General features: G+C 32.8%; 6 protein-coding genes and 1 long non-coding RNA gene across 9 annotated transcripts; 5 read left to right on the forward strand and 2 right to left on the reverse strand.

The window, feature by feature from the left end:
- Positions 1-619: 619 nt before the first annotated feature.
- On the forward strand, positions 620-7,868 carry LOC134681445 (tripartite motif-containing protein 2-like). 2 transcript variants are annotated; one of them, XM_063541076.1, is made up of 3 exons: positions 620-662; positions 1,996-2,038; positions 6,678-7,868. In XM_063541076.1, exons 2-3 carry the CDS (start codon positions 2,016-2,018, stop codon positions 7,858-7,860), a joined length of 1,206 nt encoding a protein of 401 aa, XP_063397146.1. In that variant the 5' UTR covers positions 620-662; positions 1,996-2,015; the 3' UTR covers positions 7,861-7,868. The 2 variants fall into 2 exon arrangements, with proteins under 2 accessions (XP_063397146.1, XP_063397145.1); XM_063541075.1 differs by lacking the exon at positions 620-662 and having other exon boundaries at positions 1,883-2,038.
- A 5,357-nt stretch (positions 7,869-13,225) lies between these two features.
- LOC134728066 (histidine-rich glycoprotein-like) lies at positions 13,226-14,261 on the reverse strand. Its single transcript, XM_063592464.1, has 2 exons — positions 14,224-14,261; positions 13,226-13,826 (listed from the first exon to the last, which is right to left on the reverse strand). Exons 1-2 carry the CDS (start codon positions 14,259-14,261, stop codon positions 13,226-13,228), a joined length of 639 nt encoding a protein of 212 aa, XP_063448534.1.
- Positions 14,262-26,469: 12,208 nt separating this feature from the next.
- Positions 26,470-34,104, forward strand: LOC134728067 (potassium voltage-gated channel protein Shaw-like). The gene is made up of 2 exons (XM_063592465.1): positions 26,470-26,991; positions 32,680-34,104. Exons 1-2 carry the CDS (start codon positions 26,533-26,535, stop codon positions 33,619-33,621), a joined length of 1,401 nt encoding a protein of 466 aa, XP_063448535.1. The 5' UTR covers positions 26,470-26,532; the 3' UTR covers positions 33,622-34,104.
- Positions 34,105-46,046: 11,942 nt separating this feature from the next.
- Positions 46,047-97,697, forward strand: LOC134681447 (uncharacterized). Of its 2 annotated transcripts, none has more exons than XM_063541079.1 (12): positions 46,047-46,135; positions 47,998-48,132; positions 48,977-49,056; positions 49,645-49,716; positions 50,176-50,323; positions 54,740-54,880; positions 57,181-57,257; positions 92,887-92,961; positions 93,916-94,072; positions 94,613-94,725; positions 96,259-96,355; positions 97,414-97,697. In XM_063541079.1, the coding sequence occupies exons 1-12, from the start codon at positions 46,099-46,101 to the stop codon at positions 97,692-97,694; spliced, it is 1,413 nt and encodes a 470-aa protein (XP_063397149.1). In that variant the 5' UTR covers positions 46,047-46,098; the 3' UTR covers positions 97,695-97,697. The 2 variants fall into 2 exon arrangements, with proteins under 2 accessions (XP_063397149.1, XP_063397148.1); XM_063541078.1 differs by lacking the exons at positions 46,047-46,135; positions 47,998-48,132; positions 48,977-49,056; ... (2 more) ...; positions 54,740-54,880; positions 57,181-57,257 and adding exons at positions 85,961-86,070; positions 86,698-86,832; positions 88,323-88,402; ... (2 more) ...; positions 91,195-91,335; positions 92,126-92,202.
- Positions 68,150-71,060, forward strand: LOC134681446 (uncharacterized). Its single transcript, XM_063541077.1, has 2 exons — positions 68,150-68,204; positions 69,003-71,060. The coding sequence occupies exon 2, from the start codon at positions 69,065-69,067 to the stop codon at positions 70,739-70,741; it is 1,677 nt and encodes a 558-aa protein (XP_063397147.1). The 5' UTR covers positions 68,150-68,204; positions 69,003-69,064; the 3' UTR covers positions 70,742-71,060.
- A 5,580-nt stretch (positions 97,698-103,277) lies between the features above and the next one.
- On the forward strand, positions 103,278-106,080 carry LOC134728068 (potassium voltage-gated channel protein Shaw-like). Its single transcript, XM_063592466.1, has 2 exons — positions 103,278-103,808; positions 105,124-106,080. Exons 1-2 carry the CDS (start codon positions 103,350-103,352, stop codon positions 106,078-106,080), a joined length of 1,416 nt encoding a protein of 471 aa, XP_063448536.1. The 5' UTR covers positions 103,278-103,349.
- An 18,298-nt stretch (positions 106,081-124,378) lies between these two features.
- On the reverse strand, positions 124,379-132,352 carry LOC134682163 (uncharacterized). The gene is made up of 3 exons (XR_010100812.1): positions 132,241-132,352; positions 125,354-125,424; positions 124,379-124,482 (listed from the first exon to the last, which is right to left on the reverse strand). It is a non-coding gene; the product is annotated as an uncharacterized LOC134682163 (long non-coding RNA).
- Positions 132,353-144,179: the final 11,827 nt, after the last annotated feature.

The raw sequence follows: 144,179 nt of genomic DNA on the forward strand, positions 1-144,179 counted from the left end.
TCAACGGAACCAGCCATCTACTAGCCATATTTCTAAAGTGCAGCTACATGTATAAGAAAAGGGAAAAAAGATTGCAATATTATAATACTCCTTCTTATTAGCAATCAATTACACATAGCTATAGATATAGGAAGATGTGGTGTGAGTGCCAATGAGACAACTCTCCATCAAAATAACAATCTATAAAAGTTAGTCATTATAGGTCAATGCACGGCCTTCAACACGGAGCCTTTTCTCACACCGAACACCAAGCTATAAAGGACCAGAAGAATTACTAGTGTTAACCCATTCAAACGGTAAAACCAACGGTCTTATCTATATAAAAAATGAGAAACAAAAAACACGTGTAAATTACATAAACAAACGACAACTATTGTACAACAGATCCTTAATATTGCGAGTGATTCAACTTCTTGTTACTAGCAGGGTCAATGAACTTGATCTATTACTTATATAATAAACCTGCCAAATCTTCTTACATCTTATGTTCTTATTGTCGATCATTTACGTAAAGGAGAAGATGCGTGAGAATTCTTTCTTGAAATAGATAATTTTATTTACCTAAAACCAGTATATATACAACCGATATCCGTTTTATAAACACATAGAATATTTGTTTCCAAGTATTGTGAGCCGTGTTTTATTTTGAATATCATTTAGAGGTAATTATGTTTATTAAGCTTATGTTTATAAATTATCGTTTCAGAATCTAAAGCATCATGGGTAATTTTATTTTTCGTACTCTAAAATGAAAATAACATCACGTCATTGGTAAAATTTCCATTGTTTGTGAAATTTTTAACCAATCAGTACGTTTTGGTGTACACTTTTGAAAATATTACCCATAATGCATTAGATTCTGAAACGGCAAAGATTAATTTTTTATTTAATACTTAAGATAAACTCATAAATTTAAGTTCATGATAAGATATCAACTAACACATAAAAGTTCCTAATTAGTTAATTTCGAAATATAAAAACACTTAATGACTGTGTTGGTCATTATAATAAAACACCTAATGACTGGTTGTGCGGGAAATTATAGCAAGTTTGTTGTCCCTTCGCATACCAACTATTTCTCTCGGCTTAGCCTCGAGCAATAGTTGGTATTTTAGGTACAACAAACTTGCTATTACCCTCACGCCCAGTCAATAGGTGTTTAATGTTACCGTGATTCGTCAAAATGTCCATATCGTGATTCGTCAAAATGTCCTTATCGTGATTCGTCAAAATGTCCTTATCGTGATTCGTCAGAGGTCTAAAGAATTATCGTGACCGTCATTTTTGAAAATAAATTAATGTGATTCGGATGTTTTTATCGTTTAAAAGAAAGTGTACATTTTACTGTCATACACCTAAAATTACCGTGAACGTCATTTAGCAAGAGCTTTTACCGTTATTTGTCATGAAGGTTCCCCCATTAAATGATGTGCTGAAGTTAAATTTACTTTATACATGTACCTACAGAAATGAACTGTTCCGATGCGATTTTTTTTACGTAAGCATCCTGTGGATGCAATTATTATAAAGTTCTAAAAATATTTAGACGAAGAGTCAACAACAATGTTAATGGCTTACCAACATTTTTATAAATTCCACATATTGTTTTAATTTTTCAAATCTGATACGTAACATGCATATTCAGGACAATTGTATAATATAATTAAGGTTTGGAATATTGTCTGCAAATAATTCATAAATCAATTAATTAGCACGGTTACTCATTGATGAGTACCTATTGTGTATTACTTACAGATTCCATAGTGTTGTGTAGTATATATTCTGACATAAACTATTTGTAAGACAGTTATGACAAAGTCGGTGATTTGAGGACGAAGTATATTAGACGTGGGTAGCTATGTAACCCCTCCGTGATGATAATCGTTACCGAATCATACATAACGCCTAGTGACGACAACATTCTTTCGAAGTATATATTCAATCTTTGTGCTCGTTCTTGCAGTTCGTAAACATTATAATTTTGTTGTTGCTTAGAAAGCCATGGTTGAGTAGCAATGTCAAATATACTTCTTGAATGGTAAGGTCTAAAATTATTTTGCTTTGTGTCAAATGCTTTGGCTTGTTATGAACTTTTGCTACATGCAGCTTTTATGCTTAAAGTTCGAAACTGCGCACTTATTCTTGAAGATCGGAACTGCGCACTTATTCTTGAAGATCGGAACTGCGCACTGAAATTTGAATAATAACAATTGAATGGATAACTTAAATCTATCGAATTTGAAACAAGGATAAAATGTCTTATTATAAAAATGCATAGTTTGCATTAATAATACTTATACATTGGTGTTATTTTCAATAAATGATTGACAAAATGGATGATACCTTTTCCGTCTAAGGAGGGGACCGATAAACAACTCATTTCGCCGATTAGTGTGAACCACATATAATTCGAACGCTGGTGACAAATACGCTTAATCAAAATGGTTGGATTTGTAAAATTGCACTCCAATATTGGAAAGATGACCCGATCCGCAAAATATCGATTTAGGAACATACTACATGTATTAAGCTTCCATCGACATTGTTGTGACTTTTAATCTTGTGTTGATGCTGAATTTGCTCAAGTTTGCAACAATAATCTGCTATAGGATGTTTTTTATTAATTCGACGTGATGCTTATTGTAATTGTTCTTTTTCGGAAAGATTTTTTTAAGCTGACATAAATATGCAATATAAGGTCAATGTCAGGAAAATATAAACTGTTTTGTATTGGCTGTGAAGCTGGGGAAGGGCGAGGTTCTACCGGTATATGTTTTTTTTTTCTGGACAAATTTTTTTTTTCGCAATTGTTTTCTTTCAATTTTAGCATTACATATAGTGGCAGCTGAGGGTGAAACAAACATTTTTTTCTTCTTCTCAGAATCAAAAACAAATTATTTTTTTCTCCAAAAACTGGAAACAAACTTTTTTTCCAAATAAAAACATACCCCTCCCCCCCCCCCCCCCCCCCAAAGGCAATTTGAATATATTTTTAGTTTTGTTTTTCTCCATTCTTTATTGCAATTTACCTGAGATTATTTAACATAAAGTTAAAAAAAAAAATCCTTCCAATATGAAGATGCGTGTACGACAATGTACATTGCTGCCATATTTGATTGCTTTGTATTGTTCACAGCAATGATTTGTTTACTCATCAGTTTATCTCATAGCTGTTACTCTCTAGAATGTAAGACATCAACAATTCGAACGAGGAAGTGAAAGTGCAATGATTAATTATAGTTCTTTGTATTTCTGGCAATATTATAGCTGACAGTTGCTAATTATAGAATGTGTGGGGACGTTTCTTTACGGATTGTGATGTTTATTTTTAAATTAAGATGACATCATACACAGTACAATATAGTATATAAGTAAATATACTAATGCTACCTTTGATTAAATAGACAATATACTAGTGTTTTGGCGAACGGTAAAGTTGAATAGTTTGATACAATAATATAAGAGGGAACTGTTAACGTGTAAGTTTGTCGTTATTTTTTATGTTTATTTCTGACTAACAACATGATATGATGGCTGTTGTCTTGAAAGAAACTATTAACTTGAAATAAAACTAATTAAACAAAGATTTCTACAAATGACAAAAAAAAATAAACAGTTATGATAAATAAAAGTTCCCGCAGTACTGCAATTGGAGATTGTAAAAATTGTAATTATGATTTTAATACAGAACTATCCATTTTAAAAAGTCTTTTAACTTTATTTTTCTAGGATGAACACGAAGTTCTTTCGGACCTTCTCTTTCAATCGAGAAATTTTGTAGGTTTATTTTTGAAATGACATGGACTCTGCCATACACACACTCAGTGCGATATTTATTTGTGTCTGTGTCTCCTGAACTTTTCATCAGTATTGTATCATTTTTGTTCAGCACCAGTTACTTTAACTGAGTAATTTTAGGGTTTTCTCCCTTTCTCAATGCTTTAATTTATCCGTGTTATCTTTTTTGTATCTGCAACTTCTTCATAACTTCTTCTTAGAGATTATTGAAACATGCTCTCAAAGTGTAAACCTTATTATAAAGGTATTTTACGCCTTTTATTGTGTTTTTCAATTTGGATTACTATTTTTGGACGTGCTAAACATGATGACATGACATGTTTATTTTAATTTATAGCTGCTAAATTGTTTATGTGTTATTACGGTTTAATATGTTAAGCCTGTATTGTCTAGTTTTGCGGTCTTGCTTAATTTATAACTGTAATATACTCGTTGTTCTTAAAGCCAAAAATATGGCTATTGAAATTGTGTAGAAAATAAAACAAGATTCATATTCAAACTTGGCGATATGACCATGAATTACTGTCACAGTTTAACAATGTTGACTGTGCAATACATTTTTTTTTATATAAATGAGGCCGTTAGTTTTCTCGTTTGAATTGTTTTACTTTGTCATATCGGGGCCTTTAATAGCTGACTATGGGGTATGAGCTTTGCTCATAGTTGAAGGCCGTACGATGACCTATAGTTGTGAATGTCTGTGTCATTTTGGTCTCTTGTGGACAGTTGTCTCAATGGCAATCATACCACATCTTCTTTTTTTATATATAAATAGTTTAGTTTGTTTATACCCCCCCCCCCCCCCCAATGTGTTGTGAAGTATATATAAAATCAACCCTTTAACAATTTCTAGATGTTAAAGGCCAAAGTGATATAAACCCGAAATGCTTGCAGGTAATTGCAAAAATAAAAAAAAATAAGAAAAAAAATAAGAAAAACGCGCATTACTACATTTAAAATTGAGAATGTAAATGGGGAATGTGTCAAAGAGACAACAACCCGACCAAAATAAAAAAAACACAACAGCAGAAGGTCACCAACAGGTCTTCAATGTAGCGAGAAATTCCCGCACCCGGAGGCGTCCGTCAGCTGGCCCATAAACAAATATATACTAGTACAGTGATAATGAACGCCATACTAATTTCCAAATTGTACACAAGAAACTAAAATTTAAATAATACAAGACTAACAAAGGCCAGAGGCTCCTGACTTGGGACAGGCGCAAAAATGCGGCGGGGTTAAACATGTTTGTGAGATCTCAACCCTCCCCCTATACCTCTAACCAGTGTAGAAAAGTAAAAGCATAACAATACGCACATTAAAGTTCAGTTCAAGAGAAGTCCGAGTCTGATGTCAGAAGATGTAACCAAAGAAAATAAACAAAATGACAATAATACATAAATAACAACAGACTACTAGCAGTTAACTGACATGCCAGCTCTAGACTTCAATTAAACTGACTGAAAGATTATGATTTCATCATATGAACATCAGGCACAATCCTTCCCGTAAGGGGTTTAGTATCATATCATCATAACATATATGAGAAGAACATAACCCGTGTCATTACTACATTTGTATCTACGATTCGACCAATACACAGTAAAGACTTGTATACGCAGTTTTACTCATCACTTTTTTTTTTTCAAAATGTTTTTTTTTTCAAAGCAGACTACTTATCATAAGTGAAGGTAATTTTCTGGATCAGCAATACACTTCATTCGTCCCAACTCGGCCTATTCCGTATAGAAGGGGAGTAGCGGATTGCATCACATAAAACACACGTACAAACACGATGAAACAGTATTGTACTGGTAATAGAGAAAAGGTGTACTTTCATCTTTTATATATAAACAGAAAATAAGTTGTTCTGTTTTCAACATCCACATTTCGCTTCCAGATAAAATCGCCCAGCAATAAAAAAAAAACCAACAAAAATTATGTTGAACTAATTCGTAATTTTTTTATTTTTACTTGTAGCAAACCAGTTCGGTGACATATTTTTTTATTTTCCTTAAAACATATTATTAAACCTATCTTTTATCAATTGATTCCAAAATTCTATCTCATAGATTTTTTTTAGCACAAGTATGTGATTTTTCATGATCATTATTCTAAGCAAATTTATACAGTTTTCAAGTTATAATGTATAAAAAGATAAAAAGGTATCAATTTCATGCCAAAATATGGTCATTAACACAGAGCCTTGACTCACACAGAACAGCAAGCTATATATGATCCCAAAATGACTAGCGTAAAACTATTTAAACAGGAAAACCAATACACATTTGTTTCTTTCCTTTTTGATTAAATCAGTTCTTCTTATATACAGTAGGATGGCGTAATCACATTCTTTGACAAACTGCCAATAACATTCATACATAAGCCAATCTTTTAAGAAAGCGCCATCCTTGACGAGATTGCTTACATTGTAAAGAAATAATCATTACAGAGATCCACATTTTTAACATGATTATCAATGTTTCACTATGTTGAAAGAAGAAAATTATACACAATCATTCGTTTTAAATAGACGCGAGGTTAAAGGACAAATCTATAAAAATCAATATGTACTGTTGTCAAACTCAGCTTACATTTTGCTTTAATTAATGCTGCTTCAAATACATGCTTTACCGAAGTAATGAAACTTCCATTACTATAAACGCCTTTCTAATACAATGGCTTATCTCCCTTATCCATTCATTTATACAATTTTGGCAAATCTCTGTACACTATGATAGAAAAATCTGAATATATATCAAAACATCCTCTTGAGAAAACCTAGGATTGAGTTATTTGGCCGAGATATGGGTCAGCTTCTTGTAGGGTGTATCATGGCTTGTTATAAAAACAGAAAAGTAATTATAGGTCTTTTTCAGGTATAAAAGAAGGTTAGAAAGCGAACGTTACCATACGACATCAATAGATTACAACACTACAATACTGAACAATATGGCGAATACCAGTACGTTATCAGCATCTCCATCATCTACAACCGGCGGAACCGGAAACAAACTAGCGCAAGAAATACAAGATGAATTCCTCGTCTGTAAAATATGTCTGGAGGTGTATAAACATCCAAAATGTTTGGACTGTCCTCATACATTTTGTGAGGCTTGTATTGATAATCACGTCATGTCCGAATGTTCGTACAAAAAGTATAGCGATTACAGGGATTTTACCTGCCCAATCTGTAGGAAAAGGACCCAACTACCGCTAGGTGGGGCGAAGAAGCTTCCAGCAAATTTCCTTGTTTCCGGTCTTTCAGAAGTGGTTGGACGACAAAAACCCTCCAAATACCCGTACTGCGATTTTTGCAAATTGGTCAATCATAAACACAGAGAAGCAACATCAAAATGTTTAGATTGTAATAAATTGTTATGCAAGTCATGCGTAGATTTACATAAGGAAACAAAAGTTACAAAGGGTCATAGCATTTTTGATGTAGAAATTGAAAAAGATATCGTATGCAAAGAGCATTCGGAAGAAGTAGTTCGATTTTATTGTGAGCCATGTGAAACATGCATTTGCGTTCTTTGCACGTTCAACGAGCACAAAGATCATGAAATAACCCAATTTTCGGAGGCAGTGATCAAATACAAGGAGACGCTTCAGCAGTTGTTAGACAATTGTAAATCAAAGATCACTGGATACGACGTCCAACTTGAAGCATTATCGAAATGTGATACTGTCATTAAAGCAGCCGAACAAAGTATACGTGACTCGGCCATTCAGTATATCAGCGACATCAGAGCAAAGGAAAAACAACTGGTTGACGATCTGCACGAGACTTACGGCAGTGACGTCATGGACTATGTTTCGAAGCGTACTGATATGCAGATGAACATCGATAGTTTAAAAAGTACTTGTAATTTGACCGAACTCGTTTTGAAAGGTAAAGACATTGAACTGCTTTTGTTGAAAAAACAAGTCCAGGAGAAACTCTCTTCTTTATCAGATATTGAGTTAAGGGATCTACCACCCACTGTAAATAAACAAATTGCATTTGTCCCAGGAGTAATTAACTTTGGAGAACTTTGCGAAAGCGATAAACCTATTTGAACCGTGCTTTTTTTTTTTATATATTTTGATATATTTGCATGTGTTTTGACTTTAAAATATTAAATAACATAGTTTTACATGTTTTTTTTTATAATGACCCAAACACGAAATTATTCAAACATTTTTAAAAAAAAAACATTCATGCGTTAATCCCGCCAGATCAGTATTGAGTTCTGTATTGGATCACTTTTAATATAAAATTAAAATATTATTTCATATTATTAAGTGCATCTAATATTCTTAGGCGTGAAATGACAGTGCAAATGTATTCTTCAGTTTCAAAAAATATAGTACAGCCAATGAATTTTCAATGACTCTTAATTTTTTATAATTTGAGGCTCTTCCATATGCCGATGCTAGTCCAAGTTTGCATAAACGAAAGCAGTCATAAGAGCTCGTTGAAATTAATTTGCCCAATGTCCATAATAGCATTCCAACATTCCAACTGTTATTTTTTTTATTTTCTGTACCTATAAAAATTTGTCGATGTGTTGTGATGGCCAATGAGATAACTTTCCACAAAAGTTTACATGAAGGAGGTGTATAAATCAACTACCTGTTGGTGACCTTCTGCTGTTGTTTTTTTATTTGGTCGGGTTGTTGTCTCTTTGACACATTCCCCATTTCCATTCTCAATTTTATATATTATAGTCCAACGTACGACATTTAACATTGAGCAAGACATAAAAAATATACCGGATAGTCGGCTATTAAATGTCCCAATATAAAAATGTATGTACCAAGTCAGGAATATGAAAGTTGTTATCCCTTGGTTTGATGTGTTTCAGTTTTAGATTTTGGCATTTGATTTGGAACTTTCCGTTTAGAATTGTCCACGAAGTCCCGTATTTTTGTTTTCTTATAAACGTATAAGTCAATGTTCATTTAAACTATCTTTTGATATAATAATTACAAAAGAGGAACCACAGCTACTGTTTCACAAAGATTATTTTCCGTATGTCTATGATGAACTCTGTCGGAGATATGGTGAGCGGCATCACATAGATTATTTTCCGTATGTCTATGATGAGCTCTGTCGAGGATATGGTGAGCGGCATCACATAGATTATTTTCCGTATGTCTATGATGAACTCTGTTGGGGATATGGTGAGCGGCATCATATAGATTATTTTCCATATGTCTATGATGAACTCTGTTGGGGATATGGTGAGCGGCATCATATAGATTATTTTCCATATGTCTATGATGAACTCTGTCGGGGATATGGTGAGCGGCATCACATATATTTTTTCCGTATGTCCATGATGAAACCTGTCGGGGATATGGTGAGCGGCATCACATAGATTATTTTCCGTATGTCTATGATGAACTCTGTCGGGGATATGGTGAGCGGCATCACATAGTTTATTTTCCGTATGTCTATAATGAACTCTGTTGGAGATATGGTGAGAGGCATCACATAGATTATTTCCCGTATGTCTATGATGAACTCTGTCGGTTCTATGATGAGAGGCATCACATAGGTTATTTTCCGTATATGTCTATGATGGACTCTGTCGGGGATATGGTGAGCGGCATCACATAGATTATTTTCCGTATGTTTATGATGAACTCTGTCGGAGATATGGAGAGAGGCATCACATAGATTATTTTTCGTATGTCTATGATGAACTCTGTCGGGGATATGGTGAGCGGCATCACATAGATTATTTTCCGTATGTCTATGATGAACTCTGTCGGGTCTATGATGAGAGGCATCACATGGGTTATTTGCCGTATGTCTATGATGGACTCTGTCGGGGATATGGTGAGAGGCATCACATATTTTATTTCCCGTATGTCTATGATGAACTCTGTCGGGGATATGGTGAGAGGCATCACATAGTTTATTTTCCGTATGTCTATGATGAACTCTGTCGGGGATATGGTGAGCGGCATCACATAGATTATTTTTCCGTATGTCTATGATGGACTCGGTCGGGGATATAGTGAGCGGCATCACATAGATTAATTTCCGTATGTCTATGATGAACTCTGTCGGGGATATGGTGAGCGGCATCACATATATTTTTTCCGTATGTCCATGATGAAACCTGTCGGGGATATGGTGAGCGGCATCACATAGATTATTTTCCGTATGTCTATGATGAACTCTGTCGGGGATATGGTGAGCGGCATCACATAGTTTATTTTCCGTATGTCTATAATGAACTCTGTTGGAGATATGGTGAGAGGCATCACATAGATTATTTCCCGTATGTCTATGATGAACTCTGTCGGTTCTATGATGAGAGGCATCACATAGGTTATTTTCCGTATATGTCTATGATGGACTCTGTCGGGGATATGGTGAGCGGCATCACATAGATTATTTTCCGTATGTTTATGATGAACTCTGTCGGAGATATGGAGAGAGGCATCACATAGATTATTTTTCGTATGTCTATGATGAACTCTGTCGGGGATATGGTGAGCGGCATCACATAGATTATTTTCCGTATGTCTATGATGAACTCTGTCGGGTCTATGATGAGAGGCATCACATGGGTTATTTGCCGTATGTCTATGATGGACTCTGTCGGGGATATGGTGAGAGGCATCACATATTTTATTTCCCGTATGTCTATGATGAACTCTGTCGGGGATATGGCGAGCGGCATCATAGATTATTTCCCGTATGTCTATGATGAACTATGTCGGGAATATGGTGAGCGGCATCACATAGATTATTTCCCGTATGTCTATGATGAACTCTGTCGGGGCTATGCTGAGAGGCATCACATAGGTTATTTGCCGTATGTCTATGATGGACTCTGTCAGGGATATAGTGAGCGGCATCACATAGATTATTTTCCGTATGTCTATGATGGACTCTGTCGGGGATATGGTGAGCGGCATCACATATTTTATTTCCCGTATGTCTATGATGAACTCTGTCGGGGATATGGTGAGAGGCATCACATAGTTTATTTTCCGTATGTCTATGATGAACTCTGTCGGGGATATGGTGAGCGGCATCACATAGATTATTTTTCCGTATGTCTATGATGGACTCTGTCGGGGATATAGTGAGCGCATCACATAGATTAATTTCCGTATGTCTATGATGAACTCTGTCGGGGATATGGTGAGCGGCATCACATATATTTTTTCCGTATGTCCATGATGAAACCTGTCGGGGATATGGTGAGCGGCATCACATAGATTATTTTCCGTATGTCTATGATGAACTCTGTCGGGGATATGGTGAGCGGCATCACATAGTTTATTTTCCGTATGTCTATAATGAACTCTGTTGGAGATATGGTGAGCGGCATCACATAGATTATTTCCCGTATGTCTATGATGAACTCTGTCGGTTCTATGATGAGAGGCATCTCATAGGTTATTTTCCGTAAATGTCTATGATGGACTCTGTCGGGGATATGGTGAGCGGCATCACATAGATTATTTTCCGTATGTTTATGATGAACTCTGTCGGAGATATGGAGAGAGGCATCACATAGATTATTTTTCGTATGTCTATGATGAACTCTGTCGGGGATATGGTGAGCGGCATCACATAGATTATTTTCCGTATGTCTATGATGAACTCTGTCGGGTCTATGATGAGAGGCATCACATGGGTTATTTGCCGTATGTCTATGATGGACTCTGTCGGGGATATGGTGAGAGGCATCACATATTTTATTTCCCGTATGTCTATGATGAACTCTGTCGGGGATATGGCGAGCGGCATCATAGATTATTTCCCGTATGTCTATGATGAACTCTGTCGAAGATATGGTGAGCGGCATCACATAGATTATTTCCCGTATGTCTATGATGAACTCTGTCGGGGCTATGCTGAGAGGCATCACATAGGTTATTTGCCGTATGTCTATGATGGACTCTGTCAGGGATATAGTGAGCGGCATCACATAGATTATTTTCCGTATGTCTATGATGGACTCTGTCGGGGATATGGTGAGCGGCATCACATCTTTTATTACCCGTATGTCTATGATGAACTCTGTCGGGGATATGGTGAGCGGCATCATAGATTATTTCCCGTATGTCTATGATGAACTCTGTCGGGGATATGGTGAGCGGCATCATAGATTATTTCCCGTATGTCTATGATGGACTCTGTCGGGGATATGGCGAGCGGCATCACATAGATTATTTTCCGTATGTCTATGATGGACTCTGTCGGGGATATGGCGAGCGGCATCACATAGATTATTTCCCGTATGTCTATGATGAACTCTGTCGGAGATATGGTGAGCGGCATCATAGATTATTTCCCGTATGTCTATGATGAACTCTGTCGGGGATATGGCGAGCGGCATCACATAGATTATTTCCCGTATGTCTATGATGAACTCTGTCGGAGATATGGTGAGCGGCATCACATAGATTATTTCCCGTATGTCTATGATGAACTCTGTCGGGGGTATGGTGAGTGGCATCACATATTTTATTTCCCGTATGTCTATGATGAACTCTGTCGGGGATATGGTGAGCGGCATCACATAGATTATTTTCTATATGTCTATGATGAACTCTGTCGGGGCTATGGTGAGCGGCATCACATAGATTATTTTCCGTATGTCTGTGATAAACTCTGTCGGGGATATGGTAAGCGGCTTCACATATATTATTTTCCGTATGTCTATGATAAACTCTGTCGGGGATATGGTGAGCGGCATCACATAGATTATTTTCCGTATGTCTATGATGAACTCTGTCGGGTCTATGATGAGAGGCATCACATGGGTTATTTGCCGTATGTCTATGATGGACTCTGTCGGGGATATGGTGAGAGGCATCACATATTTTATTTCCCGTATGTCTATGATGAACTCTGTCGGGGATATGGCGAGCGGCATCATAGATTATTTCCCGTATGTCTATGATGAACTCTGTCGAAGATATGGTGAGCGGCATCACATAGATTATTTCCCGTATGTCTATGATGAACTCTGTCGGGGCTATGCTGAGAGGCATCACATAGGTTATTTGCCGTATGTCTATGATGGACTCTGTCAGGGATATAGTGAGCGGCATCACATAGATTATTTTCCGTATGTCTATGATGGACTCTGTCGGGGATATGGTGAGCGGCATCACATCTTTTATTACCCGTATGTCTATGATGAACTCTGTCGGGGATATGGTGAGCGGCATCATAGATTATTTCCCGTATGTCTATGATGAACTCTGTCGGGGATATGGTGAGCGGCATCATAGATTATTTCCCGTATGTCTATGATGGACTCTGTCGGGGATATGGCGAGCGGCATCACATAGATTATTTTCCGTATGTCTATGATGGACTCTGTCGGGGATATGGCGAGCGGCATCACATAGATTATTTCCCGTATGTCTATGATGAACTCTGTCGGAGATATGGTGAGCGGCATCATAGATTATTTCCCGTATGTCTATGATGAACTCTGTCGGGGATATGGCGAGCGGCATCACATAGATTATTTCCCGTATGTCTATGATGAACTCTGTCGGAGATATGGTGAGCGGCATCACATAGATTATTTCCCGTATGTCTATGATGAACTCTGTCGGGGGTATGGTGAGTGGCATCACATATTTTATTTCCCGTATGTCTATGATGAACTCTGTCGGGGATATGGTGAGCGGCATCACATAGATTATTTTCTATATGTCTATGATGAACTCTGTCGGGGCTATGGTGAGCGGCATCACATAGATTATTTTCCGTATGTCTGTGATAAACTCTGTCGGGGATATGGTAAGCGGCTTCACATATATTATTTTCCGTATGTCTATGATAAACTCTGTCGGGGATATGGTGAGCGGCATCACATATTTTATTTCCCGTATGTCTATGATAAACTCTGTCGGGGATATGGTGAGCGGCATCACATAGATTATTTGACGTATGTCTATGATTGACTCTGTCGGGGATATGGTGAGCGGCATCACATAGATTATTTGACGTATGTCTACGATAAACTCTGTCGGTGATATGGTTAGAAGCATCACTTGTAAAATAAGTAAAAACTTCTACTTCAAGTTGCGAAATGTATCAGCTAGCCAAAACGTAATTTTGGTTTCACTTTTTTTTTTTTATAGTAAACTATATTATATATCTGGTTTTTTAAAAATTATTTTGAACCAGTCTATGACGAATACAATGAGATTTGGGGTAATAGGCCTAAGACATAGTATCCCAACTACAAAAAGTAAAATTACAAAAATACTGAACTTCGAGAAAACTCAATCGGAAAGTCCCTCATCACATGGCAAAAACAAATGACAAAACACATCAAACGAATGGACGACAACTGTCACACTCCCGACTTGGTACAGGCATTTTCAAATGTAGAAAAAGGTGGACCGAACCTGGCCCCATAGCGCCAAACCTTTCACAAAACTAACCAAACGATATCAAGGGTACAAAATAAGTCTTTAACCATCTACGAAACAAAATGATAACGCGTGACATGGACAACAATTAAAACGTATTTCTTTTATAAACTATAAGTAAAATTCAAATAAAAATAGAAGAAAAAAAACACACGAGTTTAGAATTTAATTATATGAAGAATCACAACTTCGAATTAGACTGAAGCCGATGTAATGTCTATCAATTATCATTATGTACGATTTTTGTTGGGATTATTTTGTAATACACAGCTACTTTTGCATACTTTTTTTAACTCTACTTTCCGCTATATAGATGTCGTTCTTTCACTAAACAAATGAAAATTTGGTGACTATGTGGAACGCATCTATCACATCGAATTGGAGATAAAGGATACTACAGATACAGTTAAGTCGGCTTCATATCTGGACTTACATCTAGAAATTGACAATGAGGGTCGGTTGAAAACAAAACTTTACGACAAAAGAGATGATTTCAGCTTTCCAATTGTGAACCTTCCATTTTTAAGTAGCAACATTCCAGCAGCACCTGCATACGGGATATATATCTTCCAATTGATACGATATCCCCGTGCTTGCATTTCCTATCATGATTTTCTTGATAGAGGGCTACTGCTCACAAGGAAGCTGGTTGGTTGACCGTTATGGAATAACCGTTTCACAAATGATATCGGATATGTTCCTTACGTCGTAACTACAATCCCCTTCCCTTTCATGAATGTGACCTACCGAATTAGACTATTTACCGGATTTGTAATCACATAAGCAACACGACGGGTGCCACATGTGGAGCAGGATCTGCTTACCTTCCGGAGAACCCGAGATCACCCCTAGTTTTTGGTGGCGTTCGTGTTGGTTATTCTTGAGTTTTCTATGTTGTGTCATGTGTACTGTTGTTTTTTCTGTTTGTCTTTTCATTTTTAGCCATGGCGTTGTCAGTTTGTTTTAGATTTTTGAGTTTGACTGTCCCTTTGGTGTCTTTCGTTCCTCCTTTTTTTGCATAGGTGCTATGTCTGTACTAAAAATCTGCAGTACTGGCAATCTACTTCTAATATTCAGTACTATTTTATTACTCCAAAATTATTGAACTATTATGGTACCTGTATTTTACAGTACTTGATTTGTACTTAAAAATAAGTACTACATATTTTTGGTTACAACGTTACATTTTCAGCATTTTGATAGTATGTCTTTTTCAAATCTCTTAAAAATATGATTTCAAACATGGAATATTGTGATCGCTTTTGGTATTATTTCGGTACCAAACTTTTAAGTACAAATCAAGTACTGTACAATACAGGTACGTAAATTGTACAATAATTTTAAAGTAAAGAAATAGTACTTAAATATCAAAAGTAAATTTTCAGTATTAACGATTTTAAGTACACAAAGAGTACCTATGCAAAATTGGCTGTGTATTGTATACGTGGGTTTTCTCATTTTATCTTGTTTTACATATTATATATGCAATTTTGTCGGAGCCTTTTATAGCTTGTTAAGAGGTATGAATCTGTTCATTTTTGAAAGTCGTACAGCGACATACAAATGTATGGTTGCTAACATCTACATCATTTTGGTCCCGGATAGATAGTTTTACTCATTGGCCATCAGACAGCATGTACATGTACATAATATATAGAACCATAATATACTAGTATAATCCAAATAAAAAGTTTTAAAAAATGAGTATTTTAATAGTAGTAGAATGTTTGTTTATTTTGGTTGTTTCTTTTCCTTTATTCACGATTTAGAATCATATAATCGAACCATTGTTTCATAGTTTTATTACCGACTTTACGGTTGGGTTTTGTCTCTTTGTTGAAGGCCGTACGGATGTCTACAATGATTAACAACCAATTTATTTAAACTTTGGTGGATAGTTATCACATTTACGATCATACCACATCTCCTTTTCAAATTTTTATATATTAATATAGAAAAAAGAAGATGTGGTATAATTGCCAATGAGACAACTATCCACACAAGACCAAAATGACACAGACATTATCAACTATAGGTCACCGTTCGACCTTCAACAATGAGCAAAGCCCATACCGCATAGTCAGCTATAAAAGGCCCCGATAAGACAATGTAAAACAAATCAAACGAGAAAACAAACGGCCTTATTTATGTAAAAACACATATTTCTTTAATTCGAGAAAGAAACACAATTACCCGATTTATACAAATTAGCAAAACAGCTTATGATGCCATTAGAACAAACAGAAATATTGATGGGAGTCAATAAGAAATTGAAATTCTAGATACATTTAATGGGAAATGTTTCCAATTGAATGCTAATTGAAGCATGATTTCAATTCGCTCGATCTCCTCTTTACTTACTTAATTGAAAACTAAATATATACGAAATCACTAGGTAAATAATGTGAAACATTAGATATACAATCAACAATGATTGCACAAAAATTTTACATACAAAAATATCCATGAAAGTAACTAATAGAATCCATGTTCTATAAAAGAAAATAAGAGCCCGTAACTTAAAGCTAGAACAGCAAAAAAAAAACACAAACATAAATTCGCCCAGGATTTGTTTTTGGGAAAGCATTTTATACAACTTGAAAGGTCAATCTATTTATTTAGATCAACTATAATAGTTCGTTTGGAACCGGCCAAAATTCAAATTAATTAACTTCTTGAAAAAACAGAATCATCGAAATCTTTAACACTTAACTTGAAGATGAGGTGTTAAACTTAATATGTATATAAAAAGACAATAATAGTGCATTGACTTGACATATGCCGAGCATTTTCCTCGTTTTGGACTAACTTTTTATTCGCCTGAAGTGAATAACAATCTATTTTTTTCGCGACAAGTCGAAACTTTTTTTTTCTTTCAATTTTAGCATTACATATAGTGGCAGCTGAGGTTAATCAAACAATTTTTTTTTTCTCGGAATCAAAAACAAATTATTTTTTTCTCAAAAAACTGGAAACAAACATTTTTTCCCAAAAAGCAAGAACAGGTTGAAAAGGTCGCATGAATTATTAATTACAATTTCGGCAATTTCTATTTAAATATTCATGAGGAAAAGTGATATCAGGTCAGTGACTGTGTATGACATATACATTCAACGCATAATAGAACGAGTGCAGTATAGAATTTAACTTTTGGATGTAACACGTCTTCTGATTGGCTGACGTCGTTTTGTTTATCAGCTCATAGACATAATTTTGACGTTTTTTTATGATTAAGTCCGGTTTTAAATGATATTAAGAATTGACTGTAATATTTGTTCTGCCTATTTGAAATAGCATAAAAAATGTGGTGCACACTTTAAAAATAATCAGCTACGCGGGTTATTCAGTTTGCACCACATTTTATAGGTTATTTTTTCATAGACAGAAAAATTATTACAGTCATTCCTTAAATAAAAAGAAGACATACAATATCAAAATTGAAATATCATAATAAGATTAACATACAATGCACGGTGGGTATGGTTGTCCTGCGAGAGAACGTACTGTGCTGGTGATTCGGTCCTGACGGGTGCTGGTGATCAATGAAAAAATGTAAACAAAGACGAAAATGATGATTTTTGAGGTTTTCACTCATAAAAAATGGAAGAAAACAGTTGAGATTTTTCAATTTTGTTTCTTATGGGTTCATATATAAACCATTGAAAAGTTGACGCTCTAAACTGTTTCAGTAAGCGTAACACAAAAATGCTCATTTTCAGAAAATCTCGAACTGAAAAAATAAAACAAAAATGCTCATAGAGTCCGCTTTCTATACCGCAATCCACACGACAAAAGTATTTAGTTAAAAAACATTGCAATTTATTAAAATTTAGCATTTTCTCAATTTACTCATGTCCTGATACTGTGCTGGTGGGTCCTGTCATTGTGCTGGTGGGTCCTGATACGGTGCTGGTGATTTTGGATAAGAGGTTGGTCATATTTGAAACAAATGTTACAAAATCAATAAAATTGGGCAGATAAGTGTTGTCAATAGGATCTATGACTCCTATTTTAGCTCTTGTGCATCCATTTGGCTGTTTAATATGTGTTTTCAAATGATCGTAACTTGTATAACATAATTACATAAAAGGGCAACATCTTTCGTCCAATATCAGAGAACAATATATAGTATCTAAAATAAGAATAGTTTTATCAAGATATTAAATGCCCCTTACATTGATGCTTCAACAATGATCAAATCCCATGCCGCATAGACATGTTTGTCAGCGCTCCGCATACCCCTCCCCACTTCTACCCAACCAACCCTCCTCATTTCCTCCTTCACTGCCGGTTACAGTGGTGTACCAACACAAAAATGTATCACATTAAATAATAACACAAAGACACACATTATTGAACGACGAATGCTCGCAGGTACTGAAAGCTAGTTCAAAGCCGCATTTTCAACTAATAGATAAACCATGTTCTCATATACAAAAATCTCAATCGTGTCGATTAAAAAAGTCTCAAAACTTAAGTTCACATTTTAATGTTTGATGAACCAGAATTTTAAAAGTGTGCAGTGAATCTTGTGCTCACAACAGTTATTGTCATAATTATGTTTACATAAGACTTATAAAGGAATTAAGAAGGTACCAAGAAATGTTTTACAGTTCAATTTAATGATCATGAATGGAAAGTGAATGGTCACTGTGAGGGTCAAAATCTTAAATTGCTTATAAATGTTGCTGGACCCAGTTTCGTTATCTGATCTGAATGTTCTGAAATGTGCATGGTAGATAGACATTTTGATTTTTTTTACTCGGAAAGTTTTGCCCTAATTGCTTGAACTTTTTGTATTAAAGCCGATTTCAAAGGGAATATATTTGGTTATATTGCTTGATAAACAGAAAAGTCTTTGTTAGGTATTGTAAACTACCCTACTTTATTTAAGAGTATACACTAGTCCGACAAATGACACATCTTTCTGTCTGTACGACCAGGCTACTTCGAAAGGAGGGTACGGTTTAGCTAACAAGCAAGCTAACCAAAGATATTATGTTTGCCTACATACTTAATGGAATCGGCTGTAACTAAAAACTCGAATACATTTTAACGAACAGTGGTCATGTTTGTTGATGAATATTGTTTTTCCTAGATTCACTCTTGAAAAATCATTTGGTAACATTTGGTCAAGTAATTTCAGAAAAGAACTTTTTGTAATTGCGGACGCCAAGACAATACATGAACCTCACACGACCCCTCGACAAAGGTGAGCTTATATATGATCTGATAACGTTTCAGGTTGATAACCATTTGAAATTAAGCTAGTTTGTGTGTGTGTGTAGCTTTGTATTGTTTTAAACTGTTATGACCTTTTAAAGTTAAATGTAGGTGTTAAATCTGAGAATTTCTTTTTTAAACTTATATACTTGTTTTAAACTCAATTGGTAGTATGAAGCTATTGATTGATTGATTGTTGGTTGCTTAACGTCCAGTGGCAAATATTTCATGCATATTCAGGACAAGAACAAGTTCACAATAAATACAATAGGTAGGTCTTGTCATACAAGAGGCCAATGGTCGTGGAATTTTGGACTTCCACTGGAAAATGAGGATGTTTTCAGTCAGTTTAATTGAAGTCTGGAGCTGGCATGTCATTTAACTGCTAGTAGTCTGTTGTTATTTATGTATTATTGTCATTTTGTTTATTTTCTTTGGTTACATCTTCTGACATCAGACTCGGACTTCTCTTGAACTGAATTTTAATGTTCGTATTGTTATGCGTTTACTTTTCTACATTGGTTAGAGGTATGGGGAGGGTTGAGATCTCACAAACATGTTTAAGTCAGGCGCCTCTGGCCTTTGTTAGTCTTGTATTATTTTAATTTTAGTTTCTCGTGTACAATTTGGAAATTAGTATGGCGTTCATTATCACTGGACTAGTATATATTTGTTTATTGGCCAGCTGAAGGACGCCTCCGGGTGCGGGAATTTCTCGCTACATTGAAGACCTGTTGGTGACCTTCTGCTGTTGTTTTTTATTTGGTCGGGTTGTTGTCTCTTTGACACATTCCCTATTTCCATTCTCAATTTTATGTATTGGATAGGAACACAAAGTTTGCCTTGCAGCAGGCCACCTACAGACCCCTCAAAGAGTTTTATTTTAGTTTAAACATATTTATTTATAGTGGATTGGGAAACAAGTTTTGCAACTTATATTAATCCCTTTCCACTTTGCGAGTGCGAGTACTGCCTTGTAGCGGCATTAGCCTACTCTTTTTTCGAAATCTACAAGGGTGTCTTTAACGTGCAAGTGATATGGTCCTCTCTCTTAACACAGGTCAGCCATTTATCGTCCACTTCCGACGGACTATCATCGTTTCTTTAAGACCATACTCGCAAATGGTGTCAAGGGAGAGCCGAAAATCGAGTTCCTGAAATTTTCATCCCGCACGGGAATCAAACCAGGAACCTTTGTGTTAGTAGTCCGATGCACTACCACTACACCACGGCTCTCTCAAAGAGTTGGTGCAAGGGTTCTTAACGTGCAAAGAGTGTGGCACTCTCTTTACACGAGACATCGGATTTAACGTCCCCATTCTGACCGGACGCGACTGCGAACTTGATAGATCCCGCACAGCCAAACGGACGCCCCACTTCGGCAAGAGTTTTACTGCCGGTCGGGAGAAGACTAAGTGACTATATTTCTATTTCCCAGTAACCCTTGGGGAATTTTGAAATGCACAATTAACAAAGCAAACGTTAGTTTCAAATACTTTTAAATAGACTTTTAAGGATAGTGTACCCTTGCGTTGATCCCATGCTGAACATAACAAAAATCTCTGTACAAAGGTCTGTGAATTTTCTACAAAAATAGTGATTTTATTTTCACCAAATTCTCTTTTTCTACTAGTTACACTAGTAATTTTTGGGGCCCTTTATAGCTTGTTGTTCGGTGTGAGCCAAGGCTCCGTGTTGAAGGCCGTACTTTAACCTATAATGGTTTACTTTTTAAATTGTTATTTGGATGGAGAGTTGTCTCATTGGCACTCACACCACATCTTCCTATATCTATATAAATAATAATACTTTGCAAGAAGTTTCCCCTTGACATATATACAAAATTATGTCTCTATTATTCATTGTCTGCAGCTGTTTTGATAGTTTTTCAGTTTGCACATTTCGTAATTGACATGCCACAGAAGGGGTCATAAACCATACCCGAAAAGATAAAATATTGATCTAAGTACTTTATTTGCATCTCTGAACCCCCACCCCGGTTTGTTTTTAGGAGGGTGTCTAAAAATGGTCGATTACAGACAGCCGAGTACGCATTTTACTTTCCAGGCGTGTTTACGTTGATTGTTACTGTCCTGAATACGGGGGTGCCCTTTCATAAAATAGTGATTTTTTTAGTGTTCTATCGAACTTTTGAAGAAAAAAAACTGATAACCATTCAGACAAAAAAGTTATGTTGAAAAAATCTTACAGATACAGCAAGTGATTCTTAACAGCTATAAGATACATTTTTCTTTTAAAATACAAACTTTTCCATCTTATGGGAAACTATTCCAAGCTTAAAACTTTCACTGTAACCTCGCTCTTACTTATTCCCATCCCCAAAATAAAACCCAAAAAACAAACCCGCAATACTATTTTCATTCTTATAGTCAGCACTCAATTGTTCACAAAAAATGTGTTTTAAGCTGCTAAAGACATATGATTCAAATGATCAGAAAGTCCTTTGTTCTATATTTTTGCTCTCCATTTTTATGCAAAAACTTTTACATTTTTATTTAATGGGTTATTGTTGAAGGTATTACGATGACGTATGGTTATTAACACATACTTCCTTTGGTGTCTTATGGAAATTTGTTCATTGACAACAAACATACCACATCATCTACTTTATATAAGTATTGTATAAATTACAACGTATTTTGGTGATCTTGCAAAATGATCGTAATCCCGAAAATCGTAAACACATTTTTTTTTATCTTAAAAGGGGGCAAGAAGGGTTCCATTAACAGGCCAATAAATAAGATAAGAGTTAATTTAAAAAAAAAAAAAAAGATAGGGGTATTTTTTCTTGCATAATAACAGTACACGGATTCACAACAATGTCAATTTCAAGAAACCAGGCAACAGTTAATTAGTAAATAACAGTACATCATCAATGATCTTGAATATATGCCACTTTTAACTAAAACATTAAGGCACAGAACCAGGACATAGGAGCACAGAACCAGGACCGTTTTTCTTATCACCAGCACCGCGTCAGGACAATTCCGTTTAACGAATTTGCACGACTTTTGCAATATAATATTGTTGTAATATACTTTGCATGGTACTTATGACGCATCAGAGAAAAATTAAGCAACAAAACAGTCGTTTTATTGCCGTTCTGATACAACGTAAACAAACCCACCAGCACAGAATCAGGACCCACCAGCACCCGTCAGGACCAAATCACCAGCACAGTACGTTCTCTCGCAGGACAACCATACCCACCGTGCAATGTATCATCTATGTTCATTGAGTTGTTAAAAAGATGAAAATCAGCTGTGATTATCTTTATTTCTTTTTAATTGTTATTCTTAATTCATAAATGTAAATGGAATCAATAAAATTAGTAGGGCATTCATAATAGCATAATACAAATTGACATAAAACAGATTAAAATCTTACTGGATCGGTTTAATCAGTTTTTGGTTGAACAAAAAAAGTTGTTAGAAGTTTGTCACGTGCAAACGGTATCTTTTCACTTTCTGTATATTTTTTTCATGAGTATAATCATGAAAGTGGACCTTAATTAATCGTTTTATTCCTGGTGACTGATGCCTCTAGTCGAGTAAGATCTGCTTCTCTTCCAGTAGATCTGAAATGACCCTATATTGATTAAGGGTCGTGTTAATTTTTTCATGTAGAGTTTAGTGGTCTTTGTCTTGTCTTTTTGTACTCTCACGTTATTTTTCTACATGATGTTATCAGTATCTCCGACTCATGAGGTTTAAACATAAAATAAGAAAATGTGATATGATTGCCAAAGAGACAACTCGCCACAAGAGTCCAAATGAAAATGATATTAACAACCATAGGTTACAGTACGGCCTTCAACTATGAGAAAAGCATATACCTAATAGTCGCTTTTAAAAGGTCCCGAAATGGCAAACTTAATGAAAAATTGAAACGAGAAAACTACCGACCGTAAAAAAATGATGTGTAACCCAGCAACAAACTACAACCACTGAATAACAGGCTCCTGGGACAGGCACATGCATAATGTGGCGGAATTAAATTTATTTTAAGGCGCCTAACCTCTTTTAACGTGTGAAAGTGGTATTACAGTACGTCATAAAAAAAACTATAAAAATCTTTTGAAAAAAGGCCTAAGTTATCAAAGGATACATACCAAATGGAAAACTTCTACTGTTATTTGTCTTTTTATTTAAGACCATGGCGTTGTCAGGTTTTTTTTCAATCTATGAATTTTGACTGTCCCTCTGGTATCTTTCGTCCATCTCCTTTCTTACAAAAACATAGAGTGAACGTGGAAGGGTACTTATACATCCCCGCCCCCCCCCCCCCCCCTCAAAAAAATAAATAAGATAAAATAAAATAAAATTACAGTACAAATCTGAGAGTACTTGCAATTAATGACAACTATTTCAGATGTCCTCTTTGTATCATCAACCTCTTTTTCAAAATTGATAAGTACTAGTAAAATAAAGGAAATCAATAGACCACTTTCGAGTTCATCCGTCACCGGAAAAAACTCGTCAATAGACCACTTTCGAGTTCATCCGTCACCGGAAAAAAACTCGTCAATTATACGCGCCTTTATCACCTTCATTTGTGCGTTTAGGGGCGTCGTCACTTCCTTCCAATGTTGAGCGAGTGGTTGGAAAACTATAATTCTATATTGTACGAATTATTCGGCAAATTGAATTCTAAAAATTGACATTCAACACTGCTGTCATTAGGGAATTGTCAGTAAGTACCTACAGAGCAACCATTATTTCTATTTTATCCTGCACAAAGACGCTTGATGAACGTAAATAGTGCAGGGATACAGGCGAGCCCCTCTATCTGGTAAATGACGTCATAAAGGCGTGCATAATTGACGAGTTTTTGTCGGTGACGGATGAACTCGAAAGTGGTCTATTATACGCGCCTCTATGACGTCATTTACCAGATAGAGGGGGTCGCCTGTATCCCTGCACTATTAAAGTTCATCAATCGTCTTAGTGATCGTCATTGTACAGGATAAACTAGAAATATTTTTTGTTCTGTAGGTACTTAATGACAATTACCTAATGACAGCAGTGCTGATTGTCAATTTTGAGAATTCAATTTGCCGAATAATTCGTACAATATAGAATTATAGTTTTCCAACAACTCGCTCAACATTGGAACAGAAGTGACGACGCCCCTAAACGCACAAATGACGTTCACTAACACCAGAGTTTTTGACGGAAATGCATCGAACTCGAAAGATGTCTATTGAGAGGTCCATGTTAATGAGGCAGCATCATAATGAAAAAAACCAGAAGGACATTTGAATATAAAAAGAATATGAGGTTTGATTGCCAAGATATATGTGTAACATATACTTACAAATGGTCACATTATTTTATTAAAATAAAAATGTTTAGCAACTGTGTTTCTAGTATTTGTTTCTATGTTTTAATGGTACGTTTGAATTCATGCATAAGATTTAATGAGACAAACACATATCAAATTATAAATGTTCTAGTAGTCTTTGGTTCACAGTTTATAATTTGCACTCTTTTTTACTTTGAAATTAAACCCAGAGAGGTTACATTTACTGCTTAATTTATTCACCACTTAGCTGAGTTTTACACTTCGTTGCGTAAACTAGAATGTTCGTTCAAGACAGACAGGTATTTTTTCTTCCCACACATGGCTTGCCAAACACATTAACAATTATTAAGCTTTTAATTTATATTAAAATGTCGTTTAGGCGCGGCGAAGCAAGCTACAAAGGGGAATGCAAACTGAAACAGTTCTACTTTGTTGGTGACCATCCTTAGTCAATGGTACATGTATCTGTCAGAGCCAAACAGATAAAGAACAAGGAACCAGTCTACCGTACTCGTATTCCAAGGGATTTTTATAATGAATGTTTAAATAAAATAATATATTGCAATTTTCTTGGTAAATTGAATGTCATGGATGTGTGTCGGTATAATTTTTTACATGTATTATATAACTATCTGCAGTGTCTTGTTATAACTTTGAAATATTTATATGAATTATACATGTTAAGAAATTATTGTCGTATAGACAAATTTGAATGCATGTACTTAGATAATATAAAGTTTAAAACAAGTACAGGGGACACATTTATTAAATCTACATTATAAAATCTTAGTAATGAAGAACTGCACTTATTTTTGAGTTTCATAGAAAACTTTTCACAAAAATAGGAACTAAAATACGTTTTTGGCATTTTTTGTAAGGAATATATTTCATATTTAGAATTTTTGACCTCTGACGAAAAGTAAACCTCTGATCTCATTCGCAGTTTGATTATTTAGATTTGTATATTGTATCCTTGAGACACCGACCATTCACCTTAATAAAGGTTAAGGTGATCATGTGCAAGTATGATATTTTCTAGAGAGGGGAAACAATTTATTTCTCTTGGAGATATAGATAAATATTGTCCATGCTTATAAATATTGTTTATTTTGGAGAGCACAACAAAATAATTTTGATTAAAAAAGATTTTCCGAGATAAGACCCATCTGTGCCCCCTAAAAAATGAAGAATGGATAAGTCTTGAACTTAATTGTGCTTTTATGATTACCTGTGTTAATATATTCTTTTCATGTATTAGTTGCACTCAAGTCTTTGTATATTTTCATTGTTAAAACAATCTTGTATAGGTAAAATGAATGTATCATGGTTTTCAATGTTATTATTTTCTTTTAAAATACTTGTATAATAATTTCAACAGACGTTTTTCTTTCGTTTGTTCATTGTCATAGTAACATTATAAGATTTTGAAAAGGCTCTAAGTGTCAAATGTAATAAGGTACTTGTTTTCTCCATCCCTTCTCTAAACATATATAGATTAATATACAAATGAATATGCAAACTAATCGAATTCCTATAATGTAGGTTTTACTGTTTAAATTTTCAATATCGTCATCTCGACTGAACTATTTCTGGGAATAATGGATTTATTTGAAGTACGTCGCAGTGCTTGGTTAAACCAGGTTATCAGAATTTATTGACACGTTACAGATTTGTTGTTTATAAGTTGCAGAGACCTTGTAAATTATTAGTTAAATGTAAAAATCTTGGTTATAAACAGACATACGTGGATGTGAAACAAATCTTTAAGGAGACATGTCAGAAGAGGTACAAATAAACGTAGGAGGGACTCTGTTTATAACAAAATGGTCAACATTACACAAACATCGAAACACGTTATTAGGTTCGCTCTCAACTACATCAGAATTCTACAGCAAGAAGAAACAGTATTTCTACTTCGATAGGAACCCAGATTATTTCAACATCATTTTAGACTTTTACAGGAATGGACATATTCATTTTCCAACTCATGTTTGTGGATGGATCTGGAAACAGGAACTGAAATTTTGGAGAATTCCGGAAACAGAAATATCCGAATGTTGTTACCCGACTTACGTCAAATACGACAAAAATAGAGCTGTGACTGAGTATATCAAAAATGCTTTTATCGTGTATACAGCCGAGTACCAGACGAAAGCAGTTTCCTGTTTAACAGGGATCACACAAAGAATATGGCTGTTTCTGGAGGAACCCACATCATCACTAGCAGCTCGGGTATGTATTACTAAGTATTATTTTTGATTTTTTTGAAAAAAAACTAAGACTTTTCTACCTCAGGCATAGATTAACTTTGCTGTATTGGGTAAAACTTTTATGAATTTTGGTCCTCAATGCATTTCAACTTCGTACTTTATTTGGCCTTTTTAACTTTTTTGGATTCGAGCGTCACTGATGAGTCTTTTGTAGACGAAACGCGCGTCTGGCGTATACATGTATAACATTTAGTCCTGGTATCTATGATGAGTTTATTTATATCATGACTTGTCTCAAATTTTAATAATATAGCTGATAGCAATGATACTAAATTAAATTTGATTTTCAGTTATTTTAGAGTTTTAACGTAAACGAAAAAAGTTTGAACGACATTTAGATAATAATATACATGAAAGCATAAAAAGCACCACACATTTTTTGTTTGTTTTTATATAATTCTTCCTATGTCATTTTCGTAAAGATAAATTGTACATAAATTGTAATACTTATGTCACAATCAGACAGAAATTATGGATGAATTTTGTATCAGGAAATTGTATGAAAGATAACATAAAATTAGATATGGCTTGAGCGATGGTCATGGAAAGGATATACATTTTCAATTTTGATGTTCAGAAAGAAACTGATAATTTTTGCCTATTCAAGATGAATTATACCAAAAAGATTTAATCTAGTTCAAAATTATATTGTTAATCATTTCCTTTTTTATAGAACATTTTAAACATTAAACTTTTTCAATAAAACTAAAAAATGAATTAAACATCACAATTCAATCTTATTACTTTTTTTTACGTTCACGGGCTTTTATTATAATATTCCAAAGGCGTCAGCCGTACATACAACAAATGAAAAGCACGCTCTACAGAATTTATGCTATTGAAGCATTGTTCTGATTTTTCCTTGATCACGATTATAAAAGGCCGAATATTTGAAAGCCAAAGATTTAAAATTCGAAACAGTTCAAGATTAATATGACCAAAAACAGACCTTAAAACAATGCCAGAATCCATCTAAGGACAATTTCGAAAGAGTTTATTTCTTTATAATTTATAATATGAACGTCAAAGTACCCATGATACTTCAAGTAAAAAATGAATTCATGATGTAATATTTTTTTGACTAGCTGTAGCATGCCTCCAGGGCGGGATTTTCTCGCTGTATTGAAGACCCGTTGGTGGTCAGGTTGTTGTCTCTTTGATACATTCCCCAGTTCCATGTTCAATTTTACATTGACCCTGTCATGATTGAAATAAGATATATAATGTTATAGGGTTATTGCATTAATATTGGGGAATATTGTCCCAAGTAGAATTTTATATTGCACGAGCTAGCGAGTGCAATATAATTTCTACGAGGGACAATATTCCCCAATATTCAAAGACAAAAAGTCTTTGGTTTGACCGCGGTTCGAACAAACGACCTCTCGAACGTGATGAAAACACGCTACAACGAGACTTTTTTTTTGTAGAAATGGTGATGTTAAATTTCTTTTTTCTCTCTGATCCTGATCATAATATTTTAGTATACTAGTACTTAATATATCGTCAATATTTGTTCTGACAATTCACCAAATTGGATTGAAGGATGACATTTCATGAGTCTTCTAGATGAATTGAATTTGCGATCCGTAACCACATCTTTCATGATCAAATCGGAATAGTTGTCCGTCGTTACTTATCCATCTCAAATATTGTTTTTATATTCACCAAGTAACAGCCCCTACAATCGAATATTCATATAAAACGCTAAGTCATTATACAACGTTTGTTTATAAACACTGAAGTTTTACCGTTATATTTAGATAATATCTGCTATAATTAAATTCTTCTCTTTGTTCTTACAGGATATAAATGAAATATAAATCGTATAAAAGCATTCGTTTTTGTTTTATCGAAAACTATTTTATCTGATCGATACATTAATAAAAATGTTCAAAACATAAACTTAGCCTATACAGTTTAGATCATATCTCCCTTTTGTAAACTTTGGGATATAAAGAACTCACTGAATTGGACAATTTAAATTCTAACGATTTTCATAATTTTAATGTAGAACTAGAATACTATAATTAGTCGATTCATTTAAAAAGAAACACCACCAAGATAAACAGAATAGATATAGCATTGACAATGTGAAATGTTAGTGTTTTACCCCCGGGACCGCATTTGATCCTGTTTGTCTGTGCGGTGCATCGTGTTACTGTTTGTTCTGTACTAAGGGTATTGTGAAGTGGTGTATATTACTAAGCATGAGGGACATTAACTTTTATATCAGCAGATTATGTAAAAAAGTATTATTATTAATGAGAAAACTAGCCAATAGCGTCCTCATATAGACTATTCAAACTTATATTCGTCACCGTATATAGCCTGCAACAATGAGCAAAATTGCATATAATGAAAACTTAAAACAAAAACAATTGACTAATAATAACCGATAGAAAATGCGTTCTTATATATATCATTTTATTCTGTTATCACCTAAGTTGGACAAAGGTATACAGAAAAACACATTAGTTTACATTTATTTACATTACATACAAGTACATTTGTTGAGGAAGCATTAAATAATATTATGAGTTTTTTTTTTACAACGGTATGGTCAGTGTAGTCGACAGGTTGACATCAGAGAGAATCCAGTTTGTCATATATAATTCTGATAAATTTGCACAATTTTTGGAGTTTAGATTTCTGTTTTTGGTTCATAATAGCATTTAATTTTATAACATTACAGTTCGTTATGTGTTTATTGTCAATTAGTAGTGTTCTATTTGTCAGGAGACTGCTGCATTCCATTACATAGTGGTATTCATCACCTATAGCAGCTCTGCATAACGGACACTTTCTCTGTTCACGGGGAATGTTTTGCAATCTGCCATTTTCAATCGGCAGTTTATGGTTCATTGTCCTAAACCGCGACATTGTTATCACATCTTTATCGTCAAGTACATTAAGGTAGTGTTCGAAATTGTGTAATGTCTTGTATAGGCGATAATTCAGGGCTTTCGGTGAATCGTTTACCTTTCCTGTCCATAACTGTGTAAACTGATCTTCTAGTCTTTGTTTAATTGTCGATTTAATGTTAGGTGGTGTATTTTGGAATGACCACAAGTAAGAAAATCCACAATTGTCTAGAATACTTTTCATCTTGTCTAATGATCGCGATCGAAATGTTGTTTCTTGTGATAACTTCAAAAGGTATCTAAACATGACAGCAGCGAGCTTACTTTCTTTACCGGTAATTAACTTTGTCCAATAAGATATAATTCTAATGCTTATATCTATTTCTAGGGGATACCGACCCAATTCTCCGTAAATGAATTCGTTTTGAGTAGATGGCTTAAGATGTAAAAGTAGCTTAAAAAATTTAGTTTGAACTCTTTCTAGTATATCTATGTTTTCGTAACCCCATATTTCGCATCCATATAGCAGAATAGGTTTTACCAGTATGTCAAATAAATCTACGTGGCATTTAATTGATAAATTGTGAATTCTTCCCTTCCTTAAAACTTCGTACATTGCACTTATTGCTTTGTCCTTTAAATTTTGTTTGCATTGTTTAAAGCTGCCTGTTTTGCTGAAAATAATTCCTAGGTAGTTAAAGTGTTTTACAGTTTCAATATGATGATTGTTGAATCGGAAAAGTGGAGGGTTTGTCGTTCTTCCTTTTGAAAAAATTAAGATTTTAGTTTTAGCAACATTTACTCTCATCTTCCAGGTTTCGCAATACTTTTTAAATTTGTTAAGTGCATGTTGTAGTTGTTCAGGTGATTCTGCCAGGATTACAGTGTCATCCGCGTAGAGAATTATGAATAATTTCATTAAAGTTCCAAGTTTTTCTTCCATATCTTTACTTATTGTCTGTATGGCCATTATGAATCAGAATGACTTTAAAAACACAGTGTTGGTGTTGGTTTACATTTAGATTCAATGAAACATTCTTTAGCATGTTTAGTCAAATATTTCATTGAGCTTTTGCTATTTAAATCTTTTAGTGAGCGTTTCCTAAATCTAAAAGTAAACTTTATACATTGATTTCAGAAAATAGATGAACAAATATTCAGATCGTTTGTAATTCTTATTTTATATTACATTCATGTATCGATTATTTTCAAAATAAAGTATACACAGCTACTTTTACATAGGTACTATTTCTGTACTAAAAATCTGTAGTACTGGAAATCTACTTTTGATATTCAGTACTACTTTGTTACTTTAAAATTATTGTAATATTTAGGTACCTGTATTTTACAGTACTCAATTTGTACTTGAAATTTAGGTACTACATATTTTTGGTTACTACCGTTACGTTTTCAGCATTTTGAACGTTTTTCTATTTCAAATCTCTTAAAATTATGATTTTCAAACATGGAATATTGTATTATTTCTGTACCAAAATATTAAGTACAAATCAAGTACTGTAAAATACAAGTACCTAAATATTACAATAATTTTAAAGTAAAGAAATAGTACTAAATATTAAAAGTAAATTTCCAGTACTACATATTTTTAGTACAGAAAAAGTAGCTGTGTAGGCTTGAGTTGATGGTATTTTTCTGTTTCTGAATTTTTATATGATAAACTGTAGAAAATCTTTTACACAGCAACGAGGTATTGGTTTAAACAAAATCGCTCCGTATTTATATTTTGCGATATCGAAAAGCAAATTACATATTGCCTCCGAAATACTCGTCTCCTGATTAAAAACACCGTGCTGATATTCTCCTCTTAACATCGTGTTTACCTCGCGACGTAATGCGCTCAAATTATACAGAGCTTCAACACAATAACCATTGTATATGTCGTGTTTGATGCTTAAGGATGTGCTAAGGTCAGGTTATGGGATTTTTGTAAAAAGTTAGGACTCCTTGTGTTGTTTGTTTCCTACGATACAGGATAAATATTTTGCCCCGTAACATCATTTTTGTTTCTGTATACAAGCACAAAGACCCACAATTATTCCATCTGTTTTGTTTAAATCGCAATTTAAGGTTAAAGACGACAAACAATCCAATATTTATCGTAGTTGTATGATTTAACAGTGTGAACTATCGAGGCAACAAGACAAATTTTCAAAAGCATTTGGAAGGGAGAAGATCAAAATATAAACTATTCCAAAAGGAATATCTATATTTCTAAATATATGAGGAATTACTATATAGACCCACACTTTTAGTATCATGAACTTAAAGTAATGTATTTCATCGATTCCAGAAAGCCCCATTGCATTTCTATACATTTTACTTGGGCTTGATACGGGTGATGTGTGACGTCACCAAAGTCACGTGATGACTGATATAGTTGGATATGACTTCAATAGCTCATGAAAGGTCATTTGCTAAAATGAAAGCAGATTCCGTAGATTTCTTTTCTTCGATTTTAGACCCAAATAATACCAAGCAAACATAGGGTTAATGTCAGAATAAGCCCTTTTCTCGTCATCTTTTAAATTTAAAATTAACGGAAAGGAGTTCCATAACCTATTATTTTTTGGTTTATTTTGTACCTAAAATAACGATGTTCTGATTTATCAATTAACAATTCTAGATATTTAAAATTTTACCTTAGTACATCCTTAATCCATGCTTTATATATTTCAAAAAACAACAACACGTCAATATTTAATATTTTATTAATGAAATGTCTTTCACCGTAACAATTGTAATCTTAAGAGTCTATTTTTTTCCAGATCTTTGGTGTCATCTATATTCTGGTAGTAGTCTTGTCAGCAATTACCCCGATGTTGGTAACTTATCCGGACATCAGAGAACAAATTGTGGACATCAACGTATTGGTTTATGTGATGACCATGAAAGGCTTAAATTTATGGATAAACACAGAAAATCCGAAGGAAGTCATGTTCGTTACAACAAAAATGCCTGACTGGCTTCAAAATTTGGATCTTTTCATAATGATCTTCTTTTCCTTTGAACAGCTTTTAAGGTTTATAAGTTGTCCAAGAAAGTTACATTTTTTCAAAGACTGGTTAAATGTTTTAGATATTCTATTGTTTATCGCTATGTGGGTACGTTATGGAATATCACACCACAGGGAAAAAATTCTCGAAAGTTTAGATCTGTTAATCATATATGCCGTCTGCTATAGCGTTGTTGTTTTTCGTCTGCTAAGATTCTTCCGAATCACCAGACAGTACAGTGCCCTTCGGATACTATTGATGTCTGTTCGGGCCAGCCTGAAGGAACTTAGTCTGCTCATTATAACTGTTATGGTGTTTATACTGCTATTTTCCAATCTCATATATTTTGCTGAGCTTCGCGAGCCATCGACATTTCCAAATATGCTGACCGGTCTTTGGTGGTCTGTTGTTACTATGACTACCGTCGGGTATGGTGACGTGGTACCGCATTCTGTTCTTGGGTGCTTGGTTGGATCAATCTGCGCAATGTCCGGTTTACTGATACTTGCCATGCCAATTGCTGTGATAGCTGGGAAATTTAATGACCTATATGAGAAAAATGCTGAAAGGGAAGATTTTATCAAACTACATCAGCAGAATGAAATAGCTGAAAACCAAATTCAACCTTGGGAGAAGATAAAATCAATGAAAAAAGATGGGATCGGTAATGCAGACGGTTTGAGAATCGTAGATTTATCAATGGGACAAGAATGATGGCGCACGACTTCGAACTTTCTTAGGACTTACTAACTAACTTCAGGAAAAATTACTTTATAGAAATAGACTGAACGCTTTAACTGAACGTTTTAATCATGTCCTACTGGTGAGGATCTAGTAAGCTTCTCAGTGATCAAAATTAGTTTTTGTCAAACTACGCTATTCAAGGAAAATTTTCCGATAAAGTGTATGCACCAAGTTTTTTGACAAATTATTAAAGAAATTCTTTTGACAAAATTTTATGAATACTAAACTAGCTAAATTAGTTTAAGTCAGACGAGGTGTTTGGTACCACCTTAAAAGCAAATAAAACAATTTATTACGTTTACGTCGTTTGGTCTGTGATGGATATTTGTTACTTTGTAAATACTACCATAGTATCTTTATTTTTTATATTTATATACGTGAAATTATGCTTCTCGTGTATGAACTTAATGAGTGAGAGAATTTAGATTTACAATGATTAAATTGTTGCTTGTAAAATCCGAGACTAGCGAGTATACACGACTTGCTGGTCACAGTTTGTTTTTATGTCCCACCTATGATGGTAGAGGGGCATTATGTTTCCTGGTCTGTGCGTCCGTTCGTCCGTCCGTTTGTTCGTTTGTCTGTCCAGTTTCAGGTTAAAGTTTTTGGTCAAGGTAGTTTTTGATGAAGTTGAAGTCCAATCAACCTAAAACCTTGTATATATGTTCCTTATGATATGATCTTATGATATGATCTTCTAATATTATTGTCAAATTAGAGTTCTGACCCCCAATTTCACGGTCCACTGAACATAGAAAATGATAGTGTGAGTGGGGCATCCGTGTACCGGGGACACATTATTGTTTCTCTATATATAGGATGACATAAAGTACTTGTCTGTAGAACTTAGAAATATTTTTAATTAGTATTTGCTATGCTATTGTCATGCTGAATATGATGACTATTAATTCGTTACAGTGGTAAAGTCACTTTACCCTGTATTTGTTTTACTCGTATCTCTAGTCATTTGCGGAAATAAATTTTATTGTGGCTTAATGAATCAAGAATCCTTATATAGAACAATAGATGAGACCATATGTTTTGCTAAATATCTATATAACCGTTATCTCATGTAGCCTTCGATATTGGTAGATGTGGTGTGAGTGCCAATGAGACAACTTTCCATTAAAATAACAATTTATAAAAGTAAACCATAATAGGTCAATGTACGGCCTTCAACACGGAGCCTTTGCCCACACCAAAAAACAAGCTATAAAGTGCCCCAAAATTATTAGTGTAAAACCATTTAATCGGAAAAACCAACGGTCTTATCATGTATATAGTAATAAGACATTTTTTTAAAAAGAAGAAGTTGCATGCAACCATGTTAAGGATGTACTAAGTTGAAATTAAAAACATTTAGAATAAAACATTGCTGCTATGATTCAGAAAAAAACATTACATGTAGTTAAAGAACAGAATAATCTAAGAATATTCGGATAGGTTATGCTGCTCCTTTTTCGAGATATTTAATTCCCCAAAATGGCGGGGAAAGCTGACTCGGACTTTGATCTTATATTTGCATACGTTTTATTTGGGTCTTTAATCGAAAGAAAAGAAATCTAGAATCTACTTTCATTTTGGTACATGTCCTTTTTATGAGCTCTTGGACTGCATATGAAAACTGACTGATTGCGTGTTATTGGGTTGAATATTTCCCCCTGTATCGTCGGGAAAAGATGGAGTCCGACATCTGAATGCGTGTTATTGGGTTGAATATTTCCCCCTGTATCGTCGGAAAAAGATGGAGTCCGACATCTGAATGCGTGTTATTGGGTTGAATATTTCCCCCTGTATCGTCGGAAAAAGATGGAGTCCGACATCTGAATGCGTGTTATTGGGTTGAATATTTCCCCCTGTATCGTCGGAAAAAGATGGAGTCCGAACATCTGACAAAACATTCTAAACCTAACAAAAGAACGTCCTTAAACTGAATAACAACAATTCTGAAAGACACTTGTTCATATTGAATTTGGATTTTATTTTTGCTATTCATATCTGGCAATATCTATAAACCTACATCATAAATAGACAAGTATATATGAATTTGATTATATGTCATTTTTTGTATAACATTGTGACGCCTGAATCTAAAATTCACACTTGAAGCTGAAATACGGAAAATTTCCAATTAGTAAAAATTCAATTGAAATGACAATTCTAGTGAAATGGATATATGTAAAATTTATATAATATTTAATATATTTTGTACAATAATGTATATTCATTGTTCATATTAAATACATTTGCGTTTTATTTTATTGTTATGTCTAGAAACTAAAGGATAGCATGTGTCAATTCATGACACATAATCACTAAACGCTTATCTAAAAAAAGCAAAGAAAATGCGTGTATGCTAATTACTATTTGTCCTTTCAAAGACAGATAGAGGATTTAAATATAGACCAAAACCCCCCGATAAGATTAAGACGATCCTTAACACCGATCTTCGCTGGATGTCAATCACTCAACATCTGTGATTGGTAGAACACAACCACGTGTTAATATCAACAAAATTTGATTATGAATTTGACAAAGATCTGTTCTGGATATTTTCGTTTTTTAATAGGACATTTGCGCTTTATACAATGTGTCTTTGCGTTGCAAATTAGATGAAATTTTCGCTTTTATATAATGGAATATTTTTGACGCTTTTAATTAGACTTTAGAGGTTAGCAATTTTTGTAACAGAATTAGACGCTTTTCGATTTGGTAGTCGTGCTTTTTTGTAGAGAAAATAAGCTCTTTTTGTTAAAGAAAAAACTCTTTACTATAGAAAGTTAACGTTTTTTTAAAAGAAATAAACGCTTTACGTGTATGAAATAAGCGCCTTAAAAATTATCAAAATGATCCATAATAGCAGATCTTGAATGACAGTGAAATTTTCAATTTCTACCATGAGCAAGAAAATCAGTTCGGTGACATAATTTTATTTTTATTTTCCGGAAGCATATTATAAAACCTATCCTCTCATATTTTATATTAAAATACTATCGTGTGCCACACCCACTTTTGTAGTGTTCATCTCATAGATGTCCACCTCAAGCACTGTTATATCCCTGTGTATTATAATTTCTACTCTTATATTCTTCATCCATTGGTAGGTTATATCTCTTTGTTGATTTTCACAACGTGGGTTGCTGTCAATTCTATTGTCATGAAATCTTGATTCTTGAGTTTGGACTATGCTTCCTTTTATTTCGAGTCTATTTTCGCCAATTGCGTTCACAATACTCTGTAGGTTGAAATTCAGAATCCGTTGCAACCTCGACAAATCATGTTAAAAAAATATGTCTTTAAAGTTTCGAGAATCCTTCAAATCGCTCTTTTTATCCATGACTTTTCTTTTTTCGTTCATCGATTTCAAAAACCCGTACAGCCTCGTCTGAATTTGGTTGCTGTTTCGCCACGTTTGCATAGGACTATTTTCCGGAAATTTACAACTTTGTCAGACACAGTTTTAAAATCCTTTCGGAACTGTTTTTTTACTTTTTGCATTTCCGATTACATTCGCTATTGTATTCGGGATGGTTTTATCAAGATTATCCATTCTTTGTGTAATCATCTGACAAAAACTGTTTTAAATTTAGTGAATAAAACAACTCCGTACGATTTTAAAAAAGAAGATGCGGTGGGATTGCCAGTTAACCGACCGTGCAAGGGCTGTTCAGGCAGTCAAGGTCGTTAAACACTTCCGTTTGTTGTTTATTGCCAGTGATACACCTCTTCACAAGACACCAAATTTGACGGAAATTAACAAGCCCAAAACCGAATAGTTAGCTAAAAAATGACAAATGTAAAACATTTCAAACGAGAGAACGAGAAACTATAATTTACACAAAGTTTTGACCAAATGAAAGAATTTTGTACATTCATATTTTTATTGTCGTGTTTAGGTTATGAACAAACAACATTTAATCTGTTTGAATGAAAAGAGATCAAACAATCTTTTGATAGTTTTGTATCATGTTAATTTAAAATAAACGGAACTTTTACACGTTTACCATTGTTAACGTTCATTTGTTATTCATAAAGTCATAAGAATTTACAAATCAACAAAATCTAATCGTTGATTATTTTTTTGTTTTTTCTATCAGTTATTTCATGCTTGTATTGTTTCAAATGAAATCGTGAAGAGCTCGTCTATCATCTCGGTTTACAGGATAATTAACTTATCAAATAATCTTCCATTTCATTAATCTGCAACTACCAAACGATATGTAGATGTAGATTAAATAAAATATTGAATCTGTATAATTAATAAAGAGGCGGAAGGTAACGAAGGGAGATTCAAAAGTCAAAGACAATTAATAAAGAGACGGAAGGTACCTAAGGGAGATTCAAAAGTCAAAGAAGAAACTACAACATTATGACAAAAAGAAAAAAGAAAATAAACGAAAAGGCAAAACAGCTTTTTTACAAATTTCCACATAAAAGATAACTAAAAATTAAGCAAATCAAACTGAACTTAATTAAAAATAGTAAAAGGAATTACCTACCTCTAAGGTAAATGCAAAAAAGGGGGGAGTTCAAAAACATGACAAAGTAAGGACGTCTATATCAACCAAATGAACGAAATGAAAACAACTGCCGCATTCCTAATTTAGTATATGCATTTGGAGAAGAAAATGGTTGCTAAATCCTGGTTTTAAAACAAGCGTAATTATCCTCCTAATTGTACGACAGTAGGACAAACAACTCCACTGAATATTTTATAGATTACTGAAGAAAGAACAATACAGCCCCAAACATAATGCAATAGACAACTTCCGAGTTCGAAGCATTTCCGTCAAAACGAAGGCCGTTAGTTTTCTCGTTTGAATTGTTTCACATTGTCATTTCGGGGCTTTTCATAGCTGACTATGCGGTATGGGCTTTGCTCATTGTTAAAGGCCGTACGGTGACATATAATTGTTAATTTTTGTGTCATTTTTATCTTTTGTGGAGAGTTGTCTTATTGGTCTCATTGGCAATCATGCCACATCTTTTTTTTTATACTAGCAGTTGCTTTTTCAAGGCAAATATCACACATTTCAGCCACATTTAAAAGTCCTTAAATTATATAAAATCCTATTTATTAACATGTAATTATGTTTATCGGTTGGCATCAAGTGTCGAAAAGAAATACAAAAAGTTAAATGTGTCTTGCCTAGTCTGAAGACTCGTCTTGATAATATGATTAATAAATGAATTTTCATCAAACGTGATTTCGAAGGATACCAGAGGGAGAGTCAAACTCATAGATAGAAAATAAACTGACAACACCATGGCTAAACATAAAAGACAAAGAGACAAATAAGAGTATTCAAGACACAACATAGAAAAAAAATGAATAAGCAACAAAAAAACTTGGGATGATCTCAGGTGCTCCGAAAGGGTAAGCAGATTCTGCAATGTTGGGTCTAAATGGAGATAGAACATGTTTTGATTGATGTGCCAGTCATCATCTCGTTGCTAATCCGTGTAAACATTACATGTGTATTTCTCTGTCCTGAATGTTTTTGCCTTTTTTTTGTACTGCAGTCCTGTCGTGTAATGTTGTCATTTTAGTTTTATATTTAACATTGCCATGAAAGCGCGAGGTTTGGCTAGCCACAATACTAGGTTTAACCCTACATATTTATTTCTTAAAATGTCCTGTACCAAGTCAGGGAATTTGAAGTTGCTATCGTATAGGTCGTTTATGTGTGAGTTGCATTGTCGTTTGTTTTTTTGTTGAACTTAAGTATATCTATTGTTTCTTTGTTTTCCTCTTATAGTTTATGTGTTTCCCTAAGTGTAAGTTATAACCCGGATTTGTTTTCTCTTAATCGATTGATGACTTTCGAAACAGCGGTAAACTACTGTTGCTTTTATGAACCACATCAACAAACGACAACCACCGAACAACCATATATATAATAGCAATTGTTTTATTTTTCTTGATAAATCGTACAAATCAATGCATGTAAATATCATACATATAGTCTTCTGTGCACAATTTAATCATTTTTAAGCATCCACATCGAACAATCGTAAAAATAAGTCTTTCGGTCTGTTGTAATTTAAAAATATTGCAGCTTATTAAATGTCGTTTTCCGAAGACGTAGTTTACCGATTGTTACCTTAGTAAACACTCAACAAAGAAGCATGGATATTTAGAACGTGTTAAACATGTGCCATACAATCATAATAGTTTATTTCAATGACAGATCCGTGCGTATGGTGATCACCGGATTTTTACGAGTAAGGCCACGCTGAGTTCACTGCGAACGGAAAATATATCGGCAAATTGTTTACTGGAAGCAAGCAATTAAAAAAGGTAAACTTCTTCTAAATTTGGAAACATTATAGAAATATTATACAAAAGGTTTATAATAAAATATATCCATTTAGTTATAACAAAACATATGCATAATTGTTTTTCAATTTGAAGTTTCATAAGACTTTAAACATGTCAATTTAAAGTACGGAACTATTAAACGTAAACGGTTATTTGATATTTATTAATTCATATAAATTGACAAATCAGCAAAAATTAGCCTTTGTATATATTTATCTTTGGATCAGTTATTTCATGCTTGTATTCTATAAATTGAAATTAGATATACAAAAAAACTGTGTTAAAATCTTTCTACCATCCGGTTTTACGGTGTAATTAAACTATAAACAGATCTTCAATTAAATATGAGTCTCTTTGTGATATGATATGATATTTTATCATATATTTAGTACAAAATACAGCTATTTTGTATATCTAATAAAGGTTCTTTTTTCCAGTCTGTATCACCTACCCTGTATCGCATACCCCGTATCGCATGGCTAAACCCGTATCGCATACCCCGTATCGCATGGTAAAACCCGTATCGCATACCTTTTTTTTTTTTTTTTTTTTTTTTAACTAAATTCAGTTTTTTTAGGGTTTTATTTTGCTTAAGAATTTTTTTTCTAAAAATAGATATTTTTTTGGAATGACGTCATTGTTTGGTATGTAACGTCACGTACATCAAGTTTTCATATTGTATGTGACGTCACGAACATCAAGTTTTTACAACATATTTTTTGGCACACTCAATGCAACTATAAAAAATACAAAACACTTAAATATATACAATAATAAACAAAGTATTTTCAAAACAACAGATTGTAAGGTAACCTAGGTGCTTCTTAGTTATTTTAAAGCTTTGAAACAAGACAAAAGCAGAACTGAAGAGTGCTATGGATCAGAAAACAGTTCATATACTATAGTACTCTTCTGTTGAAATATATGATAAAGCGTATAATACATGGCAAAATCCGTATCACATGCCGTATCACCCTCGACCAATATCATCCCTCGGGCCTAAAGGCCCTCGGGCTGATATTGATGTCTCGGGATGATACGACATATGATACGGATTTTGCCATGTATTATTCTCTATTTATCATATATTTAGTACAAAATACAGCTATTTTGTATATCTAATAAAGGTTCTTTTTTCCAGTCTGTATCACCTACCCTGTATCGCATACCCCGTATCGCATGGCTAAACCCGTATCGCATACCCCGTATCGCATGGTAAAACCCGTATCGCATACCTTTTTTTTTTTTTTTTTTTTTTTAACTAAATTCAGTTTTTTTAGGGTTTTATTTTGCTTAAGAATTTTTTTTCTAAAAATAGATATTTTTTTGGAATGACGTCATTGTTTGGTATGTAACGTCACGTACATCAAGTTTTCATATTGTATGTGACGTCACGAACATCAAGTTTTTACAACATATTTTTTGGCACACTCAATGCAACTATAAAAAATACAAAACACTTAAATATATACAATAATAAACAAAGTATTTTCAAAACAACAGATTGTAAGGTAACCTAGGTGCTTCTTAGTTATTTTAAAGCTTTGAAACAAGACAAAAGCAGAACTGAAGAGTGCTATGGATCAGAAAACAGTTCATATACTATAGTACTCTTCTGTTGAAATATATGATAAAGCGTATAATACATGGCAAAATCCGTATCACATGCCGTATCACCCTCGACCAATATCATCCCTCGGGCCTAAAGGCCCTCGGGCTGATATTGATGTCTCGGGATGATACGACATATGATACGGATTTTGCCATGTATTATTCTCTATATAATATGATATGATATGATAAACATTATCCAGGCCAATGCCTTTAAGTTTGTTACGGAAATATCAACATGTATATGAATAAAATATGACACACTTGCACTCTATTAACATCTATGATTATTATGCAATATAATAAAGAAAAACAACATAGCTGATAGCTAGGGATTTAAAAAAAAAAACAAGTCAAAGAAAAAAATAACACAACAACTATAAAACAAACCAGGTAACACCATAGTTATTACAAAAGAAAACGGACGAAATGATAAACACTCCCGTCCAACATTATCGACTAGCTTGCTGCTTGTATATTTTCTGAGCTGCTTATTCAATAAAAGTATACAAACATATCACATCAATACACACCATAGACTGTGTCTTTATGTCAAAGCCGGAGACACTCATTTGTCTGGCCTCACTATCAATACCATCAATAAACATGGTCTTTATGTCAAAGTCAGGAGAAACTCAATTGTCGGGCCTCACTAGGTATAAGAACATCAGAAACATTAAAGAAAATTCTTCAGTGTAAAACGTCTACCATCAATCAAATGACAGCAGCTATATGACATTAAATGAATTAATTAACCTCGGATAAGTCAGTTTTAGTCATATTTGAATTCAAAAATATAACAAAACAAACTCAACCATGTCAGCATATCAAAGTCATTCAATAAATTCGCGATAGCGGTGGTAAGCCATGTTGTTGAGTTTTGCTGCAGACAATTTCAAAATCACCATACGACTGGGGATAACACCCTTGTTGTATAGCTTCATGTATATAATACTCTTTTATTCGCTTCCACATATCTTGAATACAAGTATAGGTACATATGATTTGGTCTTTCTTGGAACACACACTTCTGCTAGTGTTTTATAGCACCTTAAACCCATTATCGAATTACATATTTGACAGTTTTCCCCCTTTGAACGAATAAGAGTTACACACATAATAGTTTGCAATATGTACTTGTACAAATAAAGTGTCATGTTATACCGCTTCTATATTGAGCAAAAGTAAATGTGAATATTTTGTTTAATGTGACATGTTCACTAGTCACTTAATCGCTAAAAAACAAACAAATATTTAACAAAGAGATACACAAGGGCATATAGACAAAAAAACATTAGCAAAGATTACAAAAAAAATCCATAGCTCAATAACACTATGAAGGGATGTGAAAGTACACAGCCACGTCATGTAACAAAGAGACACAAAAGGCATATCGACAAGCCACATTACCAAAAATAAAAGACACGAATAAAGAATATAAATCTTAAAAATCTAAAATCCCGATTTTCCAAAAAATATCGTTTGTGCATTTGTAATTAATTATGGCAATAAAAATAATCGAATTGACTCCTGTGAGTTATAAAAGTGTATGAACTACATGTAAGTATGAATTAAGCTTTCAAATGATGTACCAGGTAATTTATCCCCATATATCAACTACAAAACTGCAATTGATAATGTAAATACTACTGATTTGTTACGAAATAGAAAACAAATGTACACTAAGCAAGCGTTTTGTTTGTTTGGATAACAGTGTTATTCCTATGTTAATTTTAGCATGACCACCTAAACTAGTTTCAATAAAGTTTTATTGTTTTGAAATAAATGGCACCACACTTCCGTATGGCTTACCCTTGATAATATGTTATGAATTGATCCATCAAATATCATCTGATCAAACAGGTTCAATCAAATGAAAAATAAAAAGGAAAATGTTTTTCTAATCTCGTTTCTTGATACACGTGGTTTCTGATATCGTTTTCTTGTTACGCAGCAAGAATTCTGAAATAAATTGAAAATCTATAACGACGATATATATGAACATCTTAGCAATTGAAAAGAATTGATATAGTTGATTAAATGTAAATCGTTTTCATACGATAATTAACTGATAATTAAACCGTTTTTTCTTGATAGAAATGAGGAAATTTTTTTCTGCAAAATCGTTAGATTTCGTAAAAAAAAAAATCACCAAGAAAAGCCCTGGAACCATATTTATTTAAATGCGGTAAAATCACAAATAGATATCGAGCTCTAATTAGACAACGGCAGTTTTTCCATAAATAGTTTTATAAAAACGCCATTGAAGAAGATAATTGCTAAACACATTTAGTACTTTATATTCTTTAATCCTGGTCTACGACGCAGCTGACTACAGATGTCGTCAATATATTTTCTCATGGAAACCTTATAATAAACCTTTCCCCGGGACACTATCACATATATATTCAACTTGTAATAGAACATACGATGGTACTATTTACACGCACGTTTTTGCGATAAATGGTTTCAATGGAAATTAAATAGACAACAACATTGCATGGTCAGCTTGGTCTAAGACTTAATTCAATGTATAATTGTTATAAAATTGAGAATGGAAATGGGAAATGTGTCAACGAGACAACAATCCGACCATAATAAAAACAACTGCAGAAGGTCACCAACAGGTCTCAATGTAGCGAGAAATTCCCGCACCCGGAGGCGTCCTTCAGCTGGCCCCCTAACAAATATATACTAGTTTAGTGATAATGAACACCATACTAATTTCCAAATTGTACACAGGAAACTAAAATTAAAATAATACAAGACTAACAAAGGCCAGATGCGCCTGGCTTGGGACAGGCGTTATAACAAAACAATATATTTATCCGACATCTGGTAATCTATAACATTTGTATAGCGTATTGATCAATAAAACCTTCACATATTTGTTGTGGAAGAATATTTAATCACCATATGTATAAAACATTAGTGCAGTTGCAAATACAAATGTCAAAGATTTTATTACGTAACAGGAAACGAATACATACTGGGCAGTCGTGTCATTTGTACGAGTAACAGTTTTATCCTCATGTTGATTTTAGCATCAGTACTTGAGCGAGTTTCAATAAATTTGTATTGTTTTGTAACAAATGGCGTCACACTTCCGTATGACTTACATTTGATGTGTTGATATGAATGGATCAAAACAGTAGTCATACATCATAATGTAATAACAGCTTCCGGTACGAAAAGGACAATAATCATTATACGTGCCATAATTTGTATATCGACGAAAAATAAAGACAACAGTTCTTCGATGGTTCAATCTTTTTTAGTGTTGCAGTAATGTAAAGAACATCAGATTTCAATTTATTGACACTTTTATTTTCTCAAAGGTATTTCCTTCTGCATTTCACACTTTTGTTTTTATACATGTCTTTCATATTCACTAAAATTCCTGAAGTAGTTCAGGCTATAAAAATAAATCGATAGACTTTTTCTGACTTCATGTAACCATTTTAAATGTATTTGACACTGATTTTAAACTTATAAAATATCGCTTTAAAAGAGGGACGAAAGATACCAAAGGGACAGTCAAACTCGTAAATCTAAAACAAACTGACAACGCCATGGCTAAAAATGAAAAAGACAAACAGAAAAGCAATAGTACACATGACACAACATAGAAAACTAAAGAATAAACAACACGAACCCCACCAAAAACTAGGGGTGATTTCAGGTGCTCCGGAAGGGTAAGCAGATCCTGCTCCACATGCGGCACCCGTCGTGTTGCTTATGTGATTACAAATCCGGTAAATAGTCTAATTCGGTAGGTCAAATTCGTGAAAGGGAAGGGGATTGTAGTTACGACGTAAGGAACATATCCGATATCATTTGTGAAACGGTTATTCCATAACGGTCAACCAACTCGTGATGGCGTCCGTAAAATTTACGAAGGGATGATTTCAACTTCACCATTTGGAACTCTTGGTTTAATAGCTTCCTTGTGAGCAGTAACCCTCTATCAAGAAAATCATGATAGGAAATGCAAGCACGGGAATATCGTATCAATTGGGAGATATATATGCAGGTGCTGCTGGAATGTTGCTACTTTCCTGTATAATCTTTTTTAATCCTAACTTATCATGCAGAACAAAAAAGAATGAATGTACATAGCATTTGATACACATGTATAATCTTAATAAGAAGGTTCAATTGAATGAAAAGAGTAAACGAAAAGGAAAATAATTTTGTTTATGCTTGTACTACATGGTTTTCATATCTAGCTTTCTTGTAACACAGCAAGAATCACGACACGATTTGAAATATAGTAAGACAAAAAAGTTAGATATGAAAATCTTAGCAATTTGAAAGTATTTACAGTTAATTGAATGTATATTCGTTTAAATTTGATAATGGTTAATCACGGTTCTACTAAAGTCAAAATATAGCACACTTTATAAACATGTAAATGATTACGTTAATTTAGTATCTACATATGAAAGTGTATTTGGTATAAGATAAGTACACATGTACATGTTCATAAGGTGGATCGATCTCTAAGTAAAGTCATGATATTTATTTACGGAATTACATTAAGCGCATTTGGTAAGATGAACTTTCCATTGAAGATTTAAACTGCACATGTTCTGTTATGTACACACTGTTAGGTGATGGGGACATTAATATTAACCATTGTTCGTATAAATTGGCTACTGTTTACAAACTTTAGTTTGCCAGAACCTAGTATTATGAAACTCATACACGGGGCTAACTGTTACTAAACAAAGTTAAAACCCCAATTTTAATGGCCTCACTGTCAACATTTTTTGAGGGGTGTACCTTTATACATTTAAAAATTGCTGAATTTGCCTTTTCGTATTAAGTTTCAAGTAAATGAAACCCTCAATAGGTTTGAAAAAAATATGACAAAATAATAATAAAAAAAATACATAACCAACATATAACAGAAAACTTAGTGCAAGTCAGTGCAACATGGCCCACACCAAATATACCAAGTTGAACTCGTGTGATCTGAAAGCTTCAGTAGTTCATGCTTTGCTGTAAACACAAGCCGTTACATAACTTCCACTGGAGCAACTGATTGACATTATAATAGATTTGTTCTATTTTTGTGGTGTTTTGACGCAACTTTTCAGCATCGCATGTAGGCTATTTCGTGGCGGCTAGTTTTAATTAGTCGACGAAGCCACAACAAAAAAACCAACGTGCAAATAATCTTAAATTTCACATTAACTGTCCATATTTGTAAATAAATCAAATTAAAAAAGTCTCTATCTCGATGAATTAAATAAATTGAATTAACTAAGTTCTTCTCCACATAAATTGAAAATTTGAATGTCCTTTTTAAAATTGTTAACTAGTCTTCTTCATCTTTTTCGTCTTCGTTGGTTATCCACTTTCGTATCCTCTCCCGGGCCTTGATGCTTGCATTTCGTTTCGGTCTGTGCGTTGTGTCTTCATGTGTGTTTCTCGTCAGTGTGATCGCGTATAGCATCCGAAAGTGTCCCCGATACCTCCAACGAAAATAGTTTAACGATTGGTCGGGATGTCTCACCATTGCTTGTCTGTATTCGTGCTGCCCGTACAAGTCCATCATTGCATCTGATAAGTTCATGTACAATACTTAGTTTCCAATTGACTCTAGGCGATTCATTATGTATGTGAACTATGTCTCCAATATGAATAGATTGTTTATTCAAGTTCTCCAATAACTTTGGCATTAGATAAGGTTTTCTAATATTGCGGTCAATTCTTCTGGATCGAAATCTGTAACTTGCTTCGTTGCATCTATATTCTGAATAAGTTTTGTAATAGCACTTCTGTTCCCGGATCTTATCGAATTGAGCTTGCGTGAAGCCATTGGTCACGGTAACATAAATGTGGAGGTTAAAAGTATGATTTTTTCGCTAATATAACAACTCAAAAGAACCCACGACGACGTCATTGTAGTCGCCAACGTTGCAAATTGTTATGTACAAACTAAGCAACATCGCTACCCCCGAGATAATCTCGACATCAATTAAGATTGGAGTCGATTGCACCAGCAAGAGCAGGGTTCGAACTCACAACCTCAGTGTTGACTGGCTAGTGATTACAGTAGTAACTACTCAGACCAATCGGCCACCAAGGCCCCACACATTATAATAGAGAACGTCAAGGTATCTTATTCAATTTTAGATTATCTACTAAGAATGTTTAGTTTTAAACTTAAGATGTTTGAATAATTACTTATTTGTTTCGGTATGTTGAGATACATTCAAAATGAAACATACAGCGAATTGTACAAAAAATGCGATAAATTTGAAACTTTTATTTAATTGTTCATAATTCTTAGACTTGCAGAATTTGATCTATAACATTATAGGAAAATGTATACAAATTTGCGAGGATATTATTTTGCGATACCTTTCTATATTACATTATTCTTAAATGTCACTCAAACTTAGTTCTAGTGGTGTGTAGCGCAAGCAACTGCGAAGATCAAAACATTAAAGGATGTCAAAGACTAGCTGCCATTAAACAAGACATGTGTCAGGACAACTGTTTGGCAACTCTCTGTCCTAGAACCTGTGGCCTATGTCGTAAGTAGAAAGGGGTGTCAAAGACTAGCTGCCATTGACCAAGTCATGTGCCAGGACAACTATTTGGCAACTCTCTGTCCTAGCACCTGTGGCCTATGTCGTAAGTATTAAAGGGTGTTAAAGACTAGCTGCCATCAAACAAGACATGTGTCAGGACAACTGTTTAGCAACTCTCTGTCCTAGAACCTGTGGCATGTGTCGTAAGTATTTAAGGGTGTCAAAGACTAGCTGCCATCAAAAAAGACATGTGTTAGGACAACTATTTGGCAACTCTCTGTCCTAGGACCTGTGGCTTATGTCGTAAGTATTAAAGGTTGTCAAAGATTAGCTGCCATTAAACAAGACATGTGTCAGGACAACTGTTTTGCAACTCTCTTTCTTAGTATCTGTGGCCTGTGTCGTAAGTATTAAAGGGTGTCTAGTTTAATGTGATTTCCTACTCCTACAGTTCACCTTTAACATACTATTTGTTAATAACCTACTAATTGCGAGTTTTATAGCGTATTTACTCTTAATATAATGATTTCTCTTTTAAGGTCATTGGATTTAATATTTTTTGTCTAACTAAATGTCATCGATATCTGATAAATAATTTGACAGACCATATAAAATATTTATATAAATATTATTAAGTAAAAAAAATTAAGACGCGTAAATCCGTGTTGAAAGTACAAACCCATAAAGATAAAGAAGAAAGAAAAAAATCAAAGAGGAAATTATATGCAGTACAAACGGATCGTTTCCAGTTTTGTCGACAGGGTGAACATTGCATAGTCAGTTTCTTTACTATAGAAGTAACACCGCTCTTCGTCAGATTTAAATAATAGATTTTTTTTCATTTTAGCCCTGAAATGTTATTCTTGTGAACATGTAGATCATCCTTCAGATTGTAATCAAACAGTTCAATGTGGCAATATGTCAATGGTAAGTGTAGTTCAATTAAATAGACATCAAATGGTATTATCCTTAGCGCATGTACAGCAAACTCTTACGGCTTAAATATCATACTGTAATTCTATGTATGCTGCTATTGGTAAACCGTTCATGCGATATACGAAAAAACCAAACATTCTGCAATTGCGAAAAAGCAGACCTGGAAGTAAAATGTTATATAGAATACAATGTAGGCCTTATACATGTTATAACCACAATTTTAAACGAAAATAAAAATGAAATACGTTTATGTATCATATTTTAGTTCTTTATTTCATTTATTTTCAACAAAAAAAATACAAACAAATATACGGTACGACATAAGACAGCACGCTGAATTTAAATATATACTTTTTTAATCTAAATCCTCCATTTTTTGTTAAATGATAATGGACTTACAAAACAATCATCAAAAATACATCAAAATCAATAAAAGAAAACTTTACAATTAATTGCATAACAGATATAAGAAATTGATTGTTTCATCTTTATATTCTTATCTCTCGTTCGGTTGAATTGGTTTTCTTTTCTTTCTACTATCATAATTTTATTGTTATATCAATATGATGTTGGTTTCAGTCCTGCATTGTAAGTCAAACAGTAACAACTTCTCTTGAGAAGAAGTTCCAGCTTGGATGTGTAGATACATTGGCAAGTATTTGATAAGTTGTACGTGTTTAAAAGAAGACACATGCAGAGCTACTAGAAAAAATCCAGTAGTACACGAAACAAGATACAAATATTGAGAGTTTTAGATTCGAATAATCTTCCTGAACATGCATGAGATATGTTACACAATACGTGACGCAACCAACAATCAACCATATGTGTTCAGAATTAAAAAAAAAAATAAGTCTATTTTGTAATATAAAAAATAGAATCCATTATTATAAGGAAATTGTTTGAAAAAGGTTAGACCGTTTGACTTGTTTTGCAGTAGTCATTTTGTAGCCTTTTATAACTAGCTGTTCGGTGTGATCAAGGCTCGATGTTAAAGTTCATACTTTGACATTTGATTGTTTTGCTTTTATACTTTGTCTTGGATGGATAGTTGTTTTATTGACCCTCATATCGCATCTTATTATTTCTAGTTTTTAATTGTTATAATAGGTATGTAATGATTTGTTTGGCGTTCAGCCACAACCCACTCAGTCAAAATTCAAACGAGATGTTGATTTAGTTGGAGGCTGTTGTTCTTCAGATTTATGCAATAAGTCCGAGGAACCCGATAAAATCACTCTTCCAACGACAATTCCGGGTATGTTTTTTTTTATGAATTATTATGAATTAAAATACCTGTATATTAGTCTAAGGTAAGTATATTTTTAAGTCACCTTTATAAACTACAGTACCACCCCGTATAACCCCGATACAAATGAATCCGGACGTTGACGCGTTCGAAGCGATGATCAGGACAATATTTTGGATGACAACAACTTTGAATGCCTTTCTACGATTTATTTGAGTATATATAAATATGTCAATGTGTATGTTAGTTTATTTTTTCAATTATACAGTTGTTGTAAGTTTTAGATATTGTATAAAACGTTTGATAACACTGCTAGATGCAAAACGCACAGACATGGTGCAATTTCATACGGTTTATGATGTAACCAATGCTGAATATCATTTCGTGCATACACCTTTGCGTATTAATACTGTAAGCATTACTAAATAACTATACATGGAATTACTACGTGCCTTCAAATGTGCCCCAGAACTTAGAATATACGCAATATCATACAAAATAAATTTTCTCTGACTGTATTGTTCGTTCCACCAAATGTGTCGCGTTCGTTGTGCGTTTTGAAATAATCACTGTACAGTTCGTTGACAAAACCACCACAAATCAATTTCTTGTCAAGGTTTTCGAGATGGTGTCGGCGACCCTTTTTCCGTATTTTTTTGTTAATGTTTATCTGTTAACTTAGTCAAAGAAGTTGAACTTTAAATATCTGTCATACAAAGCCAAAATTGATATATTTAACCAGCGTACATCTGCTTGGAATGTTTTTATTGAAAATTGAGAATTTCAATGTTATTCCAGATGAAATCAACAGTTAATAGATATATTCCAGAGGAAATAGAGTTTCAAAAAGTATAGTACAGTCATTTAAACTTTAATGACTTCCTTTTCGCAATTTGAGGCTCTTCCAAATGCAGATGTTGGTCCAAATTCGTCTAGACGAAAGCAGACATACATGTAGGAGCTCGTGGAACTTAATTTGCCGAACGCCATAGATGGCATTCCAACTACTTTATTTTTTTATTATATTGTTTTTACATATAAAGCTTTGTAGATGTGGTGCGATGGCCAGTGAGACAACTTTCCAACAAAGTTTAAATGAAGTTGGTGTATAAAGCAATTATTATAGTCCAATGTACAACATTTAACAATGAGGAAAACCTATACCATAAAGTCGGCTAAAAAGGCCCCGATATAAAAAAAAATATGAAAACTTAAAACCGACAGCTCTATATAACCAATTGACTACAGAATCCTGACGTTGGACCGACAAAAAAAAGTGCGGTGGATTAAACATGTGCGCCCCAACCAACTCATTAACCTAAGACACTAGTGTTATAGCACAACATGATAAAAAAGTTCAGTTGCAATTGTCTAAACTCAAAATGTCGGTAGAAACGCACACAAACTGTATACATAAATATCGATAAAGAAGTAATTGTAGTAACTGAAAGTTATTTCAAAGCGAACTTAGAAGTAAATCTTGTACCTTAAGTGTTAATCCGTATATCCTACGCTTTTAGGTAAAGACGTAATAAAACGCATGAACTTGAACAATGCCAAATATAAACAGTATCCAAAAGAGGATAATAGTTTCGCACCTAAAATGCAGTATGAAAATCAAACGGTTTATAACAACCAAGATATTGTCAATACTCTTAAATTAATGTTCATGTCAGGTTTCAGACAAGGTCATTCCTGCCAAACAGCGCTAAATAAACTAATTGACGAATCAATGGTTAAAATATTTTTTTATTTTTATTTCTTTATTTATGAAAGAATTTGGTGAAGGGTAGCTAGGAAATATACTTTTAGATATGATCACTTTGGTCTTTTTCTGACCGAAGTTGGCCACCCGTTTAATTGTGTGGATGGGAATATACATCAGTTTATCCAGTGGCAGTCATAACATCCCTGACGTAATTCCGGACGTCTTTATACCTTTACACCACAGTAGATAGACTGTAATGTTCGAGGAATTTAAGCATATCTTTATACCTTAAAAATTAAACAAACACAAACACATTTTGTAGAAAGCAAACCAGTTAATATTAAGAATTGTCTCTACGTCTTCATATCTTCATATTAAAGTAACTGTATTACTATTGATGGCTATCAGTTACATGTTCATTGTATACACATATTCTTTAGCCTTAATGTAACTCTATGGTAATCTATGACCCCTAGAACCCGCCTCTGAGATTCAGGCCAATAGTCTTAACATGTAATTCATTGATTGTTTTTGATTGCTTTCCATATCAAAAAGTAGATGTAGTATTGAAACAGCTCTTCGCAAGAGACCAAACGAAACAAAAATGAACAACTATAGGTGGCCTCTAACAATGAACAAAGCCCACACCGCTGTAAAACACACCGAAATGACAAATGTAGTACAATTCATACGAGAAAACTAACGGCCCAATTTAAGCACAAAATAGTGAACAAAACAATAGATATAACTACTGAATTACACGCTCCTGGCTTTGGACAGGCACATACAGAAAATTGCGGGATAAAACATGTTAGCGGGCACCCAACCAACCACCTAATCGTACATTGACTGTCGTATCGTAAACACTTTCAAAAATGCTATCAAATTAGAAATGGGAAGTGTGTATCTGTTCGCTTAGTCATAGTTGCATCTGTCGAGTTATTGTATTTAAATTTTTCCTACCAATTCACACTTTCGTAGACATGAGAATTTTTTACATGTAACAATTTCCTCCAAGAGTTTTTCGACAATACAACGGACATAATGAGTTGCTGTCTGTATGTTATGGTGGTAAATTATTATTTTCAAACATGCATATTGATCATAATCATATCAATGCATAATTAAATACATGCAAAATTCATTGACAAACGCAATATTGTGTCAACGAAGCGTACAGTATAAAAAGGTGTAATGACAACGAAGCGTACACACCGAGAAAATAAAGACACTTTAAAACGTGTATATTTTTGTTTCTAGATACAACATAAACAAATGACCTTTATAAGTTTGTTAATTTATACTATGAAGTTTTCAAAAATTTATGTTTTAAAAACTATGAGGTATGAGAAACGTTAAGTTTTGAATGTTTAAAAATACCAAGCACGTTTTATTATTGATATCGTCATGCGTTTTTTGATGTTTGTATATAAAAATGTCACATTTTTGAAAAAGCTTTCACTAACTAATGAGTATTATGGCAAATAATATATTGGAGCAAAATATCCGAAGAATAGATATTAGATTGTCTTTAAAAGTATGAATCTCTTACTGTCTGAACTCAGTGTTACACGGTGTGTTCGATTCGAACGCGTCAACGTCCGGTTTCATCTGTATCGGGGTTATACAGGGTGAGTACTGGTATTGGATAAAGGGATCATATGCAATAAGTACGAGGAACCCGATTAAATAACTCTTCCAACGATAATTCCGGGTAGGTTTTTAATTTTAATTTTTATGAATTATAATGAATTAAAATACCTGTATATTAGTCTAAGGTAAGTATATGTTAAAGTCACGTTTGAAAACTACAGTACTTGTATTGGATAAAGGGATCATATGCGATTTGAATAAACCGGGGTCGACATCCAGTTTATTACCATGTCTAAAGGAAAAATAGAATCCGCATAAATAACAATGCACAAAACAACACTAAGAACACTAAGGTACAACAGACAAAATCCTGGCAGTCCCATATTGCTACTTAGTTCCTATTCCACTTCTGCTTCCGTCGTGATGTTCATCTTAATGGACGCGATTGTGGATACGACAAGTGGAAGATACGAGTAAACCGATCCTCGTGGTCAAATTCTAAATTTGATTCTAGATATGAAAGTGATCTAAATGTTTTAATTACTTTTATTTAAAAAAAACAATTGAATATATTTGATCATCATAAACAAAAGTGGAACTAAAATAGAAAATGAAATAGCACTATCTTTTATCGTCGATTTTTACGTTTAATGTCCTGAAGGGTTAAACCAAGACTTGGAAAGTTTCATGTGCTCCTTAAGAGCTGAGACTCGTCAGAACGGAACCACAATAGTGTGTCAGAGTATTATGCGATTACAGATTTTTTGGAAACTGTTACATAGCGCGATAACACTTTAAAATAGACTCAGTGTGCCGATCAAGTACAAAGCAATTTTAATATCCCAATAAAAGAAGGACGAAAGATACCAAAGAGACAGTCAAACTCATAAATCTAAAACAAACTGACAACGCCATGGCTAAAAATGAAAAAGACAAACAGAAAAACAATAGTACACATGACACAACATAGAAAACGAAAGAATAAACAACACGAACTCCACCAAAACCTAGGGGTGATCGCAGGTGCTATAACATGTTATTGTTCTGCTCTGTACCTTCGCTACTCGCCAATTCATCATCATCTGTTAATATATTTGGGTTATGTTAATTTCTTTTCCATGAAGTGCAACCTTCCGGTAACACAAACGGGTTTAGTTCTGCCTGTTTTGAGAAGGACACTGAAGTTTGTCGATATCTGTCGGAAAACAATGGATGCATCCTGTCTTGTGTGGCATCTATGTGTCCACAGACTTGTGGCAAATGTTGTAAGTATAATATCAAATATTTCTTTTGTACTATATGGAAAATATCATATGTCTTTCTACGTCTCGTATATCCTGATTAGTCTTGGTATAACTTAATATATCTTGATTTGTATGACTCCCATTTCTAAATATGTCTAGATTGATCTACATGTTCTATGTCTTTAAAAGAGGGACGAAAGATACCTAAGGGACAGTCAAACTCGTAAATCTAAAACAAACTGACAACGCCATGGCTAAAAATTAAAAAGACAAACAGAAAAACAATAGGACACATGACACAACATAGAAAACTAAAGAATAAACAACACGAACCCCACCAAAAACTAGGGGTGATCTCAGGTGCTCCGGAAGGGTAAGCAGATCCTGCTCCACATGCGGCACCCGTCGTGTTGCTTATGTGATTACAAATCCGGTAAATAGTCTAATTCGGTAGGTCAAATTCATGAAAGGGAAGGGGATTGTAGTTACGACGTAAGGAACATATCCGATATCATTTGTGAAACGGTTATTCCATAACGGTCAACCAACTCGTGATGGCGTCCGTAAAATTTACGAAGGGATGATTTCAACTTCACCATTTGGAACTCTTGGTTTAATAGCTTCCTTGTGAGCAGTAACCCTCTATCAAGAAAATCATGATAGGAAATGCAAGCACGGGAATATCGTATCAATTGGGAGATATATACCCCGTATGCAGGTGCTGCTGGAATGTTGCTACTTAGAAATGGAAAGTTCACAATTGGAAAGCTGAAATCATCTCTTTTGTCGTAAAGTTTTGTCTTCAACCGACCCTCATTGTCAATTTCTAGATGTAAGTCAAGATATGAAGCCGACTTAACTGTATCTGTAGTATCCTTTATCTCCAATTCGATGGGATAGATGCGATCCACATAGTCACCAAATTTTGAATTGTTTAGTGAAAGAACGTCATCTATATAGCGGAAAGTAGAGTTAAAGGATATTGCTAACTTCTTATCTTTCTTCCTAAGAAGTTCCTGCATGAAGTCAGCCTCATAATAATAAAGAAACAAGTCAGCAAGTAGAGGGGCACAGTTTGTTTCCATTGGGATGCCGACAGTCTGTTGAAAAACACGTCCTCCGAACGTAACAAATATGTTGTCAATCAAGAAATCAAGCATCTTGATAATATCGGTTTCAGAGAATTTTTTGTTTGAATCAGAATGATTCTTTACAAAGTATGATTTATCCCTCCCTAAGACAAGATACTTGTATCTACGTTGGCCATTCTTTTTTATGAAGCAAAGTAATACCAACTCTTTTAATTTGTCTTTTAGTTTGGAATGTGGAATACTTGTGTAAAGAGTAGAAAAGTCAAATGTTTATATACTGTTGCAAGATGAAAGAGAGTTAGATTGTATGTACTCTAAAAGATCTTTGGAATTTTTAAGTATCCACATCTGATTCACGCCACTTCTAGAATAGGCAGTTTCACAATAACTTTGAAGCCCGTCTTTGATTGCTGATAAAATGGATGTTAATAATATAGAAAGGGGTTTCGTGGAGCACTTGGAAGACCCAGCAATATACCGTTGTTTGTAAGGACACTTATGTAGTTTAGGTTGTCTTGATATGTCTTGCTTTACCTCGATATGTTCTTAAGTGCATAACACGTGATATGTTTTGACTAGTCGTAGCCCTTCGTTTAGTTACTGCAGTTACTCCTTGGTATACTTTGGTTTATCAAGCTATGTTTTGGCACACTTGATATGTTTTTGACTAGTTTTGCATGATTAGTATTGGTAAACTTGGTATGTCTTATTATATATATCCTTATACGTCTTCATATGAATGTTTTGATATATCAAATAATTATATATAACTTGATATTACTTGATATGTCTTGATATATTTTGATGTGTCTTGAGATGATCTTGGCTAGTCTTATTATGGCTTCAACTTGATAGGACTTGATATATATATATCTTCACTTGGCTTGATATGTCTTGATATGACTGACTGAGAATTAACTCGTCTTAATATGATTTGATATTTCTTCACTAATCTTAAAACTTTTTTTTGCTCCGTTTTGATGTAATATGGTATCACTTGATATGTCTTGATACTTCTGGTTTTGACTTAATATATCTTATTTCGGTTTATCATGTTTATTATATTTAGTTACGTCTTAACATGTCAATGTACGTCATTTTTATCATTCTCTCATTCAATATAAAAAAAGAACGAAAAGAAGGTCATGTAGGGATTCTGAGTCTCATAATGTATTTTTAATTGGTTGATCGGAATATTGACATTACCATATTTTCATTTTATTTTCAAAGCTCTGACTTGCTATGAGTGTGCAAGTGTTGACCTTCCAGGGAATTGCAGAAACAGAATAACGTGCAATGGAAATGAGGTAGGCTATTTTTACTTCAGTGTTTAAGAAATAATTGATGCAAACTATACTTTATTGTAGTTTTAACATGGAATATATTAATTGCATGCCAAATTTATAAAATTCATTATCTGAAACAATCAATATACGCATGTGCAAACACATTTTATTGGTTTATTAACAAAGCGAAAGAAGTACGTCATATTAGAATATAAAATAGAAATAGTTAAATGAATATTGTTTTTAGATATAGGAAGATGTGGTGTGAGTTTGTTTTCTTTCGGCTATCAGACCTGTCGCTTGTTTTTCAATCTTTTGATCACAAACACTCTTCAAAAACGTATTGTGAACATTGTTTTTGGGATCATTGATATACATAGAAAGAAAGATGCCATCAACGTCAAAAAGACATCATGCAAACAATACAAAAGAAGACAAGACCAATTCTATACATATGTGTATGTTAATAACTTCAGATAGTTTTTAAAAACGTTCTCGGATGTTAATATCCTATATGATAGTCTAGAAAAAAATGCTGTTATTCATTATATTGATGACAATCGTTAGAAATAAACTAGATGAAAACATATCTAATATTTCTGAATTTTCCTAAAAGTTCAGTAATTTTGTGATTTTACTTTTCGTTGAACTCCGAGGAAAATTCAACACGAAATTCCCTTATAAATTGTCGCACCGCTGGTAAATTATCACGTTGTGATTGGTTTAACGCCGTTACGTAGTAACCCCCTACGAGACCGTTGGGGGTTAGTTAATTTCATAGGGGGTTCATGACGCGTTAATTGTGACGTCATTTATAAATGATTTTGTTTTTCACTTTTCATTTTTCCACAAAACGCAGCAGTAAAAGTCCAAACTACTAACCCACTAAGGATCAATAGAGGGTGAATAAAATCCTCCGGCCTAACCCCTGTGGATTTTACTCACCCTCTATTGATCCGTAGGGGGTCAGTAGCGAACCATATAACTTATAATGGCTAAATCAAAAGTTAAAACACATCAAACGAATAGATAACAACTGTCATATGCCTAACTTGGCCGTTGTTATCCATTCGTTTGATGTGTTTGGACTTTTGATTTTGCCTTTTGATTTTGGATTTTCCTTTTTGAATTTTCCTCGGAGTTCGGTATTTTTGTGTTTTTACTTTTTGGTACAGCCATTTTATTTTTATCATATAATGATTGAGTGTTTACAATTTCAAGGAAAGTTGTATCGCTGTCGAGAGTCATGTATACAATTTTAAACAAGGATATAAATTAGGATGTTTTGCTAAACAGGTAAGTTGTTTAGTAAAGTTATAATCTTCCACAATATTAAACGAAATGACAAACCATATCCTAAACGCAGTCTAAGATAAAGTAAAACCAAATAAACAAATTTTACATAAATTGTCAATGTTTTTGAGATGTGGGATTCATATGCAATTCTTATTATATAAGAAAACAGTGTCCTAACTTGTTGAGGGTCACGTATTGCATATACTCGAAACTCAAATGTAATGCAAATAAATAGCATCTGAATAAAATGACTATGCATTTAACAAGAAGTCTTACCCGATAGTAAGTTATTTGCATGGTTAAATTTTCTTTTGAATCTGAATTTTAAATCTGATCCTCTGATAAAAATAACTTGTTGCTCAACTTTAATATTTGGGTAACATTTTCTTTTATCTGTTACAAAATATTGAGAAGTTGTGTAAGGAAGTGAGATGTTTTATGACTGCCAATGCAAAAACTATTCAGATATCTAATGACGAGGATAACTATGGAAAACATTATGGCTTTCAACAATGAGCAAAACCCTTACCGTAAAATAATTTCCAAAAAGACCAGAAAATAAAAACCCCACCTAAATCGTAGAGAAAATAACGGCTTGATTTAAAATGCTGAACATAACAAAAGATGAAAAGCAAATTTGTTTGCTTACGGAACACAACGACAACCTTATAATTACAGGTTCGTGATATGCCGAGGATACAAGCAGGTGATAATAGATATAAACATTTGTTGAACGATCAACCAATCCCTGAACATGTTTCAGTGGAGCAACAACACACGATATGATAAAAGGCGTCTAACAATTATGTTTCCAATGCTCTAACATGTAAACTGATGTTTTTGGGAAGTTTAATTACGATCTATAATTGTAAATTATAAAAAGTGCTTTTGTCGTGATAAAATATATACTTGAAATTCGTTATGAGTTTTTAAAGTTGTTCTAGAAACCAATTGATGGGTATCTTGCAAATGAAGTAGGAGCGGGTTCATAAATCAATGTGCGTAGAGGAACAACTTAGAACTAAAGTAAGAACTTATTTACTATAAATTGCAATATAAAATTGAGAATATGAAGTGTAGTAAAAGGAGAACACTTGTCATTGAATTTCGACTTTTGTATATTTAAAATTTCATTTATGTAGAACTGCAGGGATTTACTAGCAAAGCAATTAGATGGTGTGTGCTGCGATAGCGATTTTTGCAACGGGAATCATGTTCCAGCTACAACTACTCCAGTACAATCAACAACACAGGTCCCGTTAACAACTCAAAGTGTATCAAGTACAATTGTACACAAAACAACTGCAGCAGTACATCCACATAACCATCTGGGTCTCCCAACAGGTACGTAAATATAAAAAAAGAAGAGGGGTCCCTCGTGGGGTGTGCAAGAAATTACATGATCACACATATTTTGCCAATATAATCACATAATCGTAAATTATTATTTTGTTTTAAACAGATCAAATATTCAAAAATATAGACCTAGATTATCAAATAATCAAATAATCATGAAATATTTTGTATGATTGCCAATAAAACAACTTTTACAAGTGACCAAATGACACATATATTTACAAAATTTTATATAGATCGACTTCAACAATAAAGAAATCCTATACCGCATAGTCATGTATAGAAATGACAAGTACAAATTCATGAGGGCTGTACATAGCATAAAACAATTAAGAATTTGTTTGAGAAATATTGATTTTTACTATTGAAACATCATCAAAAGAGGGGAGGAAGATACCAGAGGGAAAGTCAAACTCATAGATTGAATATAAACTGACAACGCCATAGCTGAACAATGATATGTAGGATATACGTCATTATGAAAGCAAACAACTTTGATATTTATATTATAATGTTGTGTTTAGCATTTGTCGCGTGTATCAAAAGGTAAATACAAAGTAAACGACCTAAAATCAACTTTAAACTTTTTGTTTGACTTTCCATCCTATATCTTATAAACTATACCTAAGAAAAAAAGGCCATAGTATTAATCAATAGTGGGCACAGTCTCTTAATGGTAATTTGAGGATCTAATGTTTCTTTTTTATGATATTATTGGTGTTTAAAAGCATTCCTTGAAGCACATCACACTAGTAGTGTTATATTGCTTCATCTGAAAAGTGTTTGAAAAAAATAACGCTTTGGCATTCCTACAAAGTTGTACAAACAGCGTTCAATATTTATAACTAAATGTTTATGCTATAATCATGAAAAATATGAGGTGCTTCTTTCGCTTTGTAAACAACACATATATTCAAGCTTTTCATTTGGTTTTACATGCATTATTTTTTCAATGTCACAAACAGATCGTGCAGGCATAGCAGTGTTGTTTTATTTAAGAATTGAACGCTTCTTTTTGTAACTTCATTGGGGTGTAAAAGCGTTGACCGAAGTGTGTGAAGCGCGACGTAATGTGGAGTTAATCAGAATAAAGTATTATAATGAAAAATACATCTAATGTAATTATACGAAAATAGGATATATTGATATTGAAGTGCCACTCGATTGTTGTCAGCGAATCAAATTTACAGATTGTAATGAAAGAAACATCTGATTGTATTATGTTGGTCTAAGATATCGAAGATAAGATGATTAAAAGTTTGTTTTATAAACGCCTGTCTTTTCTTGCTCTTTGAATCACCATCTGTTGGTTAAATGTTTCATTGACATATGTACTCATCTTGAATTCATTCTTATACTGCAATCAGCTATTTGACTATACAGATAAAGCTATACATATAAACGTTAGCTTTAAACGTCAATGACCTCAACTAACTTATAAGCCCCGCCTACTTACAGAAACTGTCGTTTTTCGTCAACAACATCACGTCACAACCATGGCAACGTTAGTAACAATGGTCAAACCTTTATGAATTTAAACTTGTTTTGTCTTCAAATTGGTAATTTATATACCTTGTTTATCCAATGTTATTAAGTAAGTTCATTTTCTCTTTCTAATTCCTTAAAATGTCAATATCTTACCGCCTGGATTACGCTCATAGGGAAATTCCCCAAAATGGTACCCCAAGAGGGAAATTCCAAACATTTTTTCACCATGTTTGTTACATACTTTTTAAATTTTTTTTAATGTTTTAGCGAATTCAGTATAAAAACAATAAACGTATAGTGTCTCAAAATATGAAATTTATTTGTATTCGGCACGAAGCGGGAAAATGCTCGGTACAAGCCTCATACAAATAAATTTCATATTTCAAGACACTATACGTATATTATCTAAATATACGTATTATACTAATTATATGCATGTGAATGTGATACCACATTATCTCCTTGTTTTGTTGATTTTTAAGATTGTAGACCTAATATGGAAAACACCTGTCCATACAAGTTTACAAGAATAGGGGAAAGCTGTTACTTTTTTGGTCGACACGGAAGAACAATGGAGGAAGCAAGTGTATGTGTTTTATCCTCATCATACTTTCAAAGTTACCCTAAGATTTGTTATTTAATTGGGGCATCAAAACGTTGACCAAAGGACATTTTGTTTTTGAAGAGCGGAAAACGAAAATATATGTCTTTTATCTATATCAATAGTTCAAAGACTAATTTAGAAAGTAATGCTTCTTTCTTAAATTCCATTGGGGTGTATAAGCGTTGACCAAAAAACGTGTTGCTGTTGTTGTATGAAGAGCAGAAGCTTCAATTGTATTTGTTTTATCTTTATCATAGGTACAACGTTTATTTGAGAAAGTAATGTTCTGTAATTATAGTGGTGTAAAAGCATTGGTCACACACATTTTTGTAGGCAGAAATTCATTTATCATTGTCCCCTCTCCGTGAGGTCAATAAAATAAAATAAATATGTACTCAAATACTCATACTTAATTCAAAGGACGGGAACAAGATCATTACATTCATCGAAAAGTTTATTATTTTCTTTAACATCCTTTTTACACAAATGTACGATTTAAAACCGTGAGTTTATGTATGAAGCAGACTCGGAGTTTCATAAGATCCCTTTGTTTTAATTTCAGAACATTTATCTAGATTATATTAAAACTGATTATGAAACAAAATGGTAATATTATCTTTATAGTTGAAGGTTCAATTGTAAGATTAATAAATAAATCTAGTAAAGCTGAGAAATTTATAGTACCCATTGAAATGCATCCGTCGAATGAGAGCTATGAAAGTGAACTGTCACAAAAAATGTATCTAAATACATAAACAGGAACAAGCTGCCGGTATACAATGATGTATGCCTTGGGTTAGCGGCTTACCAAGTATGAACTCTTGCCCTACCACCAATACTTGAACGAGATCCGTTCCGTTAACGCTATGTCTTCGTTTCTGATTTTAGAATAATGTTTTTTTTTCTTTTTTTCTGCAGAAAGAGTGTTTAGCATTGTGCAGCAGACTAGCAATAGTTAGCAGTAAAAACGAAAATATAATGATAACACAGCTCCTAAACCAACACCAGCAACCACATAAGGGTAATACAATAAACATTGTATACATATATTGAACATATACAACATGCGCGTTGATAACCTCATATAGCCAATGAAATAACTATGATAAGAGTATAAAGTATAAAATGAATCAACGGACGGAAATAGAAAGATTGAGAATTTTGGCAAGTTCGGCCATCCATTGATAACACGAGCCTAAACAAGCACCACCAACCACTTTCGGATAATACAATATTTATTATTATAAACAATAGGAAACTTTTCAAACAAAAATCAACAGCTGAACTGATAAGCAAAACAAATATAACAGCAGCAAACGACAATCACTGAATTACAGTCGAGTACCTCAATAATAGTAATAATCAATTAAAACGGACTGAATCTTTTTTAATTTATAAATTTCCAACTGCAACTTTGAATTAACTTTTCAAACGTTATTTTATCATAAAAGTCTAATCAAAAACATAATCTAATCATAGTAATACAAAATAAAAAAACCTATTTGATATACACTTCTGATATTCGTCAAACGAATGACTCATTAATATATCAATTTCTTAATTTAAAGTTATTTTTAACATTGGTTTCTCATATATTTTTATTATAGCCTATAGTTTAATTATAATGTATCAACACCTTTGATGAATACCTTTGACATTTACGTCTTTCTTTATTATATGTGGCTAATAGTCAGTTTCAGGAAATAAAAATCAAATTAAAAATTTTCATTCAAAATAATATAAAGTGAACAATAATTATTCCAGTAGTATATATAACAATGATATTATTACTTGATTCTTTGCCCTTAATAATAACACATGACGATTGAAATCAATGATATTTTAAACATAAGTATCAATAACCTCTGATTATATTGATATGTTTTTTTAATTTCATAGAATAAACTGTTATTGTTTTCGTAAACACGTTGGTTTTTTTTTCTCATTTTCAAACGGATTTCCTACGTTTGATTGTTTAGTTTATTACAGCGCCTCATTATTGGATTGACGCTTATAGGAATTCGTCAAGTTTCAGTGGACCGTGGCAGTGGATGAGCACTGGAACCCTTTTAGGCAAACACGTGTACTCACATTGGAGACCTGGATCACATAGTCACACAAAACCCGATGGTGAACACTGTGCTAGCATGGGAAGGGCCGACTCAAGTGACCCAGAAAATGGATACTTTTGGGACCATAGAAGCTGTAATTTGCACTCGCCTGCGCTCTGTGAATATCCAGTAGGACATAAACCGTAAAAAATAAAAGATTTGAATAAATAGTTATGTTGTTACTTTTTGTTATGTCTTGTGTATCATGATATGTTGCACAGCTTAAAAAACAACTGGCCTATAATTTTGGTTATGTTTTGGGCTGTCAACAATTTCTTGTGTGGCATATTTCACCACATACAATCCATTGTATTTACTAATAAGTACTAAGGTATAATTTCAATCTGAATATTATCATTTGCCGCTGGACTTTAAACAATAATCAATATTTTTTTTTAAGATAGAACTGCTATTGTATGATTTTAATGCATTTTTATTATTGAGATAATTTTCGTTGTTATTTAATTATTCTACGTAATGTAGAAAAAAATCTGTAAATAGTTATCAAAAGTACCAGGATTATAATTTTATACGCCAGACGCGCGTTTCGTCTACATAAGACTCATCAGTGACGCTCAGATCGAAATAGTTAAAAAGCCAAATAAATACAAAGTTGAAGAGCATTGAGGATCCAAAATTCCAAAAAGTTGTGCCAAGTACGGCTAAGATAATCTACTCCTGGGGTAAGAAAATCCTTAGTTTTTTCGAAAAATTCAAAGTTTTGTAAACAGAAAATTTATAAAAATGACCATATAATTGATATTCATGTCAACACCGAAGTGCTGACTACTGGGCTGGTGATACCCTCGGGTAAGCCAGTTTCATCAATGATTATACGGAAAATACGTTGTTCTTTTGAAATGATAGCCCTTCATTTAGTTAAAACAATCACATTTGTTTATAAATTCTTTTTTTAAAATATATTGAGTTAATAGCAAAACTTTGTGTATGTTTTTATCATTAAATGATCTTGTTATACATCATCTTTACATTGATTTTCTGATATATGTGGTAAAAATACTTCCCAGGTTATCAGATTCTAGAACAGCGTTTTTTCATGTCAAGAATTAAAGTGTTATTATTAACGATATATAATTGTTAATTTGGAAAATTTTCATATTAAAAAAACGTGGTCTTGAATACATTGTCGTATCCGCTCTTTGAATTCTAGTACATGTAAGTGTTGTTCGCATCTGAGTAATCGATACTTATATTTTGATTAGATATTTAATTATAAATGACTTGAAATAGTAAAGTATACAGATGCAAACGATAGGAATTTGAAGTGTTTTATGTTTTTGTGTTCTTCGTTATTGCAAATTAAAGATCCAACAGTTTCTTATTGCCCATTCAAAGGGGAAAGAAATTACATGCGGAGTACACATGGTCATTCATAAAATTGTGAATAAACACAATATTTGAATAGATCTGAATTTTATCCCATCATAAGATTTTGTCAGAGTAACTGACATGATTAAAATAGGTATATTACGTTGTCTTTGAGTTTAGTGAATATAACATTTTAATCAGCAAGGATAAACTAGTTTTGGTTTCTGCAGCTACTTATATTTATAACAATTTAAACCAAATTATTCGTGGACATCACCCAGTTTAAAAGAACTTTTCGACTTCCGGTAATACGTTGTAAGTGTGAGATTGAGAAAAGATTGATAATATTCATAACCTGCTTTCATCATCCTGATCTCTGTCTTTCTTTCCTCATTCCCTCTCCATTATTCAGTATGGTGTAGTAAAATATATATTGTTTTTATTAAAAGATGCATGCTCACGTTCAATTGTGTTGCCTTATATATATGCCAGACCGTATGAGTATTTGGACCATACGCGTACGGTCTGATTAATATTAAGAAGTTGGCAAATCACGCTATTTTCATCTGTCAATCTCTTAAATTTGGCATGTCGATCACTCAGTAAAAAAATTGAATTATGATCACTAAAATTGAAAATATTAGAATTAAATATAATGTGGGAGGACAATTGTTTTAGAATATTTAGCCACTTTACAAAAAAAATGCAACTGCTAAGGAACATACACGAACTTCAAAAAGGTAAATGTAAAAAATATTAGTACGTTACAGGTCCGACTGTACGCGTATGGTCGGAATATTCATATGGTCAATATATATATTGTATTGCGCAGAAGACTTTTTAAGTATGTTTTAATTGTGTCTGATCTTTTTTTCTTTGAGCAAATAGAATATGTTTAAACTAAATCAGCAGATGTGTCTTAAAGTTCAAAAGCTTTAATATTGTAACATGATGCTAATTTATAATATGACCAACACAAACATATTGCTATGCAATAAGAAGTAGTGTATGATTGTCAATGAGACAACAAGCCACTTGAGAACACATGCCGTAGAAAGTTGAAAGTATAAACCACCGTACAGTATTAAAAAAGAGCAATGCACACTTCACATTAAGTCGTACATGAAATCATCTTTGTTAAGTTAATCTAGTTTCCCTCTGAATTTGAGTAGATGATTTTTGTCGATTATATAAAGATACAGATATTCATAGCTTAACAAATTGTTCAAAGCATAAAGACACAACATAATCAGTATAGGAAATAATAGGCTTGGTTCTTTTAAATGTTGAATTCTTGACATAAAATCACTCCACATTACAGAAATAAACATCGTTTTTATTGCTATTCGTCACATTAAGTATGAATGAAACCATCCACACCTAACAAAAGCTACATTTCACTACAAATGTTAAATAAAGAATGAATTGACGGATTCAGTTGATATCGTTAGAATATTACATCTTTAGTAATTAAATTGAAATCAGTACTCGGAGTACAAATTATGTGCTCGAAATATCAAATCAAGTATTTTCATTGGTTGATATATGAGTCTAAGACTGTCGTACTCCATTTGTATGACATTAGATCCAAATATCTATGGCAATTGCATTTATATTGATTGCTATATTTAGGTACACAATATTCTATCAATTATGTGATATGTAGCCCATAAGAGCTATGACAGCATTTCTGGCTTTCACTTAATATATCGAATAGAGGTAAAACACATCAATACATGTTGTGATACATTCCCTAATATATCAATTTAAATTTAATCTAAGTGGAACAGATACGCATATTTCTTGATTATATAACCACCAACATGTACTGTGGATTCAATATCTTTCGTTGGATACCAATTTCCTTGGGTTTCTTGGGTACAGATGAACCACGAATTCAAATATTCAACGAATTACACATGTTTCATAGGTTTTATATACAAAGATTGGCAAAACCAAGAAATCAAATATCAACGAAAATGAAAAATGCCATCAATCCACGAAAATTGATACCCACGAAAATAAATGAATCCACAGTATGGTGTAAATTCTTTGAAACAAACGTTGACTTTATTTTTTTCTTCTTCTTTATTAGTTGCAAGGATTTTTCACATATATAAGAGAGGTTTGTATTGTTATTTATAGTTACCACTTAGCATTATATCTTTAAATTTTACATCATGATAATTACTATTATTTTTCAAAACGGATTTGTAGCATACTAGTGTGTATTAGAATACAATATTGAGCATGTTGGTGTAGATTATTTAAAAAATATATGTTTTTACCGGTATTATATATTTCGACTAAATGTACTTTATGATTAAATTTAAATTAATTCATATATAACTTAGAGTAAACATGTTTTAGCTGTATAAAAAGCAACTTCAAACTGCGAAAGTGAGTTAGAAATAAAAATCTAACGCAAGAATATGGTTACAAAAAAGTAAAATCACAAAAATACTGAACTCAGAGGAAAATCAATTAGGAAAGTCCATAATCACATGGCAAAATCAGATAACAAGTTGACATAAACATGATAAATGTAAGTTTAACGTGTTATTAATCTACTCAAACTAATCACGAGTCAGATAGGAACAAGTAACTGTCATTACTGTACCAATAATCAAAATCAAATAAGCAAATGCATGATGTCTTCGATTGTTAAAGTCTCTTTTCAAAATAGGTATATCGAGTATATGTCCTTCTAAGGCTACCATACACACTATCTTATCAACAACACACCACTGTTACAACGTCACACGATAGAACAAGATTTATTATGTAAGATATATTGTTATCATTATCATTGTAAAAATGTAGTAGGTTGTTATCTTTTCATAATTATTATAGTTGATTATCATTTCACCAATCCACATATTCAAGCATTCCAAAAATGTAATTTGAAGAGAGTTGGAAGGACAAGTAACATTACAAATAAGAAATTATGCAAAACCGAAAGTACATTTTTATTTCACTAATAAGTAAAGACCTATATGTTTGCATGTTGCTACATGAAAATTAAAGAAAAGACCAGTAATTCAGTCAAACTTCGTCAGATTAAAACCACGATAATTAATAGGTATTTATATAATACGAGTATTTTTAAACTTGTATTCGTTAAGGTCAGTAAATGGGACAATTTTTAAAAGTATGTTACAGAAAGCTGAATCTGTCACAATGTAAAAAATCATTCACATCTATGACAATTGAATGTTACGTGTTTTGAATAAATAAGAACTAAGTTTTCTTTGTTTTATTGCTTAAAAGTATTTCCCTTGTTGAAAGTTGTTTTTAGCAATTGATTAAAAGTAAATTTGGTAAAATGACCAACATGATAAAAAGCCCATTCCTGTTCATTATGTGCACATAATGATTCCGCCTCGTATGTGAACCTTAAAAAATTGTTAACCAACAAGATTATTCTATTGTATGCTAAATCTGTATATATACATAAATATCGGGTTTTGAAATAATCACATCAGAAAATTGTCATGTTTCATATAGACACTCGCCAAAATGTAATACTAAAATTAAATTAAGGACAGCTGTATAATACTGTTTATGTTATATGTATTAAAGGTACAGTTACTACATAAGTAAGCCGCCTACCATACCAATAACAACAAAACAAACCCGTTGAAATGGATAAAAACACAATGGCTTTTAATTCAGATTGTGACCCTTGTTCTGGAGAAGGAACATCTTCAGCGGCAATTAGGTTTTGTTCAGATTGCGAAGAGCATCTTTGTAAAGATTGTGTAGAATACCATAAGAAATTTAAAGCCACAAAGTCGCATCACTTGATCGATTTAACATCAATTTTGAAATCGAAAATACCGATTGCCAAGAGTTGTTGCGAGGTTCATCAACATGTACCGCTAGATTTTTACTGCACACAACACGATATAGTATGTTGTAGAGTATGTATCCCATCTGATCATCAATCCTGCAAAGAGGTCATACCGTTAGAGGTCGCTTCAAAACACATTAAAAAGTCTGCATTATATGAAGACACATTAAATGAGTGGCAAAACATTGTTAAATTTTTGGATAATTTAAAAAAGGATCGTCATAGTTATGTAGATGAATTAGAAAGTGGAGAAACGACCATCCTAGAAGAGATCAGCAAATTGAAAATGAATTTAATTAAACAAATTAACGCTTCAGAAGAAAAACTGATAACAGAACTCTCAAATGCCAAGAAGAACATCATAGACCTATATGGAAAAGAGAGTTCTGAAATTAAAGAATTGTATAATGTTGTGCAGGAGAAGAAGCAGGAATTAGAATTTCTGAATAAACATGGCTCAAATAACCAGATGTACCTTACTCTTCGAGAACAAGGAAAAGGAGTTCAGGATGCTATTAAAAGGGTACAGAATATGACACTATCATACAAACAGACAGCTTTAAAATTAGAGAAAAAGAGCGATATTGACATTATATGTATTGGATCGATAGAAAAGGTTAGGACGGTAAGTTGTACTCAGTATAGCCCTGTAAAACTTCAGCAAGCTCAGGTTAAGCCAGTAAAAGATGAATCCAAGCATACCTTCAAAAAGGAAATAACAGAGCAGTTAAATGTCGGACGTTTCATCTCAGATGTAGCTGTTACTGCAGACGATAAATTAATCCTTTGTGACTTTTCGAAAGGACGAGGTTACATATACGTCTTCAAAATCAATCAACATAACCTAACATACAAAAAAATATTTAGTGTCCCCAGTGAACCATATGGCATTGCTGTATTAAATGGAACCAACAAAGCAATTGTTACAATGCCATTAAAGTCGTATGTACAATTTATTGATACAAACACGTTGTCGCTTGATAAAACAATTGAAGTAGGTAAAAAATGCTTTGGTATTACGACCACTGGGGAATACATTGCAGTCGGTAAACAAAGAGAAATCAAAATATTGAAATCAAAAGGCGAAATCGTCAGGAACATTGTTTTACGCGATTTATTAGATGATTCTCATTATGTAAGCTCTCTGTATTACAATCCTACTGATGGCAGCATAATTTATAGAAAAATGGAACTGATTAATCATATTCAGCTAGATGGAACTATTTTATTCAGTTATGTGGTGTCAGGAGAATCAGGTTTAGCTGTTGACAAACAGGGAAATATATATATGAGTGAATTTAATAGAAGTGAGATTCAACGTTTTTCACCAGTTGGACGAATCCGTGATGTGGTGATGAATAATGGAGACGGAATAAACGCACCATTCGCTATAACGTTTAATCAGGCATTTAACAAATTTGTTGTTACAAATACCGCTGGCTTGGTGCAGATATACAGTTGCAAATAACTTTCGTTACTAAAGTATCTATACTTTATTCAAAGACCGTTTATTAGTCAAAATATCAAAGAAGTTGACATTCTTACATTTACATTTTCGGTTAGACCAACACTAAACCCAGATATGTTGATTGCATAAGCGTAAATCATTTTTTATACACCGAATGTAAAATAATTGATGAAAAAAAGGGTTAATCATGTTAATTGCAATACTTTGTTCTTTTTTTATGGAAGTTGCAGGTAAAAAATTGCAAAGTGTTGATCATTGCATTCACATTTGCATTGGTTGCGAAACAAATTTAGTCACTTGATGGTAGTGTAAAAGGATACTCGACTATTTGACACTTGCCTCTTTTGGTGGGGTTTGTTTTGTTCAGACGTTATATTTCTTTGTAATGTTTTGGTTTGTTTTACATCTTTGATAGTTTATTTGTCTTTTTATTTGGTTATTCCCTCATACAGTTTTCTACATCTATGTGATTTAATAAAAAAAAACCCTATGCATTGTTGATTTGAATAAATGTACAAAAAATATACCGATCTTCAAGTTTAAATAAAAATGGGTTTTCCATAAAATGAAAAAAAATCAAGTGTATCAAGCATTGGATCAAGTGAAAAGTTTCTGCAGTATTCCACACCTAATACAAGAATTTTTCGATGAAGTTTGTGGGTTAAACCTGGTTTATAGCTAGCTTTACATCTGACTTGTATAACAGGTTTTTGTTTTGTTGTTTCGTAAATAAACCCCTCATATATACAAGGACTAAATTTAGTATATACGCCAGACGCGCGTTTTGTCTACACAAGACTCATCAGTGAGCTCGAATCCCAAAAAGTTAAAAATGCCAAATGAAGTACGAAGTTGAAGAGCATTGAGGACCAAAATTCCTAAACGTTTTGCTAAATAGAGCTAAAACAGTATTATTGACAGATTTGAGTGAGCGTTCTAAACAGACATAATTGGTTATTGTGACAATATTTTTTAAACTTAAGTCATAATTGTGTTAAAAGAGGGACCAAAGATACCAAAGGGACAGTCAAACTCGTAAATCTTAAACAAACTGACAACGCCATGGCTAAAAATGAAAAAAGACAAACAGAAAAACAGAAAAACAATAGTACACATGACACAACATAGAAAACTAAAGAATAAACAACACGAACCCCACCAAAAACTAGGGGTGATCTCAGGTGCTCCGGAAGGGTAAACAGATCGTGCTCCAGATGCGGCACCCTCGCGTTGCTTATGTGATTACAAATCCGGTAAAAAGTCTAATTCGGTAGGTCAAATTCATGAAAGGGAAGGGGATTGTAGTTACGACGTAAGTAACATATCCGATATCATTTGTGAAACGGTTATTTCATAACGGTCAACCAACTCGTGATGGCGTCCGTAAAATTTACGAAGGGATGATTTCAACTTCACCATTTGGAACTCTTGGTTTAATAGCTTCCTTGTGAGCAGTAACCCTCTATCAAGAAAATCATGATAGGAAATGCAAGCACGGGAATATCGTATCAATTGGGAGATATATACCCCGTATGCAGGTGCTGCTGGAATGTTGCTACTTAGAAATGGAAAGTTCACAATTGGAAAGCTGAAATCATCTCTTTTGTCGTAAAGTTTTGTCTTCAACCGACCCTCATTGTCAATTTCTAGATGTAAGTCAAGATATGAAGACGACTTAACTGTATCTGTAGTATCCTTTATCTCCAATTCGATGGGATAGATGCGATCCACATAGTCACCAAATTTTGAATTGTTTAGTGAAAGAACGTCATCTATATAGCGGAAAGTAGAGTTAAAGGATATTGCTAACTTCTTATCTTTCTTCCTAAGAAGTTCCTGCATGAAGTCAGCCTCATAAGAATAAAGAAACGAGTCAGCAAGTAGAGGGGCACAGTTTGTTCCCATTGGGATGCCGACAGTCTGTTGAAAAACACGTCCTCCGAACGTAACAAATATGTTGTCAATCAAGAAATCAAGCATCTTGATAATATCGGTTTCAGAGAATTTTTTATTTGAATCAGAATGATTCTTTACAAAGTAAGATTTATCCCTCCCTAAGACAAGATACTAGTATCTACGTTGGCCATTCTATATTTATGAAGCAAAGTAATACCAACTCTTTTAATTTGTCTTTTAGTTTGGAATGTGGAATACTTGTGTAAAGAGTAGAAAAGTCAAATGTTTTAATACTGTTACAAGATATGTTATCATTCATCACAGACATACAACACAACTGAATCAAACAATACAACAAATAAACTTATTAATATAACTAAGATGCCAACAAGTAAGTTAAGTCCATTTGACTATTAAACTATTAAACCAAGAGTTCCAAATGGTGAAATCATCCCTTCGTAAATTTTACGGACGTCATCACGAGTTGGTTGACCGTTATGGAATAACCGTTTCACAAATGATATCGGATATGTTCCTTACGTCGTAACTACAATCCCCTTTCCTTTCATTTGACCTACCGAATTCGACTATTTACCGGATTTGTAATCACATAAGCAACATGACGGGTGCCACATGTGGAGCAGGATCTGCTTATCTTTCCGGAGCACCTGAGATCACTCCTATGTTTTGGTGGGGTTTGTGTTGTTTATTCTTTAGTTTTCTATGTTGTGTCATGTGTACTATTGTTGTTCTGTTTGTCTTTTTCATTTTTAGCCATGGCGTTGTCAGTTTGTTTTAGATTTATGAGTTTGACTGTCCCTTTGGTATCTTTCGTCCCTTGTTTACCTCCACGAAAAAGTTACGTTTAAATTTTTTTACAAAATAAAGAGAGAACAAGTCAGGTCAACGAGAACAGACATGCCAAGTCGTTCGTCTAATCAAAAACACAATATATTGTTTGCTAGATTTAGGTTAGGTTAAGGCAGAACAGTTGAATTGGGATATGTTTTGTACCGAACCCCAAAGTTTCATGTAAAGGGTTATGTAAGAACAGGATGATGAAAGTTTCCAAACAAACTAGAATTAACAAAAGATATGTACGATGTATGCGGTATTTGACGATCACATAATAGGTTCATTTTACTAAGCACCCTTCATTGTGATGAGATGATGATGATATACACATAAAACAAATAGACTAACACACCTTAAACACATGATGTACGAGACAATTTGAGGACTTAAATAGTACAGAAATTTATAAGGGACGATAATTGATGTACAGAATATATGGGAATAGCTATCATGAAAAGGATGTGGTCAGTCATTCGTCATTTCAAGTAGTAAAAGACTTTTTTTTCAATAAAAAATGTACTTTGAATGGAAAATCAAGCAACTTCAGTAAAACGTCCGTAGCATACGGTTTACGTGGATACTAATAACTGATTGAGTCTGTTATGGTCAGGATTATATATTATATATATGTTACAGTAAATAGGTGAAATTAGGAATTACACGTAATTACTAAACGTTTCAGTAAATACCTGTAATTACTAGCCAATTTAGTAATTACATGTATTTACTAGTTGTTTCAGTGATTACTGGTAATCACTGATTTTTTTTGTCATTTTTACAGCTATTTACTAACTTGATGTTTTTGTTTTAAAATTAAAAACATAATTCAAGATACCAAATAAGAAAGTAAAGGGATGGGGATTTTAAGGGAGCTTACTTAAGGATGTAGGAATATAAGGCACATCAAGAGTGCATACTCTTTAGTGTTTGTGAATTGCAACTGGAAAATGGTTGTTTTATAGGTTGTTTTATAGGTTTTGAAACTCTGTAAATATATGCATGCAAGACAATGATATATATCTGAAATTGATTTTCATAATTTGGTTAAACTAAAATCTCCATCATGCACTGTGGTTTAAAACTTTAAAATTACTTTCTCCAAATATCCTTGATTTCTACCAAACATGGTCAGAAACGAAATTTTTATGATCATAAGTTAATATCCAAAAGTAAAGTTTGTAAAAAGAATCCTTTTTGTCGTATATTATTTATAAATCGACTAGAGTTTTTTTCCCAGTTAACATAACATACACTATGCAGTTAAAGTTTTTTTTAAACATTAGGTTTTATAAACCATCCTGGATTTTTACCCAATTTTGACAGAAGCTTCTTACAGTACTAGTTAAAAGATAGTATCTAAAGGAAAATTTTGATATTTTTTTCCTCATTTTTGTTCAGCCTGCGATTAACAACAAAAGTACCCTATTTGTTCAGCAAAACCCTTACAATTTTGATAGCTTGATACATCGATAACCCATCTCCAGCTAGGAGTTGAATTGAAGGTCACACGAATATGTATTTAATGAGGTCCTAATATTCACTCGCAAGTGCACAACTCATCAAACTTGTTTCTCAGCTATTTTAACAAAATGTAACCAGATTGGCTGCTAACAGTGAATTATAATTTCACTATTTCATTTCTATTAATGATTTAACAAAAACAAAAATATATTTAATTATTTTCATATCTCGCAGCTAATGCACATAAGAGTTCATTCCAGTTCTTAACCTATATAACGTTATCTTATCTGTATAAGGTAGTTAGTCTAAATATTCTTAAAATTCAAAGTTTTCTTTAAAAAAAAATAAAAAATGATGCTTTAGGAAAATATTCCATTTCTGATTTCCATGTCTCCTGAAATTGGTAAAAAATTATCTGTATAATGCTCAACTTGAACCATTTTGGATTAAAACTAAAGTTACTCGGATTTAACCAAATATTTGAAAGTCCATATTTATTCAAGATATTTTTTAAAGAAATCAACCATTCAAAATTTACTGTATTGTACTAACTGATCTTTTAGTTAGTATAACCATAACTTTTGATCACCGGACCATAATACAACATTGTTTTAGCAGTCAGTAAATAGGTGTAAAAATTCATTTTAAAATTAGTAATTACTGGTAATAACTGGGCCGTTTCAGGAATTACTTGTATTAACTAAGTGCATCGGGGATTACCTGTAATTCCTAAATTTTAGTAATTACATGTAATTCCTAATTTCACCTATTTACTGTTACATATATAAAAAAAGAAATCTTTTTTTTAAATCTGAAGTTGCTGGTCGTTAAAATAAATCTCGCCTTTTCGGAATTCGTGAGAACTAAATTTGCTTTTTAAAACTGTTAATGTTTTAGATGGTATGGGAGTCTAAATCAAAAATGATAGATTTTGTTCATACTTTGCCAAAACGAAGTATTTACAGTGTATTGATATATGACAAAAAAACAACAACATAAAATTGATAGGTCACAGCGCAATTTCTCACGCTACAGGTCGTGACAAAATGACATATGTTGTATGGATTATACAGGTAAAAGCACCATTATGTGATTAAAAGCTAAGCTAAATGATAGAATAGTAAAATAAAATACGAGAAGATAGTTTTTCTAAAATGCTTTGAGAATATCAAAAGAAAAGATAGGGTCACCGTGCGTTTTTACCGGCTAAAATACAAAATAGCAAAATTCCATTTAGATTCCTTCAGAAAAACCACTATTTCTGAGTTACCTCCCCTTAAAATGCCAATTAGAAAATATCAAAATTCAATCAGAACTAATCAAAACTTGTACAAATATTAATATCTATCAGTTATAATCTGATAAATTTGTTCTTTAAAATGCAAATTCGAATTAGTTATCTGCATTCCTGCATCAAATTTTGTTTGCTTGATTGACAATCTGGACCTTAGATTCTCTGTGTTTTACAATCCAAGATGGCGAAAGACACCCATACCACCTTAAGTAGTTCACACCAGGCTTCAATAAAATGAATCACTAAATCATAGCTCAAACCAAAGAAGCCGTATTGGGTTCTTTGTCTTCTCAAATTTTCTTCGAGATCAAAAAGAAAAAAATACGGTTCATAGCATATGAAAACATCACGTAATGTTGTCGTTATTAAGTACATGTATGAGTCTAATGTGGAAATCGATCATATGTCCTTGTTAGGCTGTCATACAGCATATCTTAACAAATCAGCATGTGACAGTTGAAACGTTCAATAGGTAAATAGTGAACTGATACAACATTATATTTGGTAAGTTTGAGCATTGCTAGGATAACCATTTCTAAACAATACATACTATAGTAAAAACAAATGAAATATAAACACGAACTTTTAAATTTTCAGTGTATCAATTTTCATTTGGTAAATCGATCAAATGTCCTTGTAAGGATACTATGCAAAGTACTTAATCAAATCACCTTGTGATAAAAACGTAACAAGGTATACTGGGGATAGGTATAACACTATGTATTTGGTAAGATCTAGTATTGTCATGATTGTCATTTATATTTAAGTCTGTGGTATATTTTTGTACATTGTTAAAAGAATCAAGTACAAACAAGCAAATGTAAAAGTACAATTTCTTTAAGCAATGAAACAACGTGAAAAAAAAAGATCTGAAACTAATTAACAATATAACAACATTACAATATTACAACATTACAATATTACAACATTACAATATTACACAATTACAATACTACACATTATAATATAACAACATTACAATATTACACATTACAATATTACAACATAACAATATTACAACATTATATTATTACAACATTACAATATTACACATTACAATATTACAACATTACAATATTACAACATAACAATATTACAACATTATATTATTACAACATTACAATATTACACATTACAATATTACAACATTACAATATTACAACATAACAATATTACAACATTTCAATATTACAACATTACAATATTACAACATTACAATAATAAATTCTGAAATATGTATTCAAAATGCATCAAAATAATTTAATGAATGCGCATATCGTTTTTAAGGAGAGAAACATGAAATACGATAACAAATTTTTCGTCAATTTGAAATGTTTAATCGATATCTATTTCAATAAGTATGGGATGTTGTTCTGAATTCAAAAATGTACATCACCGATACAATCGGTTATTAAAATGATTTATATTTAATTTTAGATATATAATGTCTTCCAATTCGTATTGTGACCCTTGTTCCGAAGAAGGAAAATCGATAGAGGCTATAAGGTTTTGTTTAGATTGCGAAGAATGTCTATGTGTAGATTGTGCAGATCATCATAAAGTATTTAGAGCTACCAGGAGACACCGTTTGATGAGCTTGACGTCAAATTCCAAAATACCAATTGAAGAAGACTATTGCGAAATGCATCAAGACGAACCGCTAGATTTGTACTGCACGCAACACGACAACGTATATTGTAGAAAATGCATACACAGTAATCACCAGACTTGCAAAGATGTCTTGTCATTAAAGATCGCTTCCAAAGATATTAAAACATCTTCTCTTTTAGGAGATACATTACATGATTGGCAAAATATTGGTTCCACTTTGGAAAGTTTAAGAAAGGCTCGAAATGAAAATATAAATGAATTAGACTCGGTAGAAAAAAATATTTTAGCAGAAATCAACAAATGGAAAAATCAATTAATAACAAAAATCACAGCTTCAGAAAAGAAACTAAAGATAGACCTTTCAAATGCCAAGGAGAAAACCTTAGATCTATTAAGGAAAGAGAATTCTGAAATATCGGAACTGTATGATGTTGTACAGGAGAGAAAACAGAACATAGATATCTCAAGGAACAAGGGTCAAATAACCAGTTGTACTTAACTCTTCGAAAACAAGGAAAAGAACTGCAGGATGTTTTTCAAAAGGCGCAGAATATGACCATGTATTACAGAAAAGCTGATTTTAAATTTAAAAGCAAAGGCAATATAAAAAACATTGGATCAATAGAAGAGGTCAGTGAGGCATGTGTTATTCAAAACAGTTTAGTAAAAACCCAACAGCAAGCTCAGGTTCAGCCAGCAAGAGTTGAATCCATGTTAGCTTTCAAATTGAAAATATTAGAAATATGGAAAGTTCATCACAGGTGTAGCTGTTACTGAAGACAATTTATTATCCTTATGTGACTTCCAAAAAACAAAAGATAACTTATATGTCTTCAAAATCAATCCCCCAAACCTAATATTTAGACGAACGTTAAGTCTTCCAGGTGCTCCATATGGCATTTCTGTATTAGCTGGAACCGACAAAGCAATTGTTACATTACCAAAAAAGCCATTCGCACAAATTGTCAATACAACATCTGTGAAACTGGATAAAACCGTCAGAGTGGGTCGAAATTGCTATGGAATTACTACCACTGGGGATTACATTTTAGTCGGTAAAAAAACAGAAATCAACATATTGAAATCTAACGGAGAATACATTAGAACCATTGTGGTATCCGATTTGTCTAGGTATATTAGTTTGCTACATTACAATCATCATGACGGCAGCATAATTTATAGAACAATGGGAATGGTAAATCGTATTCAGTACGACGGCACTCTTGTGTATAGTTATGCACTGCCAGGAGAAGGAGGTATAGCTGTTGACAAACAAGGACATGTGTACGTCAGTGAATGCTATAAAAGTGAGATACAACGTGTATTATCAGATGGGCGTTTCAATGATGTGGTATTGAGGACTAAAACTCCATTCGCTATTGCGTTTAATGAAAGCTGTACCAATTTTGTCGTAACAAACATCAATGGCTTGGTGCAAATATACAATTGCAAATAAGTAAGGTGTTACTAAACTTGATTTGAATAATGTACAGTAGTTAAAATAACATTGTAGTTGCTACTCTCAAATTTAAAAATTCTTGTAAGTAAAGCATACGTTTTAAAATGAAGTGAATGCATATAGTTTGGGATAACCTTAGGAGCAAATATTATTTATTCAATAAACGAAAATAATTTCATTAAGACATTTATATTAATTTGTGTACAATATTTATCGTATTTCGCCGAAAACATTGTTATCAGTTGACGATTATGTCAGATTTACCCAGTATTTGATGTCCTTGTGAAATTGCCGGTGACCCTACGTCGCTAAAACCAAACACGTTAATGAAATATATAAGGAAAGATGGAACATATTTATTTATTATATACCATTATGAGTAACAGACTGAAAGAAGACCAACATGCATCAGGTACTAGCATAAATATGTTATGCAAAAAAACTAACTTCTTATTTATGCCAATTTTAAGACAGTTTTTTGTTTAGAATGGAAGTGACCGCACTAGTAGTCATTTTAATAAGCCTGATATATGTACCAGACAATAGACAAAAACAAGTATGAATAAATCTACTAATGACAACCACTATATTACAGACTCCGTATTGGAACAACCACGTAAATAATGTGTTATTGTGTGCAGATATTGTATCGGTTTTCGCGTATACAATAGTGTTCCAATAACGTATGGTATTAATTTCTTATGTTATTATAGCGTTTAATTTAATATAATTAAGTATCGAACTTGAACTTGAATAAAAACTGGAAATACCTCTTTTATATGTAAAACAGCACTACTTGAACGGTATTCAATAGATTTCATTAGCTTTGAAATAAATAACTTTGCACTTCCGTATGACTTTTAATTGTTGGTTTAATGAATTTTCTCAACAGTCATTCATCATATTTCAATATCCAATTTCGATATGAATAAAGCACGTATCATTATACTTTAGACTGTACGTACAATGTCAAATGATAAACAATAGATCTTCGACGGTTCAATCACTTATAGAAGGTGATTGGCGTAAATTATTTTTTTTACAAAGACATCGACATAATATCTAACTTCCTGTCACGTCTATTTGTGCTTTTGAATATTTTTTATGTTTCAGTACAAGGTTAAAACACTATACTTTAAGACTTTCGTATATTCTTTACAGTTATCAATGAAGCTAATTAAGAAATTCCGAAAGTATAATTGCATTTAACACAAATTATAAAAAATGTAATTACTATTCTGAAGAAAGCATAAAAACGAAGATGTGGTATGATTGCCAATGAGACAACTATCCACAAAAAACCAAAACACAAACATTAACAATTATAGGTCACCGTACGGCCTTCAACAATGAGCAAAGCCCATACCGCTAATAGTCAGCTATAAAAGGCCCCGATAAGATCATGTAAAACAATTCAAGCGAGAAAACTAACGGCCTTATTTATGTAAAAAAATGAACGAAAGACAAATATGTAATACATTAACAAACGACAACCACTGAATTACAGGCTCCTGAAAAAGTTATCACAGTTTAAGTTTTCTATGTTGTTTTTTGTATACTGTTGTGTTTTTTTTTGTTGGTCCATTTGAATGTTTACCATGTATTTTATTTTGTTTTGACTTATGAATTGGAAAGTCATGTTTATACCTTTTGGACTCCTTTTTACTTCATTTCGTGCTTAAGGTTTTAATTGGTTATCAAGAAAGAGAAAACTGTTAACACAACATTGAAAATTTATTACAACGAGTATGTTTTAACATTTTAATGTGGTACTTAACACCACAGGGAGATAACTCTGTAAAATCAGATAAACGTTTTAATCACGTTGTTTTGTTAAGCTAATATAAAGCTTCTCAATGATCAAAAGTAGTGTTTGTCAAACTGCTATATAACCAGTGTAATTTTTTTCTGATACAACGGTTGGTTCAAATTTTTTTTAAATTTTTATATTTGTGTTAATTGGTCAAAGTAAATACTTTGTCAAAATTTTATAAACTTAAACGAGTCAAATTAATTTTAGTGAAAGTGTTGGATATCACCTTAACACAACTGTTGATTGTAGAGAATAATGAATAAAAATTTAGAAATTTTTTTTATAAAAAGAGTGTTAGAATCTGATATTGAATGATCAGTTTATGCATAGCTCATGTTGCATCCTTACCTGGTAGGATAAACGTACCGTGCTCTCAACAAATTAACAGCATATGTAGGACTCAAATCTATGGTTGGTCCAGAGCTATGGTAGATTCTTCATCTATGGTAAATATGACGTCTTGCCATCCCCAATCTTTTGCAAGTTTTAAGAATCCTAATCTCGTGCAAATTAGATCTATTAGTTTTCAAATCTTAGGTATAATTTCTGGAAATGGAGGACGTGTCAGTACATATCTGACTAATAAATATAAATTGTCAAAAATAAAGGCAACATTAGTATACTGATGATCGAAATTCATAAATCGATTAAGAAAAAAATAAATTAGGGTTACAAACTGAGGGAAACCCATCAAATATAAGAGGAGAACTATGACACAACAGAAGCACAACATTAAAATGTAACACACACAGAAAAGAACTATAATATAACAATGGTCATTTTCCAGACTTGGTACAGGACATTTAAAAAAAAATGATATGTTGAACAAATAGCCAAAAAAACACCTGTTGTTTTAGTAAAAAGCCATAAAAATGGATTAGGAACATGACACAAAAGAGAATATCCATAAAAATGTGTGACATGAACATTTAGTAATGGTCAAACACATCGTGATGACAACTAAACAAATTTTCTTGGTAAGAAAAACATATACAGGCTTGAGAAGTAAAATTATGTGCCGGATCATTAAGCATTTTCTATAATGTGCACTGTCCCAGGTTAGGGGAAGTGTTGGGATCCCGCTAACATGTTTAAACCCGCCACATTATTCAAATATGTGCCTGTCCCAAGTCAGGAGTCTGTAATTTAGTGGTTGTTGTTTGTTTATGTGTTAAATATTTGTTGTTCGTTCTTTTCTTTTTTTATACAAATAAGGCCGTTAGTTTTCTCGTTTTGAATATTTTACATTGTAATATCGGGGCCTTTTATAGCTGACTATACGGTATGAGCTCTGCTCATTGTTGAAGGCCGTGGATAGTTGTCTCATTGGCAATCATACCACATCTTCTATTTTATAGCTGAAAAAATATTAATTAGTTGTGTCAAAATTAAATTAAAGAGTTGCATAGGAATAAAAGAAAACAAGAATTCAGCATGATATCAGAAAAATTTACGAAAGGAAAGCAAAAGGAAAATCAAATGCACAGAACAAACTCATATATTGGTGAAAAAGGGAGCACACCAGAAAAAACCAAGTAGCAGAAACAAACATGAAACATAAACAAAACCCCCTACAAAAAACAACTAACAACAAACAAACAAACAAAAAAATAAGATTAGTTTGCGTGTAGATGCCTGTACTTGCGATTTTGATGCAAGGAATGAATTATATGGGTTTGTTCGCTTGTATTTGATGTAAAAATATTCTCTTTTCCGGAAAATTTACGTTATATTAAAATCTGCCATAAAATCAAGTCAAACACAATAAAATAAAATAAAGACGAATAATGCAGGAATAAGGGCACCAAAACAATCAGCTCGTTTACGTAGTCGGCATAATGTGTTCAGGTAGGATACGTTATCTTTATATAGATTGTTGCCAATATGATTAGCCATTTAAAAACCTTGTTAATTGTTTAAATCTAGTACAAAGCAGGGTTCTGGAATTCTTTGTCATATCAGAACGCCTTGGTATCGTACTGATATTTATGTAATATTTGCTACTGGACACTAAACACCAATCCAATCATCTCCATGTTTTACGGTTAAAATTAAACTGTATATATTAGTTCATATTGACAGTTTCTATTTAGTTAATCTCAACATGCCTTAATCAGTGCAATTTGGATATTGACATATGCTTTATAGATACAAGAACACACCCGTGATATCGCGGGTCTGTGAATTAAAGAATATAACTATGCGTTAGCCTTATTTAAGTATTGGTATTGTCATCTGATAAAGTCATGCCGATTATAAGATGCACAGTTTTCTCTGCTTTCAACATCTTTCTTTTAGAATCCGTCGACCTGGAACTTATCAATTATTGGTATCATCTATACTATTAAACGAGAAGACCTCATTATGGGTGTCGCTTCTCTTCTTTCCACAATAAATTAATCATCATGCCTCTGTGTCCTATGGGTACAGTGCATAATCGCATTTGTCATCCATTCATATGATTATTCAGATTGAGTTATTTTGGGGTGAACAACGAGAAAAAAGACGTCCGGATATGTTTCCGTCATTGGGCTAAATTTTAAGTCAGATTAGACTTCCGGCTTGCGTTTTTCTGTATACTTTGAACATACATTAATACTACGAATACAGTGTATTTTCTGTCTTATATCCGTCATTGGACGAAATTTAATTCAGATTAGACCTCCGGTTTGCGTTTTTCTTTTTACTTTGAAACAAATGCATATACTACGAATAAAGTGTATTTTCTGTCTGATATCATTTTCAAGTTTACTATCCACGGCAGTCACAGGGTTTGATAGAGAGGGTCTGAATAATATATCAATGACCGCTGTGGATCAATTATTAAACTGAGAATTGACTGTAAAAAGAAAATACACTTTCGGGACGTCTGGAATCGGTGTTTTTAAGATCGAAATTTCGGGATTGACCATTTCGGGATCCGGGATTTCTTAATACGCAGGGGCCCGTTAACTGCCTATAAGAGGGGCCCGCTCCGGTCATGCTTCAGTGATTCCCTATATATAAGCAACCAAATATTTTCAAGAACAGGGGGGCGGGCCCCACTAAATCCGCCTCTGCCCCGACCCCCCTTTAATAAATGTTCATAATATACAGATAAGCGCTAAAATTATTCATGTGTCATTAAAATTAATAGAGAACAAACAAACAAAACAAAAGGATTTTTTGTGGAAAAAAGAGGAGCCGGGCTAGAAAAAACAATTATCCTATCCCAAATTACCTATGACTTTTGATACCTTTTCTGAAATTCTCAAGTCACTAAATGTTTTACAAAAATAAGAAGATATGGTATGAATGCCAATGAGACAGCTCTCCACAAGAGACCAAAATGACACCGAAATTAATATTTAAAGGTCACCTTACGGCCTTCAACAATAAGCAAAAGCCGATACTGCATAGTCTGATATAAAAGGCCCCGAAATTACAATGTAAACCAATTCAAATGAGAAAACTAACAGCCTTATTTATGTACAAAAAATGAACGAAAAACAAATATCACTGAACCACTGAATTACAGGCTCCTGACTGGAATGTTCATAATACATGTACACTAAATGTATGTTCATAATGAAATTAATAGAAAACAAAAAATGGGGATTTTGGAAATAAAGGAAGAGGGTTAAAAAAACATTTTCCTGTCCCCAAGTACCTATGACTTTTGATACTTTTCCTGAAATCTCAAGACACTAAATCTTTTACAAAATTCTTCCCACAACACTTTACATCCTTTAAAATACGCGCTGAATGCCCGCGATTTCGCGGGTGCGTGCTAGTTAATTTTATTTGGAAAACAAAAGGGCCTGGAAGGTTTTTGTTTTAATCAACTGTTACAGCATTGTCCTTTATGAGTCATAAATAAAGTTCAATTCTTTGATTCGCTGTTTTACGTCATTCTGGTTTACAAATGAAAAATTGCACATGCTAGCTGTACCTATATATACGCCTTATTTCAAGTCCAGATTTTTATTATTCGTATTGTCATCTTAGAAAGTCATACTGATTAGAATACTTCAATCGGAAACAATGTGACAATGATTGAATTTAGTAGTGTCAACCCTGTGATTACGACCCGTGTATAAAGCAAAATCCTTAAAACAGCGTTTGATGGTGCGCCTGTCAGATGCGGAACGTACAGATAAGGTAATAGGTAACAGGTGAATATACTATTGGTATCGGTATCGGCTTCGACCTGGAACTTCTTAATTATTGGCAATATTTATTATGTAGGAAACAAAAGGGTCTGGAGTGGTGTAATTATTAATCAACAGCATTGTACTTTATTAGTTATATATAAAGTTGAATTCCTTGATTCGTCGTTTTTACGTGATGACGGCTGACAAATTGGACCTCGTTATTTAAGTATTATTGATAGGAAGATGTTGTATAAGGGGACAACTCTCCATTCAAGTCACAATTTGTAAAAGTAAACCTTTATACATGTAGGTATGGCAATCAACACGGAGCCTTGAATGACACCGAACAGCAAGCTACAAAGGGTCCCAATAATTGCTTGTGTAAAACCATTCAAACGGGAAAACCAACGGCACAATCTATATAAAAAGTTTTCTGTTTAAGACTCTTTGTTTATCTTTAAACGTATATGTTTTGTTTTTGTTGTCGTCGGGTTTATGTCTAATTGACGCATTGACATATCGCACACCTTCTTTCACTTATATATCTTTTGGTACGAGAATTGCTATGCTTCTTAGATTTGAAACATTTTTGTCATAGTTATCTTTGAAAACAGTTTGCAGTTTGTATCAAAAGATAGAGATAGACCAATGACTTCGTACTAACAATTCAACGAAAGCCATACAAATGATTACGCACAAATAGTTTATACATGTGTAAGTTGGTCGAAGATAAGTACATGTTCACAAGTGAATTTAAGTTGAAGTGAGTCATGAAATTAGTTTATGGAATTACATTAAGCACACTAGGTAAGAAGACACTTTACTAAAGAATCTGACTTAAAATGTTAATTGTTTTCGAAATATTTGTTGATGGTCTATTTTAAGCAAGTTTCATGGTCATGTTCAGAAATGTACTGGAATGGTATATAATAATTATTGATATCGCCACTTCAGAACATTTTGACACCGGATATAGATAAAGATATAAACTGACAAATTGAGAAAATAGGACGATTCACCAGTATTATTTTACAATGCTTTCATTTATTTATTTATCTACTAGTATTTAAATTTCAGCTTAAATATCAAGTGTTACCGCTATATACATATACATTGTGATGGAAATTTGTCGTACTTTTGAAATTAAACAAGATGATTTAATACAACTGCTTGTAAATAGTTTGTGAGTAAAAACTTGATCTTGTTTTTTTCTCTTTCAATACCAGTTATGTATTTTATATGTATATTTGACAGATAATTGCTTTTTGCTTATTTGTAATATTTTTGAAGTTGACATTATTATCAGCAAGCTGTGTTTCAATATATAAAAAATATACCAAACACTAGAATAGATTTAAAATGTCCTAAAAAAGATGCTGTTGTGTATATAGTTTTGTTTTGCTTTCTTTATTGCCTACTTTTGCTTAACTTAAGTTCTAGTGATATGTAGTGCTAACATCTGCGAAGACCGTAACATTAAAGGATGTCAAAAACTAGCTGCCATCAAACAAGACATGTGCCAGGACAACTGTATGACAACTCTCTGTCCGAGGACATGTGGACTGTGTCGTAAGTATTATAACTGCCATAAAAACAAGACATGTGTCGAGACAACTGTATGGCAACTCTCTGTCTTAGAACCTGTGGGTTATGTCGTAATTATTATAACTACCATAAAAACAAAACATGGGTCGAGACAACTGTATGGCAACTCTCTGTCCTAGAACCTGTGTATCGTGTCGTTAGTATTTTCCCTTTTTTAATATATAATATATAGTCTATCATGATAGAACCAGCTCATCTTTGAAATTTGTTTAAATATGTACAACAACAACAAACAACAACCACTGCATTACATGATCCTGACTTGAGACAGGCACATACATACAGAATGTTGCGGGGTTAAACATATTAGCGGGATCCAAACCCTTCCCTAACATAGGACAGTGGTGTACAGTACAACATGAAAACTAACTATAAAAAACAGTTAAAAAAGGCTGAACTCATCACATGGATACAAATAGAACTACATCTAACAAAAACGCAGTGTGGACGTAGCCGGGTATAAGTATATCACAACTACAAAAAGACACTAAGTGCAAATCTGAGGGTACTCGCAGTTACTGACAGCTATTTCGAAGCCAATAGCAACAATTAAAAAAACATTATGCATCAAAGGCTAAATGTTTAGTAAAATACGTAGATACAGACAAATGTGGTGTGAGTGCCAATGAGACAACTCTCCATCCAAACAACAATTTATAAAAGTGAACCATTATAGGGCAATGTATGGCCTCACACCGACACCGAACAACAAGCTTAAAAGAGCCCCCGAAATTATGAACAAATATCATGTTATGGAGGGGTATTTACGAAAAATACAAGTCGAGGGACTTAAATTTCCCGAGCCGCTAGGCAAGGGAAATTTTGTCCCAAGACTTGTATTTTCTGCAAATACCCCTCCATTACATGATATATCTGTTTAATTACACCGAATAAATTTCAATCTAAACTCTCTCAGTCTGTACTAGGAAAAGGAAATATTTAATTGAGGACAAATACTGTCATAAAATATACCGCGGGAACTATACAGGTGCGTATACGCGTTCGCGCTGTCTTTATGTAACGTCATATCCGAAAAAATGGCGGGAAGATGCTCGCGAGGGTAAAAAAGGAACATCCAAAATGGCAAATACCATGGTATTTGAGGCATATTCACCGGCAGTAGTAATAAGAGTCAGATTCGTTTGAAATTCGGAAAAAAATGTTAGAATATGCGAAAAATACACTCGCTATCAGCCAATCAAAAGCTGGCATTCTTATGTAAGGTGTAATTTCTAGTGTTAAACCATTCAAACGGAAAAACCAACGGTAAAGTCTATATAAAAACGAGAAACGAGAAACACGTAGAGATTACGTCAACAAACGACAAGTTACTTTGTATCTTATTCCAAAGAAAGGACCAGTTATGATATGCTCTTTGTTTTCTCAAACGTGAACTTAATAACACTGGTTGTTTCCTATAGAATCTAATTGGTCTGTTTATTCCTTTATTTAAGCTTTGACATGCTATTCCTGTGATCATGTAGATCACCCTTCGGATTGTCATCACATACTCCAATGTACAAACATGACCATGGTAAGTGTTGATTAGGAGATTACTTATTTTCCAACTGCTACGTAAGAGAAACAAGATATAATATTGTGAGTTATTGCTTACCAATGATACACCGCGATAAATATTGGGTAACATAACAATACTAAACACAAATGCGTAATTACTTGGAACATGCTTATGGAAGCTCGATGTAAACCTCATAGAGGTCAGATTATAGTTCCAGTTAAAACAATATTATAGGCACGTAGACTGGTAGAAAGTCGGACTGTATGACCTACGGACAAAGTACAATAACTGTAGACCATTACAGTTTTAGCGGAGGTATAAATATTATTTTACAATTTATAAACGATGGAAAATCCGGTTTACGGTTCATATTTCAGTATTTTTAATCCCTCCCATCGAAAATGATTATCTGAAGCAATTTGTTTTAATGTATTACATTTATATATCATTTATTTATTGCTTTGTTACATGATCAAAATGTTTGATGTTCTTTCTCCTTTCCAGTTTTATACTTTTATTATTGAATTATTGTTTCCATTACAACATCATATTTTTTTCATATGTAATTATTTCAAGTCCTGCATTGTAAGCCAAACAGTTACAGCTTCTCTTGAGAAAAAGTTCCAGCTTGGATGTGTAGACAACCTGGCAAGTATTGTACACAATTGTAAATATTAAGGTTTCCCGCAGGGCCGGATCCAGCAATTATTAAAAGGGGGTTCCATTCAATTGCATTGATCGTCCAAAAAAGTGGTTTCGGCCATCGGAACATCCTTTCCCTCAGATCCTCCGCTGCCCTGTCAAAGTCTTTTCTTTCAAATATGAATGACCAAAATCATAAAGATGATCACCAATCTCATCAGTTCAGTACAGTAATATTTTCTGATAGTTGTAAGCCTTGAACTATTACAAAAAGTTCATTTGTAAGACTTCAAAAGTACTTTTTCAATGAGAAGTAAATTCACATGTTAAAGCTTCATATTGCATCAAATTCTGCCATTATAATGTCTCTTATTATAGAAATAGAAGAGTTTTCATTTACATGTTGCTTGAAATGATATTCATTGCCAGCTTGACAACTTTAAAAAAAACAAAACACCGAAGATGTTAAAGTCATTCTTTTTTTTTCCTTGCTGATTTTTTTCTGGACATTGTACATGCAACTAACAGACGAAAAAGCTTTGTTGTATATGCAGATATATTATATAATATATGATTATATATAAACTTGTTCAACAGGTATGCAATGATTTGTACGGTGCTATTCCAAACCGCACGCAGTCGAGAGGTAGACGAGATGTTGATTTGATTGGAGGGTGCTGTTCGTCAGACTTGTGCAATAAATACAACGAACCTGATAAAATATCCGCCCCTACTATAAATCCGGGTAAATTATTCTGTATTCAATAAAATTGAGAATGGAAATGGGATATGAATCAAAGAGACAACAACCCGACCATAGAAACAACAACAGCAGAAGGTAACCAACAGGTCTTCCATGTAACGAGAAATTCCCTCACCCGGAGGCAACCTTCACCTGGCCCCTCAAATAATATATACTAGTTCAGTGATAATGAACGCCATACTAATTTCCAAATTGTACACGAGAAACTAAAATTAAAATAATACAAGACTAAAGAATATTTCACATGTTTATTTGTATCAGTAGGAGTACAGATCTGCATAAATGACGTATGATACAAACCCAAGGGGTTATAGGTGTATACCACCATTGAGTTTCCCCTATTTGTCTTAGTTAAATTTGTACTTTTCAGAAAATGTGCAGAATTTATCTTTGTTTCGAATAAATAAATACTTGGCATGAGTAAAGTTTTATCCTGTCCAGTACTATAGAAAAAAATTCACATAACATGTCATTGCATATAAGAAAATAAAACCATCATTGGAAATTAACCAATCAAATGTCTCCCCTAATTCTATCTGTGTACAAGGTTTAGTCACCATGTAACCTCAAGTTTACAAAATATTCTGTAGAAATCCCAAATAAAATAATAATGGTGCTTCGAAATACCGGAGACATATGTTTATGACAGCAACAATCAAATGAAAACTATAAAGCAAAAACAACTTCACGCCGAATAGAAAAAAAACCAACAAAAACTCCTGCGAACTCAAATCAAGTTTTGTAATTAGTCAGCAGTCCCTGGTACACTAAAGGTATATACAAAAACAAATTGTCCGAAGGAGAAAGAAATATTGGCCACTCCAAACAATTACATGTTATCAAATGCTATCGCGAGCTTGAACGATTTAACTAAAGTGGACATTTCGCAATAAATGGCAGAAAAGGACAAAGAAGTTTTATAATGTGATTGATTGATTGATTGCTTGTTTTTGTTCAGTGTCAAATATTACATGCATGTTAAGGACGACTTTAATTCACATGAGATGGAAATTGATTTTTTTCGCGTTTTAATGTTGTCAAAGTTAATAATGAGGACACCCCTCGAACGGCCGTTTCCATGAGTGGAGCAAACTCCCCGGTAGTTTCAGTTCAGATCCGAATACGGGTCCGCATACTACTCTACACATTGATGGAGTAAAGGAAAATAGTTCCGGAACGGAAACGATCACTGTCCGAAGTTTGTGAGTGGAGCACACATTCGTTTGACACTTACGAAAAACTTGTGTTCTTTTAGAGTGAAAAAACTGAACATGGTTTGCACGTATTTTTGTTTTCATATTTACTATCATTTTGTGCTATTATTGGAATTTGACATTTATTCTTAAAATCTGAATGTCACATTAATTAAATAAATATGTATTTGTTTTCTCTCTCAATGAAGTCCAACCTTCCGGTAAAACAAACGGATTTAGCGCTGCCTGTACCGAGATGGACTCGGAAGTTTGTCGATATTTTTCGGAAAACAATGGGTGTAACCTGACTTGTGTGGCCTCTTTGTGTCCACAGACCTGCGGCAAATGTTGTAAGTAGGAATTGTATGCATGTGTATATACTAGTATATAGCTAATTTTTACCACCAGAATTGTTTTATTTTCCTAAATGATGGTATTCAACAATTACCTTTGTTGTACACTTGTTTATGGCATAGAATGCAAAACGGCGGTAAATAACTTCTGTAAAGTAAATTTTATACTTTAAAAACACAAAACAGAAAATTGTTGTAATTTGATTTAATCATTTAGATCTATGCAAAAAAAATGTGTAAATTAAACACGCATTGACAACATTGTTATATATTATAAACGTCTGTTACGATAAGATAAAGGTTTATAATCTTAAATTTCTGTGTTGAAAATAGTGATTAAAAATACACTGCACAAAAATAAACAAAATAGACAAATAAAGAGCTAGCGAAAAATGAGGCTTAGTAGTAAAAGTATGGAAAGACTAGAAAGTTGCAACACAGCTGTACATCAACGTCATACGTATCGCGAATTACAATATATATGTTTATTTTCTAAACTTATTTACAAAAAGAGAATTGAAAGCTTGAGCAGTTACATTCATAACAGGTGTCAATAGTGGAGCAGGATATGCACCTGAAATCAACATCAGTTGTTGGTAGGGTTTGTGTTTGTTTGTTTTTATGTTTACTGTGTACTGTTTTGTGAGAGAGAAAAAAGAGAATATGGATATCACACAAACACACACACATACACATACATTGTAGCTTGTATTGCTTTTTGTCATCTCAAAATCTTAATAAATTTTATTTCGAATGTCTTGAATATATTTATTTTTTTCCACAAAAGCTCTGACATGCTATGAATGTGCAAGTGTTGACTTGCCCGGGCAATGCAGAAACAGAATTATGTGTGATGGCCATAAGGTAAACAATAGACTAGAATAAGTGTGTTCATTAATGGGATAAAATCAATCTATTTGAACTAATTTCTTTCTACTAAGTAGTAGAATCTTAGTTAGCCGTAAGCGGTTGAACCAATGAAGTGCCTCCTTAGTTCAATCGGTTAAAGCACTGCCTTGTACATTAGTATCACTGGGGTCTCGTATGTATTAGGCATTTCCAAAAGCTGTTTATTTGAATGAACATTTCGGGGCCTTTTTTAGCTGTCTATACGGTATGGGATTCGCTGAAGGCCAAATGGTGACCTATAGTTGTTGATTTCTGTGTCATTTTGCTCTCTTGTGGACAGTTGTCCCATTGGCAATCATACCACATCTGCTTTTTCATATGAAAATAACGTGCGATGGTGTAATACAAAATTAAACCGTTTTCATTTTAAAAGCCAAGGTTTTCAAACCTAAAGCATAACAAGCCTTTGTCAGATTTGACACAAATTTGGACCCCCACATTTCTCTTCCACCTCGTCATGAAATCGGCCTGTTTTCATTCTAAGGACTCCGATTGGACCTGTGTACACGAAACACAGGTATATTGTACTGAAATGCAAGTGAATCACCTTTCAAGTTTTAATTATAAACAGTAATATATGACAAAAATCAGATACATGTGTTTGTTGTCTTAATATTGTTTAATATTCTACTTTTACAGGAAAGTTGTATAGCTGTTGAAAGTCACGTGTTCAACTTTAAAGAAGGATATAAATTAGGATGTGTTGCTAAACAGGTTAGATATTTTGTAAACACATGATCATTATATTTGCTAATGTCAACTATAAAATATCAAGATACAATTTAAACAGAGAAAACTAACCAGGTTGACAGCATAATTAATAAAAAGGAGATATTGAGTACCGAAGCGAATGGATGTTTAAGGGGGTAGACCTTGATCCAGGGAGATAACTCTTTAATTCAGTGATGCGTTTGTAATAGTCAAGTTTTATTAATGTATTTTAAGCATCTACCTGAAACAGACTGAAAATAATCTATGTATCCTAGAAGCTTAGAACCTATTTATGAAAATGGCTGACACAAACGTACTGATGATTTTAAGAGTTATTTTCCCTAACCTAGGTCTACCACCTTAAATATCGACGAAGAGTCTGCTTTACCTCTGTCATGGATTTACATTTAGAAAAACGGATTTGATGAGTATGGTCAAAAAAAGTTTGAACAGTTTGGTGAAAAGCTTGACTGAGATCAGTCGTCAAACTTGCGCTACTCTCTTCAAAACACAACGACCAATTATGTCTTAGATACAATCAGCCAACTTATGTTTGCCAGTAGAAAAATAACGTGAATATAAAACAGCAGCGAAAAAAGAACTTTGATTTTTCATCAATGAATTACAACAAACAAATTTGAAAGTCGCGAACTGCTGAATTCGGTGATTTTTGTCATTCTTGTTTGTCCGAGATATCGAGGTGATGCGTTACTTTCCTTATCAAACATTTGGACTTGCAAGCTTTTCTTCCTCATGAATAGATTATCTTAGCCATACCTGGCAAAACATTTAGGAATTTTTTCGGACCTAAATGCTCCGATTCAAACCTCACTGATGAGCCATTTGTTCTTTTGTAGACGCTGCTGATGGTATATTTTTAAATAACGTTTTAAAGAGTTTTTAAACAACTGTCATAATTTTTTCTACTTTGACATTGTTCTCATTTTATTTCTGCAGAATTGTAAGGATTTATTAGCAATGAACATAGAGGGAGTATGCTGTGATAACAACTTCTGCAATGGGAATTATATTCCGACGACTACTCTCATTCCACTGACTTCCACATTAGACACAACAACGGCATCGGCACAGAGTCAACTTGGTCTTCCAACAGGTACGTTAGCCATACAGTTGTATATAACAGTATAATAAGGAAAATCTGACCTACAAATGTAGTCATATTGAAGATTAGGCTATCATATATTCACTGGCTTGTATGTTCTCCCTCACTAGGTGTTTGGAGTCATCTTGCTTTAAAACAATCATAAGTTCGGTAGTAATGCTGGTGGTTGTTTTCACCTGTAGATATTACCATCCATGTCAGTGATTTTGTGTTGAAATGATTTTTACTGTTAATAAAACAAATTACATGATAGAAAAACTAAGTTCATTCAAGGGTAGGAAGCATTAACCTCTTTTTGTAAAGGCTTTCCGAAATTATTGCTTTTTAATGATGTTCAATTATGTTTTAAGTTTGAGAAAGACGAATGTGTCTTATATCTGCATGAGTCGCTCAACACAATGTGAAGCAGTGCTCATACGTCAAACTGCAGCCCGCATTCAGGCTCGCGGCTTTTATATATTATAAGAATTTGAAACGTCATTTGTTTTTGGAACTATACAAGTCACCCTGTTATTTTGTAATTTATTTTAGGTTGTACACCTAGTTTTAAACATGAACATAATGAATGTCCATCCAAGTTTGTCCGAAAAGGACAAAACTGCTACTTTGTTGGTCAGCACGCAAGAACCAGGCATGACGCAATGGTATGTATTTTTTAATATATCATACGTACAAATGTACCAGTAGTAGCATGTACGTTGTTAAGTATTTTTAAACAGTAAATCAAAAACGCATCAACGAATTTAAACCGATTACATTTTTTCAGTCAAATGAAAAATCCGATTCAAAAAAATTGTAAGGGACTGTTTAACAATTAAACAGAATAGCAAGGAAGACTTTTATTTATATCGTGTTTTAATGATAATTTTATATTATAGATTTGATCTTCTTTCACAAACATAATAAAATTGAGAATGGAAATGGGGAATGTGTCAAAGAGACAACAACCCGACAAAAGAGCAGAAAACTGCCAAAGGCCACCAATGGTCTTCAACACAGCAAGAAAATCCCGCACACGGAGGCGTAATTCAGATGGTTCAAAAGAAAAAAATGTGAACTAGTCTAGTGATAATGGACGTCATACTAAACTCTGAAATATATAAATGAACTAAGATTAAAAATCATAAAGGACTATAACGACGGCCAGAGGCTCCTGACTTGGAACAGGCCCAGACGGTTTTAATCGTTTGTCATTAAACTGTATTCTATGAAAATAACATAACCCTTCAGCTTTCCTTACGTATGGCGGGCAATGTTTTTTTTAAAAACTATCATTAATTACGCTCGAGATGCAAAACTATGCAGCTGGCATAAAAATTCGACATATTCTGCACTCTTTATTGACTAAAAAAAAAATAAAAAAAATTGGGAGACAAAATGTAGCCACAGTTTCTTACAATAACTGTTACGACCGCAAACTTTGATGAAAGTAGACCGTCAAGCCTTTAGGATGTACGGGATGTATCATTACGTAGACACGTCTGGTCGGAATGAAGACAATAGTGTTATGTCCTATGTAAGATGCGATCAACTAAATGTGTACGCTCTGTAGGTTCATTCATAGTTGGCCTGTTGCAAGGCAAAAGTTGAGCCGCAACCAGCACACTTTAAATTTTCAATGTCAAATAAAAAAAACTACCCTTTAAACATATCAAAATATTTGTAGAACCATCCTATTGAGCCTATTGTAGTAACTGTTATTTTGAACAATGATGAACATTCATGAAACATTTACAGCAGTTCGAGGACATTTACCACAGTCCAAGGTCATTTACCACAGTCCAAGGTCATTCAGCAATCAATTGATCGACTAAATTAATTATATATACACCAGCTTTAATACTTGAACCTTATCTTTGGAGTTTATGCAGCAACCTTTGTTTAGAAGCGAGTATTATATGAAAAATCATAATTTTGTTTTAATTTGTATTTTTTTTTTTTTATTTCTAATTAATTTTGGTTAGATATTATGTAAACTTGCATTCTATACCTGATGCCTATTGTTGAAAAATTGGCATGAACTTGTTGGTTATATGCAATTACATGTTCTCTCAAAGATAGTTTCATTGTGCACTCACTCGTAACTTGTGAATAAACAAACAACGAAGCCACGAATCTATATATGTGTCATCATGTCTGATTGTAGAGTTATCATTCCTGTATTTCTCCTTTTACAGAATGTGTGTAAATATTTGTGTTCCAGACTAGTTATTATTAGCAGCAAAGTGGAAAATTTGGCAATATCACAACTACTTAGTCAGCAACGACATCAGGGTAATTTACTGTTCAGCAGTATTATATTTGATTAGATAAAGGCAGATTTGAATGAAACCGAATTTTCCTTATCAAAAATATATCTATCAAGAATGAATACAAACTGATGATAAATAAATTAAGACATTATATATTGCTCATATAGTTGGTTGAAGACCAAGCATTGCATGAAGACGCGCATAAAGAGTTCACATGGCGTTTACTCACGTGTACTTCATATGAACGACGCAACTCTACGTTTATTTCAAAATTTTAGTAGACATAAAAAATAAACATGCGTTTGCTTTTACGTTTACATTCGCGTCAACGCGAAAAAGGCGCGTCTTCTTTGTTTTTCATAGTAAACAAGCGTTTAATACTGCATGATGGGTTTCAAAAATGACATCGCCATTTGAAAATTTCGCTTTGACCGTTGTTAACGCAATAGTAGAAAACGCGAAAATCGAAGTTAACAAATGAAATATGTGCACGCGGTGTTATCGTGTATTTACTCTATGTTATGCTTAGCCTGCATCCAGCTGTATGTACTTTCACGCTTCTTAATTATGTCGATACCTATAGTTAGGCATTCTACAAGGTCATGTCTCCGACTGTTGATGACATCATCACACCAAATCTATTAGATAGAAAAAATAACAAAGATTTACAAATATGGCTTTTATATCTGTATGTTATAATACTTTTTAAACAAAAGTTTGGATAAGCGAGCGAATTTCCAAATAGCACAATAGCTACATGTATCTAGACAAAATAAAATTATTATGAACAGTAGCAAACACTCTTATTCACACTCAGCCTATTAGACTCGTGACTATATCAGATTCAGCATATTAGACACACGCGTATCGTTGATGACCCATAACCCTAGATATCACTTTGGTTATAAGCCTCATTATACTCTTATACACACTTTTTAGACTCGTGACTATATTAGATTCAGCATATTAGACACACGCGTATCGTTGATGACCCATAACCCTGGATATCACTTTGGTTATAAGCCTCATTATTTTGCTGTCTCATAGATTTTTTAATATCTATGAATATTTATTTTCCAGCTAATCGTTACTGGCTAGATGCCTATAGAAACTCGTCTAGTTTCAGTGGCCCATGGCACTGGAGGAGCACAGGTGACATACTACGACGACACACGTACTCTCATTGGAGACCTGGATCACATGACCAAACCAAACCTGATGGCGAACATTGCGCTAGTATTGGAAAGGCTGAATCCGGGGACTCTGATAACGGATATTACTGGGACCACAGAAGCTGTACGATTCATGCACCTGCAATTTGTGAATATCCTCTAGGGCATAAACTGTTAAAAAAAAAATAAAAAAAATAATAAGTGAAGGCAACAGTAGTATACTGCTGTTCGAAATTCATTAATCGATTGAGAAAAAAATTACAGGTGTTATAAATTTGAAAATTAATTTCCATTGAGGAAATATGTATGATGACGAGGTAAATTAGAATCCTACTCTAAAACTTTGTTCCCATGCATAGTAATGGATGTTAAGTATACAAATTTAGAACTACTTAGGTCATATCAAAGGGACATTGAGAGTAAATTTTAATAAGCATACGACGTAAAGAAACTTACATAAATATCGTTATACATTTATTCTGTACGAAAATGTTAATTGAAAACTTATTACATACCGACAAGGTCATATTCGTAGAAACTCTTGATTTAAAAATTTACAAATACTTTTTAAACCATTTCGTCATGATTTATTGATCATAAGAAAAAAACACCACACAGGTTTCTCTGGTCAACATTTGTTTTTGGGATTCAGGTGCTTTTAAAGTGCATCTCTCTCAGTTTCAACTTTTAAACACGTGACAAGACGAAGAGGTTTTGTGATGAAATTTGATGCACAGAGTGTTAAAGTGAAGAGCTTACCAGTTGCTATAAAGACCTAGTACGTATTTATTCCATTATGGAAATTTAGTATGATTGCTGATGAGACAACCGCAACCAGAGACCAAACGAAGTAGACCAAAGCAACTCATTTTTAAATGTCTTATTTTTTTTATGAAGAGTGCCTTTTCATACTCGCTAGCTATGTTTATGAAGACGAAACGCGCGTCTGAAGTACTACATTATAATCTTGGTACCTGATATTTGTACTCAGACTGACTTCACTTGTTATTGAGACTTACTAATCTGTGTTGTGGAAGGCCGAACGCTTACTTTATTTAATTGAACGCCGAAGGTTGGTCAGTTTAGGTGTCCTTTCGATCGACATTAAACCATCACCATAAAGTGTCGTTTGTTTGGTAATGAGGGATGTATTAGTGTGCAGAACCGTCCGGTCAGAATTGAACTTTACATCTGATGCCTTATAGATAGAATACCACATAAGTAACCTGTCAGGCGATTTTTTAGAGGAGTTTTTTTCCCTTACTTGACAAATTGTACCATGTTTCTCATTTTTCCCTTTTATCTTGAAAACATATATATAGAGAAACTTTTTGATGCAAACATAATCAGCAAGACAAGATCTACAGGTCAGTATGCATGTTCGAAATTGTCAGCGACTCTAAATTAAAGTTATTGCCCTGAGATTATTATTATTATTTACAATATTTATATAGCGCATTATCTAATTAAAATTACTCTAAGCGCTTAACATAACACAATCAATACAGTTAAAAGATTATAATAGACAAATAGAAACTTAAACAAGAAAATATTATCAGCTAGACAAGATCTACATTTCAGAAAATTGTTCGAAGACTCCTTACAAGGTATTAAAGTTATTGACCTTAAATGACGATTTTTGTTATTCGTTTTGCCTTGTATACTAAAAGTTTTAATAGATTAACAGAAACTTAAATATCAAAAATTATAAACAAAGCCTATAATAAAATGGAGAAAGGAAATGGTGAATATGTCAAAGCGACAACCACCCGACCATAGAGCAGATAACAGCACAAGTCAAATATTTTTAGTTAGGAGACTGTCACTCTTCACAGGATTTTCCTTAAATGCTGATGTTCTTCCCCCTTTTTTTGTTGTGTTTTCATCAAAACATAGGAAGATAGAAAAAATTAAACGAAACGTGATCAGCAATACAAGCTCAGCAAAAAAATCAATTTGTCATGAATTCAATTCTTGTTTGCAGTGTTGAAAAAAAAATCACCAAAATACTGACTCTGCGAAAAATCAAAACTGAAAGTCCTTAATCAAATGACAAAATCAAAACCTCAACCACATCAAAAGAATTGATAACTGTCATTCCTGACTTTTTCTGATGCAGAGAGTCCATTGTTGATTATGAACATAGACCAAGGTGAGAGACACAGGTTCATAAGAGCATCTAGGTATTTTGTATTTACATGAACCAGATGGATAATTTTGTATTGAACATCAAAGACGTGATTATGGAGAAATGTTTGGGGAGGGTTGGTATTTATTTTACTCTTTTCGTCAGTTTAGGTGGTTCACAGTGATCATTGTCGGGTAAAGCGACATAACTCATATCTTTATCCGATTTGGAATTCTTAAATTAGTTATTCTTTTTATTACATTGGCAAATGGCTTTTTTAAAGAAATTAATGTAAAACATGTAAGGAACTATAACATTTTTTTTTTCTACGCATTCACAATTTGTTTTGATCCGCCGTTATCGACAACGACTATTGTTGTATGACGTCAGAGAGTGAAATATCTACGTGTATTTCACATGTGAAATTATAGATTTTCTTTTAACTGGGAAAGCATTGTAATTCATTGCAACCAATTTAATAATTAATATTACTTTTATCATTATCAATTATAGGCTTTATATAAATTGCCACAAAAAACAGATTTTTAATGATCACATCTGTTTTTGCCCTATTTGTTTCTGTGATTACAAAGTATGCTGTTATAGAGCATTTAGAACCCGACATGCCTAAACATTTCGCCTAACCTTTTGCTTTCTGTTTGTCAATACCAAAAGTATTTTTTACATATGATAAGCGAGCATTCGTGTCCTCAGATACATTCTCATTTTATTTGTTTATTTGTAGTTGAATTTTATTTTGTAGTCTTTGCTCATGTTCCGTTGATTAGATTGATAGATATCTCGATAATTATTAGTTCATAATAATTTAATTTTGGAGGTAACGCAACATATGATTGGCTGACGTTATTTTGTTATGAGCCCATAGACATAATTTAGTCATGTGACCGTGACGTCGTCAACGTTTTTTCATGGTTTCCTACGGTTTAAAATGGAATTTAGAATTAAATTATCAGAAATGACTGTAATATTTTTTCTGTCTATTCAAAATAACATAAAAAATGTGGTGCACACTGTTGAATAACACGCTACGCGTTTATTAGAAAGTGCAACATGGGATATAAATGAGCCATTCTAAAGTGGCGAAAATTCATGAAATTACCCGATTGTAAAACATTAATTATACATAGTTATTTTATAAGTACAACTAGTATATTTATGGCATACATGATCTGTTTAATTCGTCTAAAAGAATTAATTCGACAAAAGAATTGAAAATATTTGATAATAAAATCGTAATATAATAAAATCTTACAGAATCTTATCAACCCGACTAAAACAAAAATCTCAATTTGTTTCAAAACACGCATTATAACCATTTCAACTATGCTAAAGTACATGTATTATAATGATTTACTTAATGGACGTATATTGTGTTTAATACTGGTCATAAGAGTTTATAGGAATAGTTATCAAAAGTACCAGGGTTATAATTTTATACGCCAGACGCGCGTTTCGTCTACATAATACTCATCAGTGACGCTCATATCAAAATAGTTAAAAAGCCAAATAGATTCAAAGTTGAAGAGCATTGAGGACCCAAAATTTTAAAAAGTTGTGCCAAATACGGCTAAGGTAATCTACTCCTGGGTAAAAAAATTCCTATAGGAAACTTGTCTATATCTAAATAAATAAGCGACATTTTGTCACCTTGAATCTTTAAATACCAAGATAGTCGTCTTCTCTGTTTGTGTGTCTAATCCTTTTCCCGATCTTGACAGTTTTCCTTAGTGTCGAAAAAATACAAATAAAAATAAAACTTCGAGGGAAAATCTTACCGGAAAGTTTCTCATCAAATGCAAAATCAAAAGCTTAAACACATCAAACTACAGGATAGCAACTTCCATATTTCTTACTTGGTACAGGCATTTTCTTATGTACAAAATGGTGGATTAAAACTGGATGAAGCTGATGGAAGGCAATGCATGTTAAAGACGCTGACACACTCGGGTTCACTCTTTTGTGTTCATTTCGCGATTAACCTTGAAAAATATACCCCGCGAAAATATACCGATATACAGTATTTATTTGTGTTGTCTCTTTAAACAAGCTAGAACTTGTGGTTCTATATCGTAACATTGTATAGAATCGGTCAGATAATGGTAAGCATAATAGTATAAGAATGAATAAACTCATCATATATACCAGGTTAAAATTTAGTATTTACGCCAGACGCGCGTTTCGTCTCTACAAAAGACTGATCAGTGACGCTTGAATCCAAAAAAGGTAAAAAGTCCAAATAAAGAGATAAAGTACGAAGTTGCAGAGAAATGAGAACCAAAATTCTATAAAATATTGCAAAATACAACTTATTTCTGATATAGAAAGCCTAAGTATTTCAAACTTCGCCCCTTTCGAATCGTTTTCCTTCTTATCGTGGTATTCATTCATGAGGTAATTTTCAAATTTAAGATTTAGAAAAATCTTAGTCGACAGTTTTACAAAAAAAACTTGTATATATATATCGGGCTTTGGTTTAACAAAGTTTGATTGATTTAACTTAAATTTTGACTTTCGCAATCTTGTAAATACTGCGTTTGTAGAGACGAAACGCGCGTCTAGCGTAAATATAAAATTTCAATCCAGGTATCTATGATGAGTTTATTTACAACCACTGGTTCGATGCCACTGATGGTGCAGTTTTTATCTCCCCGTGGGTATCACCAGCCCAGGAGTCACCACTTCTGTGTTGACTTAAGTTATCATTGATATGTTCGTTATTATAAATTAACTGTTAATTTAACTTTAAATTTTGGAAATACAAAGGCTTTTCTACCTCAAAAATAGATTAACCTTAGCTGAATTTGATCTAAGCGTCACTGATGAGGTTTATATAGACGAAACGCGGGTCTGGCATATTAGATTACAAGCCTGGTACATTTGATAACTATTTTTTCCGTATATCATGCTAATATTTGACGCTGTCACAGCTAAGATCTTTATTAATATAAATTATTAAAAATGTGAACCTTGCAGTCAATAATACATGTATATAAAATTATAAAAAGTTTGCCTATGAAATCCCCTGGTTTTATTGGCAATTAACCATACAGGGCAGAACCTTATTGCCATTGTTGTAACATTAAGGGGATTTGTTAACAACTATCATAGTAAAATAAAGTATCAGAAGTTGTTAAAAAAAAGAAACATATTTTCCTTAATTATTTAGTAAGCTTATATTGACACCCACCCAATTTATAACTTCTAATTGCATTTAGTTAATTTGAACCGAATGAGATAGTGCTACTGTACTAATATTTCTAATACTAAATTTAATCAGACTCATTTGTTTGTTGTTATCGGTACATCAATATATTCATTCTTGATCACTCCACTTGATTTAAACATCGATAAACGTTATTTAATTTAGTCTTTTTTAAACATTATAACAAATAACATTGATATGAAATCATTTGTTTGAATACAGTGCTTTAATATTATGTATTTTTATTAGCAAGCATGCCAACGTCTATTTATTTATTACCTACATATATGATAATTAATGCCTTACATTAAAATCGATTTCCTGAAATTACATTTGTAAACCTGATTGTTAAGTACGATCAAAGTGATAACAGTTTCAACGAGCATTCATTTGAAGAATGATTACCTCGGATGGGCAAACATCTTTCCGTTGAAGACTGACTTTATATTGGAAAATAGCCGGTAATACCTTTTTGAGCTTTCTTCATCTGAAAATGTCTGGTGAAATTCATATAAACGTTGGTGGTACTCTCTTTGAAACAAAATGGTCAACATTACAAAGACATTGCGATACTTTATTAGGATCACTTACAACAACATCAGAATATTACAATAAGGATAAGAAACAGTTTTTCTTTGACAGAAATCCAGAATTGTTCAACACCATTCTAGACTTTTACAGAAATGGAGAACTTCACTTTCCTACCCATATTTGTGGGTGGAATTGGAAACAGGAACTTGAATTCTGGAGAATTTCCGTTACAGACATATCCGAATGTTGTTACCCAAAATACATCAAATACGAAAAAGATCAGAATCTGGTTAATTATATAAAAAATGCTTTCATTGTGCGCACGGCAGAATATCAAACTCATAAAGTATCGTGTTTAGCAGGTATTAAACAAAGAATTTGGCTTTTCCTGGAGGAACCAACATCTTCGATTGCAGCAAAGGTGAGTTATTTGAGAATATGTGGAGCAGAATCTGCTTATCCTTCTTGATCACCCCTAGTTTGGGTTCGTGTTACTAGATCTTTAGTTTTCTATGTTGTACTATTATTTATCTGTTTGTCTTTTAATTTTTTAGCCATGGCGTTGTCAGTTTATTTTCATTTTAAGCCTAAATAGTTTACGGAGAAAATTAAATAAAATAATGTTTTAGTAACATATCAAAGTAAAGAGATGTGGTATAATTATAAATGGTTCAACTATTCAAATAAAGTGGTGGTAAAAAAACGAGAAAACTAACGTCCTATTTTATAATTAAACAATTAACAAATATAACAGACAAGAAACTAGCCACTAGAGTACCGGTTCCTGACATTTTCATGGTGTCTGTGTACTGGTTGATACTTTAGTCTGATGAGAACATTATCTATTTATTTATCTAACTGACTTTGAACTAGCTTTCAGTAACTGAGAATGCTCCGACAATGCTAAGTCAGTGTAAACTGGACTCAAACTAGTTTTGATATATAAAGGTGTTTATTTAAAGTAAGAAACAAATGGAATTATACGGGGCATATATCTCCCAATTGATACGATATTCCCGTGGTTACATTTTCTATTATGATTTCTTTGATAGAGAGTTGCTGCTCACAATATAGCTATAAATTCAAGAGTTCTAAATGGTGAAGTTGAAATCATCTCGTCGTAAATTATACGGACGCCATCACGGGTTGGTTGACCGTTATGGAATAACCGTTTCACAAATGATATTGGATATGTTCCTTAAGTCGAAACTACAATCCCATTCCCTCTCACCTTGTTATCAATTAATCAACACGATGGGTGCCACATGTGGAGCAAGATCTGCTTACCCCTCCGGAGAACCTGGGATCACTCCTAGTTTTTGTTGGGGTTCGTCTTGTGTATTCTTTAGTTTTCTTTGTTGTGTCATGTGTACTATTGTTTGTCCGTTTGTCTTTTTCATTTTAAGCCATGACGTTGTCAGTTTATTTTTGATTTACAAGTTTGACTGTCCCTTTGGTACTTTTATTCATCCCGAAATGAAAATTTAATCAACTATTGTATTTTCAGATTCTTTCAATCTTATAAAATCTTGCCACGTAGTGAAGATAAAAATATAAATTGGGCAAAATTCTAATCCATTTTTGGTCCTCAATGATTTTTCAACCTCGGCCTTTTAACATTATTTGATTCGAGCTTCATTGATGAGTCTTTTGTTGACGAAACGCGCGTTTGGCGTCAATATAAAATTTCAATCTTGGTATGTATGATGAGTTTATTTCCATGTCTTGTTTTTCAGATATTTAGCATTTTCTACCTGTTAATAGTATTGTTGTCTGCCATCACACCGATGCTGGTTACACACCCGGATTTGCGACAGAAACATGTCGATCTCGATAAACTGATTTACTGGGTAAATCTGAATGGACTAAATCTATGGATAGATAAAGAAAATCCAAAGGAAGTCATGTTTGTTACAACTGTACCGCCCAAATGGCTGAAGGATTTGGACCTCTTCATTACGATGTTCTTTTCTTGTGAACAAATTTCAAGATTTGCATCCTGTCCAAGAAAGAAGGAGTTCTTCAAAGACTGGTTGAATGTTCTTGATATAATACTGTTCTTCGCTATGTGGACTATTTTCATTATTGATCAATCGTTTGATGAAAAGTTACTTGAAAATTATGAACTGTTAATATTTTATTCCGTGTGTTATTGTCTCGTAGTTTTCCGACTTTTTAGATTCTTTAGAATTACGAAACAGTACAGTGCGCTTAGAATATTATTGATGTCCGTGAAATCTAGTATGAAAGAACTGGGTTTACTCAGTATTACATTTCTGATTTTTGTCTTATTGTTTGCTAATCTCATATATTTCGCCGAATTGCGGGATCCGACGACCTTTCCAGATATGGTGATAGGTATTTGGTGGACCGTCGTAACTATGACTACAGTAGGATATGGTGATGAGGTACCTAAGACTGCTCTGGGACGTACTGTTGGATCATTGTGCGCAGTTTCAGGTCTGTTAATTATAGCTATGCCAATTGCTGTAATTGCCGGAAAATTTAATGACTTGTATGAGAAAAATGCGAACAGAGAGGATTTTCAAAAACTACACACCATTCAAAAGATTGGCAAGGTTCATCCTAGCAATATCATGACATTGAAACAAAGTCTGAAAAATACGCATCACCTAAATACCAGAGAAATGAAATCTAACGCTGATAATAAAATATTCGATGTAGATATGTAAAACTATATTGATAATTGAATACTGTGAGTTTCATTATTCTTCGTTGCATATCAATTCCCGGTTGCATGGGTACATATGAACAACTGTTATATTCGTGACTTTTTACAGGCATTTCCTTATGTAGAAAATGATGGAAGCAATTAAAATGCTCAATTGACACTTATGGAGGTTGACTTCCTTAGGTGTTTTGTACAATCTTTAACCCTTTTCCATTTTATTTTTAAAAAGACGAAAAAGTCGCATCGTGTTAATATTTTTTTGTATTCGTACCATTTAAATTACATATCTATGTTAGTCAATTATTTTTTAATCATTTTATACATAAAATAATTACTAAAAATCATTTTAAACACATTTTATTTATTCATGGCAAATACATGTATGTTGAATTCCACAAATATATTTCTTTTAGAATCATCATTTTTCATTAAAAAAGATAAGAAGACACAGACATTAGTTTTTAGCACGACGATCATTAGAATTCATAGGGGACACCTGTTTACATTAATATAAAGTAGTCGTAAATGGAATATGCTCGAACATTAGACATTATTCTATGAAACCGTCGATTTTTCATTTACATTTGTTACCACGGGTTGGGCATTTATATTCGATTATTTTATCCGGAACGGCAGTTACGTCTAATATTTTCATACAAAATTTTCCTTTGATTCCAGTAACTGATAACTTTCTTTCTTAGCGGATGTGAGTGGTGTAAACAAATTATCGCTAGAAACTAATGGCACACGTGCTTGTCGCCATTTGACAACGTCTTCATAGGTAAAATGACGATAACAGATAATCATTGGTCATCTCAACTCGATTGTTTTTCTGACATTCGCCGTACTGGCTCAAGCGAGAAAAGCAATCTCGTTGATCACCAACGGTTATCTATAATAATTCATTAATTATTTCAAATAAACTTACATTTTTCACCTAAACATGTTTTTAATCCAATTTTATTGATTTCTGGGACAAAGAAGAAGCTTTGAAATACATTTGTAGCAGGTATTTATATTTTATTGTGGAAGCAAACATATTTCCTCACCTTCTTTAGTTCCCAAAGTTGGTAACATCAATTCGGGGATTTTTCATTTCCTGAAGTTTTACACCGAAACAAATATTGAAAAGTACTGATTTGTTTATTTTGCTACAGAAGCAAGATAACTATTATGAGTCTGCATCTTGACCAAGGTACACCGCGAGTTTCATGTCGCAAATTGGATATACCTAGTTGTATAAATAAGTCGGGCATTATGCGTAACAGTCAGATTTCTGTATTCATGTGTACAAGGGGATTGATGTAGAAAAATCTGATTATTATTAAATACTAGTGCATTAGTATCTACTGCCGTCTTATAAATGAAAAATGTCATGGAATTTGTATCACACTTTTACATTTACATTGGTTAAAACTTTAACAATATCCCTTTGATCTTTTTTCAAATATAATACACGACTATGTACTTTATCATCTGATTCAAAAGGTCTTGTTTTACATAAGTACATCTGTTCTACTGATTGATAAAGGTGGAACGGTGCTCTGTACTGATTAAAATGTGTTCTACTGATTGATGAATGTGGAACGGTGCTCTGTTCTGATTAAAATGTGTTCTAATGATTGATGAATGTGGAACGGTGCTCTGTACTGATTAAAATGTGTTCTACTGATTGATGAATGTGGAACGGTGCTCTGTACTGATTAAAATGTGTTCTAATGATTGATGAATGTGGAACGGTGCTCTGTACTGATTAAAATGTGTTCTAATGATTGATGAATGTGGAACGGTGCTCTGTACTGATTACAATGTGTTCTACTGATTGATGAATGTGGAACGGTGCTCTGTACTGATTAAAATGTGTTCTAATGATTGATGAATGTGGAACGGTGCTCTGTACTGATTAAAATGTGTTCTAATGATTGATGAATGTGGAACGGTGCTCTGTACGTATTAAAATGTGTTCTAATGATTGATGAATGTGGAACGGTGCTCTGTATTTATTAAAATCGCTTTTCTATGGTCGTTCTGTCGTCAGTTTTCTCATTGGCAATTTTACTATTTATTCATATTGTTATAAACATTTCAGAAAAACAATGAAAACAAACAAGATTGTGCTAATATTTGATGAACATTAATTAATTTCAATGCTTAGTAAATGTATTGCAATATCTACCATTTGTCTACGATCAAGAAATAAAAACTTTAATTGACGTTCTATTATTATTTTTTAATCAAATACATTATCTATATAAATCATGAAATCAATTGTTTCTATAGAAAGAGGTCATGCCGTTTGAATCGACAATTTAATGTTTTTCATTGTTATGATAATTCATTTTTGTATGTGCATTTTTTATTAAATAACTGTATTAGTCAATACATTACGAAATATAAACATATTAATATAAAAAAGAAGATGTGGTATGATTGCCAATGAGACAACTATCCACAAAAGACCAAAATGACACAAACATTAACAATTATAGGTCACTGTACGGCCTTCAATAGATATAGGAAGATGTGGTGTGAGTGCCAATGAGACAACTCTCCATCCAAATAACAATTTAAAAATTAAACCATTATAGGTTAAAGTACGGCCTTCAACACGGAGCCTTGGCTCACACCGAACAACAAGCTATAAAGGGCCCCAAAATTACTAGTGTAAAACCATTCAAACAGGAAAACCAACGGTCTAATCTATATAAACAAAACGAGAAACGAGAAACACGAATATATTACATAAACAAACGACAACTACTGTACATCAGATTCCTGACTTAGGACAGGTGCAAACATTTCAACAATGAGCAAAGCCAATACCGCATATAGTCAGCTATAAAAGGCCTCGATAAGAAAATGTAAAACAATTCAAGCGAGAAAACTAACTGTTAAACTTATTAAAACGATACTAAGCCAACCATATGTATTTATATATTTTTTTTTAGATTACGATTTTATTCAAATACTTTATAATCATTAAACTCGTTTTTACATGGGAACAAATAGGATGAGAACAGGACGATTCGTATTTTTTTAAATGTCTTTTTCAAAGTCAGAAAGGCGGCCGTTTTTTATCCATTTCTAAGAATGTCAGTGTTTGTTTTCTAGCAGTTCAGTATTTCTGTTATGTAGTTCTTTTCTCTTATAGTTTATATGTTAGTCTAGGCTTTGGTTTGTGTGTATGAATAATTTTAAACAAATGAAAGATATGTTCAACCTGGTTTCATAAGTAATTATGATGTGTATCAAATAATGATTGTTCCTACTAAATAGGTATGATATCGAGTATCATATCAATATATATATACATGTATATACTTCAAACACAATAAATGAACGGATAAATAACAAAAATAATCAACATGATAGACAAAAAAAATATTTCAGTCATTTCTTATAATTTAATTCTAAATTCTATTTAAAACCATAGAAGACTATGAAAAAAACGTTGATGACGTCACGGTTACATGACAAAACTGTGTCTATGGGCTGATAAACAAAACGACGTCAGCTAATCGATATCAAAAGACACGTGTCATCCAGAATTAATTGAACTTTTAATAGAGAATACAAGAGGTTATACCACATATTCTGTTGAGAAATTTGTTTCCTGCGTAATCATAAACAAAGAGAATAAATGAAGCATCCTTGATTTATATTAGGGAGGTCAACTGGGTGAAAATTTACAAATCGATTACTCGTTTGATTTACCTAGCGATACTCAAATACTTGCTCGGTAAAACCTTTTCAAAATGGATTAACTAAAGCATACACCTTATATATGTTGGTGTTCTTTTTGTATGATCATTAAACCCTCAACATTATTCCCTAGGACTAGATAATAGTCTGATAAATTTTATGCCACAATTAATTATTATAATAGTTCATTTACTACATGTACTAATTATGTAAACTGACAATAATCAAATGAAATAATTAGTAAATACCTTTAGAAAAATTATTACCCAAACTCGTAAATAAACACATTTTAATTATCAACAAAGGAGAGATGATTTGAACTTACTTTTGCCTTTAATAGTTTCGAGAGGGTCAACACAGGTGAACAAAATTTGTTCTAATCTAAGAATATTTTGTCTCAGTCTATAGGAGGAGCGATCCGATAAAAGTTTTTCTTATATCAACGAGCGATATTGTCTTATAATATCAACGAGTTGCGTAGTGGGAAACTTCGGACGAATGTTAGCATTTGTATATCGAAACGCAGATTTCTCGAAATAAAGTAATGACTTTTTTTCTTAAAACGGGTGACATTTAACACGACAAACGTCTGTTCAAACGAGAAATGCACGATTCATCATTTGTAGGTGTACACATTCTATACATATCATGTAGCAAACTTAGTGGAATGCAATAGAGATGAATTCAATTGTTTGCATAGCCAAAATCACCTTACAAGTCAAAGATACTGCTATATTTTATTATATCAATGCGATATTTTCTTATATCATAGCGATGATTTTTTAATATAAAATATTTATGAATGCGATACTTTTCTACTATAACTGCTATAGTTTTCTAATATATAATGAACACGTCACAGTGCATGTCAACAAGAAAACTGCAAACATAAATCACAAACTAAGATCATGACCGGTTTAATGTTTTTGAATCTCTATCACTAAAATTTCGTAACTGTAACAAAATTAACGCTTTCATGAACTTATCATTTCGAAAATGTTGCTTGACCCTCTGGATAGATGAAAGTGTTAACAACCTGTTCAGTATATTGTTTTCAACAACATGGTTTGACCGACTAATTCTATTTGAAGTGATGATACAATGGCAGAATTTAAAGAGGTTGCAAATAGTTTACCGACCTATTAGATTCTAATATATTGGTATCACTGCTCTAGCCTTTCCACCTTGATAATATCGAAGTAGACAAAAAATATTATTACGTAAAAGAAACATTCATTCAAACATTCAAATCCAATACAGCTCCAAATTACAATGAATATTCAAATGGTAAAATAAATAATCCAAACAAATTAAAATGCACAAATGCTGATGTCCCGAACTTTGAAGATAATAACTGAGTAACCTTAGACTATAAATTGGACAACTTCAGATACAACGAAAATCAAAAATCTTGTCAAACAGAAAATATATTTATTATTAACATAAAAAAAAATTGAGGAGGAAAACTTTTTTTTTATCAAAGTCTTTTCATGTTGGTAAATCGATATCTCTATGAACATAATCAGCTCGCCGCTTGGACGCTATTTTACAGGATGCCCATGAGGGCATTTCGATGTATTGTTGCCACAGAGATTTGACTTTCCTTTTTTACTAGTAACCGATCGTATTAATACGTGAACATTTCTTAGTGCAAAATAATAATCCGTATCGCTTGTTATAAATGCATTTCTTCAATGAGTACACTAAAAAAGATGTTAAGAACACAAATAAATAAGATGTAAATGTCTTTTGACGTTGGAAACGTGTACATATCTTTTCTATATTTATAAATTTAGATTGTTCAGTTTGAGGACTGGAAAGTAGTTATTTATAAGGGGAATTTTAAAGAGTTATAGATATAAGAAGATGGTGCATGAGTTCGAATGAAACAACTTTCCATCAAAGTAATAATTTGTTTAAAGTAAACCATAATATATCAAAGTAGGGCATTAAAGACTGAACCTTGGCTCACAGCGAACAGCACGCTATAAAGGAACAAAACATTACTAGTGTTAAACCATTCAAACAGGGAAACCAACGCTCTAATTTGTATAAAAAAAGGAGATTCAAAAGTACAGGTCAGATATTGTCGAATCAATCTGAACGACGACAGTATGATTCATCTTTGTCACAAGTTAGTTTCATTGTTATCATTAAAGAAATCATCCACGCGTGCGTTGCGAGAATATCGGATATACATTATGGAGAGGGCTAACATAGGCTATGCCTGTTGCCCAATCCAATTCAATTTATTTGAATAAAATATTGTTTAAACTAAACTAAACATTATTCCGGTGCGTTCATTATAACATTAACTAAATGTCATATATGTGAACAATCATTTTGATACTTAGCTAATTGATTACGACATTGCTTATTAAACCCTTTTTTGTTTAGTTTTGCTTCCAAAACCAATTGAGAATTTAGTAAGATGTTACCAAAAACAATTTCAATTGAAGCAATGGTCTTAAAACGGCTTATTTACATACAAAATTGCTAAGAAGTAAAATCACAAAAATACGAGGAATATTCAAAACAGAAAGTCCCTTGTCAAATGGTAAAATCAAATGATAAAACACACCAAACGAATCGATAACAACTGTCACATTTCCAACTCAGTACTGACATTTTCAAATTTTGAAAATGTGGATTGAACCTTTTTTTAAAGCGCTTAAACGCTCACGTGTATGACAGTCTCATCAAATTCTGTCATATTTACAACGATGCGTAAACAAAACAGACATAATAGGTAAAATTGTCAAAATATGGGTACAGCAGTATAATATTAATACTAATACGTTCTATAATATTGATATAACAAAAACACCGCTATGATATTTTAAAAATACTGCATTGATTTTTTAAAAGAACTAATAGCATTTGTTTATTTATGTATATAAGAAAAACACAGCACTTCAAATTTTACACGGACATACACTTGAGCTTCTAACTAACTTCTGAATGTATATTAGACTCAATTGTTGTTTATATTTGAACAATAAGTTTTAAAGTTAGTTTTTTTTTATTTTTCATTGCCGAAAACATCATTTTCCTCATGGAAGGTCTGCATATTTACAATTGATATTATACATTATCGCTATGTGATATAAGAAAAGTTTTTATCGATATGCTTCTTCCATAGACTGTGTCTTGTCAACTTTGTTTTGGACGGTAGATTTGTAATTTTTTTATATTATCTAACAGTCCTGGTAATGAAAATATATGCTCTGACGGTACAAAGATGGGGTAGTGACCAAGATTACCCGTATACGCGAAACAGAATTTTGAATGACAGTTATAGTAAACATTCGAATCGTATTGTAATATTATTAAAGTTTGATTAATATCTAATGTCTCTGTTTTGTTTTTGTTTAGGCAACAGAAACAACAACATTCTAAACTGAGTAGTCGAGTATCATTTTAGTAATCGATACTCGGTTTAGTTTAATTTAATTTAAACATATTTATTTATAGTGGATTGGGAAACAAGTTTTGCAACTTACATTAATCCCTTTTCACTTTGCGAATTCGAGTGCTGCCTTGTAGCGGCATTAGCCTACTATTTTTCGAACTCTACAAGGGTGCCTGTAACGTGCAAGTGATATGGCTCTCTCTTAACACGGGTCAGCCATTTCTCGTCCACTTTCGACGGACTATCATCTTGAGTTCCTGAAATTTTCATCCAAAACGAGTCGAACCAGGAACTTTTGTGTTAGTAGTCCGATGCACTAACCACTACACCACGGCTCTCTACTCGAGTACTCATTGACATCCCTTCTGGTGTATGCTTAGCGGACATTACAACTTTAATCAAATGACGATTGTAAGTAAAAAATAGTTTATAATATCGAGTATCATATTAATATATCTCTCACACAGTTTAAGTGGTACCATCAGCTACGACATGTCCACAATGGTTCCACGATGGGTACACACAAAAAAAGAATTGTAAATACGACAATCCTGAGTTTGGGCCTATTTTTCAGGTTTTCATGTCATTAAATGCGCGTTACTGTCATGCCACTATCGAGCTGAGTCACTCTCACGTTTAACTCCGTACAACTACTATATAAAGAAGGTCCGAAATATTGCTTCCTCTTTTCCATTTGCTTCAATGTTTTTTAGTGTCATTATAAGTTCGGTTCAAGAAATCGAAGTTTTTCGTATTAGTTTATATTATAATTCTTCGGCAAATTTAAACCAAGATGCTCCCGAAAAGAAAAATTAAACAAAAGAAAGGTGGTAAGAAGTAAACGTGGATGCTGTTGACTAGACGGAGGACCCCCTATATATATATATATAGCTCCACAAACTAAAATATATGACGATTCAGACATCTCCAAACATGTATTCCCAACGCATTGTATTCTTCTAAATAAAACGAAAATATGTTGCACGAAGAACTTACCACTGTCGTGCGACAGACAATATATATTGCGACAGTCGTGAGAGTGTCATACGAGAGTCGTTCGATTGTTTTATTAAAATGGTTAATGTAGCTAGATACCTACGACAATGTGTTTATCGCATGACAGTTGCACGACTGTGGTTATACATTCTTACGACAGTCACAAGACAGTTACACGACAAAACAAATCGTAGAGCAAAAAAAGGTGCATCACCAATTTTCGTCCCACAACACACACACGACAGCACAACGATGCTTAAAATATTGTGCGACTGTCGTACGACGATCACAGATGACCAGCACTTTGACCAAATTCATGTATGGCGCTGCATAGATGTTTCGTGAGTTCGTTCTGTCCAGGGCTTTAACAAATAAACGGATAAACGACAAAGGAATCAACATATGATAAATGAAACGTGAATAACTAGAACGTACGTTGTGTATAATTAGTTTTAAACATAGGGAACTAAATCAGACAGCGTTGCTCCATATGTGACTAGACATTATTATTGTATCAAAACATGAATTAATAAAGTAAATTAAAGATAATACATATTGTTAACGATAGGTTAAACCATTAAATTTTAACAGAAAGAGAGAGATTTTGAGAAACCTGAATCATATTGAATATAAATACGTTATTATCTACTACCAGCTAATTCATTTAATCCAAAGAACTATGAAACAGTTATCTTGGCATTTGATATCGTCAAGGGATTATATAAAATATCATTGTTTGATAAAATATCATTGTTTGATATCAATTTAAAGATCTATTGACACATACATTTAGTTGTTTTAAATAGCTTCTAGTAATATGTCATATTTCGAAATAAAGACATGAGTGGCAATTGTATTAATGTAAGATAGATTATTTACGAACAAAACACGCGGATGAAATCACATATTCGTTTACTATTTGGCATTCAACAATGACCATAACCAATACCTGTAACATTTCCATTTATAATACAATATGTCATTAGTATTGATTTTACTCATCCTTGAACAATTTTTTTTTAATATAGCTCTTTATTGGTTAAATTTGTTAAACATTTTTTTGGCTTTCGTTTTTTTATAACTAATAAGTGTTATGGTAAAGTCTATGCTTCTGACACATAACATTTACGAACTGTTTATTATTTTAAGAGTACGGAAACCAAATTTACATAATTAAGCTTTGCCACATCTGTAATATGCTATTCTTGTCTTGAGGAATATATTGTTGTAAAAAATATTTTAAAATTTTTATAAACAGTAAATTTTTATACAATATTAACTTATTTACAAATTATCAAATTATGAACCGTCGAAAAAAGAAAATATTTTGTACAGTTATTTGTTTAAAAACAATGACAATTGAACCTTAAAAAAAGCTTTTAAAAAATTATTTACCAGCATGGTATTGTATTTACATGTAGCTGTATTTAGTTGTAGTAGTTATTAAATCCGCACAACGTCAAATATTTTTACACAATGCACAAACATATTCTTTGTTTTTTTTTATCATGGTTATTGCAATTTGGGCTGTTCTATTTATTGACTTTCATTGTTGTTTATTTATATCAAACATGCACGACTTTATTTCTACGCAAATGTTCTTCATTTAATACTCTTGAAAAATGCCCGGACAATAACAATAATATTTTCCTTCTTCGATCATAAAGTTAATAGGTTGATAATCACAAAATAGGAATAGTATTTCGTTTTTTATTTTTTTTTATTTTGACATTTAAAAAAAAAAACCGACACACTACTACTAACCATGTCGTTGTTTTATAGTATAGACCCAAAAGGTTATCAAAATCTCAAGATAAAATTTGACATCACCCATCAATCTTCTTTTCGTGACATGTTTTGCACTTATCGATATAGACTATACACGCATATATATATGTCATATGAATCAAACATGGTCTTGTAAAATGTTTGTTGAACTGTATTTTGGTAACTTCAAATTCAGAATTTGTTTCGTCATTTAACGTGGGTTTATTTCTTAAAAATAATAAAATTGCATCCACAGCTTGACAATTGTCAGGGCTGTTTTGATCTTGCTGTAACATATAAGATTTTAGAAAAATGTAAGGATACAATAAAGACTTGAGCGGGAAGAAGAATGTTTTGGGACTTATTGACTTTTGACAATTATTATCATTAATTTTATTTTTCTTGTTTACTAGTATACTGAACATATCATATGCGATTTTATTTTCTAACATTTCAGCAAGAGGAAATATTTACCAAAGTATTTGCATGACCGAATAGACTAATTCAAAATTTAATGAATATTGATCTTTGATGACGTTAAACATATCTTTTCCTTTATCATTTTAAAAATCATTCAGCACAAATATTACAAAACTTCATACGCAAAACTGATATAGCAGTTATTGCCATTTAATGATATTTAACTAACAACATAACTTCATATTGCTTTTAAGTTGACAACAACTCTGAATATGAAAAAAAAAACATAGATCGAAATTAAAAAATTGAAAAAAAACATCAGAATGATAATTTTTACAAAAGAGTCAGCCGAATTCGTCATGGTATATGAGTAATTTTCTTTTAATAATGGTGTTTCTATAAATGGGAAGTTGAGGTATGAGTGCAAAAATTACAACTATTCATCCAAGTCACAATGTATATATGTAGGACTCGGAGGTGCGATGGGGACGTGGAAGTGCGATGGTCACACTGAAGTGCGATGGTTGAAGCTGAAGTGTGATGGTTGATATAGATATAGAACTCGGAGATGCGATGGGACGCTGAAGTGCGATGGTTCATTCGCTGAAGTGCGATGGTCATGTTGGAACATTATATGTTATTATAACAAAAAGCATGCAAAATAACATTTAGAAAGCAAAAACGCATAAATGCATTAATTATAACAATAAACGAACGTAAAATAAGGTTACAAACGATCTAAGTCCGGAACAGTATTGGGCAATGCAAAATGAAGTTACCAATAACATTATTAGTGTGCAAATATTGACGAACCATCTATTACGCCAGCACAAAAGAGGCAATTTTCAAATCAGGAGTATATAGAAAATATTTGGAGACAGAAACTAGAAAAATTTTAAGATTTTTTTCATATTTTATAAATCCTTTTGCTTTTAGTTTATCTATTTAAAGTGCCTTATCAAATACTTATTACAGTTTAGATTTAAAACGTTAATTAGTATTGTTAAATTTAACATATTTTACAACTTGTTATAACATTTTTATTTTTTTATTTTTATATCTAATAAACTATTTTTTCCCCACTAAGTATTTATATTCCTATTTTTATGTAGGCTCCTGTAGAAAGAAGAAGTAACATTTACAATGAAACACATTTGGCTGACATTACAAACTCACAGGTGGTTCGCAACACTGATAAGATGCATCGAACATCTTTGACTGACACTATGAATTGGAATTCACTTTGGATGGTTTTTTTTATACATGTATATACAGAAAAAATGGTAACCTGTTCATGTACGTCTGGATTTATTTTCTGTATAATAATTCATTTTTTTTTTATTTCTGTGGATCATCTTGCAGCTTTGTTTTATAAATTATGCAGTATCTTCGGTTTACACAAGTTTAACAAAAACGAATGAAATGTATGCTAGTGTCTTTCTCTAAGATCTTCAATAGCAAAGTGCTTCATCGACAAGTTGTTTTCTTTCGTAATTTACATATATTATATATCTATTAATTTTAGTTGAAATCTGCACCCTAGATAAATCTAATGAATACATAATAATAAAAAATTCTACTAAATAACACATCTTATTTTTTTAAATACTAGCACACGTAATCTTAGTGCATTGACCACTACTAATTAGTATAACGAATTCGAATAAAAGTTAAGTCAAGAAACGCTAGATATAATAATACGCCTATATAGAACTATAAAGGCATAACTATATTTTTATTTCGTCACTCACAGGGTTTAGCTGCATACGATTTAAAGAGGGACGAAAGATACCAAAGGGACAGTCAAACTGGTCGTACATTAGGAATGAGTAATTAAGCAAGTGAATATCAATTGAATATTGAAACTAGGTGTGTCAAAGCGACACGAATGACCCTGTCTCAAAAAGTTGAAAAATCTGCAATTTCAATAATACATATGGACACAAACATAATTGTAGTCTCATTTATCAAAAATCAGCTCAAAATCTGGAGGCGTACAGAAAAAGTCCGTATAAATGAGATGTCAACAATTTTCATAGTTGTAAACCCACAATTTTGGCAAAAAATAATGGAGTGGAACAAATTTAAACTTGATCTGTAACTCATCATGGTTAACTCACATACTAATATTTGAAGGCGTTTAGAAAAAAAACCTCAGTGAAATGGTTTGATGTGGAATGAAGGAATTACAGAATGACGGAATGGCATAATGACAGAATTTCGGAATGACGGAATTATTGAATGACGGAACAACGGAATTACGGAATGACGGAAAAGGGTTGAACTATATGGTACCGACAATATATGGACAAAAACAAAATTGGGGTTACCAACTAAAACTGAGGGAACGTATTAAATATAAGAGGAGAACAATGACACAACATTAAAATGTAACACACACAGAAAAATAAAGGCAGCAGTAGAATACCGCTGTGTAAAACTCATAAATCCATGGACGAAAAACAAAATCGGGGTAACAAACTAAAACCGAGGGAAACGCATTTACCATAAGAGGAGAACAACGACGTAACACTGCAATGTAACGCACACAGAAACGGACCGAGCATGAGACAAAATCCCACGATAATAACAAATATAACATCAAAACCAAATACAGGAATTTGGGATAGACAAGTACTGTGACACGTCTTATCGCAATGTGAATTTACACTAAAAAATAAGAGAAAACAAATGACACAACGTTAAAATGTAATACACAGAGAAACGAACTATAATATGACAATGGCCATATTCCTGACTTGGTGAAGGAAAAAATGGTGGTTTGGACCTGGTTCATGGTGCATACCGAACCTCGCACTTTTATGGCCATGTGAAATATAACATCAAAATTAAAACACATCACCACAGGACTACAATATAAATAAATTGGAGAACACAATTGACAAACAATCACACGAACAACAGCCAACAAAAGGCAACAAGTTCAAAAATTTAATACGCCAGAAGTGCATTTTGTACACACAAGACCTACTAGTGACGCCCAGATACAAAAGTTTGCAAGCCAAAACAAGCACAAAGTTGAACAGCATCGAGGACCAAAAGTAAAAAAAGTTGTGCCAAAAACGGCAAGGGTTTTCTGTTAGTTACCAGAACAACCCTATTATTTAGAATAATTTACATTTTATCCTGGTACCTTTGATAACTATTTACACCACTGGGTCAATGCCTCTGCTGGTGGACGTTTCGTCCCCGAGGGTATCACCAGCCCAGTAGTCAGCACTTCGGTGTTGACATGAATTTCAATTATGTGGTCATTTTTATAAATTTCCTGTTTACAAAACTTTGAATTTTTCGAAAAACTAAGGATTTTTTTATTCCAGGCATAGATTACCTTAGCCGTATTTGGCACAACTTTTTGGAATTTTGGATCCTCAATGCTCTTCAACTTTTTATTTGTTTGGGTTATAACTATTTTGATATGAGCGTCACTGATGAGTCTTGTGTAGACGAAACGCGCGTCTGGCGTACTAAATTATAATCCTGGTACCGTTGATAACTATTTACACCACTGGGTCGATGCCTCTGCTGGTGGACGTTTCGTCCCCGAGGGTATCACCAGCCCAGTAGTTAGCACTTCGGTGTTGACATGAATTTCAATTATATGGTCATTTTTATAAATTTCCTGTTTACAGAACTTTGAATTTTTCGAAAAACTAAGGATTTTCTTATCCCAGGCATAGATTACCTTAGCCGTATTTGGCAAACTTTTTGGAATTTTGGATCCTCAATGCTCTTCAACTTTTTATTTGTTTGGGTTATAACTATTTTGATATGAGCGTCACTGATGAGTCTTGTGTAGACGAAACGCGCGTCTGGCGTACTAAATTATAATCCTGGTACCTTTGATAACTATTGCAAACAGTAAATTTTATAAAATGACTATACAAAAGATGTGCATGATAAAACTGAATTATTGACTAATTACAGGAAACAACTGAAATTAATACATTACATAACCAGACATTTGAAACACAAACGTAAACACATCCGAACAAGTTTAAGCCTCAACGACAATTAACATCATATTTGAAACTGTACAAATGACGACACAATGACGTCATTTGATTTGTAAAACAGATCATTCAAAAATAAAAAATGACGTCACATTAGAATAAATAAGATATAATTAGGATTGATTTAAGATTATATGATTGAACTAAATAATGATATTGCATTTAATAACAAAGCACATTTCAATTTTATTAATAGCGAACTAAGGTAGCAATTAACTATGTTATAAAGCTATGCCCTGTTTGTTTTAAATCTAACTTCAAACGTAAAATATCGTACTGATTACGTTGAACGAAATCAAATCTAATTAAAAACAAATTGTTCAGAGAAAACAATGTATTATGTTCTTCTCATATATGTTATGATGGTATGATACTAAACCCCTAACGGGAAGGATTGTGCCTGATGTTCATATGATGAAATCATAATCTTTCAGTCAGTTTAATTGAAGTCTGGAGCTGGCATGTCAGTTAATTGCTAGTAGTCTGTTGCTATTTATGTATTATTGTCATTTTGTTTATTTTCTTTGGTTACCTCTTCTGACATCAGACTCGGACTTCTCTTGAACTGAATTTTTATGTGCGTATTGTTATGCGTTTACTTTTCTACATTGGTTAGAGGTATAGGGGGAGGGTTGAGATCTCACAAACATGTTTAACCCCGTCGCATTTTTGCGCCTGTCCCAAGTCAGGAGCCTCTGGCCTTTGTTAGTCTTGTATTATTTTAATTTGGGTTTCTAATGTACAATTTGGAAATTAGTATGGCGTTCATTATCACTGAACTAGTATATATTTGTTCAGGGGCCAGCTGAAGGACGCCTCCGGGTGCGGGAATTTCTCGCTACATTGAAGACCTGTTGGTGACCTTCTGCTGTTGGTTTTTTTTATTTGGTCGGGTTGTTGTCTCTTTGACACATTTCCCATTTCCATTCTCAATTTTATTTAAATATGAAAGTTGTTATAAAGTTTAAAATGTCATTTCAATCGTCGAATGATAGGTTATTGTACGCTAATTCCAAAATTATATGGTTTATTACAATAATTTTTAAATAAGGGACATACTTTGTTACTTCCGGTTTGAAAAATGTTACTTTCGATAATATTTGAATATTTACTTGACACTGATTCAAAAAATATATGGTTCTATATACTTTTAAATAATAAAGTACCAAACATTGCTACTTTCGGTTTACACAAGGTCACTTCCGGTTGTTATTTTCAGGGTTAAATGGTTTGATACCTATTGAAAACAGTCTCATGGCTTTATCATGTATACATGAGGTAAAAGCAAAGGTCAAAATCTAGAACATCAAATTAAGCTACGACCTTGCGATCAATTGTAAGTTCATAAACCAAAGATCTCAAATCAAATGACCATAGGTCTTAATTATATTTGGTTTATGAGTTATATCACCATATGCGTTTTTTTAAATACAAAAGGGGAAAAAACTCCCTTTTACGTTCAGCTTACCCTTGCAATCAACATTTACGTGTTCCGACATGTCGCAACTTACAATTTAGTAAAAATAATTTGTGATATCTTACACGGTTTTTGGTAATAAGTGAAATAAGCCAAATTAAAAAATAAGAACATGACCTTGACCTTTGAACCTTGACCTATTTTTTTAATTTTTTTTTTACCAAGGACCTCAAATCAGAAGATCCTAGTTCTCTATCACTTTTGGTTTACAAGATAGAAATGCATATCGCTTATACCAAATACAAAAGGGGAAAAAGCGTTCATATTGCTTCGGTCAATCTCAAACAAATCATGCGAAGGATATAACGAGCAATTTTATAAAATAAATTTCTTGTAATCTTTTACGGTTGCGAAGGAGTAATGTACACAAGGAAAACATTGTTTGGGGAGATAACTCCTACAAAGAAAAGTATTCGGTTACGCAGGGTAAATTTCAAAAGTGCATAAACTGTTCGATATCATATACCAAATATCTAAGCGACATATTGCGAAACAAATATTTATCGCAAGAACAAAATAATGCGGAAGAAAAGAAAAACAATAGGTTTCAACAGAAAAGTGGAAAGACCTAATAAATAAAGGCGGTGATTGATTTGATTAAACGGACTAAGCATTATACATTTGATACAAAATGCCTTTTCATGCCAACCCCATATGTTACATGTCATACGGAGCATCTCGTAGTTTGATAGAAAATAAAGGTCGCTTTAAATCAAAGTAAGACAGGAATGTTGAAAATATTTCAATTATAATGATCGAAACAGGATTGTAAGTTGCAAAATATAACGTGAGACGACAGTAGTTAATACACTTTAAAAACCGATGTTTAAACGATCATCATTTATGTAGCAAGACAGGACTTTCATTCAATAGTTCTACCTTTTCCGTTGCACTATTGACCATTTTTTAAGTCTCGACAATGCATCAGGTCCGTCTCAAGATTTCAGCCTAAGGTAACAATATACTGTTAGGAGGTTGGGTTTGCACTACGACCTCTGTTGATTTTGAAAATATGAAAGTTATAGTGCAATCGAATTTATTTGTAGACAACTGAATACCAAATTCGCCTTCAAAGGTGGTTTATAAGAACATCAAGATTATTTTAACATGTTTTATGGGCTTTTTTTCTGTTTGACTGTCTGTATTTGTATACTTTGACCGGCAGTAGGTCCAGTAATAATTGAAATGTTGACATACACTTTTTTCTGCAATTTGTTTGTAGCAATTTAAAATAAATGAGACGAAAGACATATGCTTTTTAATTTATTTCCTGATAGATATACGTACACAGATTCCGAAAATATACAAATGATACACAGGAAAAAGTGCCACGCATGTTTTACATATATTTTACATACGTAAAACATGCGTTTGGAAACGCATGGGAAACGTCTTTTTGCTACCACGCATGTGTAACGCATGTTTTAAACATGTGTTATTCATGCGTTTTACGCATGAAAAATACATGTGCTGTAAAACGCATGTTACAAACGTGCGTTATTCATGCGTTTTACACATGCAAAATATATTTTATGTTAAACACATGTTTCAAAACCATGCGTTAAACATGTGTTGTAAGAAACATGTGTATAATATGCGTTTTAAATGATGCGTATAACATGTGTGAAACTAACATGCGTATAATGCATATATTTCAAATCATCTATAAAACCTATGTCAAGTTAGCTAGTTCACATTCCATATGTTACACAAAACCAAGACGACTTCTGTTTACTTTTGAAGGCTGTTCCCTAGACATCATTGCTTTAATCAGTTTAATTTGGACTCTGTTGGGTAGTTGTCCAATTGGCAGTCATACAACATCTTTTTATGTTATTTTGACCACAAATCTCCTTTCAACAATCAACATCAGTATCATATTACAGACAAGACTTCACTTTTCATTAGCCCTGTTTGAATACACCAATAAACAAAAGAAATATCTGTAACACGATTTTCATGTTTCTAAAACCTTTATCAAGTACATTTGACACTATAGCTAAGATGTTTGAAAAGACCATGATATGAAATATTTGATGGAATAAAAACCGACAATCTTTGGTCTCTGTAGTTTCATTGGCAGTAACACCACAACTCTTTTATACAGAGGTCAAAATTATCTTAAATGAATTTTGTAGAATGTTGTAAATGTATTTGACAATTTTTGTTAAAATGTTACTTATGGTTAAACTATAACGTACACATTTGTTGACTTATGCATATAATACATGTAATATGAAAAGGAAAACCCAAAAAGTGTATTAAATGTTTCCTTTAGCATCAAGTTATATACAATTTTGAAGTTGTGTCCCTTGCATGTTTAATGATCTGAGATTGTATAATTTTTTTTAAACATATTATATGAAAAAGTCATTAAATCTGCTTAAGAATCTCATTTATATTTTTTCTCTCTGTTGTCTATTTGTTGCAGAATATAAATTTGAAAAAAACTTGGATTTTGATTTCACTCTACTTTTATTTACAACATTCTCAAAACGTTACAATCAACTTTTGATGTTTTTGTTGTTGACATAATAACATTATCAATTGAATGTTCTTTCTTCTAAATGTCACTCTTCTTGAAGTTGTCTTTATCTGAAAAGAAAACAATAATATTCATAATCATACATTTAAACTTAATTTGATTTATTCCCATATACTGTAAGTTGTTAGTTTTAAACATAATGAAATAACCTCAGTGACTTAAAACATGCTTTTCTGTCTCATTTTGGTCTCTTGTGGAGAGTTGTCTCATTGGCAGTAATACCACATCTACTTTTTTTTTATATTTTTCTCCTTTTGATATAACATATTTGAATAAAACTGGAAAGTATTTTATGAATATAAATATTTGTTTTGCTATCAGTAAATTAAAACCAAACTAAATATTATTGTTATACACATATGTATGTTTACCAGTTTTACAAACTGTTGATACCTATATTTTGGCATTGAATAAGATCATGTTCTTATCCTATGATTAATGGCGGTATATTCTTTAAATCCATTAGATGTTTACTGATTGATATTTAAGTCTAAGACACATGATTTTTGGTTTTACGTTTGGCATGAGTTTTGCTTATTTTTAAATTCTTCTTCAATGGTCTCTGGTAATGCTAGTGGAAACTCATTGGCAGTTGGCAATCATACCACATCTTCTTATTTTTATATTAAAAAATTGTAGCTAAAAATTTGGCACAATGAATATTTGTAATAAAAACAATCTATAGCAATACAAAACGTAACCACAAATGATATTTTTACTTACAAAATCGAACAGTTTTTTAAGTGTTATTACCATAAGATGTTAGTTGAAGATTTTCATTCATTTATTTATAGGTATTAAATACCGATGAAATGTGTTAGGAAAAGCAAGGATTGCAAGGATTAAAACATTATTTTTTTTAATATCTCTCCAAATATTACATATCGGTAAATATAAATATATATTTAAACACAAACCTACTTTTTTGGCCTACAGAAGTCCATTCTATGAAAATATCCTTTGGTTATGTATGCTTGGCTTTCCAGAAACTCCTGTAACATAAATATGAAATAAAATGAAGTTTGGGATAAATTCTTTATAAGATGTCATTTTGTATTAATTATGAACATGGTAAAGGTACAAATAGTCTCAATTCACTCTCAATGACAGTGTTTTTCAATAAAGGGTTACAGCTAATTTCCTAATGCATGAAGTGCAAAATTTTGGTTAGCTTGCTTGCTTTGTTTGTATATTGTGCAAACATATTAGGATAACACCCAATTGAATTCAAATATAATATATACAGGTTAAAATATGCCTATACATAATTTGTTTAAAAATGTCAATCTTATTTACAAAGCTTGTATAAACAATTATACAAACAAAGAAAGCAAGCAAGCCAACCAAAGTTTTACTTTGCAAGCAGAAGGAAATCAGCTGTAATACATGCCATTTTCTCGTTTGAATTGTTTTACATTGTCTTATCAGTGTTTGGCCTTTTCTAGCTGACTATGCGGTATGGGCTTTGCTCATTGTTGAAGGCTGTACAGTTACCTATGTCTGAGTTATTTTGGTCTTTTGTGGATAGTTGTTTCATTGTCAATCATACCACATCTTCTTTTTCAAATGCCGTTCATCATGTTCCTTCCTTTTAGACATCTCTAAATAAAACACTGATTCACTATAAATAGTTGGTTTCATCAAAATGTCAGTTTGTCCATTTTCATTATTTTGTTTTTTAAATTAAATATGCTTAATTTCACAAGATTTTAAAGAACATTAGTGGGGAATGTCTCCATGGGACACAGATGAAGCCCCCTCTTGCATAAACCTGTGGTCTAAATACTTTGTTTTCAGAGATATACTTTTTTTGTAAGCCAAAATCTATATTTTACCCCAATGTTCAATTTTCCATACAAGGGGGGTTAGATTACAATAGCGGTATTTTGACTTGATTGTCGATTTTCCATAAGGTTCAAAATACCACATCTTGCAATTGTACGAGTTTCTTTTTTTTTTTTGCTGTGCATTTACTAATATGACTTATGTTGATTCATTGATAAATACCCCTTACAATTTATCAGTTGTTTCTCTACTGCATTTTATCCTTTTTAATAAATTCTCCTTACTATTTGTAACAGCAGTGAGGTTTTAGTTGAATGTTTAGTATAAAAGTTCAAATTTCTGTTTGGTCAGACAAACACTTAAACAGTTTGGCACAGACTGTCAGCTGATTGTAACAGCAAAGTAACCTTAATATATATAGTAATAAAGTTTCAGCATAAATAATGTATTGAAAGCAAGTTGTCTTACAAAGTACATGAACATATTCAATACAGTAAGTCTCGCAAAGAGCAAAAAAACGAAAGGCCACATACTGTTTTTAACACAGCAAAACTAGAGGCTCTAAAGAGCCTGTGTCGCTCACCTTGGTCTATGTGAATATTAAACAAAGGAAGCAGATTGAAAATTGACTAAGAAGGGCAATAACTCCTAAAGGGGTCAACTGACCATTTAGGTCATCTGACTTATTTGTAAATCTTACTTTGCTGAACATTATTGCTGTTTACAGTTTACCTCTATCTATAATAATATTCAAGATAATAACCCAAAACAGCAAAATTTCCTTAAAATTACCAATTCAGGGGCAGCAACCAATTATCAGGTTGTCCGATTCATCTGAAAATTTCAGGGCAGATAGATCTTGACCTGATAAACAATTTTACCCCATGTCAGATTTGCTCAAAATGCTTTGATTTTGAGTTATAAGCCAAAAACTGCATTTTACCCCTATGTTCTATTCTTAGCCATGGTGGCCATCTTGGTTAGTTGGCTAGGTCACCTTACACATTTTTAAACTAGATACCCCAATGATGAGTGTGGCCAAATTTGAATTAATTTGGCCCAGTAGTTTCAGAGGAGAAGATTGTTGTAAAAGATATAAACTCAGATTTACGAAAAATGGTTAACAATTTACTAAAAAGGGCAATAACTCCTAAAGGGGTCAACTGACCATTTAGGTCATGTTGACTTATTTGTGAATCTTACTTTGCTGAACATTTTGCTGCTTACAGTTTATCTCTATCTGTAATAAAATTCAAGATAATAACCAAAAACAACAAAATTTTCTTAAAATTACCAATTCAGGGGCAGCAAACTAACAACAGGTTGTCTGATTCATCTGGAAATTTCAGGACAGACAGATTTTAACCTCATAAACATTTTTACCCAATGTCAGATTTGCTCTAAATGCTTTGGTTTTTGAGTTATAAGCCAAAAACTGCATTTTACGTTCCATTTTTAGCCATGACAGCCATCTTGGTTAGTTGGCCAGGTCACCGGCCACATTTTTAAACTAGATACCCATGATACCCATGATACCCCAATGATGATTGTGGCCAAGTTAGGTTTAATTTGGCCCAGTTGTTTCAGAGGAGAAGATTTTTGTAAAAGTTAACGACGACGGACGCAAAGTAATGGGAAAAGCTCACTTGGCCCTTCGGACAAGGTGAGCTAAAAATCTCGCACCATACAAAAAATATACTTACAATTGCTGAATTTTATTAGAAACATTTACCAGGCGTCTTCCCTTGCCATTTTCTTCACCATTCGTGGAATTTTTTAAACATCCATGTACATGTACCTTCCTGATATAGGGGAGGTCAAATTTGATAACTAGCCTATTAAAAGGATAAAAAGAAATCCATTTCATAAAAATCTTACAGAAACTAAATATAATTACAGTGTTCATGTGAAAGCCAAAATGAAGTTCATAGATATAAGAAGATGTGGTATGAGTGCCAATGAGACAACTCTTCATCCAAGTCACAATTTATAAAACAAGTAAAAGTAAACCATTAAAGGTCAAAGTACAGTCTTCAACATAGAGCTTTTTATAAATTTTTAAAATCTGGTAACTCAAAAACCCATATCTAAAATTATAAAAATTGTTAGAGATCTCGTGTCAGAAGAAATAAACAATTAACCAAATTTTTTGCAAGAAAAAGAGAACATTCTTGAGTTATTGACCGAAACTGGAAAATCAACCTTTCTTATGAATATAACACCTACACTGCTAATTTTGCATAGGTTCTTTTCCTGTACAAAAAATCTGTAGTACTGGAAAATTACTTTTAAAATATAGTACTTTCTTAGTACTTTAAATTTATTGTAATATTTAGGTACCTGTTTTTTACAGTACTTGATTTGTACTTCAAATTTTAAGTACTCAATTTGTACTTTAATTGTGTAGTACTAAATGTGTACCTCAAACATTAGGTATGCAAAAGTAGCAGTGTAGTAACTCAGAAATGTAAAATGTAAAATTTATAAAAATTGAAAAGGAGTTCATGTCAACAGATATAAAAAAAATCACCAAAATTTCTTGCAAGTAGGAGAAAACATTTTTGAGTTATTGACTAAAAACTGAAGAATCATCCTTTTTTGATGAACAACCCTGCTACTCAGAAACTTAAAATATAAACTTTATAAAAATTGCAAGGTGTCAAATTCACCAAAGTTTATGCAAAATGGTTAAAGCATTTATGAATTCATGTCCAACATGTTGACCATGGACAGAAGGACAACGGTATACCATAATACATACATGTATGTACTCCCATAAATGGGCGTATAAAAAGAAGAAACAAGAAAAACTTATGAACTTAGTAACTACATCAACAAACAAAACTACTAAACATCAGATTCCTGACTAAGGACAGGTGACACACAACTGCAGCGGGTTTAAATGTTTAAATGGTACCAAACCTGCACCCTTATCTGGAACAATAGTGGCAATTGTAAACTAAAGTTAACACAAGGAAACAAAAATTTATCATCATCCAATGTAATACTGAAAGATGGACCATTACAGTGCCTTAAATTCTTAATGCCTACATAAGGCAGTCTCCATAAAGTCTCAGTGGCAAATATTTCAGATATCAGTATAAACAATTCATGTCAATAAAATAATTAAACTAAGAAGTGTATATTATACTGAACTCACTATATTGGTTGAGGAAATATGTTGATGGCAGTACGGTGACCTATAATTGTTAATGTTTGTGTCATTTTGGTCTTTTGTGGATAGTTGTAATCATACCACATCTTCTTTTTTATATATATTTTGAACAGGTGTATACATATTTTATATATTAAAATAAACCTTAAGTTAGTATAATGATAAAAACTTATTGTATCAAGTGCTACAATATTATATATATTGCAGTGAGGTTAAAATCCCTGGCATTTATTCATCAGTAACTGTGGAGTTACTTATCCGAGAATTTTTTTGCTCTATCATATACATGTATATGTTATGATATTTTTCTAAGACCATCCATTAGAACTTGCAGTCGTCCTATAAAAATAGGAGATGTGATATGCTTGCCAATGACAAAACATTTAAGCAGATATGATTGGCTGTGTTTAAACATCTCATTTGTTATGGAGTCAAAGCTGCTTGATTTATTGTTTTTAGTGGTTGACAGGGGCTTGTTTAGTAGGCCAGACCAGCTTTTACTGTCAATAGCGATCGCTAACTTACATTTTTTGTAAATGTATATTGTTTTTTTTTATATAGGATAACGAACGCCATTGACAGAAAAAGCTTGTCTGACCCACCTGTGAGGGTTTAACTGCTTCATTAATCCTTTTTTACTATATATTTTCTGTGGTACATGTATAATGCTATTATGTCGTTATTGCCAATTCTTTTTTTTCTTGTTGGTCCTTGAAGAAAATCTGCTGGTCCTCACTATCAAGTCTATTGTAGTATTGAAAAATACTAAAATTGTGTCAGTCCTATGCAACATTTTGGTGGTTAAATCCTGAGGACTGACACTTTTCGCAAACTCTGATTATACATTTCAATGGTTATAAACAAATAAAAGAGGGACGAAAGATACCAGAGTCATAAATCGAAAAAAAACCTGACAACTTCATGGCTAAAAGTAAAAATGAAAAGGACAAACAATAGTTCACACGACACAACATAGGAAACTAAAAAATAAACAACACGAACCCCACCAAAAACAAGGGGTGCTCCAGAAGTGTAAGCATAAATTAAATGGTCATCTGATTCTACTTTACGGTCTTAACTTGTTTAAATAATTATGACGTCTTGAAAAGCTATTATAATTTTTTCTTTGACGCCTGAAAAAGTAAGGCGTCAAAAGAAAAAAAGTATAATAGCCTTTCAAGACGAATCCGGGTCCGTCCGCCCTGATTTCGGTTCGCCCTAGTTCTGTAACGTGTAACCAGGCGTTTATATCTTAAACGAACGTTCCAGTAAATACTTGGATCCAAGTTGTACACAAACAATACGCAATACCAAAAACAACAACTATCTATGATATACACAATGAACCAAAATATATACACTAGCTCCTTGCCGATACAAAGTAACAATGCACAATAAAACAATTATATATATATACAAATATAATTATAACACAGCCTGTCCTCCTAATAGAACAATCTGTCCTATATGACAGTGCGGGCTGGTACAGTATGTTACTATCAGACAGTGCGGTCTGGTACAACTTGTCCTCCTAGTAGGACAGTCTGTAACTACCAGACAGTATGGGCTGGTACAACTTGTCCTCCGAGTGGGACAGTATGTCACTAACAACTAATGTGGACTATTGCAGTCTGTCCTCCGAGTGAGACAGTCTGCTCTACCAACTTCCAATGTTAGACCAACTTGTACCCAGTACAAGTTGTCCCCAGTACAAGTTGTCCTCCTTACAATCTTACAGCTATGTAGCGTATTCTCTATTGTAAGCCAGTCTTCTTCTGTAAGAACATCGACCGAACCCGATTTGTATTCCTCACCCACTTATATACTCTAGGGCGAATTCACTATTTCCTCGATAGGGGTGTTCTCCAAATGTCCCCGATACCGAACACAATAGTACCTCTCAAACACCCCTACGCCGATAGACCCAACCACTGAATCTCGCGCCAAACGTCCAAATCTACAAAACGCTTCCTTCTACATGAAATAAGCATATACACAGCAAGATTCTTTATGTTTATTATCTTAACAACCAATAAACATTACAGTTCCATTCCGACCTGAGACCGTTCGCCCTTATACCTGTTGGCCCTGATTTTTTGATTTTTTATTACAGTGTTGTGTTGTGTGTATTTAATTGAATATGTTGAAGTCAGTCTACAATTTCGCCGAATATTTACGATGTATTGTGTTGTATACAGCTAGCTGCTACTAGATTATAAGTTCTTGACAATTTCGCCGAATATTTACGATGTATTGTGTTGTCTACAGCTAGCTGCTACTAGATTATAAGTTCTTGTAAATTTCAGGACTACAAGATATTTTGATTTCAAGGTATTGAAAACTAAGTTAGTATCTGTATGTAAATACGTTACTAGGAAATTAGTTTTTTTTGAATTTCAGCACTACATTGTATTTTTAAATGTAAAACAACTATTTAGTAGTAATGTAACATATACTGTACATATCATTAATGAGAATAGGGCGAACTAACTCAGGGCGAACAGAACACCAGGGCGAACAAACTCAATGGGAACGAACCTAGGGCGAACATGTAATCAGGGCGAACGATCCTGATACCTTTCAAGACGTCATAATTATTTGAACTAGCTAGGTCTTAACTTAAGTTCGTGCATGTCTTTATAATTCAATTACTAAAACTGGATAAATCACAGAAGATTGATTCGAGTGAAACTCTACTGTGATAGTCAAGTTAGGTATATTTGCAGTTATTGTTGATAGGATTTCAAACTCCTAGTCCTGTGCTGTGGATGAATAAATCAGTTTGGGAAATGGCAAAAAATCCTTCGTGAAATGTTAATCAAATAAAATATTAAAGTTGAATTATTACCCATCTTGTCTTTAGTGTCCTAGATTGAAGATATCCTACATTGTCCTAGCTGCATCTCATTTTTTCCATAAAATTTGCATTCACGAATCATGATGTCAATATCAGTGTCGTCTGTCTGAACGCTCGTTTCCGGGTGAACCGTACGGGCTATTATATTAAACCAAAGACGAAACATTTAAGATTCCATTTAAACGGCATTAAATGATTGAAATATATGCGAAGATTTACAAGTAATTAAAACAAGTACACATAATTAGTAATTGTATGTAACCGATTGGACCTTAAAAAAAATATATGAATGTGGATTCCGTAATTTCCTCGGAGTCTCCAGTATAAATGGTATTTCCCGCGGTTATTTTTGTACAATAAAATACGGTATAACTACAATTTTGCAAAGACTCATTCAGTGTAAGTATATCGATACTGTGAATCAATTAACATGAAAAAACTCTGTAATTTCTAATTAATTTTACTGGACACATAATGAAATTAAACACACGGGCACCTGGTCAATTCGTCACCTTATTTAAGCCATATAAGTCAAATCGGCACCTTTTTTCAGGAAATTTCTGCAATTGATTTTTTAACTGCCACCTTATATTACAAACGGTTTTCATCCTTTGTATGAAAGAAGTTTTTTGGAACTCTTCTCTAATGCAGTATATAGTAATACAGATGAGGATAAAAAGAAGAGAAAACACTTAAATTTTATCATTGATTTTTTTGTTGGATAATCTGCCTTTCCTGATTTTCCTGATCTTTTCAGTGGCAGATCCATAACTTTTTCTGACTGACCTAACGGGGACCCGCTCCAGTCATGCTCCAATGATTCCCTATATAATCAACAATTTTTTTTCCCACAAAAGGTGGGGGGATGTCTAATGGTAGAAGGAGAACCAGCACTGTATATAAATAGAGCACATAGATTCTACATGTAAAATTATGGTTCCTTTTTCAAAGGAGGTTTAAGGATCAGTTCAATTGTATTAGATAGTTTATAAAACAATTATGGGAGTCTTCAATAGTTCACTGATCTTCACTTGCAAAACATAATAGTTATTTTGGGTATGGACGTAACTACTGTGGGTTACCCAAATTAAACAGGGTTGGATTTGACTTGTTAGGGAGCTACCATTTGATTTTTATGGGGGGCTAGGATGAAAAATTGTGTCCTGCTTTTTTTTTTATTTGTAATCTCTGTCCTGCCTTTTTATTTTTCAGTCTATTCGGTCCTGCCTTTTTTTTCTTCGCTTATCCTGACTTTTTTACAACAATTGTCATCCTGTCTTTTTTTTTTGCCAAGGTACTCATCCTGCCTTTTTTTCAAACTCAAAATCCTGTCCTGCCTTTTTTTTCAAATTTCATCCTAGCCCCACCCCCCCCTATAAAAATCAAATGATAGCTCCCTTATGCCATATTGACTATCAAAGGTGCCCATTTGACCAGGTGCCAAATGACTAGAATCAAACACAGTGTTAAAAAAAATAAGATATATACAATTTTTTGTTGGAATGCACACTACACTGGCAGCTTTTAATATTAACTTAAAGCTACATTAGATTGTAACTTGAGTTATATTCCTTGTGACTAATTATACAGGGGTTAAAAATTATACAATTTTGAATGATGATATTGAAAATAAGGAGATCAATGTAGTATGATTGCCTATGAGATTACTATCTACTAATGTCCATATGAACTGGATTTAAGCATCTATATAGGACACCCTAATACCTTTAACAATGATTAAAGCTAAAGCTCATACTGTCAGCTACAAAAAATGTATAACAGGCCATCAAGGCTTAATGACATGACAAAATGTAAAATGATTTGCCAAGGTAAATCAAAAATGGCAGACTGCATCAAACAACAACTAAATTTCATCTGGACTTGGAACATGCAGGCATAAATAGAATGTACGTGTACTGGGACTGTTGTGTAACAGCACAAAAGAGGAACAAAGTGGTGAAATCGTTTAGAAATTGTGTTGATTCATTGAATTGGAACTGCAAAGCTAAAAAAAATCTAACATGAAGACAAACAATCATAACTTAAAAGTACTTTCAGTTATTGAAAGCTCATTAAAAGCTAATAAAAACTCAAACATTATATATACACCATGTTTTCCCATACACATATATATGGTTATATATGTATAGATGTAATTATCAGAGAAATTCGTTTTACAATTTTTGTTTAACATGTTTAATTATCTAATAAACTGATATATTTTTTTATTAAAGTTTCAAAGCAAGTCAATACATGCAATAACAAAAAAAATTTGGGACAAGACAATGTTTAAAAAGCGTGACCAAAGAAAAGAAAAGAAAATGTACTTGTAATCGACACTGGAGAAAAAATTGACTCTTCAGGTAAGAAGTTTTATTCTGCAATGACTTTTGTTTAATAGTTTATCTGTTTTTGAATAAAAGAATGTGTAAAGTATATTTTAGTGGGACAGCATCCCAACAAAAAATAAATCAGAAGAGATATCAAGTGGTAAATATTTTGCTTACTGAATCAGACAAAGTTAATATCAAATGTGCCATGCTATCAATTATCCTTCATCTGAAGAAGGTATGAATATACATATATGCAACCAGAATTTTACAGAAAAAAAATCTGTCCTTTATTATGTCTATATATGCTAGCTGCCAATTTTTCACTGCATTTGCATATCTAGTTAGGTTAGTACTTTTTCATCTTTTTAAAATTTTGTCTTGCAAAACAACACATTGCAGGGATAAAGTAAATGCAACAAGTTTTGATTTTATCCATTTTTTTGCATGTTTACACATTCTTTTTCCCATACAATGTTTTGGTGAAGTTAAATAATAGTAGTTTGTATACATGTTGCCACTTGGAAATATAAATGATATGGAAAATACTATTGTAAGCTCTCTCAAGCCTATGTGAGTTGTTAGTTTGGCAAGCCAAAGTCATGGATGAGTTCAATAAAGGTTGCAGATTAGCTGTTTTTGCAGGAGTTGAGCTGCTTTAGAAAACTGCATTTGTTACTTATTTCAAGAATATACACCTGTTGATTTTGCACATTTTTTTCATAAGAATGTTCATTATATTTTTGCCGATCATGAACTTTTAACTTTCAGTTACATTCAGTTCTTGTGAAATTTGACATCTCTTATATAAACATCACAAATGTCTTTTTACTCTATCATCTTTTTTGTGTTTACAGAAGAAATTGTCACATGGAAATGTCTTGGGCAAATTAAAAAGAAGAAGTAACTGTGCCAGGAAGCAGTTCCAGTCATTTGCAGCAACAGGACTGTGATGAATAGAACTTTAATATGAATTGAATCAAAATATAGAATTTAACAAACTTGTGTCAGATGATATACTCTCATGATTCTATTGGAGGACATCAATGATGAGAAGTAGAGGAAAAGACAATAAATGACAGCATATCAAATATCACAATGTATATTTAGTCAGTTAATACATTAATTCACCTACATACTTTACAGCATTTTATTTTAACCATGTGTGAATTTTGTCTATTCAAGCTTAACAAAATGCTATAAAATTAAAATATTAAATAGTTTAGGCAGACATGTTTTTGTATTTTTCATTTATTTTTCAAACATACAAGTTATTACATTCTTCAGTGGCGGATCCAGCTGAAAACCCATTTTTCAAAGGGGTTTTCCAACCAAGGATAAAGGAGAGATTCCAATCATGTCATTCATTTTTAAATTGTTAATTTCCACTACAAAAATAAAAAAAATAAGCCAAAGATAAAAAAATCAATCATAACAAAAATATGGTTTTGAAATTCATGTAAAACGCATAAAAAACATGTATTTTACATGAGTTTGTATTATCACGTGTTTTATACATGTGAAGTATTTCATGCGTTTTGTAACGCATATTTAATATATGTTTTGCACGCCTGTTATACGCATGTTGTAAAAAACATGCGTTAAATGCACAAAAAACTTACGTTTTACACACGTTTTCTTTAACATGCGTGAAACATGCGTGGCACTTTTTGCTGTGTATATCACTGCAAGTGAACGAAATTCTTCTTCTGGCCAAATTGTTGGAAATATGAGTCATCGTTACCCCCTTTTTGCATTATTTTACAGAAAAAATGCAGAATGTTGTCGTGGATACACAACAACAACAAAAAAAATAACCATTGTACCTACAGTATTTTTAATCTATGGAAGATACTGATTACAAACATATGCACATACACAAAACATACAGTAAGATTACTTTAAAGAAAGCAAGCAAAGGGGATGGTAAAAGTAATGAGAGTGAATTTAAATGTTTACGTCCTGTGTATTTCCATTTAAAGTATAAAACTTGAGACGTATTGCGATTGTTTAAATTTATCCCAAGTACACATTTTACTTCCTTGATCGTAATGACGCCCCTAACAATCATTATCGTAAATAATTAAACAACAGATAACGGAAATAGTATACAGCAATTGGAAATCCATAATTCGTTAATGAGGTGAGAGAACATTATTTGTAGTGGCCCATTCCTTAAATATTGAGTATTTGTTTTTGAAAACCGTGCTGATCTAATGGGTCATTCATTGTTATTTGATTTTGAGGGTTTGTTCCTAAAATATGTTGAGCTGTTACACTATCTAAGTATTATTTAAGATTACGTTAATTCATAGTGTAAAATTTTAGATATAGTATGGTATTGTGTTTCTATCTTAAGCTGACATCTACATTTAAATGATTTCAATATTGATTTAAAAAAACAACATTTTACTTTAAGTTTAAATTGATCTACTAATAATTATTGAAATTACTTTACAGTTGTGTGCCTTTTCAAAATATTTAAACATTGAAATGTTTTGGTTTTGTCGTTTTTATATTGAATAAAATACAGGTAAAGTTCACAATATTTGTAAGACTGACTCCATGTATAATAACATCTACCTTGATTAAACTATCAACTGTAGTGCGGCGAAAGAAACAGTATGGTGTTAATTTAAGATGTTTTTGAAATGACTCGTGACAGTGTATTCTTAGATATACGAAGAATCATTGCAAGTAAATAATATTTTGTATATGAATGTGTGTAGGTATTTGTAAACACTACCATAATTAAAGTTATAGGGATTTTAATATATTTCAACATTCTATCCTGCAATACACATTGTAAGCGTGTAGCTTAATATACACGTTACCTGTTGTTTGCTTGTGTCATTTTGGCCTCAAATTGTTATAACTTTATATCCATTGTGACTTAGATGGAGAGTTGTTTTCATTTTTCAAATACTACAGATCTTTATTTCATGTATTTATATTAAGGACTTATTTCAAGTAGAATAGCTTACACATCATTTTGGCATTTGAAATATAAGTACAATATAAGTGTAGTACAAATCAGCTATATATAAATAACGCAATTCAGTATTGGTAAATGACTAAAAATCACACTGTCAAAATAAAGTATAGACAAAATTCTGTTTAAATAGATACTTGATATTTAATGAGATATTCAACTGGAAAATGAACTCATCATTATAAAAACATGTTCACGAATAATATCTGATGCCTAAATGATAAACTTAGCAACAGGAGGAAAGCTGAACTCTGTGGAAGATGCAAAACGAAAAGTCTCTATTCGAATGGCAAAATCTAAAGTTCAAACACATCAGAGAATTGATAAAAACTCTCCTTTTCCAGACTTGGTGTAGATTGTTTTTGATGTAGAAAATTGTGGATTAAACCTGATAAGCAAGCAATAAGATTTGCCTAAAAATGACTCATCGTCGACTCTTGAGTAAAAAAGAAAAAAACAGTTTGAAGACAAAGTGCACTGAGGCTCCACAAAAGTGACCCTTAGTTTTAATGCAATGACGACTTTTACAAAATGCAACTATACATGCTATACTGTTTTTAACATAATATCACTTTTGGTAAGTTATCATTGGAATAGAAGGTATTTCATGTCTTATCAAAAACGAACAAATTCAACAATGAGAAATACGTATAAACACGCGCAACTGCACTATTGTATTCTAGTGTTTTGAACTGCCATTGAACCCTACAATTTAAAGAATCTTTTTTACTTATTCAATACAAGGAACAATAAGATGTTTAAACTACAAGATGTAACTTTATCGTCATTGCATCTGATCCTGCAGTTTCTTTAAAAACTTTAATGAGTCAAACACGACTCCACTTCATTGCAAGTTTGAGAAAGTGTCCAACACCAACATTCCTTAATAGAAATTGAAGACTCAATAACAGATAGCTAAAACTCATAACTTTATGATTTGCTGAGATTCAAAATATAAAATAGTTTCGAAAACTTATAATAGATGAAAGTTTCGTCAGCCAGCCTCTTTTTTTTGTTTTTAGATATGAGTTAATTCAAATACAAAACATAGATGCATTGTGTTCTGTTTTGTAGGGCACTTACAGCAACTTAATTTCTAAACAGTTACTGACTTTGCATAATAATGTTTTCAACTGATAAATCAACAGATGTATTGATAATAGCAATAATTTGTTTGCATAAGGTTGATTTCTATCCGACGCAGCTCATATGTAAAACAAACTTACTTGTATAGTGTCCGGAATTTGTAAACTTGTAACACATCTATTTCAAGGCTAATTACTAGTGTGCCCTATAGAATGTGTGTACATGACATTTTTGATATATGATTCATAATATATATAGTAAGATGATACTGTACTAATACTATATCTGCTGATCCTTTCGGAGCACCTGATATCACCCGCAGTCTGGTGTTTTCCTATATGTATCAATTTGTTCACGCATCATTGTCAATATTATAGAATTTGATGCGCCTGTGATAACGTGAGAGATTTAGCGCTTTACAACCAGTTCAATGCACCATTTTCTACATTTGAAGATGCCATACCAAGTCAAAATGAAACACTTTACAGCTAAGGTATTATATTCCTCGAGTAGTAAATCCATAGTATTTCCAAAATTAAAATTTATGTTAACAGTTAATTTATAATTATTAACATATTAATGATTGCTAAAGGTAACACAGATGAGCTGACTACTTGGCTGGTGATACCCTCGGGGAATTAACACTCACCAGCAATGACATCGACCCATTGGTTTTAAATAAACACATCATAGGTACCATTTGAGCACCAATAATGAGCCTTTGTAGAAAACACGATTATAGCAAAGCGTCCATAATTATGAGCCTGATATATTCAAAGATATTATTGCCATTTTTGTTATACGGATACGAAAAAAACATTCAGCGTTAATTGAAGAGGTTGATTTCATATATAGCTGCTGAAAATTGAAGATATAGATGCAATGTTAAATATGCAATATGAAGGCGGAATATATAATTGATACAGACAACATTATATCTCTACAAATATTTATCGGGCGAAATAAGGCAATAAAGCCTTGCTGTTAGCCTTCTTACACAAAATTCATTCGAATACAATGACTACATTCATAATATACAACGAGCATATTGAGTTCAAATGGTCAACCAAATGCTTATATTTTTTTTAGAAAATAAGCACTCATATATCTAGCATAAAATTAATACAATGGATTCTTATTTTGTCGATTTTAGTATGGATAAGAAAGATAAACGTTCACTCATGCTGTGTCGTTCGAAGCTTGTACGAGATTTGGATGTTAAACCCGTATTAGATCATTTGTTTGAAGCTGGAATACTAACTGCCGATCAAGTAGAGAGAATATTATGCAATGATACAAGTGTTCGAAAAAACAGGGCCCTTATTGACATACTACCAACGAGAGGACCAACTGCATTTAAATGTTTTCTTGACGCACTCATCAATACTGAACAGTGTCATCTAAGTCGTGTTCTACTTACAAACATACAGGTATGTTCTTTAATGAAAAATCTGTTACTTATAAAGATGTTTGTTTAAGGGTTTCGGTAACCTTTAATTCGCAACAGTTTAACCTTTTTGCAAGTATCAGAACATTGGTGATTTGATAATTGTAACAGTCAAGCTATAGTTTATTGTTTTGAAATATATATATATCGAGATTATTTTCGTCCTGAAATTCCTAGATCTGAATATTATTTGGTCTCTTATATGAGATTCTGCAAATATAATATTTTAACCAAAGAATTACATATAGTATGTAATCTTCCTAGCACATGTGAAATGAAGTTTAACATGGTTTTCAATTACCCAATGGCACTTGAATGACCTAAGTTTAAACCAATAATTGAGCTCATACAAATATAAATAAACCAGCACATATAAATATGTGCATGTAATATGTCCGGGGCATGTATTTCACCGGTTAACGTTATTTTAGTGTCTGAAAAGAAGTGATTACATTGCTTGCTTAGTTTTAAATGAGGTTATTGGTTTTTTGCTTCAACTGATTCACATTTCATCATATCAGATCATTTCTATTTGACAAATTGACACCACCAAATCATTTAGGGAAGTTGCCAAATTACAGATTCTATTTTTACAGACTTCACCTCTTAGGTCCGAGAACACAATTAATTCGTAGTGCATTTCTTTTAGAACATAAATGAAAATTAAAAAAATCCCACCTGCGCTTTCTCAATGAAATATGTACAGTGTGTTGTACTACTTTTGGGACAAATTATATCAAAATTATAGAAAACTTCATCGCCTCAAACTCAAAATATGGACAATTTTGTGTTTAGGGTGTCTTGAAATCTTTTGACAGCTTCCGAAGTGCTAATTTTTAACCTTTTTCAGCTGGACCTAATCACTACTTTGCTGTAAAATTCTGGACCCAAATTTTTTTACAGTGTAATTTCACCCCCCTTCTTACAATTTGAGGCATTAAACATGGAGAAATAAATTTGGAAGGGGTATAAAAATTATTGGCAAGTAACCCACTGTTAACACTAGGGACTATATTCGTGAACAACGAAAATCAAGGGACGACAATTGTGGTCTCGGACCTAATAGGATAGAAAGAGTTGACAAATCTTAAAAAAACTTGGTATGACCAAAGCTTAATTAATTATAACACTGCTTGCAAAGTTTCATAACAATAGGATATATATTATAGACAATAGGTTAAATTTAATACTCATCTTTGCGTGTTAAATTTTGACGTTAAAACTGAATAATTGCAACTATCAACATTATGGGCTTTGAAAATTAAAATATTGCAAAAAATACTTTTTAAATGCCCTAATATATCATTTATTATGTACTTAAAGCAATAGAGTACTCATTTGATTTATCAGACTTAGCATAATTATTCAAAAGTGAAATTTATATCAGCCTGGGCCTAAAAATTGAGGTTTTTCAATGAAAGGGGGCCTTACATGAAGATGTAATATTTTCCAGCAATTTTAAATTTGTGAAGCTTTTTGGTTATAAATAATCCTTACATATGTATTGAATGTACTTTAAATGGAAAGAAAAGTCACAAATAACATATCATATTAGTTTAAAAGGGTCTTAAGCCAAGTAAGACTGGAAAAAAATAAGGGTCAATTTAGGCCGTGCCACATATTTACATTTAAAAATTCATATTGAGGCTATAAGAAATAAAAAATTGTGTCTATTTTATCATTTCTATACTCATGTGACATGATACAACAAATCTGAGCACAAAAAGGCTCTTGCAATTAACTTTTCTTACAGAGAGTATGGTCTGATACAAAGATTTTTGCCTTTTTAATGAAATACTTGAATGCAATTTTAGTCTCAACAGGCTTATATTTAAACCACTTGCTATCCTACAGAAGAAAAAAAAGATATTATGTGAGATGGAACAGGTACAATAGACATTGTAAAGTGCTTTGGATACAAATTTAGTGAGGTCTTAATTGTGGACTTCAAATTTTATGTACCAAGAATCCAACTTTTGACTTCATCCAAACAGGGCGTTAGACAAGGGTCATTTATACAACACATTTTGTACATATTGTCTGAGATAATCTTCTTTTTCTGTAGATTCTGAGTTCATAAACAAGTAAAAGAACTAGATAAAGGCATAGAAACACAAGTATTGACACATGAAAACCTGTCAGATAGAAAGTCAGGATGCCATGTATGCATCAATATTGAAAAAGCCTTAAAATGCCTATTTTGACCATAAAATGCCAAAATTGGTCATTTTTGCAGAAATTCTATAAAATAAAAGTTTAAATCCTTAAGTTTCATGCTATTTGACAAATTGACACCACCAAATCATTTAGGGAAGTTGCCAAATTACAGATTCTATTTTTACAGACTTCACCTCTTAGGTCCGAGAACACAATTAATTCGTAGTGCATTTCTTTTAGAACATAAATGAAAATTAAAAAAATCCCACCTGCGCTTTCTCAATGAAATTTGTACAGTGTGTTGTACTACTTTTGGGACAAATTATATCAAAATTATAGAAAACTTCATCGCCTCAAACTCAAAATATGGACAATTTTGTGTTTAGGGTGTCTTGAAATCTTTTGACAGCTTCCGAAGTGCTAATTTTTAACCTTTTTCAGCTGGACCTAATCACTACTTTGCTGTAAAATTCTGGACCCAAATTTTTTTACAGTGTAATTTCACCCCCCTTCTTACAATTTGAGGCATTAAACATGGAGAAATAAATTTGGAAGGGGTATAAAAATTATTGGCAAGTAACCCACTGTTAACACTAGGGACTATATTCGTGAACAACGAAAATCAAGGGACGACAATTGTGGTCTCGGACCTAATAGGATAGAAAGAGTTGACAAATCTTAAAAAAACTTGGTATGACCAAAGCTTAATTAATTATAACACTGCTTGCAAAGTTTCATAACAATAGGATATATATTATAGACAATAGGTTAAATTTAATACTCATCTTTGCGTGTTAAATTTTGACGTTAAAACTGAATAATTGCAACTATCAACATTATGGGCTTTGAAAATTAAAATATTGCAAAAAATACTTTTTAAATGCCCTAATATATCATTTATTATGTACTTAAAGCAATAGAGTACTCATTTGATTTATCAGACTTAGCATAATTATTCAAAAGTGAAATTTATATCAGCCTGGGCCTAAAAATTGAGGTTTTTCAATGAAAGGGGGCCTTACATGAAGATGTAATATTTTCCAGCAATTTTAAATTTGTGAAGCTTTTTGGTTATAAATAATCCTTACATATGTATTGAATGTACTTTAAATGGAAAGAAAAGTCACAAATAACATATCATATTAGTTTAAAAGGGTCTTAAGCCAAGTAAGACTGGAAAAAAATAAGGGTCAATTTAGGCCGTGCCACATATTTACATTTAAAAATTCATATTGAGGCTATAAGAAATAAAAAATTGTGTCTATTTTATCATTTCTATACTCATGTGACATGATACAACAAATCTGAGCACAAAAAGGCTCTTGCAATTAACTTTTCTTACAGAGAGTATGGTCTGATACAAAGATTTTTGCCTTTTTAATGAAATACTTGAATGCAATTTTAGTCTCAACAGGCTTATATTTAAACCACTTGCTATCCTACAGAAGAAAAAAAAGATATTATGTGAGATGGAACAGGTACAATAGACATTGTAAAGTGCTTTGGATACAAATTTAGTGAGGTCTTAATTGTGGACTTCAAATTTTATGTACCAAGAATCCCACTTTTGACTTCATCCAAACAGGGCGTTAGACAAGGGTCATTTATACAACACATTTTGTACATATTGTCTGAGATAATCTTCTTTTTCTGTAGATTCTGAGTTCATAAACAAGTAAAAGAACTAGATAAAGGCATAGAAACACAAGTATTGACACATGAAAACCTGTCAGATAGAAAGTCAGGATGCCATGTATGCATCAATATTGAAAAAGCCTTAAAATGCCTATTTTGACCATAAAATGCCAAAATTGGTCATTTTTGCAGAAATTCTATAAAATAAAAGTTTAAATCCTTAAGTTTCATGCTATTTGACAAATTGACACCACCAAATCATTTAGGGAAGTTGCCAAATTAC

This window comes from Mytilus trossulus, chromosome 8 (genome assembly GCF_036588685.1).
Source record: "Mytilus trossulus isolate FHL-02 chromosome 8, PNRI_Mtr1.1.1.hap1, whole genome shotgun sequence".
Classification (NCBI taxonomy): Eukaryota; Metazoa; Mollusca; class Bivalvia; order Mytilida; family Mytilidae; genus Mytilus; species Mytilus trossulus.

What these genes read in the sequence shown, in the direction of transcription:
- LOC134681445 (XM_063541076.1), top strand. Translation starts at nt 2,016, where the DNA reads ATGTCAAATATACTTCTTGAATG. An exon ending in TCAAATATACTTCTTGAATG is followed by an intron (nt 2,039 to 6,677) that starts GTAAGGTCTAAA and finishes GGTCTTTTTCAG; the next exon opens with GTATAAAAGAAGGTTAGAAA.
- LOC134728066 (XM_063592464.1), bottom strand. Translation starts at nt 14,261, where the DNA reads ATGGTTAAAGACTTATTTTGTACCCTTGATATCGTTTG. An exon ending in TGTACCCTTGATATCGTTTG is followed by an intron (nt 13,827 to 14,223) that starts GTTAGTTTTGTG and finishes TTATTTTACAAG; the next exon opens with TGATGCTTCTAACCATATCA.
- LOC134728067 (XM_063592465.1), top strand. Translation starts at nt 26,533, where the DNA reads ATGTCAGAAGAGGTACAAATAAACGTAGGAGGGACTCTGTTTATAACA. An exon ending in CATCATCACTAGCAGCTCGG is followed by an intron (nt 26,992 to 32,679) that starts GTATGTATTACT and finishes ATTTTTTTCCAG; the next exon opens with ATCTTTGGTGTCATCTATAT.
- LOC134681447 (XM_063541079.1), top strand. Translation starts at nt 46,099, where the DNA reads ATGATATTTATTTACGGAATTACATTAAGCGCATTTG. An exon ending in TAGGATGTGTTGCTAAACAG is followed by an intron (nt 92,962 to 93,915) that starts GTTAGATATTTT and finishes TTATTTCTGCAG; the next exon opens with AATTGTAAGGATTTATTAGC. An exon ending in GAACCAGGCATGACGCAATG is followed by an intron (nt 94,726 to 96,258) that starts GTATGTATTTTT and finishes CTCCTTTTACAG; the next exon opens with AATGTGTGTAAATATTTGTG.
- LOC134681446 (XM_063541077.1), top strand. Translation starts at nt 69,065, where the DNA reads ATGGATAAAAACACAATGGCTTTTAATTCAGATTGTGACCCTTGTTCT.
- LOC134728068 (XM_063592466.1), top strand. Translation starts at nt 103,350, where the DNA reads ATGTCTGGTGAAATTCATATAAACGTTGGTGGTACTCTCTTTGAAACA. An exon ending in CATCTTCGATTGCAGCAAAG is followed by an intron (nt 103,809 to 105,123) that starts GTGAGTTATTTG and finishes CTTGTTTTTCAG; the next exon opens with ATATTTAGCATTTTCTACCT.